The sequence below is a fragment of the Salvelinus fontinalis genome, chromosome 17 (genome assembly GCF_029448725.1).
Source record: "Salvelinus fontinalis isolate EN_2023a chromosome 17, ASM2944872v1, whole genome shotgun sequence".
NCBI lineage: Eukaryota > Metazoa > Chordata > Actinopteri > Salmoniformes > Salmonidae > Salvelinus > Salvelinus fontinalis.
Window position 1 is genome coordinate 39,891,578 of NC_074681.1, and position 144,179 is coordinate 40,035,756.

The 144,179-nt window shown below is 42.9% G+C and overlaps 5 protein-coding genes and 2 pseudogenes across 8 annotated transcripts; 2 read left to right on the forward strand and 5 right to left on the reverse strand.

Annotated features, from left to right (window-relative positions):
* The first annotated feature begins 5,413 nt into the window (after positions 1–5,413).
* LOC129814359 (transcription initiation factor IIB-like) lies at positions 5,414–15,710 on the forward strand. The gene is made up of 7 exons (XM_055867451.1): positions 5,414–5,500; positions 6,865–6,977; positions 11,797–11,930; positions 12,225–12,371; positions 12,540–12,669; positions 12,970–13,251; positions 13,565–15,710. Exons 1-7 carry the CDS (start codon positions 5,484–5,486, stop codon positions 13,696–13,698), a joined length of 957 nt encoding a protein of 318 aa, XP_055723426.1. The 5' UTR covers positions 5,414–5,483; the 3' UTR covers positions 13,699–15,710.
* Positions 15,711–17,536: 1,826 nt separating this feature from the next.
* LOC129814358 (serine/threonine-protein kinase N2-like) lies at positions 17,537–60,868 on the reverse strand. 3 transcript variants are annotated; one of them, XM_055867448.1, is made up of 23 exons: positions 60,541–60,868; positions 51,315–51,355; positions 47,244–47,544; positions 37,891–38,045; positions 35,184–35,313; positions 34,771–34,916; positions 34,131–34,344; positions 32,114–32,299; positions 30,329–30,438; positions 29,719–29,862; positions 29,420–29,495; positions 27,268–27,424; positions 25,214–25,352; positions 24,789–24,937; positions 24,338–24,413; positions 24,121–24,212; positions 22,904–23,080; positions 22,175–22,237; positions 22,011–22,087; positions 20,638–20,780; positions 20,261–20,368; positions 19,998–20,078; positions 17,537–19,759 (listed from the first exon to the last, which is right to left on the reverse strand). In XM_055867448.1, exons 2-23 carry the CDS (start codon positions 51,348–51,350, stop codon positions 19,556–19,558), a joined length of 2,964 nt encoding a protein of 987 aa, XP_055723423.1. In that variant the 5' UTR covers positions 51,351–51,355; positions 60,541–60,868; the 3' UTR covers positions 17,537–19,555. The 3 variants fall into 3 exon arrangements, with proteins under 3 accessions (XP_055723423.1, XP_055723424.1, XP_055723422.1); XM_055867449.1 differs by lacking the exon at positions 51,315–51,355; XM_055867447.1 differs by lacking the exon at positions 60,541–60,868 and having other exon boundaries at positions 51,315–53,241.
* A 6,736-nt stretch (positions 60,869–67,604) lies between these two features.
* Positions 67,605–96,599, reverse strand: LOC129814360 (heparan sulfate 2-O-sulfotransferase 1-like). The gene is made up of 7 exons (XM_055867452.1): positions 96,111–96,599; positions 71,107–71,351; positions 70,493–70,578; positions 69,911–70,049; positions 69,483–69,580; positions 68,893–69,050; positions 67,605–68,607 (listed from the first exon to the last, which is right to left on the reverse strand). The coding sequence occupies exons 1-7, from the start codon at positions 96,232–96,234 to the stop codon at positions 68,381–68,383; spliced, it is 1,077 nt and encodes a 358-aa protein (XP_055723427.1). The 5' UTR covers positions 96,235–96,599; the 3' UTR covers positions 67,605–68,380.
* Positions 96,600–96,987: 388 nt separating this feature from the next.
* On the forward strand, positions 96,988–115,806 carry LOC129814361 (selenoprotein F-like; annotated as a pseudogene).
* A 14,831-nt stretch (positions 115,807–130,637) lies between these two features.
* LOC129814362 (GTPase IMAP family member 8-like) lies at positions 130,638–135,293 on the reverse strand. The gene is made up of 2 exons (XM_055867453.1): positions 134,168–135,293; positions 130,638–133,210 (listed from the first exon to the last, which is right to left on the reverse strand). Exons 1-2 carry the CDS (start codon positions 134,730–134,732, stop codon positions 132,318–132,320), a joined length of 1,458 nt encoding a protein of 485 aa, XP_055723428.1. The 5' UTR covers positions 134,733–135,293; the 3' UTR covers positions 130,638–132,317.
* Positions 135,294–136,432: 1,139 nt separating this feature from the next.
* On the reverse strand, positions 136,433–139,604 carry LOC129814363 (GTPase IMAP family member 9-like). Of its 2 annotated transcripts, none has more exons than XM_055867455.1 (3): positions 138,746–139,604; positions 138,003–138,059; positions 136,433–137,610 (listed from the first exon to the last, which is right to left on the reverse strand). In XM_055867455.1, exons 1-3 carry the CDS (start codon positions 138,768–138,770, stop codon positions 136,682–136,684), a joined length of 1,011 nt encoding a protein of 336 aa, XP_055723430.1. In that variant the 5' UTR covers positions 138,771–139,604; the 3' UTR covers positions 136,433–136,681. The 2 variants fall into 2 exon arrangements, with proteins under 2 accessions (XP_055723430.1, XP_055723429.1); XM_055867454.1 differs by having other exon boundaries at positions 138,003–138,062; positions 138,746–139,603.
* Positions 139,605–140,239: 635 nt separating this feature from the next.
* LOC129813519 (transcription factor Sox-14-like) overlaps positions 140,240–144,179 on the reverse strand; it is a 13,799-nt pseudogene continuing 9,859 nt past the window's right edge.

The window sequence follows — 144,179 nt, forward strand, 5'->3', positions numbered from 1 at the left end:
GTGATGAGGAGCAACCAGACGTTGCACTTGACACATTTATGAAATTGCTTATTCCAGTTACTAATAAGCATGCACCCATTATTAAGAAAATGACTGTAAAAACTGTTAAATCCCCCTGGATTGATGAGGAATTGAAAAACTGTATGGTTGAGAGGGATGAGGAAAAAGGTATGGCATATATGTCTGGCAGCCCAACTGATTGGCAAATGTACTGCAAATTAAGAAATCATGTGACTAAACAAAATTAAAATAAACTATACTATGAATCAATGATAAATTACATTCTGTATACATCAATGATGTTGCTCTTGCTGAGGGCGATTCCCTGATCCACCTCTACGCAGACGACACCATTCTGTATACTTCTGGCCCTTCCCTGGACACTGTGCTATCTAACCTCCAAACGAGCTTCAATGCCATACAACACTCCTTCCGTGGCCTCCAACTGCCCTTAAACGCTAGTAAAACCAAATGCATGCTTTTCAACCGTTCGATGCCTGCACCCGCACGCCCAACTATCATCACCACCCTGGACGGTTCCGACCTAGAATATGTGGACATCTATAAGTACCTAGGTGTCTGGCTAGACTGCAAACTCTCCTTCCAGACTCATATCAAACATCTCCAATCCAAAATCAAATCTAGAGTCGGCTTTCTATTCCGGAACAAAGCCTCCTTCACTCACGCCGCCAAACTTACCCTAGTAAAACTGACTATCCTACCGATCCTCGACTTGGGCGATGTCATCTACAAAATAGCCTCCAATACTCTACTCAGCAAACTGGATGCAGTTTATCACAGTGCCATCCGTTTTGTTACTAAAGCACCTTATACGACCCACCACTGCGACCTGTATGCCCTAGTCGGCTGGCCCTCGCTACATGTTCGTCGTCAGACCCACTGGCTCCAGGTCATCTACAAGGCTTTGCTAGGCAAAGTGCCGCATTATCTCAGTTCACTGGTCACGATGGCTACACCCACCCGTAGCACGCGCTCCAGCAGGTGTATCTCACTGATCATCCCTAAAGCCAAAACCTCATTTGGACGCCTTTCCTTCCAGTTCTCTGCTGCCTGCGACTGGAACGAATTGCAAAAATCTCTGAAGTTGGAGACTTTTATCTCCCTCAACAACTTTAAAAATCTGCTATCCGAGCAGCTAACCGATCGCTGCAGCTGTACATAGTCCATCTGTAAACTACCCACCCAATTTACCTACCTCACCCCCATACTGCTTTTATTTATTTTACTTTTCTGCACTTTTGCACACCAGTATCTCTTCTTGCACATGATCATCTGATGATTTATCACTCCAGTGTTAATCTGCTAAATTGTAATTATTCGATTTATTGCCTACCTCATGCCTTTTGCACACATTGTATATAGATTCTCTTTTTTCTACCATGTTATTGACTTGTCTATTGTTTACTCCATGTGTAACTCTGTGTTGTTGTCTGTTCACACTGCTATGCTTTATCTTGGCCAGGTCGCAGTTGCAAATGAGAACTTGTTCTCAACTAGCCTACCTGGTTAAATAAAGGTGAAATAAAATAAATAAACATAAATAATGGTAGTAAAAAGCTTTGGACTACCTTAAATTATATTTTTGGAAAAAAGCCAACTCGGCTCCTGGAGGGAAGTTAAAGTCATTCCGCTACCCAAAAATGGTAAAGCCCCCTTTACTGGCTCATATAGCCGACCAATCAGCCTGTTACCAACCCTTAGTAAACTTCTGGAAAAAATGGTGTTTGACCAGATACAATGCTATTTTACAGTAGACAAATTGACAACAGACTTTCAGCATGCTTATAGGGAAGGGCACTCAACAAGCACAGCACTTACACAAATGACTGATGATTGGCTGAGGGAAAATGATGATCAAAGATGACTAAACTGCTTGGAGTAACCCTGGATTGTAAACTGTCATGGTCAAAACATATTGATACAACAGTAGCTAAGATGGGGAGAAGTTTGTCCATAAGAAAGTGCTGCTCTGCCTTCTTAACATCACTGTCAACAAGGCAGGTCCTACAGGCCCTAGTTTTGTTGCACCTAGACTACTGTTCGGTAATGTGGTCCGGTGCCACAAAGAGGGACTTGGGAAAATTGCAGTTGGCTCAGAACAGGGCAGCACGGCTGGCCCTTAAAAGTACATGGAGAGTGTTCACTGCTCATGCCAGCAAGCAAGCTAAAGGTTACATTCCCCTGCTCAGACGTTGCATGCATTAACCAATGGTTGCGTGCCACGTCATTGTCTGTCATCGACTGACAGATTGCTATAACATATGATGTGGTTTGCTAATACGTAAAATACCTATCCAGGTGTTGTAAGATCTGGAATACGTCAGCAACGCCTGGGCAAAGAAATGCGCCCAATCAGATGGCTCTGCAGGGCATCTGTGTGACCTCATTCACCCAAAAAGGCTCAACCAATCACCCAACGTAACTCATGAATATTAATGACTTTGCCTCCGGCTATTTTACAAAAGGAAATTTTGCATACAGGGTTGTGGTCGTGGTCACAGCAATGGGGAATGGGTGGAGCCGTTGTGTAATGAGGACCGGCCCCCAGGGGCAGCAGCAGACGTACAGACATACCCACCACTTAGCAACCAGGTCATGTGTTGACAAAGCAAAGATCCCTCCTTCCCTTACCAAATAAATTCTCATACAACAACACCCTTCACCCATCATCCCTTGAGGAACACCTGAGGCAATCATAACAGTTAATGATTTTATGTGCTGTCTGGAAAGTGCACACATTATAACTACCTAGTTAGTAGCCTAGTCCCTCCTGAATTTGCATGAACTTCCCAGATGAAAACACAATCTCAGACACACCTCTTTCCATGACAATTGATGACTAGTAAGCACGACATGTCCCCAATCCCAGTATACCAGATTGTAATATTATAAGTAATAACACCAAGTGACTACAGCTACAGCCTTATATTCACGGTTACTGAGATGTCTGTGCATATTCACGTTCTTCGTATGAGGCTGCCTGTGACAGTGCCTGACACAGTCTGAATCAGTAATCATGGCTGATAAAGAATGTCAACAGCCTGGGGTGGCTCAGGTGAGGAACAGTCAGTTGATGTAGGCTGATGTAAGAACCAATGGAGGCTGCTGAGGGAAGGACAGCACATAACAATGGCTGGAATGGAGTGAATGGAATAGTTTCAAACACATTATGTCTTTAATACCATTCCGGACATTATCATGAGTCATCCTACCCTCAGCAGTCTGCAATGGTAAGAACATGTAAATCAAATCAAATTGTATTTGTCACATGCGCCGACTACAGCAGGTGTAGACCAGGTGTACAGTGAAATGCTTACTTACAAGCCCAAACCAACAATGCAATTAAAAATATATATATAATAAACTTACAAATAAATATAAGAATAAGAAATAAAAGTAACAAATAATTAAAGAGCAGCAGTAAAATAACAATAGTGAGGCTATATACAGGGGGTACAAAGTCAATGTGCGGGGGCACCAGTTAGTCAAGGTGATTGAGGTAATATGTACATGTAGGTAGAGTTATTAAAGTGACTATGCATAGATAATAACAGAGAGTAGCAGCAGTGTAAAAAAAGGGGGGGGGGGGGTCAATGCAAATAGTCTGGGTAGCCATTTGATTAGATGTTCAGGAGTCTTATCTCTTGTGGGTAGAAGCTGATAACAAGCCTTTTGGACCTAGACTTGGCGCTCCGGTACCGCCTGCCATGTACTGTCTAGCTGTATGGTGTTCTGTGTGACTCATTGAGAGTGTTGTTTGTGTTTATCAGTGCAGATGAGATAATAATCGTTGTGCTGCTGTGGCAATGGGTAGAGGATCCAACAGAGGTCCCTCAGATGGGACTCAGGGACTCACACCACACAGTGCTGGCAGCATTAGCAACAGTTGGATGAGATTGCTCACCAGGATGACGCATCGCCATTAGTGTGACATCATCACTAGTGTGTCACTAATGTGTCACTAGTGTGTTGCTTGCATCACTCAATGGTTGCGTGCCACGTCATAGATTGTGTCATCGACTGACAGATTGCTATAACATATGCCACGGGGTTGATCACGGCACTAGTTCCGACAAGCACATGAACAATGTGATGTGGTTAGCTGACACGTAAAATACATATCCAGGCATCCTGGTGTTGTAAGATCTGGCAGGCGTCAGCAATGCCTTTCCTTTGAGAATCTCAGATATTCAGAGGAACGAATCTTTACATAGTTGACACAAATTCATTCTGTATGTTAATTCATCATGAGACTTTAGTACAATAATAATATGATTCAGTATTTAGCATTTGAAAGCCTGAAAGAGCCTTTAATAATGGCCGTATCTGACATTTTTGGATTTAGCTCCACCTGCTGTTGTCTTACAGGTGAAAGGAGAATAATTCTATTCACCTCCTACTAGTCTTCAATGTCATTGGACAATGTGCAATTGAATAAAATATGTGCTGCTGACAAGGCTTGTGTATTTATGGCAATGTAATCCATTAATCAATGTAATCCAAACAGCTCAAGATTCCATGCCACAGTCAATGTAATACAGCCATAAATGATTTGTGAAACATTTGATTTCTCTTTAAATTCTCTGTCAATGGATCTCTTGCCAATGACTCATTATGTGGTGGTTGTCCAAGCAGAGATTTTGAGGTCAATAGTACGGGGGTTGTGTCGGTGAGAGAGAATCAAGGCAATACAGTCCGAGACTAGCACGAGGATAGGAGCACAGGCTGGCACACAGAGACAATGCCACCTCTGACAGCTTCATAGACAGGCCTGTCTGCTACGGCTCTTACAACGTGAGACTGCTGTATTGGCTGCTCAGAGTTGAGTCAGTTTGTTGATTGGGGTTAAGTAAGGTTATGCCACTACCATTGCTGTTTGAGCACTTTTTCCAATGATGTTTTCCCATGTAGGCAACACGGTATACATAACCCAGCATGTAAGTGCTTTTTTTCTTTAGTGGCTGGCAAGTGGAAATAATAATCTCTGATGGGAACAGGGTTGGGGGATTTGTTCCAGCTGCCCAGCTTGAAGAGGTGTTGGCTAGTATTCATTGCAAAAATAAGCAAGCATGTAATAATAAGATTACTTTTTCTTTATAAAGTTTGAGAGACACAAACACACAAAAATCCACAAGTTTGTTTAAATGGTTTTGCCTTTTGGTTACACTTGATTATCTTTATTCACTTCCATGTTACGCTCAGTGACTGAAGGTGACACGGTTAGGAAGTTATATGATTTAATAATGATAATTGTTTTATCAATTTTGAAGTGTCAAAAGCATTGGTCTGGGACAGTACATTATAATTTTACAAGTAGCCTACATCCAGTCCTCATATTTGAATCGCTTTTTGAAGTTTGAGCCTTTTGCCTTTCTGTCGTCATTTAACCACGTGGGCCGAAAATACATATATAAAAGGTAGAAGAGGCCATTGTTCCCGATATAAAGAAGTAGCTAGTGAACATGGCGTCAACAAGCCGGTGTGTACAATATGTATCCCAAGCTGTTTTCTGTGTTTTGCATCAGTGTCTTTTCATATGGGAAAGTGAAAGTTATTGAACAATGATGATGGCCATCAACACGGAGAGACGCTTGTTTCTAAGTGTTTTCCATCATAGCCGCCGGAATGTCCATTACTGACTTTTAGCTAACCTTCGCTAGCCTACCAAAAACACTAACGTTATCAAATCACAGTTTTACACATTGTCTCTATCGTATATCATGTCAACTTGATCATATTGTTTGTAAACATCCGATATAATGTTAGGTAGCGCAACATGATATCTAACTTCCAAATCATGATGCAAACGCGAGTGTCAATAAGCAATGTTTTTAGGGATGGGTGATGTCGCAACTTCGCAAGGTGATGTTGTCTGGCTAGCTCAGCTGACTAAATCCAATTTGCTAGCTACATTAATGTATTTACAGTAGCCGAGTGTCAACGGACACCTAGACAGTGATTTAATCATGAGAAGTTATTCAGCCATTGAATAGATAATTGTCACAAGGACACTGCGAGTTGATTGGGTTGTTTAACCAGCAATTTATTTCACTGGCTGTCTCAAAATAACTTGTTTTCACTTTTCACTAGCCACAGGTTGCCACCAAGTCCGTTAGCTAAATGGGTTATGTTTTGGTATTGTAGAATCGAATTGGTGTCGAGGATAATTTTCTGAAACGCTGGAAGCCCATTTTTTGGGTCCCATTGTCCAACGTTTTTTGGCCACATCACCACTGAATCATAATTTAGGTTGGAAACTCATCTACATTATGTTGACACAATCTCTGCAGTGGCTTTTCTGCATTAGTATTGTAGTAGGCCTACTTCCCAGTCCATTTATCTTGGTATGCATATACATATTCGATCAATAAACAAGTAACATTATGACTTGTGTTGATGCTTGTGAACAGATACTGTTGTAAAATAAGCAGCCAGAATTGCTTTTGCAACATTGTATGTCATTTTCAGAAGTGCCTTTTGTTTTTATATTATTAAAGGTAAATATGATCCTCATATTTCTCAGATTAAGGGAAAGGCAGTCTGACATGCTTAACAATTTGTGTACGATTTTAACAGGCCTATACAATTTCCTTGTCATTATCATAATTTGCCAACTCACTAAACATACTTCCTCACCTTGAGCAGTGTCAATCGGCTTTATCAACTGTGCAGTGTTCACTGAAGTGTATAGAGTGAAGTAAACTAATACCATGTCCTTGGCAGTAAACCAACTTCATGGAGATAAGTACAATCACACCCAGTGATGGGTTAACTCTCACTAGGCAGGGTCAAAGGTAAGAGGTAACTGTTGGCTGACCTCTGGGATCTATTCTTTACTTGCAGTGGAGACGGCCAGGCCCTTCCTAAGGTGCAGTGCCCCAACCACCCAGACTCCATGCTGGTGGAAGACTACAGAGCAGGGGATATGATCTGCCCCGAGTGTGGCCTTGTAGTGGGTGAGTGATAGGCTGCACACACATAGCATATGTTTTACTATCCTTGTGGGGACCTAAAATGTATTTCCATTCAAAATCCTGTGTTCCCTAACCATAACCCCTAAACCTAACCCTTATTGTAAACCTAAACCCTAAGCTTAAAATAGCCTTTGTCGCCGTGGGGATGTGGGAAATGACCCCATGAGAGAGAATTATCCTTGTTTTACTATCCTTGTGGGGACTGTTGGGGATTTCTGGTACCCATGACCCATGAGATTTCTGGTACCCATAGTGATACACATACACACACACACACACACACACACGTCAACAGACTGACACAAAGCCTTATCTGTATGGAGGAGATGTCTTTGCAGTAGGTAAATAGCGTAACATAACATACACAGAGGCCTTATGTACTTTATTTTCTCTAATTCGCTTTCATTTTTTATAACCGACAAGAACTTTTGAACATCGGATCAGCAGTTACTCACCCCAATTCCAGCTTCAACTTTGACTCATCTGCCCTGGGCTCTTCCTGTAATTCCGACCCAATTTTTGGGGTACCCAAGAAACCACCAGTGTTGAGGCATGAGAGGGGACATCCTGGTGAGATTAAGGTGAAAGGAAAACCGGCTACCTCTTCCCTTCATTCTATTGGCCAATTGATAATAAGATGGATGACCTCCGATGGATTCTCTACCCTCGAGAGGGTAGCGATAAGCCTATTAATCAACAAATGGTGTTCTGACTCGAGCGCAGTGGTAGTCTCGACCCATTGTTCACAAGTCTTGGAAGACCTGATTGTCAAATGCCGACCCTTCTACCTCCCGATGGAGTTTTCAGCTGTTATCATGACTGTTGTATACATTCCACCTCAGGACATGAAATCTAACAAGCTGGCACTTAACCAACTCTACAAGGCTGTAAACAAGCAAGAAAACTTACGTCCGGAAGCTGGCTGCCTTGTTAATTCCACGTCATTAAGACATGTGAGCACGACCCCATCCACATCGACAGGGCTGCAATGGAGCGGGTTGAAAGCTTCAAGTTCCTCTGGGTCCAAATCACTGAGGACTTAAAATGGTTCAAGCGCACAGTCGTGAGGAAGGCGTGACAGCGGCTCTCCCCCTCAGGAAGTTTGGCATGGGCCCTCAGATCCTTAAAGTTCTACAGCTACACCATCGAGAGCATCTTGACAAAATGGCTACCCGGACTGAGTTGACCCTTTAATGCATTTTTATTTCCTCAATTACGCTGCTACTACTCTGTTTATCATACATCCTGATGCCTAGTCACCTTACCCCTATGCATATCTACCTCTATCACTCCAGTATTCCTGCACGCTGTTCTATATGGTATTGGAACTGACCTTGTATATAGCTCTTACTTTCTCGTTTTCTTATTTATTTTCTTTATTTCTTGTGTATTTTTGTTCTTCCTTGTGTTATTTGTTAGTTCTACATTGATATTGATCGCTGGATTGTTGGGTTTAGAAAGGCATTTCACTGTACTTGTGCCCGTGACATTAAAACTTGAAACTTCTGGGCCTACTACACTTCTATAGAGACAGTCCTAACCTCTAGTTCAGGGGGAGTGATGTGTTTGTGCTGTTATTATGACACGTGACTTGAGTAGCAAGGCCCTTACAGATGTCCTCCAGCGATTTTTGAATTTTTCATGTTGAAAAGATATATTCCAAGTATAAATACAGTAAAGTACACACACGATAGGGTAAAAAAAAGAAATTGGGAGCAGAGGGGGACTAAAGAGGTCATGTATGACCTGTCACATAGCTAGAGTGCATAATACCAGGAAATTATAGAAACATAACATCCTCTCAAAGATACAATAGAATCAAATCTGTCCACGCCTTCCTTAGACGGCCTTGGAAAGCCACCCTAGTTAGAGCAACAGATTGCATTACAGGGCTCTATCTGAACGTAACAGTCCTATGGGACTCCCATTTTGAGTCCCATTCGGAAAGTATACAGACCTTGTTATAGCCTTTTTTCTCAAATGGATTAAATTGTTCCCCCCCCTCATCAATCTACACACAATACCCCATAATGACAAAGCAAAGACATGTTTTTAGATTTTTTGCAAATGTATAAAAAAAACCCCGGAAATATTACAGTTACATAAGTATTCAGACCCTTTACTCAGTACTTTGTTGAAGCACCTTTGGCAGCGATTACAGCCTCAAGTCTTCTTGGGTATGACGCTACAAGCTTGGCATACCTGTATTTGGGGAGTTTCTCCCATTCTTCTCTGACACTTTGTCAGGTTTGATGGGGAGCATCACTGCACAGCTATTTTCAGGTCTCTCCAGAGATGTTCGACCGGGTTAAAGTCCCCGGCTTTGGCTGGGCGACTCAAGGACATTCAGAGACTTGTCCCGAAGCTACTCCTGCGTTGTTTTGGCTGTGTGCTTAACCTTTATTTAACTTGGCAAGTCAGTTAAGAACAAATTCTTATTTTACAATGACTGCCAAACCCTCCCCTAACCCGGACGACGCTGGGCCAATTGTGCGCCACCCTATGGGACTCCCGATGGCCGGTTGTGATACAGCCCAGGATCGAACATTTTTTAAATAATAAAAACATCGGGACACCAATAGAATTGCAATACATATTGTATCGCACCTACGTACAGTTGAAGTCGGAAGTTCACAAACACCTTAGCCAAATACATTTAAACTAAGTTTCACAATTCCTGACATTTAATCCTAGTAAAAATGCTTTGTCTTAGGTCAGTTAGGATCACCACTTTATTTTAAGAATGTGAAATGTCATAATAATAGTTGAAAGAATGATTTATTTCAGCTTTTGTTTCTTTCATCACATTCCCAGTGGGTCAGAAGTTTACATAAACTCAATTAGTATTTGGTAGCATTGCCTTTAAATTGTAAACTTGGGTTAAATGTTTCGGGTAGCTTTCCACAAGCTTCCCACAATAAGTTGGGTGAATTTTTGCCCATTCCTCCTGACAGAGCTGGTGTAACTGAGTCAGATTTGTAGGCCTCCTTGCTCGCACACGCTGTTTCAGTTCTGCCCACACATTTTCTATAGGATTGAGGTCAGGGCTTTGTGATGGCCACTCCAATACCTTGACTTTGTTGTCCTTAAGCCATTTTACCACAACTTTGGAAGTATGCTTGGGGTCATTGTCCATTTGGAAGACCCATTTGTGACCAAGCTTTAACTTCCTGACTGATGTCTTGATATGTTGCTTCAATATATACACATAATTTTCTTTCCTCATGGTACCATCTATTTTGTGAATTGCACCAGTCCCTCCTGCAGCAAAGCACCCCCACAACATGATGCTGCCACCCCCGTGCTTCACGGTTGGGATGGTGTTCATTGGCTTGCAAGCCTCCCCCTTTTTCCTCCAAACATAATGATGGTCATTATGGCCAAACAGTTCTATTTCCGTTTCATCAGATCAGAGGACATTTCTCCAAAAAGTACGATGTGCAGTTGCAAACCGTAGTCTGGCTTTTTTATGGCGGTTTTGGAGCAGTGGCTTCTTCCTTGCTGAGCGGCCTTTCAGGTTATGTCGATATAGGACTTGTTTTACTGTGGATATAGATACTTTGTTTCCTCCATCATCTTCACAAGGTCCTTTGCTGTTGTTCTGGGATTGATTTGCACTTTTCACACTAAAGTACGTTCATCTCTAGGAGACAGAACGCGTCTCCTTCCTGAGTGGTATGACGGCTGCGTGGTCCCATGGTGTTTATACTTGCGTACTATTGTTTGTACAGACGAACGTGGTACCTTCAGACGTTTACCTTCAGACGTACCTTCAGACGTTTGGAAATTGCTCCCAAGGATGAACCAGACTTGTGGAGGTCTACCAGACTTGTGGAGGTTTACCAGACTTGTGGAGGTCTTGGCTGATTTGTTTTGATTTTCCCATGATGTCAAGCAAAGAGGCACTGAGTTTGAAGGTAGGCCTTGAAATACATCCACAGGTTCACTTCCAACTGACTCAAATTATGTCAATTAGCCTATCAGAAGCTTCTAAAGCCATGACATCATTTTCTGGAATTTTCTAAGCTGTTTAAAGGCACAGTCAACTTAGTGTATGTAATCTTCTGACCCACTGGATTTGTGATACAGTGAAGGAACCAGAAGGAAACCAGAAGGAAAAAGGCCTCCTGCAGGGACAGGGGTGGGATTAAAAAAAAAATATATATATAGGACAAAACACACATCACGACAAGAGAGACACCACAACACTACACAAAGCATGGCAGCAGCACAACAACACAACAACAACACAGCATGGCAGCAGCACATGAAAACATAGCATGGTAGCAACACAACATGGCAGCAATACAACATGGTAGCAGCACAACACATGGTACAAACATTATTTTGCACAGACAACAGCACAAAGGGCAGGAAAGTAGAGACAACAATACATCACGCTATTATGCTATGATGGTGAAATCAATACAGTGGGTGCTTGATGTTTATGGCTTTTACCTCCTTTATGTATTCATGTAAGTGCTGAAGGAGAGTAAGGTAAATGGGGAAAGGAAGTTGTTTAAACGTATTTGAGCTTAGCCCCATGTAGTTTTTATTTATTTATTTAACCTTTTTTTAACTAGGCAAGTCAATTAAGAACAAATTCTTATTTACAATGACGGCATAACCCCGGCCAAACCCTAACAAGGACGACGCTGGGTCAATTGTGCGCCGCCCTATGGGACTCCCAATCACGGCCGGTTGTGATACATTCTGGAATCGAACCAGGGTCTGTAGTGACGCCTCTACCACTTAGACCGCTGCGCTACTCGGGAGCCCAGTAATGTGTGTGGTTCCCCAGGTGACAGGGTGATTGACGTCGGCTCAGAGTGGAGGACGTTCACCAATGAGAAAGCCACCAAAGACCCGTCTAGAGTGGGCGATGCCCAGAACCCACTCCTCAACGGGGGAGACTTGACCACCATGATCAGCAAGGTAAGTACACACATTGGCCATCTTACCTGGCGCCACAACTGGCACAGAGGCCCTGCCACCTGGCTATAGTCACCACTTACAGAGAAAGATGCTTAAAACAATTTTTATGTTTGTGGTCTTAGTGGCGCCAGACAAAGAAATTCAATGAAAATAAAATGTATGCTCCTCTTTTTGTGTGTGATATGGCCTACATCAGGTTCCACAGATTTCCATAAGATACTTAAATTGTCGTAAGATTTACCAGGTAGTAAGTCTATATCACTAATGTTTCCAACAATTCTGTTGTCACCATAGGGAACAGGCGCGGCTAGTTTTGACGAGTTCGGCAACTCCAAGTACCAGAACCGGCGGACTATGAGCAGTTCAGATCGCGCCATGCTAAACGCCTTCAAAGAGATTACCACCATGGCCGACCGGATCAACCTACCAAGGAACATCATAGTGAGTCCCATTCTCTCTTCTACTTTCATGTTTAGCTTTGTGGAACCTAGCAGCTAGCTAGTTGATTAATCTATTTCCAAAACTCAAGTTCTTTGGCAGGTTTTCTCTGAACTAAACTATATGAATGTTCACAGCAAACTGAGGGTAAATGGTGTCTTTGACCCACAGGACCGAACAAATAATTTATTTAAGCAAGTGTACGAACAGAAGAGCCTGAAGGGCCGGGCCAACGATGCCATCGCATCAGCCTGCCTTTACATCGCCTGCAGACAAGAGGGCGTGCCTCGGACGTTTAAAGGTGAGCTCCTCTAAAGAGGATGTTTAGAGCATGGAATTACATATCGAATCATCTATGGTTTTAAGATCACGTCTTAGAGTGAGTGCTTGTTGTTTCGATCGCTACAAATTTTAAATCAAGACTTCACGGTTATGAAATTGACCTGGATCGTGTTCATTAGGCACCAAACAGAGGAAAACTGACTGAAACAGGGCTTTGTATTTTGGTCTTTCGTTTTCAAATGTTCTCCCTTGCATGTCTTATTAAAACAAGCCTGAAGGTTTCACTAATGACTCCCTTGTTGTCATCCATCCCCCGCAGAGATCTGCGCGGTGTCCCGCATCTCCAAGAAGGAGATTGGCCGCTGCTTCAAGCTGATCCTCAAGGCCCTGGAGACCAGCGTGGACCTCATCACCACCGGAGACTTCATGTCCCGCTTCTGCTCCAACCTGGGCCTGCCTAAGCAGGTGCAGATGGCGGCCACCTACATCGCACGGAAGGCCGTGGAGCAGGACCTGGTGCCCGGCAGGAGCCCCATCTCTGTGGCCGCCGCCGCCATCTACATGGCCTCCCAGGCCTCCGCCGAGAAGAAGACCCAGAAAGGTGAGATTGTGGGTGGGAGGATGGTGGAGATAGTGGTGGTGGTTGTCTTTTTAAGGTCTTCTTGATGGGCTGAATCTGAACTATTTGTGTTTGTCTATAAACTTTAAAACATGGTTCAGTAAATTTCAGGCATGAACAACAGCACAACAGTGTGCTGTTTGTGGTCCACACTTGTATTTCTGACTTGAGAGCTCACACAAACTGTTTCTGAATGTTCACAAACTCATATTTCTGAGAATACAATTATCACCAATGGTCTGAAGACTTGAAGCACCAGTAGTCATTTCTGCAAGTCCTCTCCCTTTTTGGACAGAGATTGGAGACATCGCCGGTGTGGCAGACGTCACAATCAGACAGTCGTACCGACTCATCTACCCCCGAGCAGCCGACCTCTTCCCCCCGGACTTCAAATTCCACACCCCTGTGGACAAACTGCCCCAGCTGTGAAGACCCACTCGCCCCGACGACACTTTAAAGGTTATTTTTCTAGTTTTTATTCTATTAGCAATCCCCCCCCCCCTTGTTAATTAACTTAAGAATTCAGGCCATTGTGAAGGCACTTTTTGCAGGAATACAGACAAGTACAGGACACACATTCCAATACTTTAAAAAATGAGATTGCAAACTGTACTAACAGTATTTAATTTGAGTGTATATATACTGTATATACAGTGAGGGAAAAAAGTATTTGATCCCCTGCTGATTTTGTACGTTTGCCCACTGACAAAGAAATTATGTGTCTATAATTTTAATGGTAGGTTTATTTGAACAGAGAGAATAACAACAAAAAATCCAGAAAAACGCATGTCAAAAATGTTCTAAATTGATTTGCATTTTAATGAGGGAAATAAGTATTTGACCCCCTCTCAATCAGAAAGATTTCTGGCTCCCAGGTGTCTTTTATACAAGTAACGAGCTGAGATTAGGAGCACACTCCTAAAGGGAGTGCTCCTAATCTCAGTTTCTTACCTTTATAAAAGACACCTGTCCACAGAAGCAATCAATCAATCAATCAGATTCCAAACTCTCCAACATGGCCAAGACCAAAGAGCTCTCCAAGGATGTCAGGGACAAGATTGTAGACGTACACAAGGCTGGAATGGGCTACAAGACCATCGCCAATCAGCTTGGTGAGAAGGTGACAACAGTTGGTGCGATTATTCGCAAATGGAAGAAACACAAAATAACTGTCAATCTCCCTCGGCCTGGGGCTCCATGCAAGATCTCACCTCGTGGAGTTGCAATGATTATGAGAACGATGAGGAATCAGCACAGAACTACACGGGAGGATCTTGTCAATGATCAAGGCAGCTGGGACCATAGTCACCAAGAAAACAATTGGTAATACACTACGCCGTGAAGGACTGAAATCCTGCAGTGCCCGCAAGGTCCCCCTACTCAAGAAAGCACATACATGCCCGTCTGAAGTTTGCCAATGAACATCTGAATGATTCAGAGGACAACTGGGTGAAAGTGTTGTGGTCAGATGAGACCAAAATGGAGCTCTTTGGCATCAACTCAACTCGCCGTGTTTGGAGGAGGAGGAATGCTGCCTATGACCCCAAGAACACCATCCCCACCGTCAAACATGGAGGTGGAAACATTATGCTTTGGGGGTGTTTTTCTGCTAAGGGGACAGGACAACTTCACCGCATCAAAAGGACGATGGACGGGGCCATGTACTGTCAAATCTTGGGTGAGAACCTCCTTCCCTCAGCCAGGGCATTGAAAATGGGTCGTGGATGGGTATTCCAGCATGACAATGACCCAAAACACACGGCCAAGGCAACAAAGGAGTGGCTCAAGAAGAAGCACATTAATGTCCTGGAGTGGCCTAGCCAGTCTCCAGACCTTAATCCCATAGACAATCTGTGGAGGGAGCTGAAGGTTCGAGTTGCCAAACGTCAGCCTCGAAACCTTAATGACTTGGAGAAGATCTGCAAAGAGGAGTGGGACAAAATTCCTCCTGAGATGTGTGCAAACCTGGTGGCCAACTACAAGAAACGTCTGACCTCTGATTGCTAACAAGGGTTTTGCCACCAAGTACTAAGTCATGTTTTGCAGAGGGGTCAAATACTTATTTCCCTAATTAAAATGCAAATTAATTTAGAACATTTTTGACATGCGTTTTTCTGTATTTTTTTGTTGTTATTCTGTCTCTCACTGTTCAAATAAACCTACCATTAAAATTATAGACTGATAATTTCTTTGTCAATGGGCAAACGTACAAAATCAGCAGGGGATCAAATACTTTTTTCCCTCACTGTATGTCCAAGTGAGAAAATGTAATTGGTGTTTGCAATATTAGGCTGGTTTCATACTATATACATTTTCTTTTGTAGGAAATGCAGGTTCTATTTTGTTAGCTTGTTTGCTTTGTATTAAGTAAATTAAATGCTTTTCTGAAAAGCATGTTGAACACCTCATGCATTGATTAACATTAAACTTTGTTTACAGAATGAGATTTTATCTGTGTGTTGACTAATACTGCTTATGTACCATTTGGAGTGTTAAGAAACTTTTCTCTATAACTAAGCTGAAGTTCCATTGAGTACATTGATCAGTACCTCTCTGGCCTTTGAGGACAGCCCAAGTTTATCTAGTTTCAGCTAGTCTCGTTCCCACTGGCTGGTGTACAGTTGTGGGCCTAGCATTGCAAATAAAGCAAGCGTTCAACACACCATTGCATCTTTAAAAAAAAAAAAGAAGTATTTTAAGGGAGTCAAAGGTCATCTGGCTTTCATTACATCACGTATTTGCAAAGTTGAACCTGACTGAACGTTACACTGTAGCTTAATAAGGGGAACTTGCTTTCAATGCTTCTCCTGGATTAATGAAGGTAAATTAGTGCCAACTACTCTTCTGCCAGAGGTGTAGATACTTATAAAACAGATCACATTTTAGTTATCCACTTACCTTGACTTCAAAGATCAGGACAAAAGATACATATTAGCGCCATGCACTGAACAAAAATATAAATGCATCATGTAAAGTGTTGGTCCCATGTTTCATGAGCTGAAATAAAAAATCCCAGAAATGTTCCATTATTTCTCTCAAATTTTGTGCACAAATGTTTTTATCCCTGTTAGTGAGCATTTCTCCTTTTGCCAAGATAATCCATCCACCTAACAGGGGTGGTATATCATGAAGCTGATTAAACAGCATGATCATTACACAGGTGCACCTGGTGCTGGTGGCAATAAAAGGGTGCGGAGGAGTATTTCTGTCTAATAAAGTAATAAAGCCCTTTTGCTGGGAAAAAAACTAATTCTGATTGGCTGGGCCTGGCTCCCCAGTGGGTGGGCCTATGCTCTCCCAGGCCCACCCATGCCTGCACCCCTGCCCAGTCATGTGAAATCCATAGATTAGGGCCTAATTAATTTATTTCAAATTCACTGATTTCCTTATGTAACTCAGTAAAATCTTCGAAATTGTTGGATATTGCATTTATATTTTTGTTCAGTAAAATTCCATGCCATTTCTCAAAAGCCAGCCCCAGCTTTGTAAGCCTCGTTTATACCTGGCGCTAATATGTATCTTTTGTCCTGATCTTGTCCACATTCTGATTGTGCCCATATTTTCACATGGTGGAAGCCTATTAAAATGTGTCTCATATTCGTCCTCTGACAAGTTCCTGGTTCATACCTGCATGCAAATGATTTAACAGCTATTCTTTCAAAATAATATTTTTTTAAAGAGATATTGATGCCATAAGTCGATGGTTCCACCTGTCAATGTTTTTAGAAGACGGAATAATTATTTAAATGTTTTCGCCATCTACACTTGTAAGATATCAAGGTACAATGCATGCCTGACTACCTCTGGGGGTGGCCAGGAACATCACAATCTGATCAAAATGCATCTTTTAGTCATTTACAACAATCTGAAAATGTGGGCACAATCAGAATGGAGGACAAGATCAGGACAAAGGATGCATGTTAGAACCAGGTATAAAAGGGGCCATAGAGAATGATAGAGGCCTCTAGTGGCCAAAAGGCTGTTTAAGCATGTGGCAGCGCCATTTTAACACAGTCCACTGCGTGGGAGTTCCTATGGGTTGTAGCCTGAAAGGCGCTGCCTTATGCTGTCACATACGCTATAAAATGGAACAGATGAGTCCTCTATGGTCTGAGTTCAGTAAGATATATACTCTCTGGGACATGGATGGACAGTGGATTGCCATAGTATGTTGATGGCCAGTTTCTACGGGAGATTCTTAAAGCAAAGACGGCAGAGTTGTGTGAGGGATGTGCTGACACCAATGGAATACGATATGCAAAGGAAGTAGCACCACTAACAACGTTTAATTTGTGCATTCATGATAGGCGACAAACGACGACTGCAAAATGCTTCTATACACCAGGTTCAACAGTCTTGTGTAACTTCAATGTGGTGTACCATTAAAAAAAGGTTGTATGTTTGTAACATGCTCAAACAGCACTCCCCCCAAAAAACTGTACAATCTTTTTTCATAATTACGCTAAACATAGATAATTAAAAAATATCTTGATAAAATTAGTACTTTCAGCTTAATTGTGTGTACATATATATATATATATATATATAAAATATACCCTGCCCTCCCTTGTAGTGATTCATTTACATATTGTCTGCACAAACTGGCACTGAGTTTAGTTTACACTCCAGAGTAAAAGTTTCCCCTAGGATTAGGTTCCACTTACCCAATCCTAACTTTAACCAAGAGGCAACTTCACTCATCACGCTTTTCCATAGTCCCACTGTCAGGACTGGAGGGATGGGTTTTGGTAATCAGCTGTACTGTATCAGTCACTTCAGATCCACCATTTGACCATGTCCAATCATTGCAGCCTGTGAGATCTCCTTGCTCTTGTATCTTCTTCAGTTAAGAGAATGATTGCAGTATCGAGGTTGGGATCAATTCCATTTCAACTCAGTCAATTCGGGGAGTGAATGGAAAGTCAACAGAAATACTAAATTCACTCTCAGCTTCAATTCGATTGGACTGGAACTGACGAACTCTGTTAGAAATGCTAGAGGAATTGATTCTACCCTCAAGAGTACAACATTGCTAGCTGAATGCATTGTTACCCCTCAAGAATTAGATCTGGGGCCGTATACATCAAGGGTCTCAGAGTAGGAGTGCTGATTCTGGATCAGGTCCCCTTGTCCATATAAAATTATTTGTAATCCAAAAGGCAAAACTGATCCTAAATCGGCACTTTTCTCCGAGACGCTTGATACATATGGCCACTGCTTTTTGGTGCTAGAAATCCACCAGAAGGAGCCATGTCAGGATAGGTCTCCGTAGTGTGCGCGCGCTCCTTACAAATGACCACGTTTAAAACGGTGCCGTCTCCGTTGATGTGTGGTATGCTGTGTAGTCTAAAACTGTTCTACCGCAATAAGGATACTGTATTTCAACAACCATACAGCACTACATAAAGAAACCCATTAAAACGATACAGTTAAAGCTCATGTGAAACTGGCATGGGCACAGTACATGAGGGACAGAGTTTCTGTAATACCACGAGGACTAACACTGGATGCACTGCTTTTGTGTAATGATCATCCGTTTAAAAATAACTTTTTTCTGGGCTCTGTTCTTAGACATAGCTCTACGCTTTGGTAGAAACAGGAAGATTTTAAGGCATCTTTAAAAAATAAAAATAAACAACTGGAGCAGAGAGACCAGGATAAACTAAAAAGGAGACCTTCCTTGGGTTTCAAGTGACGAGGCAGTAGTAGTCAAGATGTTTGTTGTCTTTAACCTTAAGTGACGGTTCAGTGATAAAAATGCTCAAAGCGCTCATAATTCGTAATACAACATGGCATACATGTTAACCCTTACAGAGAGATAAGTCATTTAGTTATGGCAGTGGGTTTGCGAAATGACTTGTTAAAAACACAGAGGAATACTATTCTGTACATGATCAAAAAAACGGAACAATCATGTTATTCAATATCACGGTTACATTGCCGGCATTTCCTTTGACAGAGTTCACTTGACAACATTCTCAGTGGTCAGACAATAGACACGACCTGCGCTGGAGGCCTCACTCCTCCTCTTTTCCCCCCCAAAGTTTCTAAAGAGAAGAGAAATGTTGTTCTCTTTCTGTTAAAGAATACCCTCGGGGGTTCAGTTGTGGGAGCGGGGGGGGGGGGGTCTTTAAATGGCAGAGTGCCGTTTGTTCCCCTGTCTTGCTACGTTGGTTTGGAAAAGAGGCGTTTTAAAAATGGTGAGCTACAGTCAGTCAGCGCTGTGTTGGTTGGTTCACAGTGTGTGTTTGTTCAACACATTTGGAGGAGGAGGGAGAAGGGGGGGCTAACACCAGTCGGCGATGTAGTCAAAGTCAGAGAACATGTCCTGCTCGTCCCCGCTGAGCGCCCTTGGTTCTCTGGGTGGGGTCAGGATGGGCGCTTCTGAGGTAAATTCGTCATCGAAGTTGCTGACGTCGTTGGAGTCCTGGATGATCGGGACAAATGGAGGCTTAACCTTCTTGGCCAGTAGTCCGTTCCAATCCATATTCTGGGGGGGAGAGAGAAAATGGGTGAGGAAATAGTGAATTTATGTAAACTCTCAGGATAGACTTGTACTGTATCTACCTAATGAGAAAAACTGTTTGCGACAATAACCAAGATTAGGCAAGTCTCATGAACAGGAGACTACATATGTCATTTTGTGGTATCCACATTGCCTAAATTGTGGCTGTGTTTAGAATGTTGAAAGACATTCAATATGAGAAAGTAGAACATTCTTTACTTACTCTGAAGAACAGATGTTTTTTGACTTCCTCTGCGTCTCGCTCTCCTGCCCCCAGACGTCTTTCTGGACTCCTCCTCAAAAGCTACAAACAAAAAGAGCATAACAAAGTAGAATAAACATTGAAGCTGTAATTCAAAACTGTCTTTTGTTTCTTCTCATTTCACACTTTCCGATAGCAGTAGTTTGAGGTGTTGTGTTTCATTAGGGTCAATCTGAGGTTAGTGCACTATTTGAGGTTAGTTTATTAAGGGATCCAGAACCCACCCTTCTCATGACGGAGATAGCCTCCGTTGAGAGGAACCTTGGGTAGCGGACTTCATCGTTGACGATGCTGTCAAACACCTCCTCTTCATCATCCCCGGGGAAGGGAGACTGTGGGGCGGGCAAAAAAGTTTTTCCCCCCACATTCAGTCAAGTATATATAATATATATATATATTTTTTTACATGGAATGTACTGACCAGACCGGATATGTATATAATGTTAGAAAGGTCATGACAATTGTGATAAAGGCAACAACAACAAAAAATCTTAATCTTGTCAATTCAATGCCAAGATTCTAAAATATTCTATTAAGTATTGACCAGTCATAACACTGAGTAGGTATCCATTTTCCAGGTGTGAAGGTGAGACCCACTAACCTCTCCAACCAGCATCTCAAAGATGAGGACCCCCAGACCCCACCAGTCCACAGCACGCGTGTACGACGTCTCCGTCAGAACCTCGGGGGCCAGGAACTCTGGCGTGCCACAGAACGTACTGGTGCGGTCCCTGAACCCCATTCCTGCCAGAATACACATAACCATGACACATGTGTAACAGTATAACTTTAAACCGTCCCCTCGCCCCGACCCGGGCGCGAACCAGGGACCCTCTGCACACATCGACAACAGTCACCCACGAAGCAGCGTTACCCATCGCTCCACAAAAGCCACGGCCCTTGCAAAGCAAGGGGCAACACTACTTAAGTCTCAGAGCAAGTGACGTAACTGATTGAAATGCTACTAGCGCGCACCCGCTAACTAGCTAGCCATTTCACATCCGTTACACTCACCCCCCTTTCAACCTCCTCCTTTTTCCGCAGCAACCAGTGATCCGGGTCAACAGCATCAATGTAACAGTATAACTTTAAACCGTCCCCTCGCCCCGACCCGGGCGCGAACCAGGGACCCTCTGCACACATCGACAACAGTCACCCACGAAGCAGCGTTACCCATCGCTCCACAAAAGCCACGGCCCTTGCAAAGCAAGGGGCAACACTACTTAAGTCTCAGAGCAAGTGACGTAACTGATTGAAATGCTACTAGCGCGCACCCGCTAACTAGCTAGCCATTTCACATCCGTTACACATGTTTAGTACAGAAACTTTACACCCAGACATGTAAATTGTTATTATATATATTTTTGGGTACTTTTTTTTTTATACCCGTTTCTCCCCAATTTCGTGATATCCAATTGGTAGTTACATTCTTGTCCCATCGCTGCAAATCCCGTACGGACTCAGTCAAAGGTGAAGGTCAAGAGCCATGCATCCCCCGAAACACGACACCGCAAAGCTGCATTGCTTCTTGACACACTAACCTCTTAACCCGGAAGCCAGCCGCACCTGTACGGTACAGCTGGCAACCGAAGTCAGCGTGCATGCGCCCGGCCGCCACAAGGAGTCGCTAGAGCGCAATGGGACAAGGACATCCCGCCGGCAAAACCCTCCCCTAACCCGGACGACGCTGGGCCAATTGTGTGCCGCCTCATGGGTCTCCCGGTCGAGACACAGCCCGGGATCTAACCCGGATCTGTAGTGAGGCTTCTAGCGCTGCAGTGCCTTAGACTGCTGCGCCACTCGGGAGCCACCAGGCATGTACGTTTGACACCAACATAAGGTTCAGATCAGCAGAGACCTTAGATAGAGTTTTAAGGTTTTGACTGAGTCAGATGTAGGTTATTATACATTTATTTTACATTCAATGGTGTTGTAAAAGTGACATTAAGTTGAGGTTGTGTTTGTCCCACTTACCCTCTTTGCAAAGGCCAAAGTCAGCGATTTTTACATAGCCCTCAGTGTCCAATAGCAGATTGTCAAGCTTCAGATCTCTGAAAGTGAAACAAAATCATGAGAATCACCATCAATATATGTTATATCAGAGCATATATTCACCCACTGAATGGAAATATGCTTACCTGTACACAATCTCATGTTCATGTAAAAACTGTAATCCCAATACGACACAAGCTGCATAAAATCTACCAAAGACAAAAAAATACAAATAAACAGTTGGAGTCAGCAAAGAATCAGAGAAATCAGGAGAGAATCCACTTTATAATATATCAACTTTTATATTATGATGTAGGGTACAAGTGAATACATGACACTGGATATGTGGTTAGGCACACACATATGTGGCTAGGCACACACATATCCACATATCTAGCTATGTGGCTAGGTGAGGGGGCTCTTGAAAATAATCTCAGTGCAGCAGCAAAACTTCAGTGTGAGCAAGTGAGTCTTTAACCCCCCCCCCCAAAAAATGCAAGTCAAGTCATTTTACAAATGCAAGTCATGATTATATGGGTTGCTTTGCATAATATTTGTATATTGAGTAAGGCACACTGTAGCAAAAAACGTCTGCAAAAGGAAAATGAAAATCAGTGTTCTTATTGGACAAATCCAGGTAGTTCCTCCCTGTTTCGCTCTGCATCAAAAAGTTGTCTGTCTAATGAACAGGGCGGCAGGTAACCAAGTGGTTAAGAGCGTCGGGGCCAGTAACCAAAAGGTAAAAAAAGGTAAACAATCTGACAATGTGCCCTTGAGCAAGGCACTGAAACCTAATTCCTCCTGTAAGTCACTCTGAAAAAGAGCATCTGCTAAATGACTAAAATGTAAATGAACAGGACCCTGGTGTCACTCACATGGCCCTGGGCTCGGAGAAGACGTCAGCGTGGATGTGCATCATCAGGTCTCCCCCGGCTGCGTACTCCATGACGAAGCACACGTGCTCCTGCGTCTGGAAGCAGGCGAAGAGGTTGACCAGGAACGGATGGCGCACGCTGTTCACCGTCTCAAAGATACGTTTCTCACACATCAGACTAGGGGGGGAAGACAGAGAAACAAAGATGTAAGCCCCTGATACCTGAGCAAGGCTCTTCTTAGATTACAAAAGGAATTCAATGCTACTCAAATCCCATGTGTAAATCAATTCCTGAAATGAAAATGCATAATATACAGTAAGTCATTTACCAGACACTTTTATCCAAGCGCGACCTACAGTCATGTGTGCACACATTTGTTACGCATAGGTGCCACATGGAATCGAACGCACTATCCTGGCGTTGAAAGAGCCACGCTCTACCAACTGAGCTACAGAGGACCAGAAAATAAATCAGCCCAAACTCTGGGTCAGAAAGCTAAGCTAATATCTTATTCCCCAAGTGGAAAAAAACAAAACGGTTATAGGAGCAATATGTAGACATCACTCTGCCATTACATGGTTGCTAAAATTCTAAAATGTTTGCCTAATTTCAGTTTAGGTGACAAAACAAGCAAAGAATAATTATATATTTTTAATAACCAAAAATATCGTACTTCCGGCTGTTTGAAGCTGATGTACAATTTACTACAGCAGTAAATTTGTGTTACTAACCCCCACCGGGCCTGAAAATGTCTTCCAACTCAGTCTCTAGAAACATTTGAAGGATTTTCCAGGAATATATTTGTGAGGACACATTGAATTTCTGACATTCTTTGAAGGCTGTTAGAAAATACATTAGGGTCCTGTATGTAACACAAGGAAACTGACTATCCATTAAAAAAAAACACACAAAAAGAAGACAAAAATCACACAATGCCTTCAACTTTACATTTATACCTACTCTTCATTGACAGACAAAACTGTACTTTAACCCTGTTGATTATTACTGATAATTATATTACTACTAATCACACTGTCAGAGTATGTCATAGTATTTTCGGCTGTTTGAAGGTGATGTACAAAACCGAAAGCCGTAGTCAACTCTGAACTGAATAACACGGTTGAACAAAGGTAAGCTGTTACGCTCAGCAAACAAACAGTTAAAAAGGCATCAGTATCAGGCCTAATTGGTTTAAGTGCTCAGGTTGAGCCCCTTACCTGTCCACCTCGTCACGAGCCACAATGTCTCCTTTCTTCAGGGCTTTGATGGCAAACATCTCTCCCGTGCTTTTATACTCGGCTAACAATACCTGTGTGGAGTGAGGGAAGAGAGAAGACATTTTAGGTAAGCTAGGTTGTTCTTTTCAGAAACAGCTCATTTCTCTAGAAGGGCTGTATAAAGGATCGAGAAATGGGTTGAGTGTGTACTATGTACCTTTCCGAAATGACCACGACCAAGGACTGCAACACATTTGAAGTCTTTGAGACTAAACTGAAATTGCTCTTCTTCCCTGGAAATGGAGGTAGATATCACATTACATGGAAAAATACAAACTATTGCTTTCAATAAGCCCCCAAAGAAATCATGCACATTCTCATGGAAGCCGGGCAAAACACACTGCCCCAATAGATGAACTGTAACCAACCAAACATTGATTAAAAGCAAGTCATGCATGCATCCGAGTTTCTCCCCAAACAGCATTGGAGTCGCAGATATTCAGCCTATTTGAGAGGACCAGTTTTAGGAGAGGCACAGAATCGCTGATCTTGATCACATACTGAGTAGTTATTTGGGACGCAAGGTGATTTGTAGATGGGTGATTCTGCGCAGTCCAACTGCAACGTAGTCGTTCTCCCAAACATGCACGTTGTTAAGTGAGCCCTACCTTATCTCTGTGTCATTCTGTATGGCTGTGAGCTCCAGGTCTGGAGGCTGGATCTCCGGCTCTACTACATTGTCTCGCCTGTCAAGGTCTGACGACTTCACCGCTATGCTGTTCCTCTTGTTCAAGAAGTCAAACGATGCCAGTGCATCCTGCAAAAGTAGAACACACTTCTTAGGAGGATGGGGCAGTGGGGTTGTGTTCAGTATGGCAAACTGTAGTAAAATGTTTTGTGACGGAAAATGTTCAGGTTCAGTACATCCCCCGTTTAGCGTTTGTGTTGTTATTTTACTGAACACGACTCAGGTTTCCATTGACAGTTGTTTCATGTTTTAATTCACTTGAACTGGGATGTCCATTACCATATATGACTACATGTCACTACTTCCTCCAAATCGGGCATCTCCATGGTAACCCCATGTCCGTACCTGTACTTCCTCCTTGTCGGGCAGTTTGTTGTCCTGTACCAGTGGTTCTCTGATGCCAACGGGTAAAGGGTAGTGCTTGGGTCCTGAGGTGGGCTCTTTGTCAAAGTCCAGCTTGGTCACCAACGGGTCACTAATGTCACTGGAAGGGAAGGTGCCACATCTTAATTACAGAGGAATTAAGTGCCTTGCAAAATTATTCAGACCCCTTCACATAGTGGGATTAAAATGTATTTGTCATTTTTTGTCAACAAATAACACAAAATACTTGAATGTAAAATTGGAAGAAATTTTAAATAGTCATTGCATAAGTATTTGGCTCCCTGAGCCAATACATGTTAGAACCACATTTAACATCGATTACAGCTGTGAGTCTTCTTGGGTAAGTCTATAAGAGCTTTGCACACCTAGATTGTACAATATTTGCCCATCATTTTTATCAAAATATATTTTCAAGCAGATGTAAGTCAAAACTGTAAACTTGTCCACTCAGGAACATTCACTGTCTTCTTGGTAAGTAACTCCAGTGTAGATTTGGCCTTGTGTTGTAGGTTATTGTCCTGCTGAAAGATGAATTCCTCCCCCAGTCTCTGGAATAAAGCAGACTGAACGAGGTTTTCCTCTAGGATTTTGCCTGTGTTGTAGGTTATTGTCCTGCTGAAAGATGAATTCCTCCCCCAGTCTCTGGAATAAAGCAGACTGAACGAGGTTTTCCTCCAGGATTTTGCCTGTGTTGTAGGTTATTGTCCTGCTGAAAGATGAATTCCTCCCACAGTCTCTGGAATAAAGCAGACTGAACAAGGTTTTCCTCCAGGATTTTGCCTGTGCTTAGCGCCATCCTGTTTCTTTTCATCCTGAAAAAGTCCCCCAGTATTTGCCAATATCAAGCATACCATGATGCAGCCACCACCAATGCTTGAAAATAGCAGTTACTCAGTGATGTGTTCTGTTTGCCCATAAATAAGGGTTTGCATTTAAGCCAAAAAGTGTATTCCTTTGCAGTGTTTTTGTTGCAGTACTACTTTAGTGGCTTATTGCATACAATACATGTTTTGGAATATTTTTTATTGTGTATATTTGTAATCTTCTTTTCACTCTCTCATTTAGGTCATTATTGTGGAGTCACTACAATGTTGTTGATCCTACATTTTCTTCCGTCACAGCCATTTAACTCTGTATCTGTTTTAAAATCACCAATGGCCTCATGGTAACATCCCTGAGCAGTTTCATTCCTGTCCTGCGGCTCAGTTCAGAAGGATGACTGTATCTTTGATGTTTCTGGGTGGTTTAATACATAATCCACAGCATAATTATTAACTTGACCATAAAGAGCTATTCAATATCAGATTTGTTATTGTTACCCATCTACCAATCACTGCCATTCTTTATGAGTCTTTTGAAAAGCTCCCTTGTCTTTGTGGTTTAATCTTTGCTTGAAATGCAATACTTTTTACTTGTAGTCATTTACCAGACGCTCTTATCCAGAACGACTTAGTGGTGAGTTAATATATTTTCATACTGGTCCCCCGTGGGAATTGAACCCACAACCCTGGCGTTGCAAACACCTTGCTCTGCCAACTGAGCCACACGAGTCAACCACAATTATTTCACACAGAATGAGTCCATGTATCTTATTATGTGATTTGTTAAGCCACATTTGACTCCTGAGCCAATTTTGGCTTGCCTAAACTAAGGAGCTGAATACTTATGCAACAACTATATTTAAGATGTGATTTAAAAAAAAAAAAAAAAATAAAAAAAAATATTCCACTTTGACAAAGTATTTTGTGTAGATTGTAGACAAAAAAAATGACAATTAAATGCATTTTAATCCCACTTTGTAACAAAATGTGAAGAAATCCAAGGGGTCTGAATACTTTTGCAAGGCATTGTATATGTCTGTATTCCACACTGTTTGCATGTGGGATAAAGACGTTAAGAAGGCATGTGACAGTGTGTGTGTGGGCCAGGTTGCCAAGTGCAGTCTGTTGGACCTATGTGCGTGTTTGTGTCTATGTGTGTGTGTGGGTGTGCATTCATGCCTGTTCTATATATACCTGGTGGGTGTTGGAGATCCCGGAAGACTGCTGGGCCCGATCTCAGGCACCTGTGGGCTGTAGGAGTTAGTGCTGACTGTAGGTATGGCCCTTCTGACCAGGCGGCCCCAGGTGGCGATGTTGATGTTCATCTGAGGAGCACGCAGGAACGTCTTCCCTGAGGAGGGAACGCAGGGTAGGTAAGTGGCACACTAACCTCAACACCGGTCACAAAGCCAGACGGGGAACACTAATCATCACAACACCCCTACAGGGCATGACCTTATGACCCTGGGTGACCATGGAGATCATCACCTCACCACTATTTGATTACCTATATTTAGTGTAAAAGACCTAATTAAACCATCCAAAGTGGACAACGAAAACTTAAGACAACTGTATGATTTCTCAAAGTAACGTGAAATTAATGTATATTTTCCATAAAAACATATAAAGTTTCTCTCCGTTTGGGCCAAGGTTATTATAGTAGACTAAACCTTATCATGATAAAAACTATTTAGTAATATAATATAAAATAATCAACAAACCTGTTTGAAAAACTAAAACTATACTGAAACTATTACCTTCGACTCCAAAACGAACAAAAATAAAAACCATTATGAATTATGTTATGTTTTTCCTCCTCGGCTTTGGCCAAAGAATTCTAAAGGGGTTTCAAGCTAATGAATCTGGCAGGTAAATGTTGCCAGGAGATGGTGATGTTTCACTATCACTAGCTATCAAGGAAAAAAGAATCTGCTAGGTAGCTAACTTGATTCTTCTTACATGTACTACTAAAGTTAAAAAGCATTGGATTGGTGTAAACCCCTACTGGTGTAAACATGGGCGAGAGAGAGCTTCCTTCCGTCACATTTTTTGCACCAGTCCCTGTGTTAGTCCTTTTAAATCCAAGTCACATTGAGATTTAATTTATAATTTCAACCTAACCAATGACCTTGGCTACGTTCAGATGCCAAACACTCAAACATTGCAGATTGAAATGCCATGAAGAAAGCTGATGTGATTCCTTATTCTACATATCAAAAATACATGTTTGTTCTACATAGGCTATTTCTATCGTAACGTTCCAAAACGTTGCGTTCTGCTGAGCGCACCCCTTATGTATACCCTACGAAAGTGACATAACTTACCAGGAAGTAGCCTTGTAGTTTTTGAACTTTCGTATGCTTTTTGAATAGTTTTTAAAAAGCGCAAAAACACAGCCATTTTAATCTCAATATCAAATCATTTCTTGGTAAGGACCTTAATTGTTTTCAATTAAAATGGTAAAAATAAGAAAAAAACTTGCTTCTTTAAAAAGAGCAACTTCTCAAGAATTTGCGCATATTGTCGCACATTATTCCAATCAGTGTGGAAATATAAAGAAAACCACAAGAAAAGCTTGGTTTTTGACTGCACTGAACCGTTAATAAAAGGCATCTGGCAGAAATTATTTTAGAAATGTTAGCAAATGTATTAAAAATAAGAAACAGCTGCGCCACTCGGGAGGCGAAAGGGTGTGAATACTTATGTATATAAGTGATCCGTTTCTTATTTTTAATTTGCTAACATTTCTAAAATCAGTTTTTGCTTTGTCATTATGGGCTATTGTGTGTAGATTGTTGAGGAAATTGCTGTATTTAATCCATAGAAGAAGCCTGTAATGTAATAAAATGTGGAAAAAGTCGTGGTCTGAATACTTTCCAACGGCACTGTATATCTTAAAATGACCGTGTTTTCACAAATTATGATATAATCATCAAGCCCATTCAAAAGATTAGGGGACAGGAACCGGAAGTATGAAGACGTCACTTGCACATTGTATTACTGCCCCCTAGTTGGAAGAAGTGACATCCCAAAAAACTGTACAACACAAATGCTTCCTAGACTCCCAGGCATGCTTTCTGTCCCTAACACTAAATAACATAAAAACAAAATATAAATATATTTTTTATACAACTTTAACTAAATAGAAACAAGCAAATCAGGTCTGGAAACGAACTAAAATGAAAACACAATTTAAAAGAAAAATTTAAAAAATGAATAGAAATAAAAACGAATATAAAAACAAAAATATAATAATGTGTGGACTTCCTATTGAATATCAAACAAGATGTCTTATACTTTGGGCCCTATTATATATATATTTTGTCTTCAGACAACAATGATTTACCTTGCTGCTTTGAGAATATCTTTTTTTGTCTCTGCAGTTTGGGTCGCCTCTCAATGACAGGGTTGAAAAATGTGACCTGAACAAAAAGCAATAGTTAGGCCTACCAAGTAAACAGTCTTCATCATAGGAGGGTATCGATAACTGGGTCGTGTTCATTAGGGCAAGCAATGGAAAACATTTTAAACCGCTAGCACCGAAAACAAAGAGGAACATTTCTTAATTGTACAGGTCCAGAGGTAGTCCCTCCCTGTTTCAGTCTGCTCTGAACACAACCCTGGTGTAGTGTCAAAGTGGGCTACCTCTGCAAACAGGGTTCCCTGGGGCTCCAGGTAGAGACACATGCCGTGACGCTGGTTGTCCAGGAAGTCCTCCAGTCGCAGGAACTTGACGGCACAAAGCGAGCGCCAGTCTCTCCAGTACACCGAGATCTCCAGCTCACGAGACTGCAGGTCAAACAACGCACAAAAGGTTAAGCACACGCATATGCAAGCAGAGTTAAAACTCATGCGACATTTTCATGGTGCAAATAGATCTGTGCAGACAAATACCATCAACCTCATTATAATGTGGCAGCGTGATTGAATTTAAACCTTTCTTCAACAATGTGCATTACTAGAAGGCGATTCGTTAACTCGTCTGGTGAACTGAGCAATACATAAATAGTAGTCTCCGTAAAACACATTGTTGTTGAAAATACCCAAATTTAAATTGCGCTGCCAGATTAGGTTTTGCTATATTTCTCGCACAGATCTGCGCTTTTTTGCATCAAGAAAATTTGCCCATAGTAGTTAGCAAGCACAATAAGTGAAAAAAACGCACACACTCACTAGGGTATTTAAAAAAGGCAAAAGTATACCATCATTCACTAATCAAAAGAACACAAAAAGTATGTCTGTCTGTGTGTCATACCCTGTCTAGCTCCAGTGTAAACTTCTGATCCCATGACTGGTTACTGACAGGTCTCCAGCTGGTCTGTCCCACCACTGTGTTGTCCAACTTCAGCACAGCACTGATCTCATCTGGAGAGGAACACAAAGATGAAATACCATTTCCAGTCAAAAATCGACATATTACAGTATTGGTCAATACATACATTGTTCAAATGACATTACATTTCAATTAACATGGTGTTCTTTCTTTAGGATAAACTACATAGAGTGCTGCGGCTCAGTATATTTATAGTTTTTCTACAATCCATACTCTTTAAGCTGAGGGGATGATGGCAGGGGAAAATCAGTCACTGGACAGGTTTCAGGTTTCTCTAATGTGTTTTTTGTTGTCAAGTATGCATATAGCTGCGTCGGAAACGAGCCCTGGTCAGAAATAGTTCACTATATATGGAATAGGTTGCCATTTCAGAAGCAACAACACTGACTAAAAATATAAAACGCAACATACAACAATTTCAAAAACTCTACTGAGTTAGTTTATATAAGGAAATCAGTCCATTTAAATACATGTATTAGGCCCTAATCTATGGCTGTTGATTGTGGCCTGTGGAATGTTGTCCCACTCCTCTTCAATGACTCTGCGAATTTGCTGGATATTGGAGGGAACAGGAACCCGCTGTCGTACAAGTCGATCCAGAGCATCCCAAACATCCTCAATGGGTGACATGTCTGGTGCGTATGCAGGCCATGGAAGAACTGGGACATTTTCAGCTTCCAGGAATTGTGTATGGGGCTCTGCATTATCATGCTGAAACATGAGATAAATGGTACGAGAATGGGCTTCAGGATCTCATCACGGTATCTCTGTGTATTGAAATTGCCATCGATAAGGTGCAATTGTGTTTGTTGTCCGTAGCTCATGTCTGCCCATACCATAACCCCACCATGGGGCACTCTGTTCACAACGTTCAGCAAACCGCTCACCCACTCAACGCCATACACGCTATCTGCCATCTGCCCGGTACAGTTAAATCCGGGATTCATCCATTCAGAGCACACTTCTCCAGGTGCCAGTGGCCATTGAAGGTGAGCATTTGCCCACTAAAGTTGGTTACGTCGCCGAACTGCAGTCAGGTGAAGACCCTGGTGAGAACGACGAGGATGCAGATGAGCTTCCCTGAGACAGTTTCATCAGCTGTCCCAGGTGAAGAAGCCAGATGTGGAGGTCCTGGGCTGGCGTAGTTACACGTGGTCTGCGGTTGTGAACCTGGTTGGCCACACTGACAAATTCTCTAAAATGGCATTGGAGGCGGCTTATGGTAGAGAAATGAACATTTAATTATCTGGCAACATTCCTGCATTCAGCATACCAATTGCCTCCTCCCTAAAAACTTGAGGCATCTGTGGCATTGTGTTGTGTGACAAAACTGGACATTTTCAAGAGTGGCCTTTCATTGTCCACAGCACAATGTACACCTGTGGAATGATTATGCTGTTTAATCAGCTTCTTCATATGCCACACCTGTCAGGTGGATTGATTGTCTTGGCAAAGGAGAAATGCAAACATATTTATTCACAACATTTTAGAGAAATAGGCTTTTTGTGCGTATGGAACATTTAAGAGAGCTTTTATTTCAGCTCATGAAACATGAGACCAATACTGCATTTTTGTTCAGTATATGTATAAATATTGTAACATTGTAAATCCCTGGATTTCAGATGGTGATAAAAAAAACACATAAATTGAGTCACTTATTGATCGAGGACTGATAGTAGGAGAGACTGCTGGTGTTAGGAGACTCACAAGAGAGATCTTCACTCTTGGAGAGGTTCCGTGCACTGGCGCCTCGGTTGCGGTTCCCCCGGCTCATGAAGGAGGAGCGGGTCTCGCTGGGGCTCCAGCCAGGCAGTGGCACGGAACCGGCTTTTGAACGACCTGGAACGTTCTCAAGCAGGTCCTGGCAGCCCATGAGTCTGACGTCTAATGTGCCTGGGGAATACGAGAGATTTGGAGAGGATGGCCAAAACACAGTACTACAGAAATACTGACCGAGACCTACCAATTTATGGTCATTTTTATGAGTACCACTTCAGCGAGGCAGCGGCACCCATGACGGCGTGCGTGCGACACCCACACTGCTCAAATCATAGGCAAACACACCTTTTTTCAACCTGATAATGATGTTAGCAGACTGCCTCAGTAGAAATGCTAGACTATAGACTTATGGGTACTTGGTAATTGGCTGCTTTTCAGTAGCTAACTAGAAACACGTTTAAATGGAAAACAGGGCTCTGCCTAGGATTTTTTAACAAGGTGGTGCTGATGTAGGCCTAAGGTTAGGTAGGGGAAAGGTCCGGAGGGGGTTAGTCAACCCTTAAATTATATCAAACAATTTAGCCAACACAGAAGTCTTGTGTTTGAGCCTAAATTAAATTGAGGTGGTATCAATGACACTCACATTTTTTGGGGGTTACATTTCAGGGTAATGATTATTCTAATGGATAGGTGTCTTTATGTGGATAGTCTAGTGAAAATGTAAACTGGCTGCTGAAATTGTGTTTGGGGAGAAAATTACTGGATGCAATGTAGTCGTCTAGCTTACATTAGGCTATTTGGAATATGAAACAACTGGACGAGGCCTATATGAGCTCCATCTGACCTCATCCATCAAGTTAGGTCTGACTACTAGGCTGCCATTCATTCAACATGCCTCGTCATCATTGGTGAACTGACTACTATCACATCGTTAGCAGCCTACTGTTGACATAAAACTACATCTAGAGGACAGATTAAGAATGGATTAATTAACATAGGCCTACTAATCTTTTAAACTGTCTAACATAACCTTCTGTGAAGGATGATATTAGTGGAACAGCTCTCTCTGCCATGTCGGCTTCATCTACGCAGCAATGCGCACTGAACTACCTCACCATCTTGTGTTTCCTCGTCAAGGCGCTTGCGCCTACTACAGTTGAGGCGATCAAAGGATGTGCGGGCAAGAAAGTGTTCTTGCTTAGTTGACTAAACATCGCTGTAGCTAACTACCTTCATTGTAATGACACCTTAGCTAAGGAGCGAACTATGAAATAATAGTGGTCATGTGCTTGACAATCGCATACAACTTTGGAAAATGTATTTGACAAACAGTTTGTTCTCCACTTTCCCTACCCCCTTTTTCCTCACACATCAGTGGTATCAACGGACGAAGTAGAGAGCTGCCAACCAGCTCAAGGGAGGAAAATAGTTCCAGAGATAGAAGAGGAATGAAACTAACTTGACCAGACCCAGCTGCTATTGAATTAATGTCTATGGGAGAGCCACCCCTTAAGTAAACAGGCACATATTATTTTTCCAACAATAAACACCCTGAGTGAACTATCTTCATTTATCCACCATCGTTGATAGGACAACAACTACGGGGGTTGGTCCGGAGTGGAGAGCTAGAGATGTTTTCTCCTGGCCCAAGTCAAGTCCTCTGATTGGCTCAGCGCCAACTTCAAAACCACAACGTGCCAACTAGAAGCCTATTTTTGCCGATTTTAAGGTAGTTTTTCATACCAGCGTGCTTTGACCTCAAATTGCGTATCATGGTACGCAAAATGCGTGCAGGTTGGCAGGTCTGCTGTCTTGATATATTGGTAACGGCATACTTTTTTAAAGACTGAAATCCAGATGCCAGTATGTAAAACGCTAGAACTTGAACTCCGTGTGAACAAATCTTCCATTGACATTAATACATGATCAACACTATCGTCAAATTAAGCACACATATCCGAAGTTAACATTCAGCCCTAAATTCAGAGAGGTTTACAGCCGTTACCTGTGAGCGCGGCGGGCTTGGCCACGGTACTGTACTGGTTCTGGGTGGAGATGATGCTGGAGCGCGGGCTGAGGGTGGGCGAGGCCATAAGGGACAGCTCCTCCACTATGCTGCTGCTGCGAGGGTGGTTTTTGGGCAGCTCGCTCAGCCTCTCCTCCAGGGAGTACTTGAGCAGGTCCAGCTTCTGACTGGACTCGTTGAAGCGGGCCTGGGCCTGGGGAGAACGGCAAGGTCAAAGGTAAAAACAGGATAATCTTCAGTAGGCACAAAATGGGTGAAAGCTCTGAAACGGTGCAGGTACTCTTTTTTTCAGTAAAAAAATGTGTTTGCTCCCATACTTGTTTTTACAGAGCATGATCCAGGAAAAACACATTAACAAACAGAAAATGTATTTTTAATCCTTGAGTTCATCCCAGCCATTTGAAAGTGTTTGCTTCCATTTTGGGTATAAGTTTGTTGAGCAGTGAGTTGTCTAACAGTTTAGCAATAGCTTTAGAATACCTTTTTTGGTCTAATTGTTCTTGGGGTCAGGGTAGGAGTGTTGACCTAGGATCAGTTTAGCCTTTAAGATCATAATTATATAGACGGGGGGGGGGATCCTAGATCAGCACTCTTACTCAAGTATGGCTTTGGCCTGTACCTCTGAGTGTGCCCTCTTCTCTGTGACCTTGCCAGAGCCCAGGAGCTTCATGACATTCTTGGCACCCTCGGCCACGGCTGACTCTATCCTGGCGTGGTGACACAGCTCCTCCACCCGTAGGTCCAACGGGCTGATGATTGGCTTGGCTGGAGAAAGAGGACCTTGTTAGTCTATCAGCACATTTTTGGCGATCCATTTCAGCAGAATCGCTCATCTTGATCACATAATGAATAGTTCTTTCGGATGGAAGGTCATTTGTAGATCTGTAATTCTGCCTAGTTCGACTGCAATGTAGTCGTTCTCAAATACACACTGTGTGTGTGTGTCCATATGCGTCAAAGGGGATTACACAGGACAGGAGAGGCCACGGACTCAATGAGTCACAGGCAGGTGTGTGTGTGTGTGTCTCTCACCCATGACGTCGTTGTTGTCAAAGCTCAACTCGCTGGCCTGGCTGCCTTTGAGGATCTGCATCCTGATGAACTCGATCTTTGTTTTGCTGTCCTGGAGCATCTGTTGAGCAGTCGCTAACAATTTCCGGTCCTGTTAGAAAAATTTAAACACACACTATCACTAATAGGTATACACATCTAGCATACAGGCTAACAGTCCACATCTAGCATATAGGGTAACTGTACAGTGTGATGTTCAATAGTATCTGATTCAAACAGCTTTATGGGAAAACATTAAAAAAACAACAACACACCTGACCTAAATTCCACATCTACAAAAGTAGCCCATTTCTCTTCAAATCACGACCTTAATTGGAGCAACATTTTTCACAGTGCGGATGGAAAAAGTTATTCACTACAGATTAAAGTAGAATGTCATTGTGTTATCAGTGACCTTCGAAGCATGCACACACTGGTCCGTGGAGTAAACTAGTCAACTCCACCCAGAATTCCTCTGGCGGCGGCGCATGCTATGCCGGTGTAGCGGGCAGGAAAGGCTTCCGTCTAACAGGCATTTCCTGGCTGACATCAGCCACTGCTATTTCCCACAGGATGGTGCCAATCTCTACAAGCGCTCCGGCAGGGGACCACTGACCGGGGGTCGCCAACATTCCACACCTTATTATACAGCGGTTAGCTCACACAGGCTCAGCTATGGCTGATTTTAGCACTGGGGTGGCCAAAATTCTAAACTTTAGGGATGTGGAACTTTGATGGGGGTGAGGGCCACAACAAAAACATCTCAAATCATCATGAGGGGCCACAGTGGCTCGCGGGTCTGCGTACCCACATCCATTGATCAAAAATGTTTTAACTGACATGGGCCAACTGAGTGACTGTCAGTGACGCATAACCAGAGAAACTGCTGATGCACAACCAAATTTTAAAAAATGCACCTTGTGTATTGTACTATTCTAAATCTCTCAACTGTAAGTTGAGACTCGGACTGAGTACTTTTTTTTTTTATACAATGTTTTGGGGTGAAATTGATCGGCGGGCCTACAAAAGGGGGTGGCCAGCGGGCCCAGTGGCATCATTGGACCTGGGCTTCCAGGTCTAATATGAGTTTCCATAACCACACAACACTTGCGCTTTGCAGTATAAAAATATATACTGACATTTTAATGATAAAAAAAAAAAAAATCTATATACTGCGCTAGGCAGTAGGCACTGCAAGAAGCCCCTGGAGTGACGTAGTGCCTGGTCGAGATTCCCAATGCACTGGACCGCTTACATCCCTTCACCCCTTTTCCCAATCCTACAGCACCGGTTAGATGTCACTGTCATCACTCAGCAAAACGCGTGTCACTCAGTCAGAGTCTGGATATTCTGAACTACTTCCGAAACAGTGGCAAAAAAAAGGTTTGGGCAGCAGTGAATGAGGTCGAGAGGGCAGAACAACCAGAAAGTCAACGTACAGCAGCAGAGTTAGCCACGGATTTGTGCAGGGTTGGTGGTAACTAACTAGGTAGTCTCCCTCAGCATAAGGGTTGGCTACATAAATAAATATATGTGAGGGAGAGACAGAGAGAATACAAAGCATTATGTTTGGAGCAAACACAACACTGAGCACAACTCTTTATATTTTTAAGAATGTTGGTGGCTGCATCATGATATCTTTTTTTTTAGGTTAAAAAGAAACCAAATAGAGCTAAGCACAGGCAGTCTGCATTCCAACAGATACTGGGAGACGAATTCACCTTTCAGCAAGAGAATAACCTAAAACACATTCATGAGTGGCCTAGTTAGTTTTGACTAAAATTGGCTTGAAAATCTATGGCAAGATTTGAAAAAAATGTCTAGCAATGATGAACAATCAACTTGACAGAAATTGACAATTTGAGGATAAATGGGCAAATATTGTACAATCCAGGTGTGCAAAGTTCTGAGTCTTACCCAGGAAGACTCGCAGCTGTAATCGCTGCCAAAGGTGATTCTAACGTATTGACTCAGGGGGGGTTGAATACTTATCTAAATCAAGATAGTGTTATATTTTCCATTAATACAAAAAATATATAATTTCTTCCACTTTGACAGAGTATTTGGTGTACATCGTTGACAAAAAAAATGACAATTAAATCCCACTTTGTAACATAACAAAATGTGGAAAAACTCAAGGGGTGTGAATACATTCTAAAAGGGACTGTATCTGGTATTACACTCTGAACTCTGATATATTTGTAGGACGTGTTGGGATGCATTCTGTGCTCAGTCATTCATTTCAAGAGAGGAAGTAGTGATTACACAGGGAAACAATCTGTTCGCGCCTCTCTTTTATAGCTCAATGGGTGATACGCTCTTCATCAGACCTCCACACCCCAAAGTTTTTCTGTTTACAGACCTACACAATGGCTTATTTTGGGATCAAAATGGCTAACGTCGCTGAAAAGTGACGAGTTTGCATTCCTGCATATTTAGAATGGTGGCAACTGAGCTCAACATTTTGAATAATGGCTTTTGTGGTCTCTTAAGGTTTGGAAAAACCCTACCTGATTATTTACAAGAATGGTCAAGTGAACAAGAGACTGCAGGGAGGGACTACCTGCACTTGACCAATAAGACAACACTCATTTAAAAAAAAAAAAAGAGTTGTGAGCCCTAATGAACATGTCACCTGAGTTCACTACTGAAAATGACTTTGTGAAAGTCAAAAGGTTAGAGGTCGTACCTTGGAGGAGCCATTGGAGTACATCTGGATCATGTTCTCCGCCCCCTGCTTGACCTTTAGCTCAATGTCGTTCTGCTTCTTCAGGGCGGCCAGGCGGCTGCTGCTGGTGCACATCCTTATCTCACTGGCCGGGGTGTCCGGGGTCAAAGGGCACTCTAAAAACAAGGTAGAAGATCAGAAGGGAAGATATGAAACTTTAAAAAGTGATTCTCTGATACTTTTGTATACTTTTATCAAGGGATGCACGACATATCGGTGAACATATCGGAATCAGACGATATTAGCTAAAAATGCCAACATCGGTATCGGCTTGATGTCTCGTTTAATGCCGATGTGAAAAACCAATGTCAAAGCTGACGTGCATACCTATATAACGTAGGTACATGAAGTAATGACGCCACGTAAAATTTTGCGCTACACGTGCAACACAGCATTCCTAACCTAGCCCACAATGTCTGCAGTGTGGATCAAGCAGTCAACAAGTCGAGCAGTCATTTGAAAGAATAAGAAACTTTCAGATAATGGAATTCATTGCCCTTGACAATCAACCGTTCTCTGTCGTGGGTGATGTTGGCTTTCGCGACTGGTCGAGCACCGGTACACACTAACGTTACTAAGTGCGCTATTGTTCAGATGTTGCCCTACCAGAGTTACACAGTAATAGCGTCACTGCTATTAGCTTCACGACATACTATGGAACGCCGTTTGGGTCTTTGCGTGTCAAAAAAGATACACGTCAAATAACACTATTTGACATGTTAAATAAGCTTCTAATTTGACATGTCAAATAACACAGTTCTATGAGAATGTTGTGTGTTCTGAATTTGCACGTGCAAGCCACGTGCCACCACTACTGTCAGTAGCACTGTCAAAGCGGTACAAAAAAGTCTGCAAACAAGCAAACACCGTCCACAAGCGATGTGTTTACAATACTGCGTTGGTAATAAAGCATTATTTGTTCGACCGCAACTTCTGGGGTAGCTAGCTAGCTTTAGCTTGGTCCCTAGCTAGCACCAATACAACCAGCCTGAAAACAATAACCAGTAGAAACTGCAGTAATTTTCACTATTCTTAGCAATGATTTAGGAATCCTTGTGAGTAAGTATTAGCTAGGTAGCCACTTGTTATTCCCCTATTGAAATCCCCTATTGAAATCCCCTACATGAAAATAAATAGCTAGCCAGCTACTTAACCCTGTTGCCCAAAGCCAATGTTATAAGTAGCCAGCTAGCTTCATCTGACTAGTGATGCTCGACCTAACCCGGGATGGTCCGACCACCATTAATCAAATAAGAACTGTCTTATAAATTAGGGTTATTTTAGATGACACCGAGATATATAGTTAGCTAGCTAACGATAGCTACTGAAACGGAGGATGACGTTTTGCTATGTTTTTGGGGAAGAACATTGATTGCATCCATGAGCTATCTAGCTTTATTTTATGACCAGCACTGTAGGTGCGCGAGACCACTTACCAGCATACATATCGATGAATCGTTGTGACATGAAATACGAGTGATAGTGTAATCAACGCGTAATAACTACATACATTTTTTTTTAACGCATTAATTTATTATGTGCAGTCATATTCAGGTCCTGATTGGTCAACAAGCTTATTTGACACGTCAAATAGTGGCAAAGACCCAAACGGCGTTCCATAGAAATCATGCTTGAGAATGAAACGACAGAACAAATGAACAACAAAACAGCACAGCAAGTAAGTGAAAGAAATAGGTTTTGATTATGTTTTACTGGTAATGGGGACATACGTAAATGCCAACAAAATAACTTTTTGGTCAGTGTGGTGTGTAACCTTTATTTAACTAGGCAAGTCTGTTAAGAACAAATTCTCATTTACAATGATGGTCTACCCCGGCCAAACCCGGACGACGCTGGGCCAATTGTGCTCTGCCCTATGGGACTCCCAATCACGGCCGGATGTGATACAGCCTGTATTCGAACCAGGGACTGTAGTGACGCCTCTTGCACTGAGATGCAGTGCCTTAGACCGCTGCGTCTGTGTGTGTGTTAACTATTTAACTGTACTAGAATGCTTAAAAGGCCACAACATTTTTTTAATATCAGTTATTTGTATCGGGTTTTTTGGCAAGGAAAATATTGGATATCGGTATCGGCCAAAAATGCCACATCGTTGATCACTCCTTTTAGCCAGTAATTCTGAAAGTAGTGGTAATAAGCCAAAAGTGGTCCCCGAAAATGGCGTGACTTGACTTTAACATTAATCTCAAGACTGTTATTTATCTAATTAACTATGTTTAGTTGTTACCCTATTAAATTAATCATGTAACAATTAACTCATTAGGATCTGGGGCACCATGAGAGTGTTCTTTAAAGAGTTACCATCTCCCGAATTAAACTCTAAAAAAGGTCTTTACCTATCACATCTATAAACTGTCAACTTATTAATCACACCTTGTATCATATCATCATTCTGAACCGTCAAAACCTTGCATCTGCAAAAACCTGAGCCTTACTTATGATTCAGTACTACACAAATACGTTAAATTATTTATTTACGAGCTAATTAAATGGGTACACAGGATAAACATACACACTGCACCGATTATTGACTGGAGACGTAATATGCTGAAAACAGGTCCCTAGCGGAATGACAACAGCATGGATGCTTGTTAAAGAAGAGATGGAGAGGGAGAGAGAGGGACAGAGACACTTAGCATTGCCACATTCAGAAACTACTTTCACCTACAATAACCATATACTTTGCACACAAACCACCGCCCGCTTTGTGCAAGAAATCATGAAAGTATTTACGTGAAATGCCTTTGTTCGCCAGGGATCTCTCGGTGACCGGGGCAGCCTTGGAAAGGGGGTTGGGCCTTTTTAAAGCACGCTTGTAAGGATCTGATTGTCTGAAATGGTTCTAACAACTCTTCTATTGTTGTCCTTCTTCGTAGTTGTCCGGTATCCGGTGACTTGTCGTGTAATCCTGAACAGAGTTGATTTTCCTTCCAGTCACTCTTGAAGATGCTTCTTTGAAGATAGGCTAGACAGCTGTATCAATGGTTCCCTAATGGGTTGATGAGAGTAGCGTAATACGATGGTTTGAGCAGAGTAACAGGATGGTCCTACTTAAGTAAGTTATCCTATAAATCGAATTTAAGACAGCTAATCAGCCGTACCAGTGATTGTCCGGGAGGTGAGTTTATAGTCTCCACCTCGTGTTGTGATTTAAAGTTCAAACCATTTTAAACCCGCAGCTGTAGCTTCACGCTTTTCTGGTCCAATGTGTTTTTTTCTTAACCCATCATTTATACAGTTTGCTCGAGAGTGGCGTTCCGGCAGGCTGGCACGCTCCCTGATCACACTCAGGGGCGGTGATTACTCACTGTGCAAAGTCATGGAAAACAACTCTCTCTTATAACTTCTCAAACCACATCCCCCTCTTAACAAAAATACTTTCATAATTTTTTATTTTACATGGACAACGCATCGTAAAATATATGCAGTGGGTATACTTTCCAAGTTACAGTATTTACTTCATTTTTTTTATGACGTCACAAAATAAACAAAATTACATTAGTGTTCTATAGATCGCCTGACCATTCCCCACGTTCTATGTTAGAAATATTGTTCCAGTATTTGCTTTTAAACGTGTTAAGAGTTTCAGCGGGAAAAAGGTCTGTTGAGACATAGCACATTCCTTTGGTGAATTTGGAGAGCGCAGGCCTGGATCTTCTCCCTTGATTTACAACAAGACATGAGTTGTTAATCCCCACTAGCTCTTTCCTTCCCCCTCTACAGGTGAGAGGGGGTCTGATTTAAGTTATTAATTGCAAAACTGAATCGGACCTATTTAGAAACTCGTGGTCAGTCATGACACTATGTGCAGGTACTGTATGTGCACCACATCATTGCTCTCTCTCTCTCGCTCTGCTGTGTGTGAATCTTAATAGCTGTCACTCAAATGGTGAGGGGGTGAAGCTCATTGGCTGGAACTCTAATTGCTAGGGAGCTGGACCCACGTGGGGGAAAATGTAGGGAACATTGCGCTGCACAGCTTCCAGAAAAACAGTCGCTTTCAAGCTAGGGATTTCAATTTGTGTAAAAACACAAGGCCTGTTGGTATGAAAACTATTGGAGATGAATTCTTGTTTTTATACTTTCAGGTGATGGGCCTGATTGGTGTCACAGCTGGTGCCCCAGCTAACAAACAATAATCAACTAATCATGAAATCAATTAGTTTAATCAGCTGCGTTTTCTAAGGATGGGGGAAAAAAGTGACACCACTCCGGCCCCCAACGACTGGAGTTGCCCACCCCTAATATGAGGAAGTGACAAAATGCCTTAAAGCATTGGGATTTGTTTTCGAACTGTACAGAAGTTAGGAGAACCCGCCGTGGCAGTCTCCGTAGTAAAACAAGAATGAACTTGCTGAAAACTACATGTGACGGTACTGTACATGCAAATACGACATGCCTGTTTATGGTATGACTGAGAGGCCCTTTTTGCTCAATGCCCCCGATGTCGCTCATGGTGTTTCGCCACAGTTGTGAGAGCAGTTAAAGACGGGGTCTTGTTCGTTAGGCACAAAACAGAAGAAAATTGCTACGGAAAATGAAGCGTTTCGTGCTGGACGACTTCAGGTAGTCCCTCCGTGTTTTTGTCAGTGTTTTGCTACGGTGAACACAAATTAACACCACCCAGGAGCTCCATGCTCTCCTCCTGCCCAAGGAGCTATTGGGTCTCCAGCTGTGTGCAACCCACTCACTCACAAAAACAAAAGTGTATAATTTCAGTCAAGCTGCGGTGCTGAGGCATGAGCTCACTGCTTTTCGTGCCTGGGCTCGAATGGCTGCTGAGGGGAACACCTCCTCTATACCCCGAAGAGAGCCGAGTGAACACTCACTTCATCACACACGTGGGGAAAAACCTGCCCGACTGGCTTTTCTTGGCTCTTACTGTTGGCTCGTGACAGTTTGAGGGCTAAATTTCATATTTCTGGTAAAATAAAAAATGAGCAATAAAAGGACCAATTAAAAGCTTAGAAAGTGGAATTGACTTGACCCCATAGCATCACATCCCCCCCTGCAACGCTTCATTGAAATGGCACCACAGCTGACAAGCTCTAGGCCTATACCCAGTCAACAGCACTAACCAGTTAACATTCAATTATCACACAACACCTTAATGAGAAGCGCATCCTGTTAAACATTGGGGTCTCTGCAGAATCTTTAAAACGCCTCAGGGGTCGCAGATTCATTCAAACACAGCCTAATGATTCATTTAATCATCCATTAAGCTGGCAGTGAATATCTGTGGTTGCTTTAAATAGGGGAGATGAAAGAAGAGTACGTCAGGTTGCTCTAGGCAACACCAGTAATAAAGTCTGACGCTAATGAGAATGATTACGGGTCCGCAAGGTTCCTCAGACAATATGACTGAACTGTGTTCAGCATCAGATAGACGGAATGTCAGCAGATGCAAATATAGATGGTGGATACTCAGCCATGTTGTGTGTGTGTGTTTGTGTGTGTATGTGTGTATAGAATGTATTGCAGTCACCATTGCACCATTACATTTGATCATCTGTGTGTGTATTGCAGTCACTAAAGCAGTCCAGACTGACATTTGATCATCTGTGTGTGCGCGCATCTCAGTGTGTATCCACGCGTGTGCCTGTGAACCAGGGCTTCCCTCCAGAGGAGAGGGGTTTGGTCGAGGGTCAGGACCAGTCAACGGCCTCCTCCTCTCCACAGCCCACGCTGGGCCGGCCGACAAGTGCTGAGTCACTGAATAGCAAGCAGGGTGATGTCACTCCTGGAGCGCTGACAGGGGAACACTCCCCAAGACAAATGCCTGATCCCAGGTCAGCCACAGATAGGGGAGCTCTCGACATACACTATATATACACAAAAGTATGTGGACACTCCTTCAAATGAGCGGATTCGGCTATTTCAGCCACACCTGTTGCTGACAGGTGTATACAATTAAGCATACAGCCATGCAATCTCCATAGACAAACACTGACAGTAGAATGGCCTTACTGAAGAGCTCAGTGACTTTCAACGTGGCACCGTCATAGGATGCCACCTTTCCAACAAATCAGTTCGTCAAATTTTTGCCCTGCTAGAGCTGCCACGGTCAACTGTAAGTGCTGTTATTGTGAAGTGGAAACGTTAAGGAGCAACAATGGCTCAACCACGAAGTGGTAGGCCACACAAGGTCACAGAATGGGACCGCCGAGTGCTGAAGCGTGTAAAAATCGTCTGTCCTCGGTTACAACACTCACTATCGAGTTCCAAACTGCCTCTGGAAGCAACGTCAGCACAAGAACTGTTCGTCGGGAGCTTTATGAAATGCGTTTCCATGGCCGAGCAGCCGCACACAAGCCTAAGATCAACATGCGCAATGCCAAGCGTCGGCTGGAGTAGCGTAAAGCTCACCGCCATTGGACTTTGGAGCAGTGGAAACGCATTCTCTGGAGTGATGAATCACGCTTCACTATCTGGCAGTCTGACGGACAAATCGTTTGTCGGATTTGGCGGATGGCAGGGGAGCACTACCTGCCCCAATGCATAGTGGCAAATGTAAAGTTAGGTGGAGGAGGAATAATGGTCTGGGGCTGTTTTTCATGGTTCGGGGTAGGCCCCTTAGTTCCAGTGAAGGGAAATCTTAACGCTACAGCATACAATGACATTCTAGACGATTCTGTGCTTTCAACTTTGTGGAAGGTCATTTCCTCCAGCATGACAATGCCCCCGTGCACAAAGCGAGGTCCATACAGAAATCGTTGGTCGAGATCGGTGTGGAAAAGACCTTGACTGGTCTGCACAGAGCCCTGACCTCAACCCCATCGAACACCTTAGGGATGAATTGGAACATCAACTGCGAGCCAGGCCCAATCATCCAACATCAGTGCCTGACCTCGATAATGCTATTGTGGCTGAATAGAAGCAGGTCCCCGCAGCAATGTTCCAACATTTAGTGGAAAGCCTTCCCAGAAGAGTGGAGGCTATTATAGAAGGGGGGACCAACTCCATATTAATGACCATGATTTTGAATGGAGATGTAACAACGAGCAGGTGTCCACATCCTTTTGGTCATGTAATGTATACAGTGACATCGTGCCATTTAACAACTGACCCAAGACCTGTTTAATGTTTTGTAATTCTGCTGGTTATGTTGGGAGTGAAGGGGGAGCTGATCAGTTATCAAGAGCAGACGTGAACAAGAACTTGGCTGCTGAGGAGATGACCTGAGGTCAGTTCCTAGTTCCAAGACGCCTTGTGACATTCCACTGGCCATGAGTCAGCTAACAAATGCCCTTTCTCATCAGATAAGGGTTCAATGAGTCAGGCTAAATTTGTTCCCACTTAAGACTAATATTACATAGAGAAAGGCCCCCCCCCCCCCCCCCCAATTTCCAATGTCTAGTAGAATATGCAATAGCAGCAGAGAAACCCATTCCTTTTTTCTTTCTTACCCATTATCGATTTGAGAAGCTATTCCCTGCCCATCCACTGTAACAACACAAGAATGAATTTCCCCAGTTCCAGTAACACGGGAAAAAAAACATTGTTGCGCACAAATTCACAGTAGCAGGTTCCAACAGCCTCGAAAGTAACTAATGGAGGCAATAACACAATCAGGAATGTGGGATGTATCAGTGTCAGCTCCTAGAAGATGACTCACCACAATAGAGTGCATTCATTATGTGTGGGTCTTATTTGTGTATTCTGTGCATTTGTCATGCATTGTGGGGACTTGTGTTGCTGCTGTCAAATGAGTAATTATGTGCTGTATCATGTATTGAGTGTCCTTGTACCAAGAAATACCACAGCTGAAGTAGGGCTGGGCGATACTGCCAAAATATCATATTACTATATTTTTTGATTTGACGTTATGCTGGTATTTTATGTTTTGCTAAATTTGCTTTATACATAGTGCATGACCCTAGGGTGGCAACCCATTCAGTACATTCTAAGTGTTTTCAAACGGGGCATTCTGATTGTTTTATACTTTTCAATCAAACTTCAACCCACATTCCCCCCCCCCCCCAGCATTTTAAATTTCTGCATTTCCTGCACTCATTTGAGATAATTTCCACACTGCCACATAGCGTTGCAGGATATGGGCAAAAAATAAAATCGAGGCCTTATTTTTAACCAAATATTGGAATTGCAATTTGACTTGCGATTTAGAGCAAAACAAATGGGTGAACTGTAGGAATCATGGAAATATAATGATTATTATAATTCAATAGTTAGAATATAATAACGGCCACTTTGAATACAGTGTTGTTTGTCATGACAACAAATGATAAAGCCAGGGAGGTGTTATTAAGAACCAAAGTGTTGGTTACCGTTTCCTAGAGGACCCTGGAACCTTTGGCTACATTCAATGTTCTCTTAGCTACTTTATGTAGCTACCATATTCATGCTTCATCTATTCTTCTTTGATTTAGAATATAATGTTCCACAGAAAACATGCCGATTTAGGCCTCCACCATCACTAGCATCAGGCTTTATTTAACTAGCTGCGATTCTCTGAATCAGTACATATATTAGCGTGCTAGCCCGCTAACAAGCGATTAGCATTAGCGGCTAAAAATGTACCTTTTTTATTAAATGTTTTTATTTTTTAGGTGGTAGATCAGATGTAATGTTGCAGATAGATTGTAGTTTCCATCAATGTAATTGTATGCATCATTTCCATCATGCTGCATGTACTGCATTGACCATGCAGACTGAACAAGCGGCTCTTCTGGTCGAGCAACACTAACTGCGCTCCTTGATCTGTGTGGAACTGCGCGGGGCTTGGTCTGTGTGGAAAGCATCATTGAGAGAGAGCGAGAGGATATAGACAACTCAAATAGCGGAGTAAACTAGAAAAACGGATGCTACACACGGCGGAGTAGCATGTCACGTTTACCAAACCAAACATTGAAATACCTCTATATACTGTAGCAAAATACACTATACAGCCCAGCCCTAAACTAAAGTGAATTTGGGTACTGTATTCCACCCAATTCCCTTCTCACCATGAATCAGTGGACCATACAGTCCCTAGCAGTTCATAATGACCCTAGCAGGTCATTAAATACAATGTGAACTGAAACAGGACTGAGGGGGGAAGAGGGGGGCATTTAGATCAGTGCATACACCTCATATCAAAAAAAATACGTTTCACATTCAAAATTCCCAGGTTTCCCCAAAATTTCTGTTGAAGGATTCCTGGAATCTGGAGAAAATAAGCAGGGAGGAAATCCTTTAACTAGGAATACTCTAGCCGGGATTTCTGATAAACCTGGAAAAGCTTCAGGAGTTGTGCAACCTTAATTCCTCCCATGCCCAGTGAACAAGAGCCATACCTAGCAGTTCATCGGGGTCCTTGACCACGATGTGGGCATTGAGCTCCTGGAGCTCCTGGTGGAGCTCCTCCACCTTCTTGTTGGACTTCTTCAGCATGTTGTCCACGTAGGCCAGGCTCTTCTTGTCTGTGGTGACCTTGCGCAGGTTCTCCGCGCCCTCCTTGATTTTCAGCTCCTTGCGAATCTCGCGGCGGATCTGCTCCTTGATCTCGTCCAGCTTCTGCTGCACCATGGTGTCCGACAGGTCCAGATTGTGGCCCAGGCCCAGCCGCTCCGACACCAGCTGGCCCCTGGCATCACCCTGGAGGACAACAGAGAAGAGAGGTGGGGGTTAGAATGGATGCACTGGAAGGAGAATAGTAGTATAGATGGAGTCAAGACCGTAGCCCTAGACTGAGACTGCATTTATGTAGTCTCTCGACTGTTCTCAAGAGATCAAGACTACATTTCTGGTTAGTACCACCTGAAGCTGAACTTCATCTTGAAGTAGTGGTTAGGTTGTAAGCCCCTAACCACTGCTAAGGGGTCAGATATTTTTTCATCCCACCTTGGCCTTTCGGTAGGGTAATCTGACCCTAGATCTGTGGTTAGGAGCAATCTCACTCCCACCAAACCTCTGACAGTTTTTTTGGTCAGCTGAGTCAATGGCTAGGATCTATTATATTTTAACAAGAACTAAAAGATGGAACGCAGGTCATTGGGCCACCTTTGCCACTTAATCACATGTTGTGATATGAAAGGACTGGATAGGATGATTACATTGCAATATTGTCATAGCTCTGTGACCAGACAGGCTAGGTGAAATGTTCACCATTGCTGGCCAGGACTTTTTCTTGACCACATGATCCGACTAGGGAAATTAGGCTATTGTGAGCCCAAATTAAAGGCTGTGGAAAAACTTCTGGCCCCATACCTATCCAATCCTTTCAGATCTACATAAGTGACTAGGGGTTAGTAGCTTGGAGTTGTTTTGGAATTGGGCATTAGTATGGGCCTTGACCTGCATCATTATGGACAGTCTTAACTTAAAGGATTAGAGCTCTGTGAGTCTTCTTGAATGGAATTACAATGAAAGGTCAACCTACAAGTGCATTCGGAAAGTATTCAGACCCCTTCACCTTTTCCACATTTTGTTACATTACAGCCTTCTTCTAAATGGATTAAATAGACCCCCCCATCAACATACACAAAATACCCCATAACGACAAAGCAAAAACAGGTTTTTCAAAATGTTGTGAAAATGTATAACAAATAAAAAAACAGATATCACATTTACATGAGTATTCAAACCCTTTACTCAATAGTTTGTTGAAGCACCTTTGACAGCGATTACAGCCTCGAGTATTCTTGGATATGACGCTACAAGCTTAGCACACCTTTATTTGGGGAGTTTCTCCCATTCTTTTCTGTAGATTCTCTCAAGCACTGTCAGGTTGGATGGTGAGCGTCACTGCACAGTTATTTCAGGTCTCTCCAGAGATGTTCGATCAGGTTCAAGTCTGGGCTCTGGCTGGCCACTCAAAGACAGTCAGAGGCTTGTCCCGAAGCCACTCCTGCGTTGTCTTGGCTTTATGCTTAGGGCAAATGTCCTGAGAAGGTTTTCCTTAAGGATCTCTCTGTACTTTGCTCCGTTCATCTTTCCCTCAAGCCTGACTAGTCTCCCAGTTCCTGCTGCTGAAAACCACCCTCACAGCATGATGCTGCCACCACCATGCTTCACCATAGGGATGGTGCCAGGTTTCCTCCAGACTTGACGCTTGGCGTTCAGGCTAAAGAAATTTCTCATGGTCAGTCATTTAGGTGCCTTTTGGCAAACCACAAGCGACTGTCATGTGCCTTTCACTGAGGAGTGGCTTCCGTCTGGCCACTCTACCATAAAGGCCTGATTGGTTGAGTGCTGCAGAGATTGTTGTCCTTCTGGAAGGTTCTCCCATCTCCACAGAGGAAGTCTAGAGCTCTGTCAGAGCGACCATCGTGTTCTTGGTCACCTCCCTGACCAAGGCCCTTCTCCCCTGATTGCTCAGTTTGGCCGGGCGGCCAGCTCTAGGAAGAGTCTTGGTGGTTCCAAGCTTCTTCCATTTAAGAATGATGGAGGCAACTGCGTTCTTGGGGACCTTCAATGTTGCAGAAATGTTTTAGAATCCTTCCCCACATCTGTGCCTCGATATAATCCTGTCTCGGAGCTCTACAGACAATTTCTTCGACCTCATGGCTTGGTTTTTGCTCCGACATGCACTGTCAACTTTGGGACCTTATATAGACAGATTGATGAGGATTTTATTTTATTTAATCTATATTAGAATAAGGCTGTAACGTAACAAAATGTGTAAAAAGTCAGGGGGTCTGAATACTTTCCGAATGTACTGTATATGGAGTCAGGAGTTCCCTCCAGCAACATAGACCCACCCAATTGGGAGCCAGGTCCACCCACTGGGGAGCCATGCCCAGCCAATCAGAATTAGTTTACCCCACAAAAGGACTTTATTAGTCATAAATACTCCTTAGTACTTTTTATTGTCCCCAGCAAAAAGTGCACCATTGTAATGATCATGCTGTTTAATCAGCTTCTTGATAACCCACCCCTGTCAGGTGGATGGATTACCTTGGCAAAGGAGAAATGCTCAGTAACCGGGATGTACACAAATTTGTGCTCAAAATTTTAGAGAAATACACAAAATATGGTACATTTCTGGGATCTTTTATTTCAGCTCATGAAAAATAGGACCAACACTTTACATGTTTTGTTTATATGTTTGTTCAGTATATTTTAGACCTATATGAATCATACCTTTTGAAGCACATCTCATGAGTAGCAGACCATTTTCCTTTCTTCCTGTTCCAATCAAATTAGCCTAAACCTACTGTCAAGTTACCAGGTTGTTAGCTAGCTAGGTAACATGACTGAACAACGTTGTTTGTTATCAAACCAATAATTAGTGACCAAGGATGACTTAAAAAATGGCCTGCGACTTGGTTTTTTAAAATTATATAAAATGCGCAAAAAAAGGTATCTCAGGTAATATGGGTCATATTAAATTTTTTTGAGACAAGACGTTTTTCTTTGCTGTAAAGGTGCAAGCATGCCTGTCGCGAAGCGGTGCTCCCTTTTCCCTCTCTGACACTCAGAGGCTGCATGACAGTGAACTTGCAAAGTGTACTGGTCTGTGCCCTTGGTTATAACAGGCAGCGATGTAATGATATAATGTATTAACATTGTTTGCTTTGTGTGCTGCTCCAATGTAACAAATGTACAAATCTACTGAAAACTCATCAGGGTCTTGGTCTGCATCCCTGCTCGCCATCACGGCGGAATTATATATATTTTTTAATGACGGTAGGAATAGACCCGCGTGAAAAGCGGACCGAGAGAAGCAGGTAAGGGCATGTAGGGGATGCGGTTGGCTGATTACAGCTGCCACACCTGATATATGCATGAAAGTGAAGTGGATATTATTATCTATAAACAAACATCTATAAACATTTTATAATAGAAGCCATCAGGTTCTTTATATCGGTAGGGCTGAAAGTCGGTAGTATCATATGAAACGGTACTACGGTATTCTAAAATGTTGGTATCATAAGTATCATGACCTTTTGGTACCATGATATTACCGGGTACCGGTATACCGTGCAACACTAGCAAAATGTAATTCAAATTACGGAATTAAGTTGGCTAAATCAGAATGACCAACCAATAGGTAGGCTGTTGTTTCATGTGAATGGAGCTGTTGTAGACACTGGAAGGGGAGCGCAGGAAAATAGCCTCAATTAGCATTGCTACTTTAGCTAGCTAGTCACAACAAAATGGAATATAACATTGCAGTTCGGAATGACACAATTTCATATATACAACAGCGAAAGACTTGCATCACTATACTGGGAACCTTCTATAACATGCCATTTACATTAAAAAGGAAAGATTTGGTTGTACAAAAATAAAACTTCTTTAAAAAAATATATATATATTTCAATTATCCGGATATCCCCAAAAATATATTATTTGAATACTGAAATCATTTCAAGTGCCCATCCCTATATTTGAATATTCGTACACAAATCTATGTTCCTTACCATCACATCATCAATTTCCATCAACATTGTCTCCATCACATCTGCAACAGAAGCCCGTCCATGCATGTTTTGAAGTTCTGCTTTGTTCTTCCTCTCATCACAATAACATAAGTAAAGTTCTCTCTTTTCTAAAAACAGTCATCCTCTACAACAGCAACATGTCTGGGTGACTCAAAAGCAAAAGTAAGTTGGACACATACTCTCTCTGTCCAACCCTTCCCAATCTCACAGACAGACAGACACACACACACACACACAAACCGTCTGAGGGACAACAAAATCCTGCTTAGCCTCGCGCTCTGTGAGGTCACAGGAGACAAGAATGGGACCTAATCTCACTCCGGGGAGAGAGTTGAGTCTTAAAATAAACATTGGTTAAAAAAAAGAAAAAAAGCCAGCGGTCCAATGGCCTCCCCCATGAAGCGACGTGTGAGGGAGTAGGAGGTGGCTTTGCAGTTGTGTACAGCTACATGTAAATGGCTTCTTGTAAGGTTAAGATTGGGAGCCTGGGAAACAGTTAGTAACGTCATTTTTTGCCAAGGTCGTTTCCCAACGCAGTCTACATCTTTTAGTACTGTTAATTGTTCAGTATATGGCTAATGAAAGAATCTAATCCACTACTTTGGTGGTGCAAGCAAGCACCGTGTTTCAACCAACAGCCAATGGAATAACGTAGAGCTATTGTATTTGTGTCAAAGTAGCCAACATTTATTTTGCCTAATTGATATGCTCTGATTGACCCAGTTAGAGTAAAAAACCCAGGCTTAGTGTGTGTTTCACATTAGAGTGCACAGTAGTTCCCTGTTTTGGCTGGCTAGTGGCTAAACCTTCTCCATCTTTAACTCCACCCTCTCCTCCCATAAAGGTGCTTTACAGAGGAAATATGCAATGCCTAGGCCTATAGTACATTCCAGTCCAGAGGGAGACAGGCTCCGCCTCCTTGTATGACTCATAGGTAAACAACTCAACTCCTGGAAGAGGTAAAAAGACAGCTCAACCCAATTGGTTTTTCCGTAACTCTGTTTGACTAGGCTACCCCTGAACACAATACAAAGACCAGCCTTATTCTTCCCTCTAAGCAACAAAATAGCTAAGAAAATCTAACTGACCGAGGAGAACACTGAAATTGGACAGGCTTGCATTGGCGTTTTAATCATCGATTAAAAGCTTGTGTCCTTATTCCTTAATATGTTAGCTTTAACACACACACAGGGCCTTTCAACCAGACTGCGCCTGTACAGATTAATTTTGTATCGCTTAGAAAGATGGCTGGAATATGAGCATTTGTGATTTCAGACTTTTTTTGCACCTAAAATAATGTCACCTTAAAACATGCAGCGAAACCAAAGCTAACATAAAAATTATGAATTTCCACTATAAGCAGGCTAAATAGTTTAACTCAAATGCCAACAAAAGCGCAATTAAATTTGAGGGACAATGGAAAAGTTGGTCAGGCTGACATGAACTTATGCCAAAAGCCTGACTTTAGAAACTAAGACTATCGGGATTATGGTAGAGCGCGATGGTACCCGTTTTTATTCATTTATTATAATTTTTTAAATCCTGACTAACCTTGAACACCATTCAACCGTTACACAAAGTATTATCCTAAACCGGCTTCAACACATTTGGATTGGTAGCTGCATTTAAAACAGAAATGGCACATAGGCTACATCAGGTCAACAACCTCACCTCCAGGTCAGACTAAAGCATTTAAAAAACTGCAGTGGTTGGAAATTACGGTCTATCACAAATACATCGATGACAGGTGTAATTACAACCCTGGTCAGTTTAGAAAGATTCTCCAGTACTTTTGTATATTACTTTTTAGCCAGTAGTTCTGAAAGTAGCCAAAAGTGGTCCCCGATAAATGCTTATGTCATCACATGTACAGTACCAGTCAAAAGTTAGGATACACCTACTCATTCAAGGGTTTCTCTTTATTTTGACTATTTTCTACAGTGTAGAATAATAGTAAAGAAATCAAAATGATGAAATACACATCCAAATAAAAGTGTGAAACAAACCCAAATATATTTTTGATTCTTCAAAGAAGTCACCCTTTGCCTTGACAGCTTTGCACACTCTTGGCACTCTCAACCAGCTTCACCTGGAATGCTTTTCCAACAGTCTTGAAGGAGTTCCCACATATAATGAGCACTTGTTGGCTGCTTTTCCTTCACTCTGCAGCCCAACTCATCCCAAACCATCTCAATTGGGTTGAGGTCGGGTGATTGTGGAGGCCAGGTCATCTGATGCAGCACTCAATAACTCTCCTTCTTGGTCAAATAGTCCTTACACAGCCTGGAGGTGTGTTGGGTCATTGCCCTGTCGAAAAACATATTGTCATCCAATCTGGTTTTCACTTAGTGGGACTGTGTATCACTGCAGAATGCTGTTGTAGCCATGCTGGTTAAGTGTGTCTTGAATTCTAAATAAATCACTGACAGGGTCACCAGCAAAGCACCCCCACACCATCACACCTCCTCCTCCATGCTTCACGGTGGGAACCACACATGCAGAGATCACCCGTTCACCTACTCTGCGTCTCACAAAGGCACGGCGGTTGGAAGCAAAAATCTCAATGAAGGCCTGATTCACACAGTCTGCTCTGAACAGTTGATGTTGAGATGTGTCTGTTACTTGAAGCATTTATTTGGGCTCCAATCTGAGGCTGGTAACTCGAACAAACTTATCATCTGCAGCAGAGGTAACTCTGGGTCTTCCTTTCCTGTGGCGGTCCTGAGAGCCAGTTTCATCATAGCGCTTGATGGTTTTTGCCACTGCATTGACTGACCTTCATGTCTTAAAGTAATGATGGACTGTTAATTGAAATCAAATTGTATGTCACATGCGCCAAATACAAACTTACAGTGAAATGCTTACTTACAAGCACTTAACCAACAATGCAGTTAAGAAAAAAAAACGTAACAAATAATTAAAGAGCAGCAGTAAAATAACACTAGCAAGGATATACAGGTGAAGTCGGAAGTTTACAAACACCTTAGCAAAATACATTTAAACTCAGTTTTTCACAATTCCTAACATTTAATCCTAGTAAAAATTGTCTGTTTTAGGTCATCACTTTATTTTAAGAATGTGAAATGTCAGAATGATAGTAGAGAGAGTGATTTATTTCAGCTTTTATTTATTTCATCACATTCCCAGTGGGTCAGAAGTTTACATACACTCAATTAGTATTTGGTAGCATTGCCTTTCAATTGTTTAACTTGGGTCAAATGTTTCGGGTAGCCTTCCACAAGCTTCCCACAATAAGTTGGGTGAATTATGTCCCATTCCTCCTGACAGAGCTGGTGTAACTGAGTCAGGTTTATAGGCCTCCTTGCTCGCACACATATTTTCTATAAGATTGAGGTCAGGGCTTTGTGATGGCCACTCCAATACCTTGACATTGTTGTCCTTAAGCCATTTTGCCACAACTTTGGAAGTATGCTTGGGGTTATTGTCCATTTGGAAGACCCATTCGCGACCAAGCTTTAACTTCCTGACTGATGTCTTGAGATGTTGCTTCAATATATCCACATCATTTTCCTCCCTCATGATGCCATCTATTTTGTGAAGTGCACCAGTCCCTCCTGCAGCAAAGCACCCCCACAACATGATACTGCCACCCCCATGCTTCACGGTAGGGATGGTGTTCTTCAGATTGCAAGTCTTCCCCTTTTTCCTCCAAACATAACGATGGTCACTATGGCCAAACAGTTCTATTTTTGGCTCATCAGACCAGAGGACATTTCTCCAAAAAGTACGATATTTGTACCCATGTGCAGTTGCAAACCATAGTCTGGCTTTTTTTATGGCGGTTTTGGAGCAGTGACTTCTTCCTTGCTGAGCGGCCTTTCAGGTTATGTCGATATAGGACTTGTTTTACTGTGGATATAGATACTTCTGTACTGGTCTCCCAGCATCTTCACACGTTCCATTGCTGTTGTTTTGGGATTGATTTGCACATTCCTCACCAAAGTACGTTCATCTCTAGGAGACACAACACGTCTCCTTCTTGAGCAATAGGATGGCTGAGTGGTTCCATGGTGTTTATACTTGCGTACTATTGTTTGTACAGATGAACGTGTTTTTTTAATGAGGTCTTGGATGATTTTTTGGGATTTTCCCATGATGTAAAGCAAAGAGGCACTGAGTTTGAAGGTAGGCCTTAAAATACATCCACAGGTACACCTCCAATTGACTCAAATGATGTCAATTAGCCTATCAGAAGCCTCTAAAGCCATGACATAATTTTCTGGAATTTCCAAGCTGTTTAAATGCACAGTCAACTTAGCGTATGTAAACTTCTGGCCCACTGGAATTGTGAAACAGTGAATTTTAAGTGAAATAATCTGTCTGTAAACAATTGTTGGAAAAATTACTTGTGTCATGCACAAAGTAGATGTCCTAACCAACTGTATTCAGGGGTACCAGTACAAAGTCAATGTGCAGGGGTTACTGGTTAGTCGAGGTAATTGAGGTAATATGTACATGTAGGTAGAGTTATTAAAATGACTATGCATAGATAATAACAGAGTAGCAGCAGCGTAAAAGAGGGGTGGTGCAAATAGTCTGGGAAGCCATTTGATTAGATGTTCAGGAGTCTTAAGGCTTGGGGGTAGAACCTGTTAAGAAGCCTGGATGGCAGGAAGCTTGGCCCCAGTGATGTACTCGGCCGTACGCACTACCCTTTGTCGTGCCTTGCGGTCGGAAGCCTCGCAGTTGCCATACCAGACAGTGATTCAACCAGTCAGGATGCTCTTGATGGTGCGGCTGTAGAACCTTTTGAGGGTCTGAGGACCCATGCCAAATCTTTTCAGTCTCCTGAGAGGGAATATGTGTTGTCGTGCCCTCTTCACGACTTTCTTGGTGTGCTTGGACCATGTTAGTTTGTTGGTGATGTGGACACCAAGGAACTTGAAGCTCTCAACCTGCTCCACTACAGCCCCGTCGATGAGAATGGGGGCATGCTCGGTCCTCTTTTCCTGTAGTCCACAATCATCTCCTTTGTCTTGAACATGGTGAGGGAAGAGGATGTTGTCTTGGCACCACACGGCCAGGTCTCTGACCTCCTGCCTATCGGCTTTCCACTGTTGTGTCACCTACCACTGTTGTGTCATCGGCAAACTTAATGATGGTGCTGGAGTCGTGCCTGGCCGTGCAGTCATGAGTGAACAGGGAGTACAGGACGGGACTGCGCACGCAGCTTTGTGAGGGGGCTCCAGTGTTGAGGATCAGCGTGGCAGATGTGCTGTTACCTACCCTTACCACCTGGGGGTGGCCTGTCAGAAAGTCCAGGATCCAGTTGCAGAGGGAGGTGTTTAGTTCCAGGGTCCTTAGCTTAGTGATGAGCTTTGAGGGCACTATGAAGCTGGTTGAGAGACTGCCAAGAGTGTGCAAAGCTGTCATCAAGGCAAAGGGTGGCTACTTTGAAGAATCTAAAATATATGTTTTATTTGTTTGACACTTTTTTGGTTACTACATGATTCCATAGTTTTGATGTCTTCACTATTATTCTACAATGTAGAAAATAGTAGAAAATAAAGAATAACCCTTGAATGAGTAGGTGTCCAAACTTTTGACTGGTACTGTATGTGCAGATATGCACACCACGTCATTGCTCTCTCTCTGCTGTGTGTGCGCATCTTGCTAGCTGTCACTCAAATGGCGAGGGGCTGAAGCTCATTGGCTGAAACTCTAAGTGTTAGGGGGCTGGCCCAAGTTAGGGAACATTTTGGGAAAATGGCACCACACAGCTTCTAGAAAACCGCCGCTTTCCAACTAGGGAATTTATGGCTAATTGAGGTAAGACAGCAATTCTGCTTATTGACTATACACATATAAACTACACACAGACACATTAAACCTAAAGCGGGAGGTTTGTCATCAAGGTTCCGGTACATGTCTAACTGGATGTGTTGCTCTTACATCACAAGCCAAACTGTGCAGTGATACCTGGGAACAGTGCATGGTTCACCTGTCTTTCTTGGCAGGATTACAACAAGACACAAACTACTGATGAGCAAGAGGTTGTGGGCCATAGTTTATTGGCAATAACACAACTTTGTCTAGTTACAGTGCATTCGTAAAGTATTCAGACCCCTTGACTTTTTCCACATTTTGTTACGTTACGCCTTATTCTAAAATGTATTAAATTGGGGGGGGGGGGGGGGTCCCCCTCATCAATATACATACAATAACCTATAATGACAAAGCAGAAACTGGTTTTGAAAATTTTGCAAATGTATAGTAAAAAATAAAAAAAATAATGAAATATCACATTTACATAAGTATTCAGACCCTTTACTCAGTACTTTGTTGAAGAACCTTTGGCAGAGATTAGATTCAAGAAGATTCGAGGCTATGACGCTACAAGCTTAGCACAATGGTATTTGGGGAATTTCTCCCATAGGTCCTCAAGCTCTGTCAAGTTGGATTGGGAGCATTGCTGCGCAGCTATTTTCAGGTCTCTTCGATCGGGTTCAAGTCCGGGCACTCGCTGGGCCACTCAAGAACTTGTCCCGAAGCCACTCCTGTTTTGTCTTGGCTGTGTGCTTAGGGTTGTTGTCCTGTTGGAAGGTGAACCTTCGCCCCAGTCTGAGGTCCTGAGCGCTCTGGAGCAGGTTTTCATCAAGGATCTCTCTGTACATTGTTCCGTTCATCTTCGCCTTGATCCTGACTAGTCTCCCAGTACCTGCCGCTGAAAAACATCCCCACAGCACGATGCTGCCACCATGCTTCACCGTAGGGATGGCACCATGTTTCCTCCAAACGTGATACTGGCATTCAGGCCAGAGTTAAATCTTGATTTCATCAGACCAGAGAATATTGTTTCTCATGGTCTGAGAGTCCTTTAGGTGCCTTTTGGTAGAGTGTTAATGAACCATTTGTAAATTTCTCTCTCAGCTTTTGTTATTTTCTCTAGATTGGCGAGAGACCATTTAATTTGAGTACTTTTATTGTCAATGTCATATGTTTGCTATCATTGGGCCACTATTGAACCCAAAGTGCCCCCAAATTCATTGTTTTGCTGCTGTAAACTCAATTACTTGTTGCATTTCTCCAAACAAAGGGTGATCTTGACCATGTTTTATTCATGACAGATTTTTTTTTAAATCCCAGATTATTTTAATTTCTTTATATTTCCCTTATGATCATAAATTGCAATCCATTTTTATTTATTTTTCTATGGTTATCATGTAAGACTAACTTTACCTAACCCATGCATGCCCTGCTAACTGCTGGTGCTGCTAATGCCAGTTCCTGTTCTTCTATTGATGGCCTACTAACAGACACTGATCAGATCACACTCTACCATAAAGGCCTGATTCTTGGAATGCTGCAGAGAAGGGAGAACCTTCAGAAGGACAACCATCTCCACAGAGGAACTCCGGAGCTCAGGCAGAGTGACAATCGGGTTCCTGGTCACCTGCCTGACTAAGGCCCTTCTCCGCCGATTGCTCAGTTTGGCCGGGCAGCCAGCTCTAGGAAGAGTCTTGGTGGTTCCAAACTTCTTAAATTTAAGAATGATAGAGGCCACTATGTTCTTGGGGACCTTCAATGCTGCAATTTTTTTTGGGGTACCCTTCCCCAGATCTGTGCCTCGACACAATCCTGTCTCAGAGCTCTATACACAATTCCTTTGACCTCATGGATTAGTTTTTGCTCCTTCATGCACTGTCAACTGTGGAACCTTATGTAGACAGGTGTGCCTTCCAAATCATGTCCAATCAATATACATTTACCACAGATGGACTCCAACCAAGTTGTAGAAACATTTCAAGGATGATCAATGGAAATAGAATGCATCTGGGCTCAATTTAGAGTATTATAGCAAAGCGTCTGAATATTTATGTAAATAAGGTAGGTATATATATATATATATATATATACAATAAATTGCTTTGTCATTATGGGGTATTTTGTGTAGATTGATAAATTTTTTGTTATTTATTTATTTATATATATATATATATATATTTAGAATGAGGCTGTAACAAAATGTGGAAAAAGTCAAGGGGTCTGAATACTTTCCGAATAGACTATTTTGTTTAGTGGCCGATAGCAGCATAATTAACACAAATACAAGAGCCTTCCACTCACTGTCCAAACAATCTCAGCCGTCACCCATTTAAGAATACGAGTCTTGTGAAACCATGTCTGCGAAGACTTGTCTGCATTCATGGGTGCTGGGTGGGTACAAATAAGGTTCCAAACAGTGTACCAGTTTCAATCTAATTATAGAAACTGCAAACAAAGGCAACATTTTCACAGGTTAATGTCCTCAAATGTAAATGTTTAGGAGAGTTAATTAAGTGGTGTTTGGGTACCATACAAAGTTACTAAATTGCATGGTCAGATAACATCATTATGCTTCAAGGCTACATTGTTGTTTGATGGACATGTATACTTTTTTTTCGATACAAATGGGCAGATTTGACAGGTGACGTCATCCCAGTGACAGCAGTGTTGACCACAACCCTTCTTATGACTAATTTGTTACAGTTCAGAGGCGAAAAATAGATTAAAACATGCAACTTTCTAATTTATTTTCTGTCAGCCACTTATGAGGTTTCTAAATGTTGCATTGTATGATTAGCTCCAAATTCAATAATGTATAAGAATGCTTAGCTAACATTTAGAATTTGCATGCCTATAACGTTACTTGAGACATTATTTTCAACTACGTTAAATCTAGGCTCCAACCAAGTAAAACATGTTTCTTTTAATAGACAGCTTTGGGCTTTACCACGCGCCCACTTGACTCAAGTGTGTCACTGTTTACAAAGGAGTTTAAAATGGAACGTTACTTTTACCGTCTCGGTTTAAAATGGGATATGAAATGGAAAATGTTCTTCCAATTCGTTCTAAACAATTTTGTTTACCAAAATGTAAAAAAAAACATTTTACTATCATAATATATTTTACATTTATTTTAGGACATTTAAATAATCTATAGCAGATGAATTCAGTAGTTCAGATGTTGCGTGCTCAAGTGCACAATAATGCAAAACTGGATTTTTTTCCCCTAATTGTTTTCCAGGCCTCAATCCATAATTCCCAGTCCTTCGGGAAAGGGTAGATAAATCCCTCAGAAATTTATAAAACTCAAGATTTGAACCTACTGTGACTGTTCGATAGAATTAAGTTAGTCTACTAAATTGGAAAACGCGCATTACAACTTTACGCGTTTATTGTAACAGTTGTCAACTTTTCCTACCTGCACGGAATCGGCGGCCATCTTGGCTTTCGACTTTTGAATCAAACTCTACGGAGAGAGGGGAGGTGGAACTCCAAAAACAGGCTTGTTTTGAGTTTCCCTCTCGTGCGACAAAAATAACTTATTCGGTGACCAAACCATCGGTCATCTTGGAAATACTTGACTTTCCATGCCTTTCTTTGAATCCTTGTGTCTTTTTTTTTGTGTCACGAAAAGTTGTTCTATAGTCCACATAAGTGAAGCAGCACCATAAATATGTCCCACTGCTTTGGGAGAGAGCAGCGGTGGTTTGTGTGGAAATACATCAGCGTCCGCCCATAGGAGCTATGCACTCACTCAACCCATAGCCCACTCTCGCGGCCAGATTATAGTCACACTCTCTCACGTGATCATACATTTCACACACACACACATGAACCCCGAAATCCCATGTAAAAAATGTTTATGGAATAGTTAAAAAATTCTAGGACTAGATTAAAACGATGAAGATTATGAACAGGAGGTTATACTATGATATAGTAGCTGAAAATAGTGCAGGAAACTTCAATGACATCTTCCTAATTTTATTATAGGATACCAATTATAAAAAGCAATAGTAGTATAGTAATAGCCTACAGGGGTTCCCAAACTTTTTCACTCAGGGCCCCCCTATTTCTATGGGCACAAGCACTGTTCGTGATACAAGCTGTTCACATCCCTCTTGTTGGCGGAGACCATTTTGCAGGTTTAAAGTTTACTTCCTGCAATTCTACACATTTTGTCATGGGGCCCAAAGAAAATATAGCAGTTTTAAATCAAAATTTCTTGCAATTCTATACATTTTGCCATGTCTAATGTGTATTCATGTGATATTTGAGTGACAAAAAAATTACAACAATATCTATGGGCTAAAAAAAAATACATGAAAGCGTTAGTTGATCTGAACATTTCTGACAAGTTAGAAATAGCTCTCTAAGATCTACAATAACTAACATGACAAGATTAACTGATGATGCTCTGCATTTTCGAAATTGCACCTTCTGCATTCTACTATTACAACTTAAAGCCGTAATGAGTTTCTTTAAAAAAAAAAAAAAGAGACCCCGCGCCACCTCTACCGATCCCTTGCAGTTTGGGAATCACTGGCCTCATACATTGTAGTAGTACAGTAGTAGTAGTTGCAGAGAATAACTATCATGATTGTAACCAAATCTGTCCAGTTGCTGATGCCAATCTAAAATAGCTGTCAACTGACTGCACTTGATACCAATGGCACCACGCTGTCCATGTGTAGGAAGGCCTTCTACAGAAATGGCCCCAACAAGATAAAGAATCAAGTCATGTCCATTATACAATAGTCCATGTGTAAAGTTCTGAACATCTGCGCCCTGTTCAATAATATCCGTCATAACCTGAGACACTGGGATGTTGGTCTGGCCCCAGTGTATTATGTAAGGCTGTGCTGAACTCTACCTCTCGCTTAGGTGAGACGTCATGCATAGACGTCAATGGAATGTGGGCGAGTGTTCCATAGTGTGTGCCCATTACCCATTACCCAAATTCAACTAAGCTTCTGATAACCTGAAATGTGATCTTTTCAATCCAACAATAGTACAGCAGTTCATGGGTTTGATGTGGTAATAGGTTGGTTTCAAGTGTTGGGTAGTAGTGAACTAAACTCAGCAAAAAAAGAAACGTCACTTTTTCAGGACCCTGTCTTTCAAAGATAATTCGTAAAAACCCAAATAACTTCACAGATCTTCATTGTAAAGGGTTTAAAAACTGTTTCCCATGCTTGTTCAATGAACCATAAACAATTAATGAACATGTACCTGTGGAACGGTCGTTAAGACACAAACAGCTTACAGACGGTAGGCAATTAAGGTCACAGTTATGAAAACTTAGGACACTAAAGAGGCCTTTCTACTGACTCTGAAAAACACCAAAAGAAAGATGGCCAGGGTCCCTGCTCATCTGCGTGAACGTGCCTTAGGCATGCTGCAAGGAGGCATGAGGACTGCAGATGTGGCCAGGGCAATAAATTGCAATGTCCCTACTGTGAGACGCCTAAGACAGCGCTACAGGGAGACAGGACGGGCAGCTTATCGTCCTCGCAGTGGCAGACCACGTGTAACAACACCTGCACAGGATCGGTACATCCGAACATCACACTTGTGGGACAGGTACAGGATGGAAACAACAACTGCCCGAGTTACACCAGGAACGCACAAGTGCTCAGACTGTCCGCAACACGCTGAGAGAGGCTGGACTGAGGGCTTGTAGGCCTGTTGTAAGGCAGGTCCTCACCAGACATCACCGGCAACAATGTTGCCTATGGGCACAAACCCGCCGTCGCTGGACCAGACAGGACTGGCAAAAAGAACTCTTCACTAGCGAGTCGTGGTTTTGTCTCACCAGGGGTGATGGTCGGATTCACGTTTATCGTCGAAGGAATGGGCGTTACACTGAGGCCTGTACTCTGGAGCGGGATCGATTTGGAGGTGGAGGGTCCGTCATGGTCTGGGGCGGTGTGTCACAGCATCATCTGGCTGAGCTTGTTGTCATTGCAGGCAAACTCAACGCTGTGTGTTACAGGGAAGACATCCTCCTCCCTCATATGGTACCCTTCCTGCAGGCTCATCCTGACATGACCCTCCAGCATGACAAAGCCACCAGCTGTACTGCTCGTTCTGTGCGTGATTTCCTGCAAGACAGGAATGTCACTGTTCTGCCATGGCCAGCGAAGAGCCCGGATCTCAATCCCATTGAGCACGTCTGGGACCTGTTGGATCGGAGGGTGAAGGCTAGAGCCATTCCCCACAGAAATGTCCGGAAACTTGCAGGTGCCTTGGTGGGAGAGTGGGGTAACATCTCACAGCAAGAACTGGCAAATCTGGTGCAGTCCATGAGGAGGAGATGCACTGCAGGACTTAATGCAGCTGGTGGCCACACCAGATACTGACTGTTACTTTGATTTTGACCCCCCCTTTGTTCAGGGACACTATTCCATTTCTGTTAGTCACATGTCTGTGAAACTTGTTCAGTTTATGTCTCAGTTGTTGAGTTTCTGTCTCAGTTGTTGAATCTTATGTTCATACAAATATTTACACATGTTTAGTTTGGTGAAAATAAACGCAGTTGACAGTGAGAGGACGTTTCTTTCTTTGCTGAGTTTACATATATTTTGAGTAATTTAACTACATCAAATCTTGGTAGTGTTTTCAGTAGTTAATGACTTGTTTTACCATGTAGCGGTGTAGTTAACTACTGGAACTACATATTAGACAACTTTTTTTGCAAAAGGAAAATAAAATGTGGGTGAAGTAGGTAATAATGATTTATTTTCGGCATCAGACCTCCGTAATTCTCACTTGAAACATTGTTTTTGTGTTTAATAGGCTAAATTACACACTGTTAACATTTGGCCCCAGAGTGATCTGTCTTGGAATTTGCAGTCTGTGAGATTTCAGATTTAGATATCATGTTTCACAAAGTAGTTTGGATGTAGTGAACGTAAAGTATATATTTCTTAAGGGTAGCAATTAGTGTAGCTTAACTTCTTCAAGTGTAACGTAATTGGTAGCTTGGTAAACTATATTTTAAGAGTTGCTTCCCCAACACTGTTGGTTTCCAGCTTCTGTATCATCACCAGTACATAAGAAAGTTGTTACACTATATAGCCTTCATTACAGGTCCTGGATCAGTTTGGTCATCTTACAGATGAAGAGATCCAATCTCATGAAGTAGGTCTCAGATCAGTCTGGGAGGGCTTGGACAGAGGGCAGGGAAACCCTTTTTATTGGGTCACAGTGACAAGTACAGGAAGTTGTTGTAGGCTGGCTATCTAATGATGGGATTAATAGGAGATTGGTTCAGTAACTGATGACGAGCATGAGATTACCTGGGCCTGGCTGGGTAAAGCTTGGTGAGACACCGATTCAACAGTGTGCATCAGGCAGCCCTGGGACTGTGACTTACCCTTTTCTTCAAACAGAGAAGTTGATGTATACTTGTTGCCATTCTTTTCCTCAGTTTGGAAACCCCCATGTCATTTGGTCTCAATCTGCTTTTTTCAGGAAGAGGTATCACCTAGCCTGATCCATGTCTTTTCATTTACAGTATCCAAGTGTTAATTTGCTGTTTCCATAACACACACACACACACACACACACACACACACACACACACACACACACACACACACACACACACACACACACACACACACACACACACACACACACATCACCATGGGCTGGATAATGTCACCCATAGATGTCTTCACTCCAGGCGGGTGAAGACACAAATTAGCCAATGAGCTCCCTCCATAGTACACCGAGAACAGCAGCCAACATTTTCAGTGTCGATCAATGTACTAACAAATAATTAAATAAAAAGCATGCAGTAATTGGCAATTCATTTTTTTTTATAAGACAACAAAAACATGGGAATGACAAAATGATAACAAAAACATGGTGAGGTTGACATTCCAACAGACACTACACAGAGAGAGAGAGAGAGACTGTCTTTGCAGTGATTTTTTGTTGGTTAGGGAGGAAGGGAAAATAGGCTGAGTAACCAAACTACAGGAGTAGCCTCTGTATACCATAGACCTTAAAGGGGCACTTCACCACTTTAACCTCACATTCATTATACAGTAGACGTTGGAAGTTTACATACACCATAGCCAAATACATTTAAACTCAGTTTTCCACAACTCAGTTCACCACTTCATTTTAAAAATGTGAAATGTAAGAATTATAGTAGAGAATGATTTATTTCATCACATTCCCAGTGGGTCAGAAGTTTACATACACTCAATTAGTATTTCGTAGCATTGCCTTTAAATTGTTTCACTTGGGTCAAATGTTTTGGGTAGCCTTCCACAAGCTTGCCACAATAAGTTGGGTGAATTTTGGCACATTCCTCCTGACAGAGCTGGTGTAACTGAGTCAGGTTTGTAGGACCTCCTTGCTCACACATGCTTTTTCAGTTCTGCCCACACATTTTCTATAGGATTGAGGTCAGGGCTTTGTGATGGCCACTCCAATACCTTGACTTTGTTGTCCTTAAGCCATTTTGCCACAACTTTGGAAGTATGCTTGGGGTCATTGTCCATTTGGAAGACCCATTTGCGACCAAGCTTTAACTTCCTGACTGATGTCTTGAGATGTTGCTTCAATATATCCACATAATTTTCCTCCCTCATGATGCCATCTATTTTGTGCAGTGCACCAGTCCCTCCTGCAGCAAAGCACCCCCACAACATGATACTGCCACCCCCATGCTTCATGGTTGGGATGGTGTTCATTGGCTTACAAGCATCCCCCTTCTCCCGCCAAACATAACAATGGTCATTATGGCCAAACAGTTCTATTTCTGTTTCATCAGACCAGAGGACCAAAAAGTACAATCTTTGTCCCCATGTGCAGTTGCAAGCCGTAGTCTGGCTCTTTTGGTGCAGTGGCTTCTTCCTTGCTGAGTGGCCTTTCAGGTTAGGTCGATATAGGACTCGTTTTACTGTGGATTTAGATACTTTTGTACCTGTTTCCTCCAGCATCTTCACAAGGTCCTTTGCTGTTGTTCTGGGATTGATTTGCACATTTCGCACCAAAATACATTAATCTCTAGGAGACAGAACGCATCTCCTTCCTGAGCGATATGACGGCTGCGTTGTCCCATGGTGTTTATACTTGCGTACTATTGTTTGTACAGATGAACGTGGTACCTTCAGGCATTTGGAAATTGCTCCCAAGGATGAACCAGACTTGTGGAGGTCTACAATTAGTTTTTGTGGAGGTCTTGGCTGATTTCTTTTGATTTTCAAATTTGGTCAAGCAAAGAGGCACTGAGTTTGAAGGCAGGCCTTGAAATACATCCACAGGTACACCTCCAATTGACTCAAATGATGTCAATTTTCCTATCAGAAGCTTCTAAAGCTATGACATCATTTTCTGGAATTTATCAAGCTGTTTAAAGGCACAGTCAACTTAGTGTATGTAAACTTCTGACCCACTGGAATTGTGATGCAGTGAATAATAAGTGAAATAATCTGTAAACAATTGTTGGAAAAATGACTTGTGTCATGCACAAAGTAGATGTCCTAACCAACTCGACAACACTATAGTTTGTTAACAAGAAATTTGTGGAGTGGTTGAAAAACGAGTTTTAATGACTCCAACCTAAGTGTATGTAAACTTCCGACGTCAACTGTATGCCATTTAGCAGATGCTTTTATCCAGAGTTCTCATTCACCATACCAGTGTCTGAAATCAGCATGTTTCTACAATAAGATGACAGAGAATGACTCCTGATGATGTCACATGGTGAAGTGCCCCTTTAATAACATGAGAACACAAGCCATGTTTAGTTTTTACTGCCTGCCTACCATCCCAACATCCCAATTTACCTCAGGAGATTCAATCTCTCTTTTATAATCCACTGTGGGGGAAAAAATTCCCTTTTTTTTCTCTCTGTACTCCTGCTGTCTGAAAGTCTGGGCTAGGCTTGATTAATTAAGGGCTGTTCTAGTGCTCCGGCACTGCAGTCACTGGCTGGGCTGAGTTCGAGATGATCTGATCAGTGTCTGTATTAGTAGGCCATCAATAGAAGAACAGGAACTGCCATTAGCAGCACCAGCAGTTAGCAGTGCACGCATGGGTTAGGTAAAGTTAGTCTTACATGATAACCATAGAAACCATAGAAACATAAATGAAAATGGATTGCAACTCATCATCCTAAAGGGGAATATAAAGAAATGAAAATAAAAAATGGTCAACGTCACCCTTTGTTTGGAGAAATGCAACAAGGGAATGAGTTTACAGCAGCAAAACAATGGTTTTGGGGGCACTTTGGGTTCAATAGTGGCCCAAGGATAGCAAACATATGATATATTGACAATAAAAGCACTCAAATGAAAAATGGTCCCTCGCCAATCTAGAGAAAATAACAAAAGCGGAGAGAAAAATGTACAAATGGCTCATTAACTAAACGTGTTATACCAAATCTGAAATCATAGCAAGTCCTCTTGAAATAAAATAACCGTTTGAGCCAGATGTATTGAAATTAGTAATATGTACAGCAGCTGAATTGTCTTCTTCCATAGTTTAATTACATCATGTGTAAACAGTTCACATTCCACCTAGCAATAATCCAACTGGGTCAAAGAGTCTGAATACAAGTAAATAAGTACAGTATAAAACACTGAATAGTAGTACCACAGTAGTGAACAAGGTGTATCAGTCACCCAAGTCTATGGAGGCCACAGAATTCAGATTTTGTAAAAACGTCTTCAATTCGTATAGATAAACTCCAAGATAACATTGTAGTCAACTTTTAATTTTTAGACGGTTACATCATTTGAACACATAAAATGTGGGACGACAATGTCCCCATAGACGATGATAGTAAAGTAGAATGAAAATACAAATAAAATGCAAACAAACAGAACAAGCCAATAAAAACCTGCCCTCTGGACAGAAAATACAAATCATGTGACCAGAAGTAAAAGGACATGGCCAGTGCCAAGTAGACTCGTCTCCTGCCATGTGTCTGTCAAGCAAATCATTCCTGTGAACTTTCACCTGGAAGGAGAAAGGTAGTCCTGGAACTTAGATGCTGGTGGGAACATGCCCTATTGGCACTCTCGCACCAGGAAGAGGCAGCTTCCTGGTTCTGTCGGCTACTATGGAGGCGGAGGAGTCAGTGAAGCGGGCGACATTCAGAAACTGCTAACAACGTCTAACACAGACAGTTCCACAGATCCACTGATGATCTTAGTTTTCCTCCTCTCCTCTGTCCTCTCCCCAGTGTGTGTGACTACGGCGTGAAGCCTAGAAGAATGGTCCATCTTTCATGTGCGCTAGTTAGTTTTGGGGTAGATCTTCTCATAGAAGAAGTTCTGAGCCAGCAGGTAGAGCTCCCCGTCCTTCTCCCGGACGGCGTGAGCCCGGACAAACTGGAACTGCTCCAGGGCAAACTCGTAGAACTCGTTTTCCATCTTCCAGATGGCGGACTGCTGCAGCCTGGCGCTGGATTCCTTGGTGGGCGGCTTCTTTTCACTTGTCTTCCTCAGGTGGGATTTCTTCCCTGTTGGGTAAGGGGCATAAAAGTGAGAATTGGTCTCTCACAGAGCAGCAACAAGTGAAAATGTAGTTTTGTTTACACACTTAAAATCACCTCTCCTGTGACAAAAGTTACATCTACTGTACATGCTTCAACATTCAAAAACAGGTACGTCCTCATTCTACATGCTGACACTAAAATAAAAAAAGTTTGAAAAAGACTAAATCAATCTCCTTTGTGATAAATAATCCTGAATAAAGTCCTAATCTAAAATGTCCTCTCAGGAGGAAGTAGGCATTGGTAGGGTACCCGTTTTGTAGAGCTCAGTGGCGCCCCTGAAGAAGCGCGGCAGCGCCGCCTCCAGCATCATTACAAAGTCCTCCAGCTCCTCAGTCACCCCCACCAGCAGGTACTCATTGACCAGGTTATATTTGGCCTGCTCCAGGGCCCAGTGGCTGCCCACGTTCCTACGGGGGAAAAGATTGATTAACTGTCTATCAAATGTATTCAGAAAGCCCTTTTTACACCAGCTGTACGTGAGATGTTCAGGTTTACGTAGAGAATGATTTCATGTTGGATACATTGGCAGCTCCGAGCTGAATTGCAGTATACAGTACAAGTACGGTAAACAAATACAAAATCAATAAACTGCGTTACAATCAAGCAAATAGGCTAGCCTCGCATTCGACAGTTGAGACAGGGGGCAGAAAGAGAGGGGGGGCGATGATACAGATCACACGAGAGAAAGCTTATCAAAAGGCATGCAATAGTACTGTATGTATAATGGAGGTAAGTTTAAATGGATGTTAAAGGGATTCTGTCCATATCCCAGCTCATTAAGAAATGTTTTATAGGTTAAGAATGCAGGGTATGGATGTCACGTAAAGAGGGGTACATACCAGCATTCGGAGTAGTGACCACAGAAAAAAGGGATCTGCAACCACAGCTTTTCCGGGGCGCAGTCTGAGCCACCCGCCGACACACACTCATCAAAGGTCTGAATCACATCAACGAAAAATGTAATGTAGCATTACCTATGGTAGCGTGTTTTACTGTTCAAATGTATTGTATATATTACTGCTAATAAATAAAATATAATAATTCTGCTCTAAGTGGAACCCAGAAGACGGAATCCGCATTAAGGGAAACAGTCCTACTGTCCGCCCCAGCACCTTTGTTATCGTTTTTGTTTTGTGGACGAAAAGGAGGTGAGGTGCATCGAGCAGTAGGTGAAATGTAAAAATAAAATAAAATGGCAGTAGATATTCCGCTGTTCTACCGCGCATGCAAAGACGTACGAAATAATGCAGAGGACTGTGGGACTGACCTTCTTATCCCCCTGTTTCCGGCGTCGCAGGCCGGGCCGGTAGTCGTCCCCAAAACGCAGGAAGTAGTAGTAGGACACCAGGCGCTCGATGGGGTCGCGGATCACATTGATGTAGACGGGCTTCTTTTTTACTCCAAACCTGCGTCAAAACAGAAAGCTAGAGTCAGAATAAATTGTATAATGATGTCCTACCCGACCCGTATATTACACATATATTGTCTAAGATGACCTATGAACAGACAATATCTTAATATCGTGGGCCTGTTCAATAGGAGATGGTGTTATCATTTATTGTATAAGTTCTTACGTCTCGCATAGAGATGCTAGAAATTACATATCTAAGATGACCTATGAACACGTCACAAATCTAGGCCCTGTTCAATAGGACAGTGTTGCTTCAACTTGCCATTACGACACCCCTTTTCATATGATTTAAAGCCGTATCCCTTCGATAGAATGCAACTCTATCTGTGACATTCTGAATGTTGCGCAATAGTGATGTAGTATTCTATAAGACCACAAGGGGGAGACAGCAGCAAAAGTCTATCTGGTAGGATGTGTGCAGTAGTGAGGGGTTCTCACTTTGTAAAGTCCAGGAAGGAGACGTGGCCGTGGTAGAACGCCGGCTTCATCTCCCCCCACTCTGTCACGTTCTTCACAAACCGCACCTGAGCAGGTAGACAACGGCAATTAATACATGACATGTGCCTATGCAATCCCCTCTTCAAACTCTCGCTTCCACTCTCCCCTCGCATTCACTCTTGCCGATTTTTAAAGTGACACCAGCTGCCACTCGTCGCCCACTGTTTACATGCTGCCCGAATTCTAATGTCGCAATGTTTTGACCTCTGTGGAAGAGTGAGAGAGATATATAGAGTCACTCTATACCTCTCTCTCACTCTTCCAGAGGTCAAAACATTGCTACATTAGAATTCGGGCAGCATGTAAACAGTGGGCGACGAGTGGCAGCTGGTGTCACTTTAAAAATCGGCGGATGGCCTCATTGCAATGGGTGGAATGGATCATGGAAGAAACCATGTGTGTGGAGCCTTTATATTCATTCCATTCCAGTCATTACAAAGAGCTAATCCTCTGATCTCTCCCTCCATCAGCATCCACCGTATGTAATATTTTCCTCTAATCAGCTACATATAGAGGGACGTTACACCCTTGACCCTCTGGCCTCACTCGCTCACCTGGTCCTGCATGGACATGACTGGGTTGTTCTTGGTGGTGTTGATGTGCAGCACGTGGTAGCGGTTCTTGCCACACAGGTCGTAGGCAATGTTGGTGAAGGAGGTGCTGGCCGTCTTGGGCACGCGGTTGTAGATGACCACCATGTCCTCACCGCCGGCTACCGAGGGGGCCTCCCGCTCCCGCAGGCCATCCTGCGTGTGTCTCTCCTCGATCTCGTGCACCTCGTGCCTGGCGATGGCCCGCTCTGCCCAGAAGAAGAGGAGTTAAAGGGTTAGTCCACCATATTATAGACAATGTTTTCCACTTCAAAAAATGGATGCCAAACAAAAACCATCATCTTCAAAGTTTTAGTGGAAGAACTATGCAGATGCAAAGTCTGGTAACAGAATTTTGGTAAAATCTCCCTCAGTGTGTTTTATGTGACCACGTATTTCAAAAACTCTTAAAATATATCTGCTCAAAAATGAAAGATTCACAGATGTCTGCAGAAAGAACGGGGTGTCAGCTATGACGTGACACCTTGAGTTTGAAAAAAATCTATTTTGGTTACTGAACCAAAGTGAAGTGAATTTACACGCGGTATAATAATTGCTTTAATTGAATTTCATCTTCGGTCCCTGATCTGTACTACACAGAAATGTAATAGTTAATGTCATTTTTGCTACATTAAATACATGCTTAGTCATGTGGACAAATATCCTGCCTCTATTGTATTGTGTTTGGGAGAAAATGGGGGTCATGTTAGCAGTAACCGCATAAAGTTACTGTGAAACCAAGGTAAACAAAAGCCATTTTTCTCAGTTCCACGCTATGAGCAGTTACTCCCTTTTTGCTTGGTAGGGCAGTATAGTGTACTCAACTCTAGTGTGCTCTGTGTACTTCACTCTATTGAACTACTCTCTACTCTGCTGTCCAAACTTGTGCAACATAGAAGCCTATGATTAGAAGCCATTTTGGTAACAGAATTTCAAGTGTTAATCACTTCATTCAAAATGAATGTCAGTTAAAACACTAACTAATAGATACCTTTCATTATCCTCCCTAATGAGAGAAAGAAATGAGAAAATATCTAAAAGATGTGGGCAGGGGTCTTCACTTCAACATTGTGTATGGATGTATTTCTAATACAGTTTAAGACTTTCTGGTAGATGTTTTGTAATCTATTTGAAAATAAATCAAAGCCTTTGCTTATTCCTAATTTTCAGGAAATGTATATATGCCTTAATTCCTCAAAATGTAGACTCTTCGATTTCATTTAACACCCAATTTGATATGCTCATATAAACTTAATATTGGTGCTCATGGGTCATTTCACATGGAAATGACCAGTAGCAAAAAATAGAGTTTTTTATAAATATAAAAAAAACTCTACGGGTCTTTAGGACACTTTCTATTTAGGTAAACTATCCCTTTAAGGGCCTTCAGCACCTACTATCAAAACAATTGTGTGACTAAAACAAAAATAGGCTTCTGTGTCAAATCAGTCTCAGATTGACTGGTGGTGACAATGGCTCAGATCTGTGCTGGAACACAAAAACACTCCAGCACCTAATATTCGTGGGAACACAGAGCCAAGTCGCCCAGGTCATGCCTATCCATGTAGACACGCTGGCACCTGGTAGAGGGGAAATTAAGATGTAATCTGTGATCACTCGGCTTCCCCCTCTTCCATCCCCACATACACCGCCATTCCCACATACACCGCCCCCTCCCAGGCGTCTGCTTATGTCCCACTGATCAAAGCTAGCGCTAACCAACCGTGCTAACAACTGGTGCTAGCCACGATACTGGGCTGTGACAGGTGGCTGTCTATGGTCGTCTGTCATCATGACCGTCGATAAATATGGTCATGAGTAACACCCAAAATAGCTAAGTGACACCCCCCCCCACCTAAAGCACATAGCCATTATAGAGCTGTTATCGGACCGTTACAATTTCATAAATCAGGACCCGTTTCCACAGTAGGAGTGCTGATCTAAGATCAGTTTAGCCTTTTAGATCAAAATGAATGTGATTATATGGACAGTTGGGTAGCTGATCCTAGATCAGCACTCTCACTCAGAGATTCGAGCGCAGATCTCTAGGCCTAGAACAAGGGTCGACAAATAGCAGCCCGCGGGCCAAAACCATCCAGTGTGACATTTTTGGGACCTCCAAAGTTGTCAATTTATTTATTTTAGGGGGGTAAAAGCACTAATATCCTCAGGAATTCAACCCACCCCCCCAAAAAAATAATGACAACGTGAAAACATGGTTTAGACAGTTTTGCAATTTTATTGAAAATGCAGAAATATCATTTACATAAGTATTCCCACCAGGCAATTCATGTTAGAATCACCTTTGGTAGCAATTACAGCTGTCTTTCTGGGTAAGTCTCTAAGAGCTTTGCACACCTGGATTGTACAAAATTTGCACATTATAATTTGTCAATTCTTTAAGCGCTGTGAAGTTGGTTGTTGATCATAGCTAGACAGCCATTTTCAAGCTTTGCCATATATTTAAGACAATTTAAGTCAAATGTAACTAGGCGACTGAGGAACATTCAATGTTGTCTTGGTAAGCAACTCCAGTGCATATTTGGCCTTGTGTTTCAGGTTATTGTCCTGCTGAAAAGTGAATTCATCTCCCAGTGTCTGTTGGAAAGCAGACTGAACCAGGAGTCTCTCTAGGATTTTGCCTGTGCTTAGCTCCATTCTGTTTATTTTTGTATCCTTACCGATGACAAGCATACCCATAACATGATGCAGCCACCACCATGCTTGAAATTACGAAGAGTATCAGTGATGTGTTGGATTTGCTCCAAACATAATGCTTAGTATTCAGGTCATGAAGCTCATTTCTTGCAGTTTTACTTTAGTGCCTTAATGCAAACAGGATGCATGTTGGGTATTTTTTTTAAATACTGCACAGGCTTCCTTCTTTTTGCTCTGTCAACTGTTTGTTTTATGGAGCAACTACTATGTTGTTGATCCATCCCCAGTTCTCTTATCACAGCCATTAAACTGTAACTGTTGTAAAGTCACCATTGGCCTCATGGTGAAATCCCAGAGTGGTTTCCTTCCTCCCTGGCAATGAATTTAGTCGTTCCTTCCTATCTTTGTAGTGACTTGGTGTATCAATACACCATCCAAAGTGTAATTATTAACTCCACCATGCTCAAAGGGATATTCAATGTCATATTTTTACCAATAGGTGCCCTTCTTTGTGAGGCATTGGAAAAACTCCCTGGTCTTTGTGGTTGAATCTGTTTGAAATGTACTGCTCGACTGAGGGATTTGTATGAGTGGGGTACAGAGTTGAGGTTGTTATTAAAAATTGTAAAAAATGTGTTAAAAAGAATCACTATTATTGTATACAGAGTGAGTCCATGCAACTTATGTGACACATTTTTACTCCCAAACTTATTTAGGCTTACCATAAATCAAATTTGTCACATATACATGGTTAGCAGATGTTAATGTGAGTGCAGTGAAATGCTTGTGCTTCTAGTTCCGACAATGCAGTAATAACCAACAAGTAATCTAACCTAACAATTCCACAACTACTACCTTATACACACACAAGTGTAAAGGGATAAAGAATATGTACATAAAGATATATGAATGAGTGATGGTACAGAACGGCATAGGCAAGATGCAGTAGATGGTATTGAGTACAGTCTATACATATGAGATGAGTAATGTAGGGTATAACAAAGGGGTTGAATGCTTGACTGAAGATGCTAGTGTTCATTTGTAATTATACTGAATAAAAACACAACAATTTCAATGATTTTACCGACAGTTACAGTTCATATAAAAGGAAATCAGTCAATTGAAATAAATTCATTAGGCCCTAATCTATGGATTTCACATGACTGGGCATAAGCCCACCCATTGGGGACCCAGGCCCAGCCAATCATAATGACTTTTTCCAAACAAAAAGGACTTTATTATAGTCCTAAATACTCCTCAGTTTCATCAGCTGTCTGGGTTGCTCGTCTCAGATGATCCCGCAGGTGAAGAAGCCGTATGTGGAGGTCCTGGGCTGGCATGGTTACACGTGGTCTGCGGTTGTGAGGCTGGTTGGACGTACTGCCAAATTTTCTAAAACAACATTGGATACAATTTCTCTACAATAAACTAACATTAAATTCTCTGGCAACAACTCTGGTGGGCATTCTTGCAGTCAGCATGCCAATTGCACACTCCCTCAAAACATCTGTGGCGTTGTGACAAAACTGCACATTCTAGTGGCCTTTTTATTGTCCCCAGCACAAGGTGCACCTATGTAATGATCATGCTGTTTAATCAACTTCTTGATATGCTACACCAGTCAGGTAGATGGATTATCTTGGCGAAGAAGAAATGCTCAATAACATGGTATAAACAAATTTGTGCACAAAATGAGAGAAATAAGCATTTTGTGCATATGGCACATTCCTGGAATCTTCTTTTTCAGCTCTTGAAACCAACACTTTACATGTTGCGTTTATATTCTTGTTCAGTATAATTGGAGAAAAATTCTAAAAACATAATTACACTTTGACATTATGGTTATTGTGTGTAGGCCAGTGAATCTCAATTTAATCATGCTGTAACAAAATGTGGCAAAAGCCAAGGGGTGCGAACACTTTCTGAAGGCACTGTATGTGATCATGTCTCAATGTAAGCAAAGCATGAAATTATTGTTATTTTCAAATACAATTTATTTTTGTGCTTAGTTGTGATCAATTTGCAGTGGACACATTTTTAAAATAATTTTTCAGCCCATCCGCCGCTCTGAATAAAAATGGTCCGCGCCGTTATCTAATCTAGTTACCTACCCTTAGCATGTCCTAATATTGGAGACTACTCACTATCTGTAACAACTGAATCAAGATCAGCTCTCCCTAGCTCTAAAGCATAATGAGCTGAACGTAAACAGGCCCCAAACCAAAAGTTAAGGGCATGGTGTTCAGTACCAACAACAAAGCATGAGTTACAGCCTTGTTGTAGTCCATGGTGTTGAACAAGCTTAGGTAGAAACCCACTGTATCGGAGCAGAGGGCGCCAGACACTTTAGCTAATGGTCGACTGAGGTAATTTAATTACTGGACAAAAGGCCCGCTCTTAAAAGAATAATCACTCTGGCCACACAGTGCGCTTCCATTCAGTTCCCATTTCCGTTGGTTCCCCCTCGCCTCCATATAATTCCAGCTAATTAATGACCTATGGCGGCAACACAGTCTTAAAGACTAAGCCGATACCTATCATTCTGAACACATTCTTAAACACCGGCCGAGATCGCAATAAGCTATTTACTACAATTTCACGCTTAAATTTGAATTTTCAAAATCAGTCATACTCGGTGAGAAACCCGCAAATATGACAGTTTGTTATATATTATGGCCATCTCCTAAGATCTGATAATAAAAACAGGGGTGATTAGCCTTTCTCCAGGCAGCTCATACATCCATCATACTCCGCAGCTATTCATCCTTGTTAGCCCCCCGAGCCAAAGTCTAGGCAAAGGGGTAATACAGATTGGCTATCGCCAGCCTGAGAGGTAGATGCCTTGTATTGTTCTGCTTCAATAGCGCTGGACTGCAAAATCAAAATGGAGTATGACAGGGGGGAGATCTAGGTTGCAGCTGTAAATACAAATAAAGAATAGTAGAAGTCGTGTTTCTTCCCCCCAACATTATATTTGCCCTGTGTTTCCTGGTGGATAGTTAGGAGTGGGACAAATTCTCGCTCACGCCGCACATGCATTATTTGTTTCCCGTAGTGCATATACAGCCAGGAGTGAATAAAAGTGTGTGATTAGTTGAGGAGGAGCAAGATGAGGGATACGCTCAGTTTCTATTGAAAACCTGCATAGACATTATTCATGAAATGTCAAGCCTACTGTATGAGGGACCCCTGTGCTAACTTTTCACAGCTACTAGAAATTTACAGGCTGATCAACTAAATGCTTCAATGACTGTACAGAACTACCGTTTCAGACAAATGCATGACAAAACACAAACATCAAAATCTTGCAGCGTTTGTGAAGAAATGACAGGAAGTGAATGAGTTAAAGCAATTAAGTTGTAAGTGCTCTTTTTAGGCCAGATTACCGTAGCTGGGGGGGATTTTCCTGGCTTGGAGACAACTGCAGCTTTGATGGCCCATGAAAGCGCTCATTCACGTCTACCCTGGCATTTGAGGTCTAGACATCTGAGAGAGAGTCAAGGCAGTAAACGAGAAACTACAAAAATCGACTGGCTTGTACAGCCTAGCCCAAGCAAGTGCAGATATTTCTCTGGTGTCAGAGTTGAGGTGGCAACCGTGTAACCAAGCGCTCAGATACCAGATTTGTATTGGCATGTGGAAATGAGGCATGTGGAAGTAGCCTGTTTCTTGGTGGAAAGGTATCTTGTTAAGCGGCCTATTTTCCTCATGGGAGTTCACACAAGCCTCTACTGTCAGTGAAGCGAGACAAAACAAACAATCTGTTGTCAGCAGACAAAACCATGCCCTTTTCAGTTAGAGAAGGGCAGACGGCAACCCCTTTGCAGGCGGTTTTGAGGGAGGTTGTTGTTTGGGGGGAAAAAAGGTCTTGTGATGGTCTGATTCTAGCCTTATGAAGAAGAAAACAAAAAAAAAAAGAAAGTTAGTTACATGTCGGGATATTATTTTTGACAATATATCGCAATATTATTTTTGCCGGTATCACAATAATCTTGTGCTAGTCGGCTGTGCCAGCGGCAGAATTCCAGTATTTTTCATCCTATAGCTTGTTCTGCATCTTTTTTTTTTTAAATGGTAAGACAATCTGTTGTCAGCACTTTTATTTCCATGACTGGTCAAAGCTAATTTTCTCATCGCTCTCGTCACTCTGCTGCAGACATACAGTGAGCAATACATGTATAGAACACCGAATCACAATATCGACATGCCTTCATATTTTAAAAAATATATATATATTTTTTACATATTGTTTCGCCCCTATGTACAATTGAAGTCCACATAAACCTTAGACAAATACATTTAAACTAAGTTTCACAATTCCTGACATTTAATCCTAGTAAAAATTCTGTCTTAGGATCACCACTTTATTTTAAGAATGTGAAATGTCAGAATAATAGGAGAGAATTATTTCTTCTCAGTGGGTCAGAAGTTTACATGCTACCAAATACTAATTGAGTGTATTGCCTTTAAATTGTAAACTTGGGTTAAACGTGTCAGGCTAGCCTTCCACAATAAGTTGGGTGAATTTTGGCCCATTCCTCATGACAGAGCTGGTGCAACTGAGTCAGGTTCAGGCCTCCTTGCTCGCACACGCCTTTTCAGTTCTGCCCACATATTTTCTATAGGATTGAGGTCAGGGCTTTGTGATGGCCACTCCAATACCTTGACTTTGTTGTCCGTAAGCCATTTTGCAACTACTTTGGAAGTATACTTGGGGTCATTATCCAATTGGAAGACCCATTTGCGACCAAGCTTTAACTTCCTGACTGAGGTCTTGAGATGTTGCTTCAATATATCCACATCATTTTCCTCCCTCATGATGCCATCTATTTTGTGAAGTGCACCAGTCCCTCCTGCAGCAAAGCACCCACACAACATGATGCTGCCACCCCCGTGCTTCACGGATGGGATGGTGTTCTTCGGCTTGCAAGCCTCACCTTTTTCCTCCAAACATAACGATGGTCATTATGGCCAAACAGTTCTATTTTTGTTTCATCAGACCAGAGTACATTTCTCCAAAAGGTACTATGTGCAGTTGCAAACCATAGTCTGACTTGTTTATGGCGGTTTTGGATCAGTGGCTTCTTTGCTGAGCGGCCTTTCAAGTTATGACAATATAGGACTCGTTTTACTGTGGAGATAGATACTTTTGTACCCGTTTCCTCCAGCATCTTCACAAGGTCCTTTGCTGTTCTGGGATTGAGTTGCAGTTTTCCACCAAAATACATTAATCTCTAGGAGACAGAACATGTCTCCTTCCTGAGCGGTATGACAGCTGCGTGGTCCCATGGTGTTTATACTTGCGTACTATTGTTTGTACAGATAAACATGGTACCTTCAGGCGTTTGGGAATTGCTCCCAAGGATGAACCAGACATGTAGGTCTACAATTATTTGAGGTCTTGGCTGATTTCTTTTGATTTTCCCACGATGTGAAGCAAAGAGGCACTGAGTTTGAAGGTAGGCCTTGAAATACATCCACAGGTACACCTCCAATTGACTCAAATGTCAGTCAGCCTATCAGAAGCTTTAAAGCCATGACATAATTTTCTGGAATTTTCCAAGCTGTTTAAAGGCACTGTCAACTTGGTGTATGTAATCTTCTGATCCACTGGATTGGTGATACAGTGAATAAGTGAAATAATCTGTCTGTAAACAATTGTTGGAAAAATGTACTTGTGTCATGCACAAAGTAGATGTCCTAAAAGACTTGCTAAAACTATAGTTTGTTAACAAGAAATTTGTGGAGTGTTAAAAAAATAAAAAGTTTTAGTGACACCAACTGAAGTGTATGTAAATTTCCGACGTCAACTGTACCGTGACAATATCGTATTGGGAGGTCCCTGGCAATTCCCCAGCCAACTTAGTATCATTACGGGTATTCACAATGGAGAGCGTTCAACCTAGCTGGCCTTATATCTGTTCGAAAAGATGGAGACCTTAAGATGAGCATCACTAGCAGTCTGTTCTTTAGCCAACTCCTCTTTGTGTTAGGCCTAAGTCTTCTATCTAGTTCAGTGTTTCTCAACCAGTCTGTGCTATGCTGCTGACCACATCCCTGAGATGGTTCTGCTAATTTAGTAGGCTCTAGTCTACATACAGTAAGCAGCCCACCAAGGAAGAAAAAAACGACAGCTTGCTGCCGGCACTTGACTCAAGAGGGACCATAGCTTGCCAGCCCCTAGTACAAAAAAATAAAAAATAAATTGAGAATGAGAAACAAGTTAATTCAAATCAAATGTATTTATATAGCCCTTCTTACATCAGCTGATATCTCAAAGTGCTGTACAGAAACCCAGCCTAAAACCCCAAAGTGTTTCTTAACCACTGGTTAGGCTGTGGCCCAACACTGGTCTCTAGGATACTAGTCCCTCAGATGGTTAGCATAGCTGACAAGGATTTAATCAGTTCTTAAGTGCTAGTTTTAATTTAAGCGATCCTCCAAAAAAGTACCATAGCATGCAAGCATGTCTTGAGTCTACAGTACATAAAGTATGGTACCAGGCTACTGTATCACTGCAAGCTTAACAGACACTTGTAAGGGTACAAATCATAGTTGACAGTATGAGCTTACCTTGTCAGTTTAGGAAAAAAAAATAGACAGCTTCCATCACATCCATCCCCCCCCAAAGAACTGGCAGTTACACAAGAATATAGAGCAATTTACACAGACGGCAGGCCATAGACACTAATAATTCAAGGCCTTGTTAAATGGCTGCTCTGTGGGGTGGACAATTGATTTGACCGGATCTCTTGGCAGGACTTGTCATTGACTAAGCAGGGGAATATCTTCTCAATAACAGCACAGATTTTTCCATGGCCACCATCACTTAAGAGATGGTAAGGCAAACTGATCATGTGGGAAACCACACTATCGTCCGCTATCCAAAGTTTTTTTTTTTAAACCCCAGAAAAATAAAGTTTATATAACAATGCACCTGTACAGTGACCAGGAAAAATATTTGCACCCTTTCTGATTCTATTTATATATATCTTTTTTTTTTTTTTTTTTACACTGAATCTTATCAGATCTTAAACCATAACCTACTATTAGATAAATGGAACCTGAGTGAACATTAACATAATTATTTATCAACATTAGAGGTCATGCAACACCCAATGCCTGTGTGAAAAGTAAATTGTCCCTTACACTCAATAACTGGCTGTGCCTCCTTTAGCTCCAATGTCTGTAACCAAACACTTCCTGTAGTTGATGAGACAGCCTACAGGGAGGTCAGCCGGGACAACAACAACAACCTCTCCCTCAAAGTCAGAAAGACCAAGGAGCCAGTTGTGGACTACAGGAAACGGGGGGCGAGCACACCCCCGTCCACGGGGCTGCAGTGGAGTGGGTTGAGAGCTCTTAAGTTCCTGTGTCCAAATCACCAAGGACTCACCAAGGACAAAAAGGTACACAGTCGTGAAGGCGCGACAGCACCTCCTCCCCCTCAGGAAGTTTAAATGTTTTGGCATAGGTCCACATTTCCTTAAAAAGTTGCACCATTGAGAGCATCTTGACTGGCTGCTTGGTATGGCAACAGTACTGCCCTCAAATCGCATGGCGCTACAGAGGGTGGTGCGCACAGCCCGGTACATCACTGGGGCCAAGCTCCCTGCCATCCAGGCCCTCCATATTGGACGGTTTGAAAGGAAGGCCCAGAAAAGCCATAGTCTGTTCTCTCTAATCCGCACGGCAAGCGGTACCAGGCTCCTGAACAGCTTCTATCCCCAAGCCATTTAACCACCTTCTTGCCGGGATAAGTCTTTTAGATCTCCCGTGCCGGCAAGTTAAGGAGTGGCAGTACGTGGACGTCTATTTTAATAAATCCATTGAATATACACCATCACAATGAAAGTCTTTATTACATTACATTTGTTTTAGGCAGGTCCTAAGAAACATAAGACTAATAAAAATGTATTTTCGAAAGAATCGAATGGCATATTGTGATGATTTATGTTATTGGTCTGTGCAGCCTATAGGGTACATGGCTGTGCCATACACATGAACTCAAGTTGTTTTGTTCATAAAAACAGATAAGACACATTTAGCCTACCCTGATCAGTCAACACATACTGTATATTTTCTAGTAGGCCATATAAAATGTAACAGAATAAAATACAAAATAAATTTTTTCCCACACAACTTGCGTTAAGGCAATGTGTGGAACCGCTGTCATATAAATGTGATATATATTAAAAAAAAAACAGTTTGTCTTGTCCTCACTCCGCTTTGTTAGGGAGAAGGCGAATGGTCTTACATTGAGAGCATCTTCGTCGGGATACCGATTGAAAATTTCAATGTCTATTTTCAAAAGCATGCATGTCCCGTGTTCGTACTACACAGCCTCCGCAGGCTTTGAGTTTCCGATACACTACACGTGTCAAACACATTCCAAGGAGGGCCGAGTGTACGCAGGTTTTTGCTCTTCCCTTGTACTTGATGAATTAAGGTCACTAATTAGTAAGGAACTCCCCACACCTGTTTGGCTAGGGCTTAACTGAAAGGAAAAACCAAAAACCTGCAGACACTAGGCCCTCCATGGAATGAATTTGACACCCCTGCTATACACGATCGAGCAAAACAAAGACCCACACTTGATTTAGGCTACATTATAGCATGTTAAAACGTATCTGATCAGTGATAGATGAGCAAACAGATACACAACCACTTACTTACCCAGATCGAGAATTAACCAAATTTACAGATTCAGTGAAACAAAAATCACATTGATTGAGTAAGACAAGTCACAAGCTTTTTGTCAGGAGTAGTGGATCATTTCTCTCCACTCACAGTCATTTAGTAGGCCCAGCCAAGGCCTACTATCAGAACATTTTTGCCAGCATGTCATGATCAGTGGTAACAAATGAGCCAACGAGACAAGACCATCATGAGCAGCACTCACCTGTCAAACACTTCCACAGCCTAATTGTAGCCTAACCGGTCTCCATTTGGATATAAATCGATTTATCTAGACGAGTCCTCACGCTTGTCTCAAAGCAGCGCGAAAAGGTGCTGAAATAGTTAACCACACGCAGGTAAGCTATTGCTTCAAATGTATTATAACAAGTCTCAGTAAGCAACAATGTGGCCTTCAAATTGCATTAGCCTACTTTATTATAATATTTGTCATTCAGTGATATTTATTCACACAGTCATTCTTTATGGATCCATCCAGTTGTGGTTAACACAGTGCATGTAGTAGCCAAGTTGAAGCTAGGATGTATTTTTAAACCTAGGATAGTAACTACGCTGCCTAGCAACCATTAAGAGCTCAAGAGAGTAGTGCGCATAGATGCAAAGCAGGGTTCTATCATATATCCTGACACTTAGTCAATCTTAGGCCGATACACAGTGCATTCGGAAAGTATTCAGACCCCTTGACTTTTTCCACATTGTTATGCTAAAGCCTTATTCTAAAATTGTAAACATAAAAAGTCTACACACAATACCCCATAATGACAAAGCAAAAACAGGTTTAGAAATGTTTGCTAATTTTTAGAAATAAACTGAAATATGACACTTACATAAGTACTCAGAACCTTTACTCAGTACTTTGTTGAAGCACCTTTGGCATTGTTTACAGCCTTGAGTCTTTTTGGGTATGATGCTATGAGTTTGGCACACCTGTATTTGGAGAGTTCCTCCCATTCTTCTCTGCAGATCCTCTCAAGCTCTGTCAGGTTGGATGGGGAGCGTCATTGCACAGCTATTTTCAGGTCTCTCCAGAGATGTTCGATCGGGTTTAAGTTCGGGTTCTGGCTGGGCCACTCAAAGACATTCAGAGACTTGTCCCGAAGCCACTGCTGCGTTGTCTTGGCTGTGTGCCTAGAGTCATCTTATTGGAAGGTGAACCTTCTCCCCAGTCTGAGGTCCTGAGTGCTCTACAGCAGGTTTTCATCAAGGATCTCTGTACTTTGCTCCGTTCAGCTTTCCCTCAATCCTAACTAGCCTCCCAGTCCCTGCCGCTTGAAAACATGCCCCCAGCACAATGCTGCCACCATGCTACACCGTAGGGATGGTGCCAGGTTTCCTCCAGATGTGACGCTTGGCATTCAGGCCAAAGAGTTCAATCTCCATTTCATCAGACCAGAGAATCTTGTTTCTCATGGTTTGAGAGTCTTTAGGTGCCTTTTGGAAAACTTCAAGTGGGCTGTCATGTGCCTTTTACTGAGGAGTGGCTTCCATCTGGCCACTCTACCATAAAGTCCTGATTGGTGGAGTGCTGCAGAGATGGGAGAACCTTCCAGAAGGACAACCATCTCCACAGAGGAACTCTAGAGCTCTGTCAGAGTGACCATTGGGTTCTTGGTCACCTCCCTGACCAAGGCCCTTCACCCCCAATTGCTCAGTTTGGAGATGGCTGCGCAGCCAGGAAGAGTCTTGGTGCATCCATACTTCTTCCATTTAAGAATGGAGGAAACTCTTTGTACCCTTCCCCAGATCTGTGCAGCGACACAATCCTGTCTCAGAGATCTACAGACAACTCCATCGGCCCACTGTGCCATAAATAAATTATTTAACTCAATGACATTTGTGGATTTTCAAACATGAACTGCTTGTTTCAAGTCCTGCCACAACATCTCTAATTGGGTTTAGGTCTGGACTTTGACTAGACCATTCCAAAACGTAAAAATTGGTTGCTTTTCAGCCCTTCTGACAAACTTGCTTGTGGGTTTCGGATCATTGTCTTGCTGCAATACTCGGCTGCGCTTCAGCTCACGGACGGATGACCTGACATTCTTATTAGAATGGTCTGCATACAGAGCAGAATTCAGGGATCCGTCAATGATGGCAAGTCATCCAAATCCTGAGGCAGCAAAGCATTTCCAAACCGTCACACTACCACCTAGGGAGGGTCATGAGTAAGAGTACTCAAATCCAACATCAAAACTTATTAAAAAAAGAAAAAAAGGGCAATCAGTTGCTACATATATTTTTTGGCTTATAAATTAAAGATGTACCCATAGATTGTTGAACATAACTTTTAAATGCCTCAAGCTTAGTTCAACTGTCGTACACCAACAGAACCCAAAATATAAGCTTGGTTTTACGCCATGTTTGTAAACAACGTAAACAAACACTTTAGTCCTTGCATCCATAGCTCAGTCTATGAATTTGAGAGGGTCCTCTCCAGCCCCATCCCTCAGTTTTTTACCGAACCAGGGAGGCAGCGGTGCCATTGTTTCTGCCGTTTGCCGCTTTAACCAAATATATAATTTATTTTACAAAAACTGTAAAACTATTTGGCGGACTGTGCTTTGTGGCTGTCTGAACGGACAAGTGAAATTGTCTTGAAGAGGATGTTCATTTGCTTTGACTCTAGTCTTCCATTTGTACATTTGCCGGGCACAACCAAGCTGAGCACCAAACCGTTCTTCTCCCCAAATTCCCTTTCCCCTCTGTCTCGTTCACTCAATTGCATTCCGACCGCTCCCTCCACACAAGTCTATTTTCTGCTTAAGCTACCATTTAGAATTGGTTAGCCTACACTATAACCCACTAAACAGACCGGTTCCACACTGAAAATGTGTATTTATCAGAATCATTAAGCATATGCCTACCCACCAGATGTCGTGGCCGTAATTCGTCAACATGCAGTGTTCAATGTGGAATTGTTCATCCATTGTTTTTAAATTCCAAACAGGCAGAATAAACTAAATGTCTGTATATTGAAAAGAAAAACAGATTTTGGTTTGTAACCCTGAAAAACAGTGTCTTTCAACTCGCCAAATTGAGCCACGTTTCAAAATGATCACTCTGAACATAACTGTTCCAGGCACGAGTCTGCATTTGCACTGGCAACTTTTTTAATTTATAAAAATATTCTGTTAATGTTTTTTTTACTATAAAATAGGTGTGTGTCTTGACTGTGATACAGGCTCGTCTGCTAAATTAACAAAACATGGCTATGCCATTGCACATACATAGGCTTCTACAAGAAAGCGTAATGGCTGAGGTTACTGCCTTTTTGAAGATTGTGTTCCACCATAACGGTTTCAATAAATGAATCTTAAAATGGCACTTGCTTTTTTATTAAGTGAATATACTGTATATGGGGCAATTCAGCAATTAGGATTTGTTATCTGTAATAGTTATGATAAATTAGGCATTGTTGTGATCTCTTGCCTAGTTAAAATAAACATGTAAAGTGTAGCTGAGCTGAAAGATCCCAGAATTCTTTTCATATGCACAAAGTTTATTTCTCTCAAAGTTGTGCACTTTTTTTTTTTTTACATCTCTGTTAGTGAGCATTTCTCCTTTGCCAAGATAATCCATCCACTTTACAGGTGTGGCATATCAAGGATTTGATTAAACCGCATGATCATTACATAGGTGCGCCTTGTGCTGGGGACAAAACTGCCACTAAAATGTGCAGTTGTCTCACAACACAATGCCACAGATGTCTCAAGTTGAGGGAGCGTGCAATTGAAATGCTGACTGCAGGAATGTCCACCAGAGCGGTTTGCAGAGAATTTAATGTTTGTTTATTGTAGAGAAAGTGTCTCCAACATCATTTTAGAGAATTTGACAGTACGTCCAATCGGCCTCACAACCACAAACCACACCAGCCCAGGAGCTCCACATCCTGCGGGATGATCAAAGACTAGCCAGCTGATGAAACTGTGGATTTGCACAACTGAAGAATTTCTGCACAAACGGTCTCAGGGAAGCTCATATGCGTGCTCGTCATCCTCACCAGGGTCTTGACCCGACTACAGCTCAGCATCGTAACCGACTTCAGTGGGAAAATGCTCACCTTAGAGATCGCCACTGGCACAGTGGAGAAGTGAGCTCGTCACAGATGAATCCCGGTTTCAACTGTACCCAGGCAGATGGCAGACAGCATGTATGGCGTTGTGGGTGAGCAGTTTGCTGATGTCCATGATGTCAACAGAGTTCCCCGTGGTGGCGGTGGGGCTATGTCGTGCCATTCAACCGCCACCATCACCTCATGTTTCAGCATGTTAATGCATGGCCCCATGTCACAAGGATCTGTACACAATTCCTGGAAGCTGAAAATGTCCCAGTTCTGCATACGCAGACATGTCACCCATTGAGCAAGTTTGGGATGCTCTGGATCAACGTGTAAGACAGCATGCTCCAGTTCCCGCCAATATCCAGCAACTTCACACAACCATTGAAGAGGAGTGGAACAACATTCCATAGGCCACTATCAATAGCTTGATCAACTCTATGCAAAAAGAGATGTTTTGTGCTGCATGAGACAAATGTTGGTTATAACAGAGACTGACTGTTTTTCTGATCCATGCCCCTAACTTTTTTTAAAGGCATCTGTGGCCAGATGCATATCTGTATTCCCAGTCATGTGAAATCCAGATATGGGCCTAACACATGCATTTAAAAATTGACTTCCTTATATGACCTCAGTAAAATCTTTGGAAAAGTGTTGCAAGTTGCGCGAGATACATATATTTATTAGTTGTTCAGTATTGATAAAACACAATTTTTCCAGAACAGGCCTCGTGTTCTAAAATATAAAAATGTTTCTCCTTTTGGGTACTTGCAAAAATTTAATAATAATAATCATGCGAGTACTCGAACAGTCAAAAAAAAAAGTCAAATGCACATCCTTATTACCACCACAATGCTTGACCGTCGTTCTTACTGTGGAATTCAGTGTTTGGTTTTGCCATCGGGATCCATGTCGTCCAAAAAGTGGACTCAAGTTTGCCGAAAAGTGCCTAAGGGCACCTGGATTATCGTAAAGACTCCTGGAAGAATGTTCTATGGCCAGATGAGTCAAAGAGAAACTTTTTGGACGACATGGTTCCTATTATGTCAGACAAAAAAAAAAAAAAAAAAAAACTACATTCCACAGTAAGAACCTCATACCAATCGTCAAGCATGGTGGTTTTGGTTAAACCAGACTGAACACTGCACACTATTGTGAAGTGAAACAACGACAAGCGTCCCATTTAGTCTGGTTAACCAGACTACATGAACAACAGCAGCAGCTAATGAATTGACAGAGATCATTCATGAACATCTTGAGTGTTCCAACTGGCCTTTCTATGACACACCACTTCTGTGATAAGAGGCTGTCCCTAGGCAGTCTCGTGACAGTGTACCAGACTGCCAGCACTCACAGTGCACTGCAATTCTGAGGAGAAAGTCTGCCAGAGAGCAGTAGAGAAACTGAGTTCGCCCTAGAGCTGATAGTAGGATTCAGTTGCTGTATAGAAGGTGGAAATTAAATGCAAGGCAGGAGGAGAGCAGTGGAACAGTTCTGCCAGACTGCCTTATCCCTCTATTCTCTGATAAAATTGGTTGTAAAATGCTGCAGGCATGTGTCTCTCCCCTCCTTTTGTTAAGGCTTATGATGGGTGCTACCAGGGGTTTAACTATTTTTGTGTTGAGATGAAAATGTAATCCCCCCCCCCCTCTTTTGATACAACTGTAAACTCTAAAGCGGGAGATAGAAGTCTGAAATTGGGAGAGACCGATCCAAAGGCTGTTTGGCCACAGGGGATTATAATCTTGCACTGCGGTAGCATCCCAGACTCCAGATAAAAAGAGGCCATTTATGGTTATTGACCAGCAAAGGAAGGTCTTCGCTGAAAAGTAATACGATTATCCGTTGTGACAGTGCCGGTCTACAGTAGCTCTTGTTTCAGCTGGGTCTCTCATAGGGATGTTGAGCAGTGTTATAAAAAGGGATAGTCACCCGCCTCGAATAAACGACACCCCCCCCCCCCCCCTCTCATACTTAACCACATCAACCCCGGATCGCTCGTCAAACCCCTTGTAAACTGACAAGGGAACAACATGCGCACGAGGAGAGCGGTCTCAACTACACTCCGGGTTGCGAAACAGTTCACAGCACCGTGATTAGCCTGTCAGTCATCGGGTCGCAACTGTGCACAAAATGTAGCGCAGAACTTCACGGGAAGACATTCTTCTTTAAAGTGGAAGCCAATGTCCATAAATACACCAATCAGGGCCCTAACTGCTCGAGGTTAGGGCCATTAGCACTCTGCCCACAACAAATCCATTCCTGACACCTGCATTTCCACAAATCGGATCCAATCCAGTCGGCACTCAAATGGCATGTTTCAGAGTGGTGAGGGTGAGACACTTAGAGATGTACAGTAGCCACTCTGTACTGAATGCCAGACAATTAACATGACTCAGGCCTTTTTATAACCCCGGGAGGCTAAAAACAGCTCCATGGTGTCAAAAGGAGTTCAAAGGGAGTCAGAGTGCGCTGGATAATGGCGATAAAGAGAGAGAGCAAGTACAGAGTTGAACTAGGAGAGAGGAGTCAAGATGGCCACTCCTCAATTAACCCTACTAACGAGGCTAAATTAAATGATACAACCGGGCCTCGACCAGAGCCATACATTTGCATACACAGCTCTGGCCTAGACTACACAAAAAGGCTGTATTTTCGGACTCTTGACACCCGTGTGTAATTGACGCCAATGAACGAATTGGTGTTAGAGTAACAGTTTGTGTCATGCAACCTCACTTCAGATTGTACCTAGGGGGAAGAGTCCTATGTGATAAAAACAATTAAATCAAGCTCTAACCAACCACACTCACTGGCTATAACATTACTTGGTGACTAACTTAGCTCATTGCTCCTCGGGGAACATAGTGGAGACTGGTGTGGGCGGTAAACTTCGATACAGAGCGTAGTTAGTGACATGGGCCATGAGGTGACAGGTTTAAAAACAGCGTTTCTATTTACGAGGTTCTTAGCAAGCATAGCATAGCATGACTCCCCTCTAGAGTTACCACCAATGGGGAAAGCATCCAGTCAGCCCCCCCACGTGCTCATGCACTTTACGTTTCTACAAAATATCTGTGTCATCCTTACCTGGCATAAGAGGATGCTAAGAATTAAATATATATATATATATATATATATATATATATATATATATATATATATATATATATATATATATACACTGCTCAAAAAAATAAAAGGGAACACTTAAATAACACAACGTAACTCCAAGTCAATCACACTTCTGTGAAATCAAACTGTCCACTTAGGAAGCAACACTGACTGACAATACATTTCACATGCTGTTGTGCAAATGGAATAGACAACAGGTGGAAATAGGCAATTAGCAAGACACCCCCAATAAAGGAGTGGTTCTGCAGGTGATGACCACAGACCACTTCTCTGTTCCTATGCTTCCTGGCTGATGTTTTGGTCACTTTTGAATGCTGGCGGTGCTTTCACTCTAGCGGTAGCATGAGACGGAGTCTACAACCCACACAAGTGGTTTAGGTAGTGCAGCTCATCCAGGATGGCACATCAATGCGAGCTGTGGCAAAAAGGTTTGCTGTGTCTGTCAGCGTAGTGTCCAGAGCATGGAGGCGCTACCAGGACAGGCCAGTACATCAGGAGACGTGGAGGAGGCCGTAGGAGGGCAACAACCCAGCAGCAGGACCGCTACCTCCGCCTTTGAGCAGGAGGAGCACTGCCAGAGCCTTGCAAAATGACCTCCAGCAGGCCACAAATGTGCATGTGTCTGCTCAAACGGTCAGAAACAGACTCCATGAGGGTGGTATGAGGGCCCGACGTCCACAGGTGGGGATTGTGCTTACAGCCCAACACCGTGCAGGACGTTTGTCATTTGCCAGAGAACACCAAGATTGGGAAATTCGCTACTGGCGCCCTGTGCTCTTCACAGATGAAAGCAGGTTCACACTGAGCACGTGACAGACGTGACAGAGTCTAGAGACGCCGTGGAGAACGTTCTGCTGCCTGCAACATCCTCCAGCATGACCGGTTTGGCGGTGGGTCAGTCATGGTGTGGGGTGGCATTTCTTTGTGGGGCCGCACAGCCCTCCATGTGCTCGCCAGAGGTAGCCTGACTGCCCTTAGATACCGAGATGAGATCCTCAGAGCCCTTGTGAGACCATATGCTGACACATGCACATTTGTGGCCTGCTGGAGGTCATTTTGCAGGGCTCTGGCAGTGCTACTCCTTGCACAAAGGCAGAGGTAGCGGTCCTGCTGCTGGGTTGTTGCCCTCCTCCACGTCTCCTGATGTACTGGCCTGTCTCCTGGTAGCGCCTCCATGCTCTGGACACTACGCTGACAGACACAGCAAACCTTCTTGCCACAGCTCGCATTGATGTGCCATCCTGGATGAGCTGCACTACCTGAGCCACTTGTGTGGGTTGTAGACTCCGTCTCATGCTACCGCTAGAGTGAGAGCACCGCCAGCATTCAAAAGTGACCAAAACATCAGCCAGGAAGCATAGGAACTGAGAAGTGGTCTGTGGTCACCACCTGCAGAACCACTCCTTTATTGGGGGTGTCTTGCTAATTGCCTATAATTTCCACCTGTTGTCTATTCCATTTGCACAACAGCATGTGAAATGTATTGTCAATCAGTGTTGCTTCCTAAGTGGACAGTTTGATTTCACAGAAGTGTGATTGACTTGGAGTTACATTGTGTTGTTTAAGTGTTCCCTTTATTTTTTTGAGCAGTGTATATACACACACATTTCATCAGATGACACAGATGATGCTAGCTACAGGATACACATATCGTTAAAGGCACAGATACCAAGCCACTAACAATATGCCTGGAAGAAAATCTAAATATTAGGAAAAGTGATTCAACCTCTGAGTAACGTAACAAGATATGAATGACACAGGGAGCAAAGAGCATATAACAAAATACGTTGTGAATGGGTCATATTTGAGTGTGCAATAAAATGGGCCATATAAATACACACAACTTGCTTTCTCAATGTAGACTGAAGAAATGCATCAGAGCCTGGTTAGACAGCCAGGGGTGTCCATCACGTCGCCCTGCCTCAAACCTCAGAACTATTTGACCATGCAACACATAGTACACTGCTCCAGTGTACAGAGACGTTTGATCTGTGGACGGAACAAGCAGACGTATTGCCAAGTCAACAAATTATTGGAGTGCGCAGTAACGCTGGCCTTCTAGGCAGAGTTCTTCTGTTCAGTGTCTGTGTTCTTTTGCCCATCTTAATCTCTTCCTTTTTATTGGCCAGTCTGAGATATGGCTTTTTCTTTGCAACTCTGCCTAGAAGGAGAGCATCCCAGAGTCGCCTCGTCACTGTTGACGTGTGCAAAGCTGTCAAGACAAAAGGGTGGCCATTTAATTTGATTTGTTTAACACTTTTGGCAACTACATGATTCCATGTGTTCTATCATAGTTTTGACGTTCTCCCTATTATTCTACAAATTAGAAAAATAGTAAAAATAAAGAAAACCCTTGAATGAGTAGGTGTTCTCTGTCAGAGTGACCATTGGGTTCTTTGTCACCTCCCTGACCAAGGCCCTTCTCCCCCGACTGCTCAGTTTGGCTTGGCGGCCAGCTCTAGGAAAAGTCTTGGTGGTTCCAAACTTCTCCCATTTAAGAATGATGGACACCTTCAATGTTGCAGAAATTCTTTGGTACCCTTCCCCAGATCTGTGCCTCGACACAATCCTGTCTCGGAGCTCTAGGGACAATTCCTTCGACCTCATGGCTTGGTTTATGCTCTGACATGCACTGTCAACTGTGGGACCTTATATAGAGGGACGTGTGCCTTGCCAAATCATAACCAATCAATTGAATTTACCACAGGTGGACTCCTAGTTGTAGAAACATCAAGGATGATCAATGGAAACAGGACGCACCTGAGCTCAATTTCAAGTCTCATAGCAAAGGGTCTGAATACTTATGTACATAAGGCATTTCTAAAAACCTGTTTTCACTTTGTCATTATGGGGTATTGTCTGTAGATTGATGAGGATTATAATTGAGGTAATCCATTTTAGAATAAGGCTGTAATGTAACAAAATGTGGAAAAAGTCAAGGGGTCTGAATTCTTTCCGAATGCACTGTATTTTATGACTACATTGTGACGTTGTTTGTTTGTTTTGGACTTAGCCTAAACCCAAACAGCCTGTTTGGGCACACAATTTTTCCCCTCGAGGCAAGCCGAAGTCGGTACCCGAAGCCCCCTCGTCAGCGATTGGTCAACAGTAGGGTTTGATCAATGAAGTGCCTGTCGTTATTCAATGAGAGACGAGAGGCTCGGACTCGGGGGAACAGAAATGGAGTCCCTGGAGATGGCAGAAACAAGATGGTGGTTAGGAGTAGTGCAGTATTATGATGAGGAGACGTGTACTTGGAAAACGGAGAGGGTGAGAAGGTCTAAGAGAGAGAGGGAAGCGGGTGAGCTTGAGTCAGGTAAGAATGGTGGAAAAAAGGCAGATGGTTTGTTAAAGAAGGGAAGAAAGTGTAAGCAGAGGGAGCTGAAGACAGGAGGAGAAATGGAAGTGAATGAGGGTGAAGTATCGGAGGTGGTAGGTGTGGTGAAGTTATCGGAGGCCGAGTCTTGCACCGAGGGTCAGGATAAAGATGAGTCTGACAGTAGGAGTGGAGTTTATGGAAAAAGTGGACTCTTGCCTGATCCATGTGGTTTCACGGTGGGGGTCTTTTTTTTATATGTATTTAAAAATAAGTTGGGTACTGTGGAATCAGTGAAGGTAACTAGAATGGGTCGTGATAATTGTTTGTGTTTCTGCTGGTCAGAGGGAGAAGGCGCTCGGAGTAAAACAAATGGGGGCAAGACAAGTGAATTGTTTCGCTCTCAAGAAAAGGGTGCCAATGAAAGGAGTGATAACTGGGGTAGCAGTAAATATAAAAACGTGACCAGTTGAACTGAAAGATTCCCGGTGTATGTGATGCGACGCAGAAAGGGTGGCAAGAGTGGGGAAACAGAAGAGTCGTTGTCTGTTCTTTTGAGTTTTGAAATTGAGTCTTTGCCCACCAAAGTGAAGCTAGGATATATACAGTTGAAGTCAAAAAGTTTACATACACTTAGGTTGGAGTCATTAAATAAACTAATTTTTCAACCACTCCACAAATTTCTTGTTACAAACTATAGTTTTGGCAAGTCGGTTAGGACTTCTACTTTGTGCATGACAAGTCATTTTTCCAACAATTGTTTACAGACAGATTAATTCACTATCACAATTCCAGTGGGTGAGAAGTTTACATACACCAAGTTGACAGTGCCTTTAAAACAACTTGGGAAATTCCAGAAAATTAAGGCCTACCTTCAAACTCAGTGCCTCTTTGCTTGACATCATGGGAAAAATCAAAAGAAAGCAGCCAAGACCTCAGGAAAAAAATTGTAGACCTCATTAGACCTCATCATCCTTGGGAGCAATTGCCAAACGCCTGAAGGTACTACATTCATCTGTACAAACAGTGAGCAAGTATAAACACCATGGGACCACGCAGCAGTCATACCACTCAGGAAGGAGACGCGTTCTGTCTCCTACAGATGAACGTACTTTAGTGAAAATCAATCCCAGAACAGCAGCAAAGGTCCTTGTGAAGATGCTGGAGGAAACAGGTACAAAAGTATCTATATCCATAGTAAAATGAGTCCTATATCGACATAACCTGAAAGGCCGCTCAGCAAGGAAGAAGCCACTGCTCCAAAACTGCCATAAAAAAGCCAGACTGCGGTTTGCAACTACACACGGGGACAAAGATTGTACTTTTTGGAGAAATGTCCTCTGGCCTGATTAAATAAAAATAGAACTGTTTGGCCATAATGACCATCGTTACATTTAGAGGAAAAAGGGGGAAGCTTGCAAGCTGAAGAACACCATCCCAACCATGAAGCACGATAGTGACAGTATCATGTTGTAGGGGTGCTTTGCTGGTGCACTTCACAAAATAGATGGCATTATGAGGAAAATGATGTGGATATATTGAAGCAACATCTCAAGACATCTGTCAGGAAGTTGAAGCTTGGTCGCAAATGGGTCTTCCAAATGGACAATGACCCCAAGCATACTTCCAACGTTGTGGCAAAATGGCTTAAGGACAACAAAGTCAAGGTATTAGAGTGGCCATCACAAAGCCCTGACCTCAATCCTAAAGAAAATGTGGGCAGAACTGAAAAAGCCTGTGCGAGCAAGGAGGCCTACAAACCTGACTCAGTTACACCAGCTCTGTCAGGAGGAATGGGACAATTCACCCAACTTATTGTGGGAAGCTTGTGGAAGGCTACCCGAAACGTTTGACCCAAGTTAAACAATTTAAAGGCAATGCTACCAAATACTATTTGAGTGCATGTAAACTTCTGACCCACTGGGAATGTGATGAAAGAAATAAAAACTGAATTACAATTATTATTTTGACATTTCACATTGTTAAAATAAAAAGTTGTGATCCTAACTGACCTAAAAAAAATGAATTTTTACTAGGATTAAAATGTCAGGAATTGAAAAACTGAGTTTAAATGTATTTGTTGAAGGTGTATGTAAACTTCCGACTTCAACTGTATATACACACACCATCGAGGTACGTTTTCCTGAGGTACGTATCGCAAGGCTTCAGTGTCTTAATGTAACCTAGCCCTTGATCGTGACTCATTTCCATTACATATAAGAGTCATTGGACGAAGGCGTCTCCTGTAGTTTAAGAGCTGCGACGCTTGGTATGAACATAAACACGCATCACTTGTGGTACGGTTTTGGAAGCATAAGGACCTTAACTTTCATATCAGAGAGAAATCCTTTTCAATTCAAAAGGTTTAATAGATACACACCTTTATAGGGTTAGGGTTGCCACACAACCATATTTCCATGTTACAGCGCTTGTTTACGTGACAAACAGATGGAAGACCGAATGGACTATACCTGTGCTAATTAGCTGTGTTTTAACAAGAGACATCACAAATGCGTTGTCACTGAAAAATACTGTCAGCTGCAACTGTTAAAACAGTGTACAGTAAGTGTGTATTTTAAATTTGTTTAATGATTTTTATGTGATATTAAAGTAAAGTAGAGGGCTATTTCTAGAACTGTACAGCAATTGAGAATCAGTTCACATTTCAAATGGAGTATTTGGCCGTTTTGGCTCCCAGAGCCAATTCACACTTTAAAACAGAATATGTAAGGTCCTTGGACTAAGGAGTAACCTTAGGCTCCTTTAGTCCAATATTGGGCTAAATGTAACCATGACTGCGTCCGGACATCAGTGCAGTTTAGTGTAAACAGCGTAAGTGTATGGTTGGCATCTTCTGGCAAAAACACAATCTGACTGCAAATTGGATATATATCTATCACACACACACTCGCACCTGGGTTTTCCCTCAAAATGCCAGTTTGTCACTTCACACAGACAGAATTGTCACAAGATAACCCTAAATTGACAACCATGCTGACAAACGCTTAGCAATGATTCAACCCCTATTGGATGTCAGACTCATTTTCCTTGTTGTTTTACCTTCTGCGCGCAGCATGATTAACATGGACAGTTAGAACGCAGTCTTACCTAGCTTCACCCGAGACTCCTCCAGCTTCTGGATTTGGTTCTCCAAGAAGAACATGGCTACTGCGAATGCCAACAGCGCCAGAAGCTGAAACTTTGGCGGCATCATGATCCTTAGAAGCCCCATCAAACAGTCCAGTGAGAACAGGTCATTCCTTGTTTAGAAAATACTACATAAAAGGAAGTGGAACGTTGTCAATCACAGCGCGAATTTGTGTCTGTGTATGGCCCTGTGCATTTGAATTGTTCTTGTCCAGTGTTTACATCCCTGGTTGTTCAGTAGGGAACACACTCAGATCAAAATGATTTGTTTCATATGATAATGTACTCTCATAAAAGAGAACTGCATGAAACCTCAATACCGTCTTGATGTTGAGATGCCCCCCCCACACACACATAAGGGTTTCAACAGAAACGGCCTTGTGTTCCTCCGCGTCTGCGATTCTTCCTCTCTAGAGCTGTGTCCCGTTCAGTTCACTCCGCACGCCTATCTTCGTCGGATGATTTATATTAGTTACAAAATCCCTATTGGTGGAACCAACAGTCCACTAAATTGGATAGGCTTTTCATTGGTCAACAGTCAAGTCTGTTGTAACGGGATTGGACACATTTTAAACAGTTCTTGAATTTGGCAACAGGGGGCGGTGTCCACGTGCGAATGGAATGTAGTAACTGTGTCTGATCAAAGAAGAAAAGTCAAAGGTGCCTTTCTGTTAGCCATATGAAAAGAGGAAGAAAAATGACAAATTACAACTTTTAGACCGATAATGATAAACATTCAGATATTATTATTGCGAATATAAAATCACAGTGTGTTGAATATAAAGAGAACCCAAAAAGCGTGTATATTGCAATTTACAGGACATCAGGCAGTTGGCAGTACTACTTCCTACTTTTAATGGGTCCTCAATTTCCCTCCCTAACAAAGCAATCTCCAAAATGCCTGGGGAGGTGTATCTCCTGTGGCTTCTTTCTCTCATACAAACGGTAGGTTTATCAACAAAAATAAGAATATCCACACGTATACATAGCACAGCGTTTATCGGATGGCAGATTTTCTTTTGTTACCCTCGATTTATACCCACTCCTTTGCCGCGACAGTCTAGATATCTTGAAACGAATGACGTGGCTTATCAAAATCGCACCGTTTTCCTAAAGTTGTTTCGTTCACCAGGTAACGTTAGCTACAAATGACAGTACATCTTAAACGTTAACACTTACATACTGCACTTTAACGCAAACCCGATTTAACGCGAGTTGTGATAGATGAAAGACTGAAGTGACAAAGGGAAGAGCCAACCACGGCGAGACAGTCAGCAGCTGAGATTACATTCTACCTAGCTAACCTCATTATTGTATTTCTGTGAAGATGAACGCGATCATTTAAACGGGTTACATGCACACGACCCAATGATGTGTATATAATAAACACGTGTATATGAATTAATGTTTATGTACGGAATTTCCACAACACTACTTTGTGTTAGTAATGGATGCTCAATGAAAGGAACTGTCCTGATTTGTCATAGAAGCTTGCTAAAAAACTTGAGCAAGCCTTCCTTCATGAACTGGTCTCTGTAAAATGGTATAGAATCAGCTTGATCCCCTCTGTCGAAGACGCTTGGACCTTCTTTTTTGAAATTTTCAGTGGTATTGTTAACAAACACGCCCCCATAAAGAAAATGTAGAGTTAAAAACAGGTTAAGCCCCTGGTTTGACCGTGATCTTGCAGAGTTACTCCACCTCAAGAATTGCATTTGGCGAAAGGCTTGGCACACGCATACTCAGGCTGACTGGCTCTCATTTAGGCGAATGATAAATAAGTTCACTCAGGCTGTCCGGAAGGCCAAAGTTAGTTACTTTAAGGAGCAGTTCTCTCTCTAACTCCAAGAAGTTCTGGATAATGGTTAAAGACCTGGAGAATAAACCCTCCTCACAGCTGCCCATGTCCCTTAAAGTTGATGTGGTTGTTACTGACAAGAAGCACATGGCTGAGCTCTTTAATCACCACTTCATTAAGTCAGGATTCCTATTTGACTCAGCCATGCCTTCTTGCCCGTCCAACATTTCCTCATCTCCCACCCCTTCTAATGTGACTAGCCACAGTGCTCCTCCCTCTATTTCTCCTGCCACACTACAAAGTTTCTCCCTGCAGGTGTCCAAGGTGCTGAAGGAGCTCCTGAAACTTGACCCCAAAAAAACATCTGGGTCATTTGGCTTAGACTCTTTCTTCTTTAAAACTTCTTATGGGAAGGTGGCATGGTAGGGTCCCACCTGGCCAACATCTAGTGAAATTGCAGAGCGCCAAATTCAAAATACAGAAATAGTCAAATTAAACATTCATAAAAATGCAAGTGTTATACATCGGTTTAAAGATTAACTTCTTGTTAATCCAGACGCTGTATCAGATTTCAAAAAGGCTTTACGGCGAAAGCATACCATGCGATTATCTGAGGACAGCGCCCCGCTTACAAAAGCATAGAAACATTTTACAACCAAGTATAGGAATTACAAAAGTCAGAAAAAGCGATTAAAATTAATCACTTACCTTCGATGATCTTCATATGGTTGCAGTCACAAGAGTTCCTGTTATACAATAAATATTAGTTTTGTTCGATAAAGTTCCTCTTTATGTCCCAAAAATGTTTTGTTGGCGCGTTTTGTTCAGTAATCCACTGGCTCAAAGGCGGTCACGACATGCAGACGAATACATCCTAATAGTACAGGTAAAGTTCGTCAAAACATGTCAAATTATGTTTATAATTAATCCTCAGGTTGTCTATTGTCTAAATAATCGCTACTATTTCAACCAGACAATAGCGTCTTCAATAGAAAGGAAAAACAACGAATGGCGCGCAATCGGGTCACTCGCTCAAAACAGCTCTGGTTCATTCTAGAGTCGACTGAAAGAATGGTCTCATTCTTCTTCATTATTCAGAATACAAGCCTGAAACAATGTCTAAAGACTGTTGACATCTAGTGGAAGCCATGAGAACTGCAATTTGGGTCCTATCCAAATACATACTGTATAGACATTCAATAGAAGAGTACCCACATCAAAAATATCCCACTTCCTGGATGGATTTTCCTCAGGTTTTCGCCTGTCATATCAGTTCTGTTATACTCACAGACATTATTTTATCAGTTTTGGAAACGTTAGAGTGTTTTCTATCCAATACTACCATGCATATGCATATCCTAGCTTCTGGGCCTGAGTAACAGGCAGTTTACATTGGGCACCTCATTCATCCAAAATTCAAAATACTGCCACCTACCCAAGAGAGGTTAAGGTTGCTGCCTCTATCATCGCCAAGCCTATCTCAGACCTTTTTAACTTGTCTCTCCTCTCTGGGGAGGTTCCCATTGCTTGGAAGGCAGCCACAGTTTGTCATTTATTTAAAGGAGCGATCAAGCTGATCCTAACTGTTATAGGCCTATTTCTATTTTGCCCTGTTTATCAAAAGTGTTTGAAGAACTTAAAAATAGTCGACTGGCTTTCTTGATGTCTATAGTATTCTCTCTGTTATGCAATCTGGTTTCCACTCAGGTTATGGATGTGTTAGTGCAACCTTAAAGGTCCTCAATGATGTCACCATTGTCCTTGATTCTAAGAAATGTTCTGCTGCTATTTTTATTGACTTGGCCAAAGCTTTTGATACAGTAGACCATTCCATTCTTGTTGGCCGGCTAAGGAGTATTGGTGTCTCTCTGAGGGGTCTTTGGCCTGGTTTGCTAACTACCTCTTTCAAAGAGTGCAGTGTATAAAGTCAGAACATCTGCTGTCTCAGCCACCGCCTGTCACCAAGGGAGTACCCCAAGGCTCAATCCTAGGCCCCACGCTCTTCTCAATTTACATCAACAACATAGCTCAGGCAGTAGGACGCTCTCTCATCCATTTATATGCAGATGCAGTCCTATACTCAGCTGGCCCCTCCCTAGATTTTGGGATAACCTCTCTACAACAAAGATTTTAGTGTCCAACATACTTTTTCTGCACTTAACATTGTTCTGAACACCTCCAAAACAAAGGTCATGTGGTCTGGTAAGAAGAATACCCCTCTCCCTGCAGGTGTGATTACTACCTCTGAGGGTTTAGAGCTTGAGGTAGTCAACTCCTACAAGTACTTGGGAGTATGGCTAGACGGTACACTGTCCTTCGCTCAGCACATATCAAAGCTGCAGGCTAAAGTTAAATCTAGACTTGGTTTCCTCTATCGTAATTGCTCCTCTTTCAACCCAGCTGCCAAACTAACCCTGATTCAGATGACCATGCTAGATTACGGAGATGTAATTTATAGATCGGCAGGTAAGGGTGCTCTCGAGTAGTTTCTGTGAAATTGTTAGATTACTTGTTAGATATTACTGCACGGTCGGAACTAGAAGCACAAGCATTTCGCTACTCTCGCATTAACATCTGCTAACCATGTGTATGTGACCAATAAAATTTGATTTGATTTACCATTCGGCCATCAGATTTTCCACCAATGTCCCTTATAGGGCACATCACTGCACTCTATACTCCTCTGTAAACTGGTCATCTCTGTATACTTGTCACAAGACCCACTGGTTGTTGCTTATTTATAAAACCCTCTTAGGCCTCACTCCCCCCTGAGATATCTACTGCAGTCCTCGTCCTCCACATACAACACCCGTTCAGCCAGTCACATTCTGTTAAAGGTCCCCAAAGCACACACATCCCTGGGTTGCTCGTCTTTTCAGTTCTCTGCAGCTAGCGTCTGGAACGAGCTGCAACAAACACTCAAACTGGACGGTTTTATCTCAATCTCTTCATTCAAAGACTCAATCATGGACACTCTTACTGACAGTTGTGGCTGCTTTGCGTGATGTATTGTTGTCTCTATCTTCTTGCCCTTTGTTCTGTTGTCTGTGCCCAACAATGTTTGCACCCTGTTTTGTGCTGATACCATGTTGTGTTGCTGCCATGATGTGCTGCTACTATGTTGTTGTTTTGCTGCCATGCTATGCTGTTTTAGGTCTCTCTTTATGTTGTGTTGTCTCGCTTGTTGTGATGTGAGTTTTGTCCTTTATTTATTAGTTGTTTTTTTATCCCAGCCCCCATCACCGCAGGAGGCCTTTTGCCTTTGGGTAGGCCATCCATTGTAAATAAGAATTTGTTCTTAACTGACTTGCCTAGTTAAATAAATCAAAAGTAAATTTGAGATTCCTCCACATTACTGATTGGTATGCCAGCCCATACTCTATCTGTGCCACTGTTGTGGCTAAATGGAGATGCACTTAAGAATAAGTAATGTGACAACCAATCCAATGTCTCCCATTGTCTCCTGCTCAGCTGTCGGCATATGGAGCCAACTTGTCCTCCGAGTCATGCAGGGAGCTGGGCTTTTCCAGCAACCTCCTGTGCAGCTCCTGTGACCTGCTGGGGGAGTTCAGCCTGAGCTCGATCCAGCCTGTCTGCAAACAGTGCTGCCAGCAGGAGGCCCATATGGAGTCCAGGAAGGTAAGACATTAGGCTGCATTTAGACTATCTATGGGTATATCAATTGTTGTTGTCCCTGTCCATTCATCTGCACTTATTGGAAAATCATTTTCGGGTGACAATAATGTGCTGGAAGCTCATCAATAGCCTGAGTTTCACCCGGTCAGTCCTACTCAGACCAGTGCCAATGAGAGGCGAGGAGGGGATGTAGTGAGCTGTATAAGCAAGGATCGACTAGGTCACTTGCATCCATGTCATGTTCTTTCATTCACTGTCTTCTTACGTAAGCAACTCCAGTGTAGATTTGCCCTTGTGTTTTAGGTTATTGACCTGCTGAAAGGTCAAAATCAAATTGTATTAGTCACATGCGCCGAATACAACAGATGTAGACCTTACAGTGAAATGCTTACTTACAAGCCCCTAACCAACAATGCAGTTTACAAACTACGAATAAGAAATAAAAGTTACAAGTAGTTAAAGAGCAGCAGTAAAATAACAATAGCGAGACTATACACAGGGGGTACCAGTACAGAGTCAATGTGTGGGGGCACTGGTTAGTCGAGGTAATTGAGGTAATATGTACATGAAGGAAGAGTTATTAAAGTGACTGCATAGATAATAACAGAGAGTAGCAGTGGTGGAAAATAGGGGGGGGGGGGGGGCAATGCATTTGATTAGATGTTCAGGAGTCTTAAGGCTTGGGGGTAGAAGCTGTTAAGAAGCCTCTTGGACCTAGACTTAGGGCTCCGGTACTTCTTGCAGTGCGGTAGCAGAGAGAACAGTCTATGACTAGGGTGGCTGGAGTCTTTTAGAATTTGTAGGGCCTTCCTCTGACACCGCCTGTTATTGAGGTCCTGGATGGCAGGAAGCTTGGCCCCAGTGATGTACTGGGCTGTACGCACTACCCTCTGTAGTGCCCTTCGGTCGGAGGCCGCGCAGTTGCTATACCAGGCAGTGATGCAACCAGTCAGGATGCTCTCAATGGTGCAGCTGTAGAACTTTTGGGGATCTGAGGACCCATGCCAAATCTTTTCAGTCTCCTGAGGGGGAATAGGTTTTGTCGTGCTCGCTTCACGACTGTCATCGTGTGCTTGGACCATGTTAGTTTGTTGTTGATGTGGACACCAAGGAACTTGAAGCTCTCAACCTGCTCCACTGCAGCCCCGTCGATGAGAATGGGTGTGTGCTCGTGTCCTCTTTTTCCTGTAGTCTACAATCATCTCCTTTGTCTGGATCACATTGAGGGAGAGGTTGTTGTCCTGCCACCACACGGACAGGTCTCTGACCTCCTCCCTATTGAATGTCTCGTTGTTTTCAGTGATCAGGCCTACCACTGTTGTCATCGGCAAATGTAATGATGGTGTTGGAGTCGTGCCTGGCCGAGCAGTCCTGAGTGAATAGGGAGTACAGGAGGGTGCTGAGCACGCACACCTGAGGGGCCCCTTTGTTGAGGATCAGCGTGGTGGATGTGTTGTTACCTACCCTTACCACCTGGGGGCGGCCTGTCAGGAAGTCCAGGATCCAGTTTCAGAGGGAGGTGTTTAATCCCAGGGTCCTTATCTTATTGATGAACGTTGAGGGCACTATGGTGCTGAATGCTGAGCTGTAGGCAATGAATAGCATTGAAATAATCTCCCAGTGTCTGGTGGAAAGTCGACTGAACCATGGTTTTGCCTGTGCTTAGCTTCATTCCATTTTATTTATTTTTATCCTAAAAAACTCCCCAGTCCTTAACGATTGCATACCCATAACATGATGCAGCCACCACCATGCTTGAAAATATGGAGAGTGGTACTCAGTAATATATTAGATTTGCCCCAAACATAACACTTTGTATTCAGAACATTTTTTTGCAGTGTTACTTTAGCTTTTTGTAATCAGGATGCATGTTTTGGAATATTTGTCTTCTGTACAGGCTTCCTTTTCACTCTGTCAATTAGGTTAGTATTGTGTAGTATCTACAATGTTGTTGATCCATTCTCAGTTTTCTCTTATCACAACCATTAAACTCTGTAACTGTTTTAAAGTCCCCATTTGCGTCATGGTGAAATCCCTGAGCGGTTTCCTTCCTCTCCGGCAATTGGGTTAGGAAGGACCCCTATATCTTTGTAGTGACTGGGTGTATAGGTGCACCATATAAAGTGTAAAAACTTCACCATGCTCAAAGGGATATTAAATGTCTCCTTTTCTTTGCGAGACATTGGAAACCTCCCTGATGTTTGTGGTTGAATCTGTCTTTGATATGTACTGCTCAACTGAGGGACCTTACAATTATCTGTATGTGTGGGGTACAGAGATGAGGGAGTCATTGAAAATCATGGTAAACACTATTATTGCACATAGTGAGTCCATGCAACTTATTATGTGACTTGTTAAGCAAATATTTACTCCTGAACTTATTTAGACTTTCCATAACAAAGGGGTCAAATACTTAATGACTAAAGACATTTCAGATTTTCTTTTTTAATTGTAAAAATTTTGAAAAACTTGATTATACTTTGACATTATGGGGTATTGTGTATATGTGTAGGCCAGTGACCACAAACCTAAATTTTAATTCATTTTAAATTCAGGCAGTAACACAACAACATTCTGAAATAGTCACGGTGTGAACACTTTCTGAAGGCACTGTATATCAGCACATACCTGGCTCCACAATGGGGCAAAAGGGGGCTTAGCTCCCTCAGTTGAAACTTGTGCCCCCTCAGTTTTAGTTTTATGTCCCTGTATAAAAACAGAAAAAAAAGTTCAAATGATTGAGTGAAAGGTTTAGCGAAGAGAATACAGATTTTGCGCCATCAGCACAATAGTCAGAGCGCACCACGATGTGTGTAGGGGTGCTATGGAAAGCCACTGGGGCACAGAGTTTCCGTTAGCAGGTAATTGCTGGCTTTTGGCCAATAAAATAAATTGTCCGGGGCTGCTCTGCTGCTGAGGAGAGAGAGAAAGCGAGAGAGGAGCCTTTGCCTAGGCTAGTGTTGATTGCAAATATGGAGGCCTTTTTCATTGAAGTAAAACAAAAGTTAGAGTATGCATATAGTGAAAAGCCTACAAGGCAGGGCTCCAGACTGCAACCCTTTAGTCCCTTTTTGCGACCTTTTGACACCTGCCTGTGGGAATTTAAAAAATGAATTGGTTGCATTTGTGTGGGCTGTACATTCACCTCACTAAAAACAGCCTGTTTTTTTAGGAGGCTAAAACCATGATTTAGTAAAACAGTAAAGTACTTTATCGTCATGATTCCTATAATGAAAGTGTCTGCCTGCCTGCCTGCCCATGTATCTGTTTCGCCGAGGCCTGCTGCTGTGTCGAGCGAGTCACACTCTTATTTCCCAGAGGGACAAATGCTCCGTAAGTGTTATTTACATTTACATTTAAGTCATTTAGCAGACGCTCTTATCCAGAGCGACTTACAAATTGTTATGATTGAATAACATTTTAAAATCCAATTGCTGGGGAAACACAGCTATCCTCTTGTCACAGCTGGAAAGAGGATGCTCTCAGGTTTCTGTAGGTTTACTTTTAATTTCTCAGCTCTCAATTATGAGTTGGATAGCAAATGTACTGTTCAATTAATACATTGCTACTGTGTGTGGGTTTTATCTTTTAATTTGTGATCTGCAGTGCATTCGGAAAGTATAGTACCACCAGAGATTCAGCTATATGGATTTTTATCCATATTGCTCAGCCCTTTTTATTATTAGTTCGCTGTAGTCTATGATTGCTGGGAAGATAATAATCTTTGTGTCGTTTCACCATTATCAGCTGACCAGTGGAGGCTTCTCAGAGGAGGAAGGAGATGTCCATCCTCAGTGAATTTCATAACAATTGTGAAAACATTAAAGTTATCCTTTTTAGATAAAACTATACTAAATATATTCACTACACCAAATAATTGATTAAAACACACTGTTTTTGCAATGGTCTACAGTAGAGGTCGACCGTTTAATCGGAATGGCTGATTAATTAGGGCCGATTTCAAGTTTTCATAACAATCGGAAATCGGTATTTTTGGACACCGGTTTGGCCGATAAAAAAAAAATATATATATATTTTTTTTTACACACCTTTATTTAACTAGGCAAGTCAGTTAAGAACACATTCTTATTTTCAATGACGGCCTAGGAACTGCCTTGTTCAGGGGCAGAATGACAGATTACCTTGTCAGCTCGGGGATTCAATCTTGCAACCTTACGGTTAACTAGTCCAGCGCTCTAACCACCTGCCTCTCATTGCACTCCACGAGGAGCCTGCCTGTTATGTGAATGCAGTAAGAAGCCACGGCAAGTTGCTAGGTAGCATTAAACTTATCTTATAAAAAACAATCAATCATAATCACTAGTTAACTGCACATGGTTGATGATATTACTAGTTTATCTAGCGTGTCCTGCGTTGCATATAATCGATGCGGTGCGCATTTGCGAAAAAGGTACCTAACCATAAACATGAATGTCTTTCTTAAAATCAATACACAGAAGTATATATTTTTAAACCTGCATATTTAGCTAAAAGAAATCCAGGTTAGCGGGCAATATTAACCAGGTGAAATTGTGTCACTTCTCTAGCGTTCATTGCACGTAGAGTCAGGGTATATGCAACAGTTTGGGCCGCCTGGCTCGTTGCGAAGTAATTTGCCAGAATTTTAGGTAATTATGACATAACATTGAAGCTTGTGCAATGTAACAGGAATATTTAGACTTATAGATGCCACCCGTTAGATAAAATACGGAACGGTTCCATATTTCACTGAAATAATAAATGTTTTGTTTTCGAGATGATAGTTTCCGGATTCGACCATATTAATGACCTAAGGCTCGTATTTCTGTGTGTTATTATGTTATAATTACGTCTATGATTTGATAGAGCAGTCTGACTGAGCGATGGTAGGCACCAGCAGGCTCATAAGGATTCATTCAAACAGCACTTTCGTTTTGCCAGCAGCTCTGCTGATTATGACTTCAAGCCTATCAACTCCCGAGATTAGTTAGCGGGGTGCGTGCTAATAGTGTTTCAAACGTCACTCGCTCTGAGACTTGGAGTAGTTGTTCCCCTTGCTCTGCATGGGTAACGCTGCTTCGAGGGTGGCTGTTGTCGATGTGTTCCTCGTTCGAGCCCAGGTAGGAGCGAGGAGAGGGACGGAAGCTATACTGTTACACTGGCAATACTAAAGTGCCTATAAGAACATCCAATAGTCAAAGGTATATGAAATACAAAGGTTATAGAGAGAAATAGTCCTATAATTCCTATAATAACTACAACCGAAAACTTCTTACCTGGGAATATTGAAGATTCGTGTTAAAAGAAACCACCAGCTTTCATATGTTCTCATGTTCTGAGCAAGGAACTTAAACGTTAGCTTTCTTACATGGCACATATTGCACTTTTACTTTCTTCTCCAACACTTTGTTTTTGCATTATTTAAACCAAATTGAACATGTTTCATTATTTATTTGAGGCTAAATTGATTTTATTGATTTATTATATTAAGTTAAAATAAGTGTTCATTCAGTATTGTTGTAATTGTCATTGTTACAAATAAATAAAGAAAAAAATCGGCCGATTAATCGGCATCGGCTTTTTCTGTTCCTCCAATAATCGGTATCGGCGTTGAAAAATCATAATCGGTCGACCGCTAGTCTCCGCGGCCTGTCTCCTGGTAGCGCCTCCATGCTCTGGACACTAAGCTGACAGACACAGCAAACCTTTTTGCCACAGTTCGCATTGATGTGCCATCCTGGATGAACTGCACTACCTGAGCCACTTGTGTGGGTTGTAGACTCCGTCTCATGCTACCACTAGAGTGAGAGCACCGCCAGCGTTCAAAAGTGACCAAAACATCAGCCAGGAAGCATAGGAACTGAGAAGTGGTCTGTGGTCACCACCTGCAGAATCACTCCTGTTTTGGGGGGTGTCTTGCTAATTGCCTATAATTTCCACCTTTTGTCTATTCCATTTGCACAACAGCATGTGAAATGTATTGTCAATCAGTGTTGCTTCCTAAGTGGACAGTTTGATTTCACAGAAGTGTGATTGACTTGGAGTTACATTGTGTTGTTTAAGTGTTCTCTTTATTCTTTTGAGCAGTGTATATATATACACATACATACATACATACAGTGGGGAGAACAAGTATTTGATACACTGCCGATTTTGCAGGTTTTCCTACTTACAAAGCATGTAGAGGTCTGTAATTTTGATCATAGGTACACTTCAACTGTGAGAGACGGAATCTAAAACAAAAATCCAGAAAATCACATTGTATGATTTTTAAGTAATTAATTTGCATTTTATTGCATGACATAAGTATTTGATACATCAGAAAAGCAAAACTTAATATATTTGGTACAGAAACCTTTGTTTGCAATTACAGAGATCATACGTTTCCTGTAGTTCTTGACCAGGTTTGCACACACTGCAGGTTTGCACACAGTACTGTCCTGTGAGGATCACAATGTGTCAGATCAGCTTGGCAATGGTTGACAATAACCGGACCTTCTCACCCACAGAAGAGGGGAGGAAGGAGCTGGTGGGGGTTTTGACACCTCACGCCCTGTTGTAGAAGAAGACTTTCTTTCCCGCTTCAGTATTTAACCCAAGGAATGTTCTTTGTTAAGACTTTTCCCGCCGAAACTCTAACACGGTAAACGGTGAATAATGGAACAATAATTGGAAAACAAATGTAATATTGGTTTTCATTTTGTGACGTCACTAACTGTATGAACAAAATACTTTAACTTGGAAAGTAGAACCCCTTTATCTGTCAAGTTGCCATCCAATAAGTTGTGCATGTAATATGAAAATGATGAAAGTATTTTTGTTAAGATGGATTCAATTACACCTAAAATCACATTCCTATCTCCTATAAACTGTACATAAGTAAGTAGCAACGCCCCGACAAGGTCAGAGAGTTTGTCATGCTGACAGAACCGTCCCCTACGCTTCAAACTATCCCATCATACTACGAGTCTCAAATCACCATATTCGCCCACTATCATCATCAATGGGAACCGTCAACACAGTTGTGTTGTGACAAGGTAGGGGTGGTATACAGAAGAGAGCCCTATTTGGTAAAAGACCAAGTCCATATTATGGCAAGATCAGCTCAAATAAGCAAAGAGAAACGACAGTCCATCATTACTTTAAGACTTGAAGGTCAGTCAATCCGGAAAATTTCAAGAACATTGAAAGTTTCTTCAAGTGCAGTCGCAAAAACCATCAAGCGCTATGATGAAACTGGCTCTCATGAGGACCGCCACAGGAAAGGAAGACCCAGAGTTACCTCTGCTGAGAGTAAGTTCATTAGAGTTACCAGCCTCCAGAAATTGCAGACCAATTAAATGTCAGAGTTCAAGTAACAGACACATCTCAACATCAAGTGTTCAGTGGAGACTGCGTGAATCAGGCCTTCATGGTCGAATTGCTTCAAAGAAACCACTACTAAAGGACACCAATAATAAGAGACTTTCTTTGGCCGAGAAACACGAGCAATGGGCATTAGACCGGTGGAAATCTGTCCTTATAGTCTGATGAGTCCAAATTTAACATTTTTGGTTCCAACAGCCATGTCTTTGTGAGATGCAGAGTAGGTGAACGGATGATCTCCACATGTGTGGTTCCCACCATGAATCACGGAGGAGGTGTGATGGTGTGGGGGTGCTTTGCTGTTGACATTGTCAGTGATTTATTCAGAATTCAGGGCACACTTAACCAGCATGGCTACCACAGCATTCTGCAGCGATACGCCATCACATCTGGTTTGCGCTTAGTGTGGCTATCATTTGTTTTTCAACAGGACAATGACCCAACACACCTCTAGGCTGTGTAAGGGCTATTTGACCAAAATATGGAGTGATGGAGTGCTGCATCAGATGACCTGGCCTCCACAATCACCCGACCTCAACCCAATTGAGATGGTTTGGTATGAGTTGGACCGCAGAGTGAAAGAAAAGCAGCCAACAAGTGCTCAGCATATCTGGGAACTCCTTCAAGACTGTTGGAAAAGCATTCCTCATGAAGCTGGTTGAGAGAATGCGAAGAGTGTGCAAAGCTGTCATCAAGGCAAAGGGTGAAGAATCTCAAATATAAAATATTTTGATTTGTTTAACACTTTTTTGGTTACTACATGGTTCCATATGTATTATTTCATAGTTTTGATGTCTTCACTGTTTTTCGACAATGTATAAAATAGTAAAAATAAAGAAACCCTTGAATGAGTAGGTGTGGCCAAACTTTTGACTGACTGGTACTGTGTGTGTGTGTGGTTCATTTTCGTGTCAGCCAGGTAGGCTATACTCATGTAAAGATAAGCAATGTGCTTAATATTAGGACAGTTGAGAAATAAATATAGTAGGCATAGCTTATAGAAAGCTGATGGGATCCTCTTTCTAATAGAGGCCATTTAACTCGGTTTTCTCACGCTATTGCATAGCCTATAGAATTGTTGTGCAACATGACCTCGTGGGCTGTATTTTACATTACATTTGCTTTGATGTCAGAGTGGTTAGAGAGACAATAGTGATGCGTAGCAGGTTTGGTAGGCTACTAATGACCATCCGCATCAGAGCTTGCACAAGCCTAATTACCGTGACTAAACGGCCACGTTGAACAGCCCTACTCCCTCATCTTAAACGGCAACGACCGCCACTGCAGCTTACATGTCCCAGTGTTTGAAAGTTGGTAAAAGGTTGCAGTTATAGCAGTATCATCACACTACCACTCTGTCCTTAACAAGCCTTCGACTACTCAAATAGACTGAAAGCTGATTCAGGTGGTGGAGTACAAAACAACTGTCATTTCTGCTTGATTAAACTAAGCCCACGTGCTGTGGTATCCTAGCAACACTACTTAGGAGAGCAAGCCTACAGAGAGCAGTGTGAGCAGCAGCACACCTCATGTCACTTCTTGATTGTTACCTCAGTCCTGTAATGTATAATTATATGCCACTTGGCAAACACTTTTCCTAAAGTGACTTACAGTAAGTGCATACTGTGTATGGGAACCCTCACGAGCGCCACCCTCTTGACAACTGTGCCACAAAGGGAAACATGTACTGTAAGGCTGTGGTTGCCATTTTCCATGTTGAGCTAAAAACATCACATTTCTGCCTCTCTTCTTAATCCTTAGGAGACCTGGGAGATGGCACTACTACATTCTGCTGCATTATTAATATTTGCGAAAGGACTTTGTATTGTTTTAATGAGCCTCGATGAGCATAGAGGACATTTTGTCAATCAAATCTCTCTGTTTGTCCAGAAATGATCCTTCAGTTGCACCTACGGCCCTGCTGCCTCTCTGCAGGCTAATATTACTGTCGCTCCAGTTCCATTAGTGGAGCAAGCCAGCAATGGCCTTTTTGGGTTTTGGCCCATTCTAATGAGTTTTTACTCTAATCGTTTTAGAAAATGCCCAAAAAATGGTCATGACATTAGGGATGGGCATGGTTATTTCAATATGGTACTACTATGGTACTTATACCATGGTCTGACTCATGAAAATGTACCATGGTTTTAGCCTTGAAGTATGGTGGTACTGCCATGCACGCAAATAATAATAATATCGCTTAATTTATACCATGGTAGTTGTGGATCATGGAAATTCCATGGTTTTAACCTGCATTATACATTCTACCATGGTAATGTATAATTATGAAAAATGGTACCAATAATTATCATATGGTACCATCTTTATTAATTGTGCGTTACCATAGCACAATGGCAGTATAATGCATTAAATAAATACCCCCCCCCCCCCCCCAGTTCAAAAGAGGTTGGTATTATATTGATTTATTTCTATAATCATATGGGCACGTTTCTGATGAAGTCAGAGGCAGGCTACTATTGTTGGTCCTAGTTTGTCTGTAACATCAAAGAAAAGACAATAGTTGCTGTGAAAAAGGGGTAATTTCTGTATTAATAGTACTGTTTTTGCTCATGTTTAGGTTTCCTGTAGAGGGTGGGAGAGACTAAATGTATGGCATTTTGTAATTCACAGTATTTATAGGCAAGGGGTGTTGTGCTTGTTTTGGCCCACAGGGGGAGCCGCTCGCTCTAGTCGTTGTATCACGCACTCTCGCGCTAACCTGCCTAGTAAGTGAGTCAGTTGAATGAGAGCCAACTGAAAATTGTATTGCAGAGGGAAGCACCAGATAAACTATTTCCTCACGGACCCTTGTAAGCGCAGAACGTAACACGGCTACATTCAATCCTCGCGCCTTTACATCGCTAAAGACCGTGTACCTCCAGATAAAATAATTTAAAAGTTATGTCCAATATTACGGAACTGTTTTATCTTTCTGCCGCGGATTCGTGAGCATGTCGTGGTTGCATTTTTGTAACTTTTTTAAATGTATTAAACTAGGCAAGTCGGTTAACAAATTCTTATTTACAATTATGGCCTACCAAAATGCCTCCTGCGGGGACGGGGGCTGGGATTAAAAATAAATATAGGACAAAACGCACATCACGACAAGAGAGCTACACAACACTACATAGAGACCTAAGATGACAAAGCATAGCATGGCAGGAACACATGACAACACAGCATGGTAGCAACACAACATGATGACAACATGGTAGCAACACAACATGGTAGCAGCACAAAACATGGTACAAACATTATTGGGCACAGACAACAGCACAAAGGGCAAGAAGGTAGAGACAACAATACATCACGCAAAGCAGCGACAACTGTCAGTAAGAGTGTCCATGATTGAGTCTTTGAATGAAGAGATTGAGATAAAACTGTCCAGTTTGAGTGTTTGTTGCAGCTCATTCCAGTTGCTAGCTGCAGCGAACTGAAAAGACGAGCCACCCAGGGATGTGTGCGCTTTGGGGACCTTTAACAGAATGTGACTGGCAGAACTTTTGTTGTATGTGGAAGATAAGGGCTGCAGTAGATGTCTCAGATAGGGTAGAGTGAGGCCTAAGAGGGTTTTATAAATAAGCTTCAACCAATGGGTATGGCAATGGGTGTACAGAGATGACCAGTTTACAGAGGAGTGTAGAGTGCAGTGATGTGTCCTATAAGGAGCATTGGTGGCAAATCTGATGGCTGAATGGTAAAGAACATCTAGCCGCTTGAGAGCACCCTTACCTGCCGATCTATAAATTACGTCTCCGTAATTTAGCATGGGTAGGATGGTCATCTGAATCAGGGTTAGTTTGGCAGCTGGGTTGAAAGAGGAGCAATTACGATAGAGGAAACCAAGACTAGATTTAACTTTAGCCTGCAGCTTTGATATGTGCTGAGAGGACAGTGTACTATCTAGCCATACTGCCAAGTACTTGTAGGAGTTGACTACCTCAAGCTCTAAACCCTCAGAGGTAGTAAACACACCTGTGGGGAGAGGACCATTCTTCTTACCAAATCACATGACCTTTTGTTTTGGAGGTGTTCAGAACAAGGTTAAGGGCAGAGAAAGCTTGTTTGACACTAAGAAAGCTTTGTTGTAGAGCATTTAACCCAAAATCTAGGGAGGGGCCTGCTGAGTAGAAGACTATCTGCATATAAATGGATGAGAGAGATTCCTACTGCCTGAGCTATGTTGTTGATGTAAATTGAGAGGTGTGGGGCCTAGGATCGAGCCTTGGGGTACTCCCTTGGTGACAGGCAGTGGCTGAGACAGCAGATGTTCTGTCTTTATACGCTGCACTCTTTGAGAGGTAGTTAGCAAACCAGGCCAAAGACTCCTCAGAGAGACACCAATACTCCTTAGCCGGCCCATAAGTATGGAATGGTCTACCGCAGGGGTGCCCAACCAGTCGATCGCGAGATGATTATACATTTACTCAAATTCAGCCATACCGCCTATAATCTTTCTGTTTTAATGTTCGACAGTCCTCCATTCACAGCAATGTCTGAAAAGTCAGGTGATTTACATAAAATATGACCAGTTCCTGCGCACTTATTGATGTATGCCGAGTTAGCGTGTGTCAGGTGCCCCCTGCCAAGCCTTTGTCGATATGCACCCATAATCAACAAAACTGTGACTTCCTCCCATGCAGTGTGTTGTGAGAATAAATGTTGCTGTCCTGGCTTAAGGGAAAGGAAGCTTGCTGGTGTAATTTAATTTGTGTTCCCAGCAACAGCGTGCCTGTGAAATACTGCTTTGACACTCCAATTTCCGCTAAGTTATTGTGTTTTGGTGTGGAGCTTTGATTACCAGCGGGTCACAAAGCTGCCATCCGTCAGAACCCTTCCATATGCAGAGGCTCACAGTTTAATGACCCTGATGAAGAGCCTGTCTACCACGTTTACGAATCAGACTGCCCAGAATCACATTATCCCAACTCAACGCCAGGAGCTTCACTTTGGGTGGGCGTCAGTGTGTAAAAATGAATAGTCAGGAAGGTAGTTGGATTGTTTATTGGCCAAAGGATTGCGAAGATAAATCTCAGCAATGGTTTAGGACAAAGATGCTCCAATTCTCGAGGGCCGTAGTCCTGCTGTTTTTTTCTTTTCTTCGTTTCTCCCTGGCAATTTAATGAATGAATTCATATCGTTGACTGACCAGGGATTGCTAGTTACCACGCCGTAATCAAGTATGTTTAAAAAGGCAAGGAGGTGAACTAGCTTGTGGCCCTTGACGTCTGGAGTTGTTTTGCTGGTTTTAGTGATGAGCTGATGTATTAGTCCAGTTTCTTGTTCTTTTTTTAAAATTGATGTGAGCTGAGCTCCCAGGGCTCCAGTAGAACAACATGTGCATCCTGAGCCGCACCCTGACCAACCACAGGACTTAACACAGTACTTTCCCCTCCACAGCTCTACCCTGGGGCCATCCTGGAAGTGTGTGGATGAAAGTTGGGGAGGTTCCCTCAAGTCCAAGGTGAGTTGTGTCAACGTGTTGTTGCGGGACCACTCACCTGGTAACGCTTATTGGTGTCCGTTGTCATCTGGGTGTCAGTTGGCTGTGAAGGGGCTGTTATTGTAGCCTGCCTTTGTGTGGGGTAGAGCCTCGGAGCTCTCTACCTTATGGCACTGTTTGTGTTCCAGACAGCTGCACGCTCGCGTTCACAACTGTGGTCCCTTTTGACTTGATTACCGAATAATGTTTTCCCAACGGCTTCTGTTTACAAGCTTTGTGCAAAAAAAATAGAACTGTCCATCAATTGATTAATTCATTAAACCTTTGATATTGTTGACCTTTTGTGTCCACAGCTTTTGTCAGGTCTGACAAGCCGAAGATGTTCAAGGGTCTTCAAATTAAGGTACAACATGAATTGTAGATTCACTCTTGCCTGTTGCGTACAATTAATTAGTTGAGTTAAATGCAATAAAGAAGTGGTTGTTTCTCTGACGTCTTTTCTACAACTTTGGAATGAAAATAACCACATTGTCTTGAACATAATCTCCTGTCATTATGGAATGAACCCTATGCCACACCATAATGTTTCAATATTACACCTTATAGGGAGTTCTTATTATCTTATAGGCATTACAATGGCTATGTTGGAATTGGTTAACTTTGTTTGGCCGCAGTCCTGATAGTCCTCTATTATTTTTGTTTCAGTATGTGAGAGGCGCAGACCCTATACTAAAGCTGCTGGACGATAACGGGAACATTGCTGAAGAACTCAGCATCCTCAAGTGGAACACGGATAGTGTGGAAGAATTCCTGAGCGAGAAGTTGGAAGTATATAATACCGATTTGTAGTACTCATCACCAACATTTTTTGGGGGGGGGCTACAAATTTGTGCACTGTTTTGGATTTTATTGTTTAAAGGGACTGCGCTATTGGACTTTTTTTTTGTAGTAACTGAAAATCATGAACTTCGTCCGTAGATTTTGTGAACTGACATGTGCCAGGATGTAAAACGGATGTTTATAGATTCGTAAAGATTGAACTACTTGAACTTACCTGCAAAATACCTGGCATTAACATCAAAATTATTGAAATGAAGTAGACAAAGAGAGTCTGTAAAGATGTTCACTGCTTGTTACCTTTTTTGTAGTTTATTCTCCCAACTGTCAGTTGTCTCTCTAGTTTAAAAGAAATATGACTTATGGTTTCAGCGGTGGGAGCTTGGGGGGGGGGGCTAGGGGGCAAGTCATTCGCCTCATGCAGATGTTTCGGGGAGGAACACATTAGTGAAGGCCTCACAGTAAACCACATTTTGGGATGTGAGACCTGATGTCCCTGTGTGTCACTCTGGGCATCTTGCAGTGGAGAGAGACTGGATTCCCCAGTGTGTGAATTTGAATGGGGAGGAAAAACGCTACAATTAATAAAATGACTCATGTTATTTTTTTGTGTGTCATCTGTTTGAGCATACACTGCATTAAATTAATTGTGCTGTGTTGCATATTTCTGGTAGTCTGACACTCACGAAAACCATAAGTATGACATGGAGGGTAGCTTTGATTTGCCAAAGGGTGTAACATTCATGCCATCTAGTGGAAGAAAATAGTATCACATGTTAATTTCCATGGCCGGTATGAGTACAGTCCACTACTCAGTTTAACTCAATGTTATGGTAGGCCATTTGAAATGCAGAACCCTATCCTCAATGCAGATTCACATTTATTAATGCCGAATCTAACAGGAATGATACATTTTTGGTTGTCTCTCTTCCCATCCTCTGCATGGTGGTGATTGACTGGCCTGTTGTGGGCTTGGGGGGGGGGGATTTGTAAGTGACTCCTGTGTAAAAGCGGGAAAAAGTCTACACAAAATGTATATTTTTACATACTGAAAACCTAGAAAATTATGAAAGATTTAGAACTGTTGTTGACTTGTCTGGTTGCAGTCCCCTGAAGGCCACACCCTTTGGTATCCCACCCAATAACAGAAAGCTGCACCTGTCCAGGCAACAAAGAGGACGGGGCAAACGTGGCACAGAGCAAAAGCACAGTCAGGAATTGACTCGCCTGTCTATAGCGATACCCTGACTCACCTGTCTAATACCAAAACGCTGACCAAATATGGAAATACAGATACACGACATCCACTCTTACCTCTGCATCATATTCCCTCCTCCCATCCCCTGTCCCATCCCTCCTCCGTAGTTGGGGTTGTAGGCGGTCGTCATGAAACGGGTCACTATCGGGTTGGCATAGATGGAAGCTCCAGCAATGGCACAAATGCCTGAGGATGAATTCTCCTCTCTTCCCCTCTATCAGTGGCAATAGGAGTGTTTAACTAAGGCACGCTGCTAAAATTGGAATTGTACATTTATTTTAACAATTGATGTAGTGAGGACTTGGGTGGTTACACATAATCGGCAAAGAAATTCAGAGAGAGAATTGAATTGCCGTTCTCCAAGCAACATGCATTGATAAATAAACCTTTTTTGTCCCCTTACCTGCAATGATGAACGTGACCCCTGCAGTAAAGGTCATCTTGTCTTTGGGGGAATCGTCCATGCTGCCCATTTTATAGCACTTGAGTGAGAACAGGGCTATCATTGCCCAAATAACACCCAGGACTATGCCCACTATCGTCAGTGCCCTTGGTGCCTGAAAGGTACCTGGAAGACCACACAAATCACACCAGATCACCATCAATAACAAGCTGCGATATCTTCTTCAGAACAGAAACTAAGAAATTAAGTCAGTGAATATGAGCCACATAAATGTAGGAGTTTACCAGTCAAATTGCCAGGGATCAAGGCAATATGAATAACACGCTGAAATGTATTCTGTTGGTATTTGAATCTGATTCTCTGTTATGTGTTTTGCCTGTGATAATGGTGCTGACTGAACATGAGCGTGGCAAAGAACCATGACACACAATTGCATACTGGTAGGAGTAGGCCAGGGCAAAGTGTGGGAGAGGACAAACTAAATAGCAGAATGACTCAACTTTGAGGAGCTGAATTGCTCTCCATACACTGAATCATGGCCACCCCAATTGGACCAGAGGCCCTCTTACAAGTCAATGTGTAATTAGAACCCTGAAAGACTGTCTCGGTAAAGCCACCACATCAACCTAAATGTAGACATGTTGGCATGCATCACCCAGGTGGGCTCTACTACACATTGGTGGTGAGTGAATTCCCCCAACCTTACAATGTAAATCAGTTGGAAAAGAGCTTTAAATGCTGTTTACATACGCAGCCCAATTTGGATCTATTGCCCAATTACTGGCAAAAGAGCTGATCTTCTCATTGGTCAAAAGACCAATTTGTGGGGAAACATGAGAATTGGTCTGCCTGTGTAAACAGGCATAAATCCCAAGTAATTTACCTGAGAAGCCCAGGATTCTGTAGAGGGGCCGGCACTTGGTGAAGCCTGAGGTGCCCGTCTCACAGTTCTGCCATAGTCCCTTATAAGTGTAGGCCGAAGTCACCACATCCCCCTGGCGGTCCTTGACGCTCCAGTTGTTCATCCCCGTGGCAGCGATGATGGCAGCAGCACCTATCAGGCCCAGGACAAATCCACCCGTCTGGAGTGCTGTGGCCATACTCTCTGCCTGGTATAGAGGTATAGAAATCCTGGATGGCAGGAAGCTTGGCCCCAGTGATGTACTGGGCCATACGCACTACCCTCTGTAGTGCCTTGCGGTCGGAGGCCGAGCAACTGCCATACCAGGCAGTGATGCAACCAATCAGGATGCGCTCGATGGTGCAGCTGTAGAACCTTTTGAGGATCTGAGAACCCATGCCAAATCTTTTCAGTCTCCTGAGGGCGAATAGGTTTTGTCGTGCCCTCTTCACGACTGTCTTGGTGTGCTTAGACCATGTTCGTTTGTTGCTGATGTGGACACCAAGGAACTTGAAGCTCTCAACCCGTTCCTCCACTAGAGCCCCGTCGATGAGAATGGGGGTGTGCTTGGTCCTCCTTTTCCTGTAGTCCACAAGCATCTCCTTTGTCTTGATCGTGTTAAGGGAGAGGTTGTTGTCCTGGCACCACAAGGCTGTCTCGTCGTTGTCGGTGATCAGGCCTACCACTGTTGCGTCATCGGCAAACTTAATGATGGTGTTGGAGTTCAGGCCAAAGAGTTCAGTCTTGGTTTCATCAGACCAGAGCATCTTGTTTCTCATGGTCTGAGTGTCCTTTAGGTGCCTTTTGGGAAACTCCAAGCAGGCTGTCATGTGCCTTTTACTGAGGAGTGGCTTACGTCTGGCCACTCTACCATAAAGGCCTGATTAGTGGAGTGCTGCAGAGATGGTTATCCTTCTGGAAGATTCTCCCATCTTTACAGAGGAAATCTTTCTATGGGGTTGAGATCTGAAAACTGGCTAGGCCACTCCAGGACCTTGAAATGCTTCTTACGAAGCCACTCCTTCGTTGCCCGGGCGGTGTGTTTGGGATCATTATCATGCTGAAAGACCCAGCCACGTTTCATCTTCAATGCTCTTGCTGATGGAAGGAGGTTTTCACTCAAAATCTCACGATACATGGCCCCATTCACTCTTTCCTTTACACGGATCAGTCGTCCTGGTCCCTTTGCAGAAAAACAGTCCCAAAGCATGTTTCCACCCCCATGCTTCACAGTAGGTTGGTGTTCTTTGGATGCAACTCAGCATTCTTTGTCCTCCAAACATGACGAGTTGAGTTTTTACCAAAAAGTTATATTTTGGTTTCATCTGACCATATGACATTCTCCCAATCTTCTTCTGGATCATCCAAATGCTCTCTAGCAAACTTCAGACGGGTCTGAACATGTACTGGCTTAAGCAGGGGGACACGTCTGGCACTGCAGGATTTGAGTCCCTGGCGGCATAGTGTGTTACTGATGGTAGGCTTTGTTACTTTGGTCCCAGCTCTTTGCAGGTCATTCACTAGGTCCCCCCGTGTGGTTCTGGGATTTTTGCTCACCGTTCTTGTGATCATTTTGACCCCACGGGGTGAGATCTTGCGTGGAGCCCCAGATCGAGGGAGATTATCAGTGGTCTTGTATGTCTTCCATTTCCTAATAATTGCTCCCAGTTGATTTCTTCAAACCAAGCTGCTTACCTATTGCAGATTCAGTCTTCCCAGCCTGGTGCAGGTCTACAATTTTGTTTCTGGTGTCCTTTGACAGCTCTTTGGTCTTGGCCATAGTGGAGTTTGGAGTGTGACTGTTTGAGGTTGTGGACAGGTGTCTTTTATACTGATAACAAGTTCAAACAGGTGCCATTAATACAGGTAACGAGTGGAGGACAGAGGAGCCTCTTAAAGAAGAAGTTACAGGTCTGTGAGAGACAGAAATCTTGCTTGTTTGTAGGTGACCAAATACTTATTTTCCACCATAATTTGCAAATAAATTCATTAAAAATCCTACAATGTGATTTTCTGGATTTGTTTCTCTCATTTTGTCTGCCATAGTTGAAGTGTACCTATGATGAAAATTACAGGCCTCTCTCATCTTTTTAAGTGGGAGAACTTGCACAATTGGTGGCTGACTAAACACTTGTTTGCCCCACTGTATAGACAGGTGTGTGCCTTTCCAAATCATGTCCAATAAAATGAATTTACCACAGGTGGACACAAGAGCTTTAGTGAGGTCAGGCACTGATGTTGGGCAATTAGGCCTGGTTCTCAGTCGGCGTTCCAATTCATCTCAAATGTGTTCGATAGGGTTGAGGTCAGGGCTCTGTGCAGGCCAGTCAAGTTCTTCCACACCGATCTCGACAAACCATTTCTGTATGGACCTCGGTTTGTGCACAGGGGCATTGTCATGGTTCAACAGGAAAGGGCCTTCCCAAAACAGAATCGTCTAGAATGACATTGTATGCTGTGGCGTTAAGATTTCCCTTCCCTGGAACTAAGAGGCCTTGCCGGAACCATGAAAAACAGCCCCAGACTATTATTCCTCTTCCACCAAACTTTACAGTTGGTACTATGCATTGGGGCAGGTAGCATTCTCATGGCAACCACCAAACCCAGATTCGTCCGTCAGACTGCCAGATGGTGAAGCGCACGGACTCGTCGGAATATGACTATGCATGTGTGAAGCAACAAAAGCAGATTGTGAATAGAAGCAATAATAACGTTAGTGTAAAGTATTCATAGGTTGCACCTCCGTGCAAATAGCTAGCAATGCTAAAGTTGGCTAGCTAAAATCCGGTGTTCTAAGATAGCTAGCAATCGCTATTCTGCATCTAATGTCAATCTGACAACACAACATTATGACAAAAAGGTTTTCCTACTAATAATTTGTGTCATTTAGAAATATAATTGTATTTCCAAGCCACTGTAATGCAATTTTGATTAAATGTCCATCAGCACCATTTGGCAATGCATTATTGTGATGAAACGTGCAAACCATGAATAGCTTTTTTTTGCTAGCTTGTAGGATTGAAATGACCTATAGCTGCAGGCTACCATTTCGTCTTGGCGTGAACGGGCAGAGGAGTATGAATTGCACAAGACTAATGGACATTCAGTTTTCTTGATTCATATTTTGCATGGGACTAGTATGGGCCTTTCATAATATTGGTTTGAATTGTAGAAATTAAAAGCAATTCTCAGCGCGTCCCTGTTACTGGCAGGACATCTTCGAGTTGGCCAGGGGGCTCATTTGGACTCATGCGGCTATGTTAGCGATTCACCTAAACGCCTGCACCATTGGGTGACCAAAGAGCTGTTGATATAGGTGATTTTTTTCTTGCTATTTGTAACCCCTGTAATTGCACAACGGTGAATCACCGGCTAAGCGCTGCCTCGACACCGCACTCTGGTTCACATTATCAAAGACCCAGGTTCAAACATTTATTGTCTGGCTAGTTATGGTTCGCTAAACAAATAACACAGTGGGTGATAATCATAAGACAAAACAGAAATATGGAGGAGCACAGTCCCATCCTATCTTTACACCACCAAATTGAAAAACTTTGTTCTGGAAACACCTTTTGTTCCTACGCTATAGGCCCAGATAACGAAATTGAACATTCAAAGTTGGATGCACCGTGGGGGGATGGGGGTCAAAGAGCATCTACTAGGGCTGTCGCCACTGCCTGCCTAGCTTATTTAGTACCAATGCTCAGAGATGAATTTGGCCCCAGCCATGAATCAGGGGAGTCCGTTTGCACTACTCCAAACATTCACCTGAACTCTAAGAAAACATATCTAAAAAGTCTTTTTTTTTTTTAAGAATTGCTGCTCCAAATTGGGTTGAGGCAAAAATATCACATGACGCAAATGCTAGAGTGAGCTCCCCTCGACCTTGACTTCTTGGAGTTCATATGCTCCCAAGAGTATGACGTGTTAAGTTCCGTCGCAAGCCAAATTGAGATTCCCCTGGAAGTGCCCTTAGTGAGTTACATCGTTTGGTCACCAATTTCAATCAAGCTGCAGAAGAACACACTGTTGTTGAATTTGAGGAGGGGATGACTGGACGTCCAAGGATAAGCATTCATGAAGACTACGTATCCCGACTCCTTTGCTTGTCCTTGCCCGTCCCATGTATTGCAAAGCTGTTGGGGGTATCCTTAAAAACAGTACACAGGCGCATGAAAGAATGGAGACTCCTGGCATTGTATAGCCCAGAGGTCCCCAAACTAGGGCTCGCGACCCCATGTGGGATCGCCTGATATGAAAATCCTTGTAAAGCGGTTAACCTTAAAAATCGAAATGAAAATGATTCAAATCTAAAAGATAAAATTCAATAAGAGAGTGTCCTTAGATCATGGGAAAATGCCGCACTTGACCATTGCACTTGAATCATTCCGAAGGTGAATGGCTAGGCCTGCTACGCTATAAAACCACACACACTATTGCAGAGACTTTGATATTACCGTCCGCAATTGATATGGTTAAAACATTGTGAGGGGAAGCAGAGGCACGGAAACGTTGTCAGATAACACTGTTAAACAAAGAATGTATGCTATTGCTAGCAATCAAGAGGAAACTAACTGAATGATGTCCCCAGCTTATGCTCTCCAAATGGAAGTTAGCTGTGAGGGCCGAGATGCAATCTAGTCACAGAGCATTTCGTATTATTCTGAACGTATATCCGAGACATTTCGTATGGTACGTAGTAATTTGTGGATGCCCATCACCCATTTTGTATGATATGTTACAAATTACAATTCGTATCATATGTTACGAATTGTTAGGATTTATGTTTATGCACTATAGCCTGCTTCCATATTGTATGAAGATGAATATTGTTTTGTTACACACACACACACAAACAATACAGATGTATGTGTGTAAAGACTGACCAACATAGAGTGACAGGCCATAAAAGATGTGGTCAATCTGGAGAGGGGAGGGGTGCATATCTCTAGGCCAACCAGGGAGGGTAGGGCACTGGACAATACCAAATAAGGAACTGTTTGAGTGTAGAATCGGGGGGAGACACAAGACGGATCTAATCTACGCAACGACCAGATGCGGACATCTGAGAGAAGGGGACCAGTCTGAGTACCAGCGATAGGCTGAGCAAAGTTTAAACCACGATCAGCCTCTACTGTGATAGGCCAACAGACGCGTTGGAACTACGTCATCACGGTATAAGAACATCTGTTTACGTACTTCCTGCCAGTTCTCTGTTCTACCCTGCGCGGAGATACAGTGAACCCGTATATACGAAAATTGCATTTACCATTTATCGTTTGAGTTTAATTAAAATACTTAAAGTATATTCGGTGACTCTGAATCACATTTTGTCCTGATACCAGATTTGAACTGATGCTAATCTCTTTCAGAATTTGCGAAATGTACAAAATGTTATAAAATTGGAAAATGTACAATATGTTATGAATTTGCAAAACGTATGATGTGTTCAGAATTCTAACTAGGTGGCTAACGTTAGCTATGCTAAGGGTTAGGCTTAAGGTTAGGGCTAAGTTTAGGAATTAGGTTAAAGGTTAGGTTTAGGTTAAGTTGAGGGGAAGGGTTATCTAACCCTTGCAAACTAGCTAAAAAGTAGTAAGTAGTTGAAAAGGTGCTAATTAGCTAAAATGCAAAAGTTGTCCATGAAGAGATTTGAACTCGCAACCATTAAGTTGCTAGACATTTGCGCTATATGCCCACCCAACATACCACCCTACCTTCGTTTTTGCATTAAGTGACCATCTGTCTTATGTAACCATACCAAACGTGACATACTGTATCATAGTTATGAATGTGTCTCTGTCTGCCATATGGACGTATACACCTGTCACACCCTGATCTGTTTCACCTGTCCTTGTGATTGTCTCCACCCCCTATAGGTGTCGCTTATTTTCCCTGGTGTATTTATCCCTGTGTTTCCTGTCTCTCTGTGCCTTGTATGTTTTTAAGTCAACCAGTGTGTTTTCCTGTGTTCCTTTTCTATTCTCTTTTTGCTTGTCCTCCCAGTTTTGACCCTTGCCTGTTTTCTGAATTCCATTCCCGTCTGTCTGACCATTCTGCCTGCCCTGACCTTGAGCCTGTCTGCCCTTCAGTACCTCCTGGAGTCTGAACTGGTTTTGACCTTTTGCCTGTACACAACCATTATTTTGCCTGTACACAACCATTCAAGGCCAGCAGCATACCGCCCTGCATACCACTGCTGGCTTGCTTCTGAAGCTAAGCAGGGTTGGTCCTGGTCAGTCCTGGATGGGAGACCAGATGCTGCTGGAAGTGGTGTTGGAGGGCCAGTAGGAGGCACTCTTTCCTCTGGTCTAAACAAAGATCCCAATGCCCCAGGGCAGTGATTGGGGACACTGCTCTGTGTAGGGTGCTGTCTTTCGGATGGGACGTTAAACGGGTGTCCTGACTCTCTGAGGTCATTAAAGATCCCATGGCACTTGTTGTAAGAGTAGGGGTGTTAACCCTGGTGTCCTGGCTAAATTCCCAATCTGGCCCTCAATTATCACGGTCACCTAATAATCCCCAGTTTACAATTGGCTCATTCATCCCCCTCCTCTCCCCTGTAACTATTCCCCAGGTTGTTGCTGCAAATGAGAACGTGTTCTCAGTCAACTTACCTGGTAAAATAACGGATAAATAAATTATTTTGCCTACCCCTTTTTGGATTTATTAAACTTCAAAGACTCCAACCATCTGCCTCCTGTGTCTGCATCTGGGTCTCGCCTTGTGCCTTTATAGTAAAAACTGTCCATGACAGACCCAGCAGACTTGGACCAGCTCCGCCACGCTGTCTCCCTGCAGGGAGCCACCATTAGGAGACATGAGTTGCTGTTACAGGACTTTCTGGAAGGGCTCCGTTCCTTGACGGAACGCCACAACCAAGGGTTTAAGGCTTTAATGGAGCAAATCAGGGAGTTAGCTCAGAGGCAGCCTGCCACCTCTGAGAAACCAACCAGTAACTTTTCCCTATTTGTGGTGAGTTTGTACAGACTACCCCTGCTCCCCGAGAACCCCACTTACCTCCTCTGGAGCGATATTCTGGGGCTCCTGGTACCTGCCAGGGTTTTCCTTTTCAGTGCTCTCTTATTTGGCTACAGCCATCTTCGTTTCCTTCAGACCGATCGAAGATGGCGTATATTATCACGCTAATATCGGGAAGGACGCTGTCCTGGGCTACGGCAGTTTGGGAGCAACAATCCGCCATTTGTTGTCATCTGGAGGATTTCATGGCAAAGGGGAGGAAGGTATTCGAGTCTCCTGTATCCGGGAGAGAGGCGGCCAGTAAACATCTTTAATTACGTCAAAACTCCTGTAATGTGGCAGACTACGCAGTTAATTTTCGCACGTTGGCCGCCGAGAGTGCCTGGAATCTGGAGTTTCTTTTCGATACCTTTCTTCATGGATTATCTGAGGTGGTATAAGACCAGCTAGCTGCTCGGGAATTACCGGTGGACCTCGACTCCCTCATCGCCCTAACCATTAGAATTGATGTGAGAGGAGGTCTGGCCTCAGGCACACTCGTTCATCTGCTATGGCTCGCTCACCTACAAAGGAATCCGGAAGTTCCCGAAGGCAGTTTTTCAGAGTGGATACAAAGCCACCCAAGTTCCCTCGTGAATCATCAACGACGGGTGAGTTGGATACTCCTGAGCCTATGCAATTGGGAAGAGCTAGGTTATCGGTTGGGGAACGCTCACGTAGGCTGAGTTCTAACTGTTGTCTGTACTGTGGAGGGGTAGGACATTATATAGCTACCTGCCCTATTAAGAAACCCTTGTCTCTGGTGGGTACAAGTACTTTGGTGAGCCAGACTGGGACTTCCCTAATTCCCATCACCCGCACACCTTTTTTTGTGCTTTTGCTGTGGGTAAACCAATCTAAGTCTCTCCGAGTGCTCATTGACTCTGGGGCTGATGAAAGTTTTATGGATGCTACTACTGCTTCTGAGTGTCACGTTCCTGACCTATTTCTGTTAGTTTGTTGTATGTGTTAGTTGGTCAGGACGTGAGTTTGGGTGGGCATTCTATGTTGTCTGTTTCTATGTTGGTTTAGGGTTGCCTGGTATGGCTCTTAATTAGAGGCAGGTGTTTGGCGTTCCTCTAATTGAGAGTCATATTTAGGTAGGTTGTTTCACAGTGTTCGTTGTGGGTGGTTGTCTCCTGTGTCAGTGTTTGTCGCACCATACGGGACTGTTCGGTTTGTTTTTTGTACATCGTCATTTTGTGTAGTCTATTTTCCCTGTTCGTGCGTTCTTCGTGTTTAATGTAAGTTCGTCGTCCAGGTCTGTCTACTCCGTTTGTTGTTTTGTTAGTTATAGTGAAGTTCGTGTTTTTCGTTTTTCTGTAAATAAATTATGTGTTCACAACCCGCTGCGCCTTGGTTCCATCACTACTCCTCCTCTTCGGTTGAAGAGGAGGAGGACCGCCGTTACACTGAGCTTGGTATTCCCACTCTACCTCCCTCGGTTCCCATGGATGCTAGGGCACTGGACGGCTGCTCAATAGGTGGAGTCACCCATAGTACCGTGCCCGTTCATATACGGGTTTCAGGTAACCACAGTGAGACCATACAGTTCCTCCTCATCGATTCACCCCATGTTCCTGCTGTTCTGGGATTTTCCTGGCTCCAAAAACACAACCCTGTTATTGACTGGACCACGAGCTCCATACTGGGTTGGAGCCCATTTTGCCATTCCCACTGTCCTCAAGCAGCACAGCTGTCCCCAAGACGTCTTCCTCAGGATGTTAGCAAGGCTTTGGATGTTTCTGCCATTCCCACTGAATACCATGACCTCCTTGAAGTTTTCAGTAAGGCACGTGCTACTTCCCCCTCACCGTCCTTATGATTGTGCCATTGATCTTCTCCCAGGCACCACACCACCTCGGGGTCAGCTATATTCTCTATCTGGGCCGGAGACCAAGGCTATGGAGGAGTACATAGAAGAGTCTCTGGCTACTGGGGCCATCTGTCCGTCTGCATCTCCTGCTGGCGCAGGGTTTTTCTTTGTGGAGAAGAAGGACAAGACCCTGCGTCCGTGCATTGACTACTGGGGACTGAATGACATTACTGTTAAAAATCGTTACCCCCGGAATGCCTACCACCTGGTTTGGATACGCAAAGGGGATGAGTGGATGATAGCCTTCAACACAGCCAGCGGACATAATGAGTACTAGGTCATGCCGTTTGGACTCACCAACGCCCCAGCTGTCTTCCAGGCTTTGGTAAACGATGTTCTCCGGGACATGCTAAACCGTTTTGTGTTCGTCTACCATGACGACATCCTGTTTTTTTTCTCGGTCTGCCCAAGAACATGTTCTTCATGTCAGGCAGGTCCTTCAGCGCCTCCTGGAGAACCAATTGTTTGTGGAAGCCGAGAAGTGTAAGTTCCACCGCTCTTCTATCGCCTTTCTGGGATATGTCATTGCTGAGGGTAATGTCCAGATGGACCCTGGAAAGGTGAAAGCAGTGGTGGATTGGCCTCAACCTACATCCAGGGTGCAGTTGCAATGTTTCCTAGGTTTTGAAAACTTCTACCTCCATTTAATTCAGGGTTACAACACCCTGGCTGCCCCCCTCTCGGCACTCACCTCTCCCAAAGTACCGTTCACATGGTCTCCACTGTCGACAAAGCCTTTGTGGACCTGAAGCATCGGTTCACAACAGCACCCATCCTCATCCATCCGTACCCATCTCGTCAATTTGTGATTGAGGTTGATGCTTATGATGTTGGAGTAGGGGCCATCCTGTCCCAGCAATCTGCCCAGGACCAAAATCTTCATCCCTGTGCCTTCCTGTCCCATCGTCTCAATCTTGCAGAGAGGAACTACGACGTAGTCAACCGAGACCTCCTGGTGCTCAAGATGGCGTTGGAAGAGTGGAGGCACTGGCTGGAAGGAGCAGAACAGCCATTCTTGGTCTGGACCGACCATAACAATTTGGAATAACTCCATACAGCCAAGCGTCTTAACTCCAGGCAGGCCCGGTGGGCTCTTTTGTTTACTAGCTTCAACTTCACAATTTCCTACCGCCCAGGGTCCAAAAATGTGAAGCCTGACGTTCTTTCCCAACATTCTCCCTACCTCGTGCCTTGCAGCCACAGTGGGTTGGGGTATTGAGACCCTGGTTTGCAAGGCACAACGCTCCCAGCCTGGTTCTGAAGGGGGCCCAGCTAACCGGCTGTTTGTCCCTAACTCAGTCCGATCCCGGGTCCTGGAATTGGCTCATTCCTCCAAGCTAACCTGCCATCCAAGTTCCTGCCGTACCCTGGCATCCCTCCGACAACGTTTCTGGTGGCCCACAATGGTTCCTGACGTCTCTGCCTTTGTCGCTGCTTTGTCTACGGCAAGCTCCTTCTGGCCTTCTTCAGTCACTACTGGTCCCATATGTCTCTGGACTTTGTCACTGGGCTTCCCCCGTCTGATGGCAACACCATCATTCTGACAGTAGTGGATTGGTTCTCTAAGGCCGCTCATTTAATCCCTCTCGACAAACTTCCCTCTGCCAAGGAAACGGCCCGGCTCATGGTTCAGCAAGTCTTCCAGGTCCATGGACTCCCGGTGGATATGGTTTCCAACCGGGGTCCTCAATTCTCATCTCAGTTTTGGAAGGCATTCTACACCCTTATTGGGGCGTCGGCCAGCCTATCCTCCGGATTCCATCCCCAATCGAATGGCCAGTCTTTTGCCTACCCCTTTTTGGATTTATTAAACTTCAAAGACTCTTCCCATCTGCCATCTGGGTCTCGCCTTGTGCCCTGATACACCGAGAGAAAATGGCGCCAAAAGAGCTGAGAACAGAACTCTGAGATATAGAGCCGCAGGATCCAAATAAAATAAAAGTAGATAAAAAACTGTCAGCTTTACAAAAAAACAATAAACCGAGATCTCTTGTTCAGCTTTCAGCGTTCAAAAACAAACATACGTCGCGCTCAGATGACGTCAGACAAAGGTTTGATTCTGTAACTCACACATACAAGTGAAAGTTGCGCCCCTGTCCAGATCACTTGATTGACATATGATTTGCAACTGGTTGCATGCATCCACCGCCATATCTTCTTCAGAACTGTGGCCTCTTTCCCCTTCAACTCTCTTCACTGCCTCCACATAGGAAACTTGCTGTACAGACATGATCCTTGACACCTCAACCTTTTTCACCCTGACAGTGCACTCAGGTAATACGATCCCCACCACAGTTGCAACATTTTACATTCACAGACTCTTCAATAACATATTCCTTTTGTCGGCAAACACTTGACAAACTTTTTACACTTCTTGCATTGCATCGGGTTTTGCACAGAATGCTCTTACGGCGTATCTTATATATCCAAACTTTACACACGGTGGTAGATAATCTTCATTAAACATCAATAATACAGATAAACTTTGCTCCTTTTTTCCATTCTCCATAGGGGTGAAGCGACATGCATTAACTACCCCTGGAATGTTTTGCCTAAGATATTGATTATCAATCTCTAACAGGATGCCAGAGGTATCACCTTTTACCAGTGCCCTGCTCCGAAAATCAAAGCTGTCCACTTCATGGGTCGATAACTTTGGCCACAATGCACACTCCTTTTGCTCTTTAGATACACATGATAAAACATCATATAATTCCTGGTTACTTTGACTGCATCCACTTTTCCCAACGCCTTCTCCACCATCCTTGTGACTTTAAAATGGTTTCCCAAATGAACATCCTTATCCAAAATACATACTCCATCCAGCAACGATTCATCAGACTCATTTTCCACAACAAATATAGCTGTTTTTGTTCCATTCTTTGACTTCACTGTTGTCCAATCATCTTTCTCACTAACTGTACTCGAGACGCTTTCATCTTCAAACAACACTTCTGCTTTCGCCTTCTCAACTTTCTCCTGTCAAGCGCACGCTACAGCTCCACCAGAGCCTATCGTTTCCAATGGGAGCAAATTAATCGTAGTGGGCAGAACAAGCAAAGAGGTGGGCAGAGCCCAGCATGAGCTAGTGAGATCCTATTGGCGCGTTCTAACATTTATTTGCATATTTCTGTTAGGGAACGCCTACTATGTGATGCATGTGCAGTAACTCAATTTGCCTTTGCACTCCTTCGAAAACAATGCCATTTTTGGAAACTTTAGCAAAGGGTGAAGTCTACAAAACGCAGTCCACTCTGTGTGTTACAGATACTAGTTTTGGAAAAATAAAACGGTATGGAGATCAAATGTTTCGTTGATGTGAAAATGTTCTCCCACTGCCGGCAACTGGGCTTCCTCTCATCACCATATTTGGTAGTGTGGAAACGCCAACCGGATGCTTCACATTTATAAATCCGGTGAAATATCTGTCTCATTGTTCTATTTCTGGCAGAGCAGTTGTGAAGGAAGTGGTCTTCCTCTTCTTCTTTGGTGTCATGGTGATTTTGTTTGTGCATGCCGCCACCTAGTGTGCAGTAGTGTGTGGTAAATCCCTTTACATTTTGTGATACAAAAATAAAAAAGTAGGGGAAAGGAAAAAATTGCACCACCAACTAACCCTACACCATATACCACTATTCAAGGGTGAAAAACCCAGCAGTGTTGCAGTTCTTGACACAAACCGGTGTGCCCGTCACCTGCTACCAAACCCTGTTCAAAGGCACTTACATATTTTGTCTTGCCCATTCACCCTCTGAATGGCACACATACACAATCCATGTCTCAATTATCTTAAGGCTTAAAAATCCTTCTTTAACCTGTCTCCTCCCCTTCATCTACACTGATTGAAGTGGATTTAACAAGTGACATCAACAAAGAACCATAGCTTACACCTGGATTCTCTTGGTCAGTCTAGATCATGGAAAGAGCAGGTGTTCATAATGTTGTGTACACTCTGTGTATAAAGGCAACTTTTTTCATTTGTCGTGTTTTATTGAACCTGAGCATTAAAAGAATACAAAGGGGTAAATTTCACAAATCAACAGTAAACAAAAGCTACAGTATGTAAGAATGAGAATAATGTTCAGTGACATAAAGTGTATTTACCCTTGTTACCCATACTGTCATCATAACAATAATAATGCATTTAATTTGAAGCAGAAATAATAGACACTAAACTGATCGAAAACTACCAATGAACAGTACTCCATAGTAATTCTGCGTTCACATGCTAGTCGGAACTAGGAAACTCACAAATGTCCGACTTGCTAGCTGATGATTGTAGTTATACACTTGCCACATTCAATTAATTAGCAAGTCGGACATTTCTGAGTTACCTAATTCCGACTAGAATGTTGTAACAGTTTTGACTTCAGGTTATTGTTTGTTAGGGGTGCCAGGTAGGTTGTGCCTACCAGAGAAAATATGGATTTCTCCTTTTTGTTTGTGAGAGAATGAGTCCCGTCTGGTCCGTCAAGTCTACACCAAAACAAAGGACTCATGTAAAAGTCAGTATGGAAATAAACCTTTAAAACATTGGAAATAACTTCAAAACCACTGTTCTTTTGCCTTTGTTGTATTTTCACAATAATCACACAACCAATATAAAAGCCACAAAACAATAACAACCTTGGTTCACTGGTAAGTGTACCATACCTTGGGTATAAAAAAGTCCAGCCCCGGTAAATCAGTGCAGTGAACCCAAGTCACCTCAGTCACAAAACTGTCCTTCTATAATGTGATGTGTAAAACCAGTCTCATTCGCACAATCAGATTGCAATAAACTCCAGCTCCACAAACAATAAAGAGTATCGGATATCTCAGTAGTCTTCAACTACAACTGAACACATAAACCAACACGGTATAAATCACACTAAAACAAATGAAATACCATATGCAAAAAAGTTGTAGTCTGTCAGTCAGACAATCCAATCCGCCAACAGATCTCCAGCGGAGAAAGGCCACGGAAAACAGAGGGAGACCAACATAGATCTGTAGTCCGTAGATCAATAGTAGATCTGATACTGGTTGATCTTGCGCAGTGGTGATTTTAGCATGTAAATCTTGGTAGGGCAAGAAAGAAAATATGGAATGCATGCCAACAAAGCCACTACACAACTCAACACTAAACAATACATTAATTGCACTAAAACGGTGACAAACGGTGCCCACAAACTGTTAGGGCCTACATAAAGCTGTCCCAATGGCAGTCCCAAAATTTTACTACTGCAACACCTGGCTATCAGCTGAGCCTTGTCTGGCACCAAAACAGTTAATTCAGCCTCATTTACTGCCTTTAAAAAAAACATAGCTGATATGGCTGACTTGCTTAAACAAATGTGGTTTCTAATGACAATTGAGATGTACAAACTATGGCATAAGGGGACAACAAGAGGATAAGAGGCAATCCGCATGTACAGTAAACTTGATAACAAATGTCTTTGATTGAACTCCAGCCTTAGGGCTCAATTCAATCCGTATTGCCAAAGTTCAGCACTATAAAGATTGTATTTTAAAGGGAATGTTCCCGCGTTTACAGGTACTATGTTCACGGTAAATGCTGTATGTCGGCTCAAATTGGTGATACAGACTGAATCGAGCCCTTAGTGACAATCTGCTTTAATATCTTTTAGAATCTAGTGGGCGGTATTCTTGCAGCTAACAGCTCATAGCATGCATTGAAAGTAGGCCTTCCCTTTCTGGGGACTGATCTGTAAAAAAAGATCTAAAAAATTCTAAGACATTCCATAACCATGGTAAGTACCTCCTAATCATTGACAAGACCCATCCTAGATCTTCTTGATCAGGTGTTGGGTCATTGTTGTTGGATCTAGCTGATGTCCTGTTGCTGTCATGTGTCTGCGTATCTGTTGGTGTAGACCGATCTCTTTTTCGTTTCCGAATTGCATTCTCTTGATTTAAATTGTTTGTAATTTTAAACAGTTCAGAGCTGCCATAACATTGGCCATTGTTTTCTGCTACCATCTCATCTATTCTCTCTAGTAGAGTCCTGACCTGCTGTTTGTTGGTCGCAGCTTCGTTGTTAAAGACACAGTACCTGCCACCACACATCTCAACTATTTGTTTTAGATCCTCGTTTGCCTGTATTTTTTCTTCGATTGGTTGGTTTTTGAGTTTATCTCCATGAGTGAAAAGAACCATTGCATATTTCATAGCATCAGCTTTAAATAGCTTTTCAAGTAGACGAAGCATTTTAGCGTCATTGCATGTTACCCTCCCAATCTCAAACACAAAGACAAAGGCATGTGGCCCTGGGGCAGAGAGCACAAAACCCTTCATCATCTCATCAAATACATGCTCACCAGAGTGTCCCTCATCAGAAAGACCAGGTGTGTCTATCACAGTAACTTCCCTGCCTGCTACCGGTGCTGTTTTGGCCTCACTATGTATGGTTACGGAGCCAAAGCCACAGTCAGACTTAAACTGTTCAGACCCTCTCAGATCCAGAATGGTGTTCCCTGATGCACTCTTCCCAACTCCACTTCTACCCAGCAACACGATTATTCTGTCTTCGGTGTTTTCTGGGACACCTGTTGGATAACCATAGACAGTCATGAAAAATACCGTACTATAGATATAAGACGGTCAGCTTACTATTGGTAGGCACCCATAGACCTAGGTGTTGATAAGCATGTAACTTGCTCTGGAAAATATGTGGCCTACATTTAATATCTTCATTTTTTTGGTTCTAATTGCCTAGTGGTTTCTCATTTCAATCACATTTTTAAAAATGTAACTTACTTAAAAGTTCCCAAACAGTCAACATCATGTTTTTCATGAAATGTGAAATGTGTATGAAACCAGGTCAAATAAGGACTACCAAAGTAGGAAAAATGACTGTTGCTTCTACATTGACACAGTTTGACCCAAGTTACTGGTCCCCTACCCAATGTCAAACACTTGGATTTAATGAAATGTACCCAGACCTTACCCTGTAAAGTTTCAAATTAAATTGTCCAAGATGAACTAACTTGATAAACAGTTCAGACAATTCCATTATACAGGCAACATTTTGTCTATATTGATGCTGTTACAATAACCAAACAGTTGGATAAACAAATCATTTGTAAAACCATGATGTAATGTATGACAGGATTGGATGTTGCATGCAATTTCAATGATGTTTGAGTTGGTTTGTGTATCAATAAATGTGCTTGAGATAATCTCACTGCAACACTTCTCACTGCGTCTATGTTGATTGACATAGGCATTTTCATAGAACAACCAGTCAAGGTGAGCTCCCGCCCACTCATCCTACTAGCTCCCCGCCTACTCAGTCTGTCTTTTCAGACTTCCTGGTAGGTTGACATGAGAGAAAATGCAATTTTTTTTAAATCAGGAAAAGTATTATGAGTGATGTTGTAGTCACTCAAAAGGCTATTTTACATTGGAATCAGAATGACTGTTCTGGACCTTTAACCAAGAAAGACCCTCGAGTCTATACATCTCTTTTGCAAAGACGGCCTGCCAAATAATAAGATACTTACTCGATGTCAAGAGTCCCGACTTAGTCAGAAGCTCCTCAACCTGATCTTGACTTCCAGTGTCATTGTTGAACACATGGTATTTCGCACCAAATCTCCGAACAACTTTTGGGAGCACACCCTCTTCATCTTCAAAGATGAAATCCTCTATTTTCATGCCTTTGAGAGCATCACCATTTGTGAACAGAATGTAACTATTGTCTATTCCTTTATCACCCAAGATCTTCTCAATTTTCTTCACTATTTTCTGATCCTCCTCTGTGAACCTGTCTACCTTGAGTACTACCAGAAACAGACAGGGAATGGATGATTCAAGGGCACGTTGACACTCTGCTTTAATTTGCTCTTCTTCAATTTGCTCTTCTTCAGTACTGGTAATTCCTGGTGTGTCGACCACCCAGATTTGTCTTCCAGAGACTTTATCAGTCTGCTCTGTACATGTTTTTGTCACAGCCTTGAAGCTTAATTTTGACTCAAAAGCTGACCTTCCCAGGATGGTGTTTCCTGATAAACTTTTCCCAGCTCCTGACTTGCCCAACAGGACAATCCTGAGGGATGATGTGTCCATCCTGGTTTACTATTAAGTCACTGGGAAAATGGAAGGAAAGTTATTGCAGCATAGGTAACTGGTTTGAACATAACCTTGCTGTGTAATTGTAAGCAAAATCTTTAAGGTGAGTAGAGGTTAAAACACAAACAAATCGGAGTGTGTTAATCGAATGCATTTTTTAAAATGTAATATTTAGGGTAATTACAGAAACCAACAGGAATCAAAGTTGGCTATATAGTAGTCTACCTACACTGCAAATCCACATAACTGAAATGTAGCATTCAAATATACACTGCTCAAAAAAATAAAGGGAACACTTAAACAACACAATGTAACTCCAAGTCAATCACACTTCTGTGAAATCAAACTGTCCACTTAGGAAGCAACACTGATTGACAATAAATTTCACATGCTGTTGTGCAAATGGAATAGACAAAAGGTGGAAATTATAGGCAATTAGCCAGACACCCCCAATAAAGGAGTGATTCTGCAGGTGGTGACCACAGACCACTTCTCAGTTCCTATGCTTCCTGGCTGATGTTTTGGTCACTTTTGAATGCTGGCGGGGCTCTCACTCTAGTGTAGCATGAGACGGAGTCTACAACCCACACAAGTGGCTCAGGTAGTGCAGCTCATCCAGGATGGCACGTCAATGCGAGCTGTGGCAAGAAGGTTTGCTGTGTCTGTCAGCGTAGTGTCCAGAGCATGGAGGCGCTACCAGGAGACAGGCCAGTACATCAGGAGACGTGGAGGAGGCCGTAGGAGGGCAACAACCCAGCAGCAGGACCGCTACCTCCGCCTTTGAGCAGGAGGAGCACTGCCAGAGCCCTGCAAAATGACCTCCAGCAGGCCACAAATGTGCATGTGTCAGCATACGGTCTCACAAGGGCTCTGAGGATCTCATCTCGGTACCTGATGGCAGTCAGGCTAACTCTGGCGAGCAAATGGAGGGCTGTGCGGCCCCACAAAGAAATGCCACCCCACACCATGACTGACCCACCGCCAAACCGGTCATGCTGGAGGATGTTGCAGGCAGCAGAACGTTCTCCACGGCGTCTCCAGACTCTGTCACGTCTGTCACATGTGCTCATGTGCTCAGTGTGAACCTGCTTTCATCTGTGAAGAGCACAGGGCGCCAGTGGCGAATTTGCCAATCTTGGTGTTCTCGGGCAAATGCCAAATGTCCTGCACGGTGTTGGGCTGTAAGCACAACCCCCACCTGTGGACGTCGGGCCCTCATACCACCCTCATGGAGTCTGTTTCTGACCGTTTGAGCAGACACATGCACATTTGTGGCCTGCTGGAGGTCATTTTGCAGGGCTCTGGCACTGCTCCTCCTGCTCAAAGGCGGAGGTAGCGGTCCTGCTGCTGGGTTGTTGCCGTCCTACGGCCTCCTCCACATCTCCTGATGTACTGGCCTGTCTCCTGGTAGCGCCTCCATGCTCTGGACACTACGCTGACAGACACAGCAAACATTCTTGCCACAGCTCGCATTGATGTGCCATCCTGGATGAGCTGCACTACCTGAGCCACTTATGTGGGTTGTAGACTCCGTCTCGTGCTACCACTAGAGTGAGAGCACCTCCAGCATTCAAAAGTGACCAAAACATCAGCCAGGAAGCATAGGAAAAGAGACTACAGTATCTTCCAGTGTACAGTAAAACAGGTGTTGAAGAGTTACACAAACAATATCATAAAGGACAAAAAATAGACAATACTTGGATTATAACATTTTATAAAAATTAATCAACAATTATATTTTCTTAGACTTAGGTTACAGAATTGACATTTGCTTTAGAAAAATGAGAAACATGCCTACCAAATATACACATATCATTTGTGATTCTGCTATTATTTAAAGATCATTCAAATTTACGTAGGGCCTATCATCGCATGTTGTGCTACAAAGTAGTTTACCATCAATTGTGCATTTACTGCAAATTACCACTACTAGGCCTATACAGTAGTTAGTTCCATTTTAAGGACAGGGTCTCTGGGTATCGCCCAACAATGTCATCAAAGTCCTCAGTGTCTGGGACTTGCTCTACAACATATCGCGTTCTCTTCTTTAAACCATCATAAAATCTCTTTGTCTCTTGAATGTGATTGTCCCATCTCTTCAGAGTTCTCTCACGCTGTCTGTTTCTGCCCTCTTTTTCAGCCCCTTTTAGAGTCAGGTTTTCTGCCAGCAGTGCACACAGAGCTTCATCATATTTTGATTTAAGTGTCTCAACTTCTTCTTGCAGTTTCTTCTCATATACCTCCTTGAGCTTTGACTCTCTCTCCTCCAGCATTTTGGAAACTTTTTGGTATGTGTAGTTAGAGTAGAAGTCTCCCTTGTTGTCAGCAACCATGTCATCAATCTTTTCAAACAGCTCACAGACTTGGGTACGGTCGTTTGTTTTCATGTTATTGAAGATGTGGTACCTATTCCCGAATGTATTCAAAATCAGTTTGAGGTCTTCACCAGCATCGTCCACACATTTTTCGATGCCCCCTTTAACTTTGTCTCCATGGGTGAAAAGGATCATGGTGTATTTTTTAGCATCTTTCCCAAATATCTCCTCAACCTTTTTCACTGCACTTCTCTCCTCCTCTGTGAAGGTACCTACTTTAATCACAACTATGATGGCGTGTGGACCTGGTGCTGACATGTTGACACATTTAGCTATCTCTCTCTTTACTGTCTCCTCAGAGAGAGAAGTATCAAACAGGCCAGGTGTGTCCACTATGGTGACCTCTCGGCCCCCCACCTCCCCTGTCTCTTTAGAACACTCTCTGGTGACAGAGTACCCACTGACAGCTGATCTGAAGGCATCTCTCCCCAGGATTGTGTTGGCTGATGAACTCTTCCCAGAACCAGTCTTCCCCACCAGCGCAATTCTGGACATGGACACTGAAAGGAAGTAAATGCAACCTTTCAGTACTGTGATTTGGAATTGTTTGAAATAGTCGTTTTCAGATTGTTGGATATTGTAGCGACCTTAACCCAACACCTAGCAACCCCATCAAGAGCGCTTGGTGCAATGGTTAAGGTTTTGGCTTGATGGTCACTGGACCCAGGTTTGAGTCCCGGTTGGAGCTACCCCCCAAATATAAGTCAGTTCATTCATAATATGATTTGGTGAACAAAATAAAACAAGGCCTCCTATGAAATAGCAACAAATAAATACAATTATTTCTATCATTATAAATTTGTCATTGAAAGTGAATGTTTCTAGGTTACTACTGATAGCTTTTATAAATATTGCAGTATTTTCTGTAGGCTATAGATAAAGTCATTCTTACTATTGGGACGTCTACCATCAATGCTGGACCTTCTCTGCGATGCTTTCAGTGGATAATCTTCTGCAGAAGAGAAACAGGTTTAGTCATGGAAATAATTGTTTTTGAGAAGGAAAATAGAGGTGGCATTTTAATTGCAATCTCGACCAAGTTTAAACATGTGCAGTCAATGACTGATCCAAATATGACATAGCTGATGCTGAGAAGCGAGAATGAGTGAATAGAGAAGTGAACGACAAATTTGGCAACTCAACCTCACGCAAAATGATGCAATGGCTAGCTATTATGTAAAACAGCACGATCGTTTTACTTAGGCTTTACTTTCACTTCATATATTAGGCTTTACTTTCACTTCATATGGAATCGAAATGTAACAGCAATCTAGCAAATCTGTAGTCAAAATGTCAGTTTGAATCAGACTGTAGAGCCTAATAAACCTAATGAGGAATTGTATGAGATAAAACAAAGACTGTCACTGACATAACAATCGTGTGTCATGGGTCTCCAACCCTGTTTACTGGAGAGTTACTGCCCTGTAGGTTCTAACTAACCTGATTCCGTTTATCAACCAGTTAATTATAACAATTAGGTACGCTAGATTAGGGTTGGATTGAACATTTACAGGATGGTCGTTTTCCAAGAACAAAGTTGGACAGGCTGCGGTAGGCTATGCTCCAAATAACCAGAAACATGAACATGCGAGTTTAAACAAGAGATAGTCACATTGTGCATTGTCTGATACTCACCATCTGTCGATTTAGAAGATGCCATTGATCATTTAAATAACAAACATCTGTTATTTTACCAGCTAGTCGGATCCTCTGAACAAATTGAGATTGAGGAAATAAAATGCTTAATTACGCAGTGTACCGCCCGAGTTCTGTTTGGCACGTATCCAGATAGGAAGACAAGCTTCAAGTAGTGGGAAGACCACTGTAATAAATACCATTTAAAATAACACAAGCATATTGCTATTACATTGTTATAACTAACTTCTTTCTAAGCAGGGTTTCTCACACACCCAGAGACAGATGGCTGACACAGAACATTCCTAAACACTGATAAGAAAAGGGTGCAGACACACACACATACTCAAGGACGGAGGGCTGACTACGCACACACAAAATCTCCTGCTTAGCTGAACATTTGATAACAAAGAACTTTTGCTATAAGACTCAGAAGGATGACGCCCAGCTCATCAGGACCAATCTGAGAAGACAACAACCTGTCCAGAACCAACCAAAGGACCAGAACTTCCAGACTCAACCTACTTTCTGTGTTGTATAAAATGTCTATGCATTCTGTTATCTGGGCTTTTTTCTGGAGGTTCTCTATGAGCCGAAGGAACGAGACCGTATACGCTTGTACCAGATATCTTTACTCATAATTAAACTGTCGCTTGTCATACAATTTATCACCTTGTCTGAATCGATCCTTGACCGGCTCGCCCTTCTCCATATCCAATTATCAACACCACACAGCATGTAGCCTACGCAGTGGCGACCCGTCATTCAGGGCAGGTGGGGCATTTTGAGCACCATATTTAAAATGTTTGGACTTGCCTGTTTTGCATCTTATTTTGGTATTAATACGTGTCACATATCAGTTTGAGTATGGTAGCTCCAAAATGCATGTGTTTCAGCCTAGCTCAGTGCTTTCCGTGGTAGTGGGGCAAGCCAGCAGAAAATAGGAGCATTGCACCGTGATTGGCTCAGTGTTCTGTCACTCCTTGGGACACTACGTCGTCGCCAAGTCTAAGTGCTTAGTGAGGGTAGACATCGAACATTTAAGCCTTTTGGATCCTGCCATAGAGTTACATTATAAGTGCCCTTCCAAGAAGGCTCAAGGTCAATGGCCAATGTCATTGCCCACAGATAAAATGACGTCAAATCACGTTATATGTACAGTAGCTTTGATTGGACTGATCATGTCAACATCTTACTTTCAAAATCTTAGCTAGCATTCATCATCGTGAATCTGCTGGCAAATCCTTTTTAATCCTTGTCATATGAAGATAAATAATGAATAGAAATGATAGATTAAACAGATTGGTGCTCATTGGCCATTGGACAAACATTACACAACAAGTTGGACATCGCAAATTCAACAATCAGTGGTTTGGAAGGAATTGGTGACAGTGGCTAGCATTTCAACTGAGAAGTTGGGAATAAATTAGCTCAAACTGGGAAAATACGTTTTAAACGGTCATTCAACTCGGAATTGTAAATCCAGCCTCTTTCTCAAAATTTGCCCACGATGGACCGCCGCGCCACCTTCCTGTTCAAGTGAGCACATCACAAATTGTTTTTGTTTTTTATTATATGCTGCTGCATAAATTATGTAATATGACAGGGAGATATGTATACTGTAGCTAAGAAATTAATACTAAGTGTCTGTTGTGTAGTAAGCTGTTAGTAACCCATGTGTCCCACCCTAATAATTTGGTCTATTTTGACCTCTTAATTTTGCCTACTGTTCTGACTTGGTGGTGCACATGTAGCCTATAACCTGTTTTTGAGAAATGTAGTCATTGAATATTGTAAGAGTTCTCATTGTCTTCTTGTATGCCCCCTTTATTTATCCTATGGTTCTGACTTGGTGTACTGGCAGTACACTGTAAGAACGGCCCATGTTCTGAATTCTGTCGCTGTACATTCCAAAAGTGCTGAACAAATAGTTATATTGACTATGTCCGTCCTAGCATTCTTATTAATGTCAATCGAAATTGCGGATTGTCTCTTATCTGCTTGTCGTCCCCTTATGCCATGTTTTGTACATCTCAATAGTCAGTAGAAACCACATTTGTTTAAGCAAGTCAGCCATATCAACTATGGTTTTAAAAAGTAAATGAGGCTGAATGAACTCTTTCACTGCCAGACAAGGCTCTGCTGATAGCCAGGTGTAGCAGTGGTAAGGTGTTGGGACTGCTGTTGGGGCCCTGCTGTTGGGACAGCTTTATGTAGGCCCTAACAGTTTGTGGGCACCGTTTGTCACCGTTATAGTGACATTAATGTATTGATTAGTGTTGTGTTGTGGCTTTGCTGGAAGTCCATGCAGTCCATGTGTAATGGGTCCTATGTGTAGCTGGTGTAGAGAGTCAGGCGCAGGACAGCAGATATGAGTAATCAACGTACTTTTACTCAAAATGTAAAATATACAAAGTAACAAATACACGCACACCATGACAAACCGAAAATACAATAAACAATCACTCACAAAAAAAACATGGGGGAACAGAGGGTTAAATAATGAAACAGTAATTGTGGGATTGAAATCAGGTGTGTAAAACACAGACAAAACAAATGGAAAATGAAAAATGGATCGCGGTGGCTAGAAGGCCGGTGACGTCAACCGCCGAACGCCGCCCGAACAAAGAGAGGGACCGACTTCGGCGGAAGTCGTGACAGTACCCCCCCTTGACGCACGGCTCCAGCAGGGCGCCGACACCGACCTCGGGGACAATCCGGAGGACGAGGCGCAGGGCGATCCGGATGGAGACGGTGGAAATCCCGCAGCAATGAATGGTCCAGGACGTCCTCCACCAGCACCCAGCATCTCTCCTCCGGACCGTACCCCTCCCACTCCACAAGGTACTGAAGGCCCCTCGCCCGATGTCTCGAGTCCAGGATAGGTCGAACAGCATACGCCGGGGCTCCCTCGATGTCCAGAGGGGGCGGAGGAACCTCCCGCACCTCAGCTTCCTGGAGTGAGGTGCGGGGCAGGTTTCAGGTCGAGAGCCAGAACCGGTCCGCCTCGCTGCGGTGGCGGTCAGCGCCCTCTTTTTGCCGCCTCACGGCCCGTTGTAGGTGCACACGGGCGGCGTCCCAGGTCTCCTCCGAGTGCTTGAACCATTCGTCCACCGCAGGAGCTTCGATCTGGCTCTGATGCCACAGTGCCAGGACCGGCTGATACCCCAGTACGCACTGGAAAGGAGAGAGGTTAGTGGAAGAGTGGCGGAGTGAGTTTTAGGCCATCTCTGCCCAGGGGATGAACGCCGCCCTCTCCCCCGGCCGGTCCTGGCAATATGACCGCAGAAACCTACCCACATCCTGGTTTACTCTCTCCACCTGCCCGTTACTCTCGGGGTGAAAACCTGAGGTGAGGCTGACCGAGATCCCCAGACGTTCCATGAACGCTCTCCAGACCCTGGACGTGAACTGGGGACCTCGATCAGAGACTATGTCCTCAGGCACCCCGTAGTGCCAGAAGACATGAGTGAACAGGGCCTCCGCAGTCTGTAGGGCCGTAGGGAGACCGGGCAAAGAGAGGAGACGGCAGGACTTAGAAAACCGATCCACAACAACCAGGATCGTGGTGTCCGTCAGGAAGTCCACCGATAGGTGCGACCATGGCCGTTGTGGAATGGATAGGGGTTGTAATTTCCCTCTGGGCAGGTGCCTGGGAGCCTTGCACTGGGCGCACAACGAGCAGGAGGAAACATAAACCCTCCCGTCCCTGGCCAAGGTGGGCCACCAGTACTTCCCACTAAGGCAACGCACCGTCCGCCCGATGCCAGGATGACCAAAGGAGGGTGACGTATGGGCCCAATAGATCAAACGGTCGCGGACAGCAGACGGAACGTACAGGCGCCCAGCTGGACACTGGGGGGAGTGGGCTCTGTGCGTAATGCCCGCTCAATGTCCGCGTCCAGCTCCCACACCACCGGTGCCACCAGGCAAGTGGCCGGAAGTATTGGAGTTTGATCCATGGACCGCTCCTCTGTGTCATACATCCGGGATAGTGCGTCTGCCTTAGCGTTCTGGGAACCTGGTCTGTAGGATAGGGTGCAAACAAAACTGGTAAAGAACATAGCCCACCTTGCCTGGCGAGGGTTCAGTCTCCTCGCCGCCCGGATGTACTCCAGATTGCGGTGGTCAGTCCAGATGCGAAAAGGATGTTTAACACCCTCAAGCCAATGTCTGCACACCTTCAGAGCCTCGACAACAGTCAACAACTCACAGTCCCCCACATCATGGGGGACCATACCGTGGTGGGAGTCGGTCAATTATGCATGGCTGAAATGCGGTCACTCCTCATCTCCACCCCTGACGTGGAAATGCGGTACCCTAAGAAGGAGACGGTCTGTTGAAAGAACAGGTCATGCTCCAATAGTCGACCAAGCACCCTGCGCACCAGGGACACATGCTCGGCACATGTAGCGGAGTATATCAGAATGTCATCAATATACACCACTACACCCTGCACGTGCAGGTCCCGGAAAATCTCGTCAACAAAGGCCTGGAAGACTGATGTAGCATTCATCAACCCGTACGACATAACGAGGTACTCATAGTGCCCTGAGGTGATACTATATGCCGTCTTCCACTCGTCCCCCTCTCGGATACGCACCAGGTTGTAAGTGCTCATGAGATCCAATTTTGTGAAGAAGCGCGCCCTGTGCATTGACTCGATCGCACTGGCGAGGTAGCTGTACCTCACAGTGATCTGATTGATCACTCAATAGTCAATACACGGGCGCAGACCCCCATCCTTCTTCTTCACAAAAAAGAAACTCGAGGAGGCAGGTGAAGTGGAAGCCCGAATGTATCCCTGCCTCAGGGATTCGGAGACATTTGTTTCCATAGCCACCATCTCCTCCTGTGACAGGGGATACACATGACTCCTGGGAAGTGCTGCGTCTACCAGGAGATTTATCACACAATACCCCCGTCAATGAGGTGGTAATTTAGTCGCCCTCTTCTTACAGAAGGCGAGAGCCAAATCGACATATTCTGAGGGGATGTGCACGGTGGAGACCTGGTCTGGACTTTCCACCGTAGTCGCACCAATGGAAACCCCCACACACCTCCCTGAGCCCTCTCGTGACCACCCCTTGAGAGCCCTCTGTTGCCACGAAATAGTGGGGTCATGATAGGCCAACCAGGGTTAGCCCAGCATCACGGGAAGCGCAGGAGAATCAATAAGGAAGAGACGGATTCTCTCCTCATGACCCTCCTGCGTAACCATGTCAAGTGGAGTGGTGGCCTCCCTAATCAGCCCTGACCCTAATGGTCGACTATCTAGGGTGTGCACAGGGAAAGGCATATCCACAGGAACAAGGGGAATCCCTAAACTATGAGAAAATGAACGATCAATAAAATTCCCAGCTGCGCCTGAATCTACTACTGCCTTATGCTGGGAATGCGGGGAAAACACAGGATTTTAAATAAACACATACAT

Bases quoted from the DNA above. Each gene is read 5' to 3' on its own strand.
- LOC129814359 (XM_055867451.1), top strand. The intron at 11,931-12,224 runs GTAAGTACACAC...TTGTCACCATAG, and splicing joins TGACCACCATGATCAGCAAG to GGAACAGGCGCGGCTAGTTT. The intron at 13,252-13,564 runs GTGAGATTGTGG...CTTTTTGGACAG, and splicing joins CGAGAAGAAGACCCAGAAAG to AGATTGGAGACATCGCCGGT.
- LOC129814358 (XM_055867447.1), bottom strand. From the start codon at position 51,380: ATGCATGGACGGGCTTCTGTTGCAGATGTGATGGAGACAATGTTGATG. The intron at 29,863-30,328 runs GTATGACACACA...TTTGACCTGCAG, and splicing joins TTACACTGGAGCTAGACAGG to TCTCGTGAGCTGGAGATCTC. The intron at 29,496-29,718 runs GTAGCCCACTTT...CTTTTTGTTCAG, and splicing joins AGGGAACCCTGTTTGCAGAG to GTCACATTTTTCAACCCTGT.
- LOC129814360 (XM_055867452.1), bottom strand. From the start codon at position 96,234: ATGGGGCTTCTAAGGATCATGATGCCGCCAAAGTTTCAGCTTCTGGCG. The intron at 70,579-71,106 runs GTGAGCGAGTGA...CTACCTGCTCAG, and splicing joins TCATGTCCATGCAGGACCAG to GTGCGGTTTGTGAAGAACGT. The intron at 70,050-70,492 runs GTGAGAACCCCT...GTTTTGACGCAG, and splicing joins TCCTTCCTGGACTTTACAAA to GTTTGGAGTAAAAAAGAAGC.
- LOC129814362 (XM_055867453.1), bottom strand. From the start codon at position 134,732: ATGGACACATCATCCCTCAGGATTGTCCTGTTGGGCAAGTCAGGAGCT. The intron at 133,211-134,167 runs GTAAGTATCTTA...GTTATCCAACAG, and splicing joins GTCGGGACTCTTGACATCGA to GTGTCCCAGAAAACACCGAA.
- LOC129814363 (XM_055867454.1), bottom strand. From the start codon at position 138,770: ATGGCATCTTCTAAATCGACAGATG. The intron at 138,063-138,745 runs GTGAGTATCAGA...TCTCTTCTGCAG, and splicing joins ATCTTCTAAATCGACAGATG to AAGATTATCCACTGAAAGCA. The intron at 137,611-138,002 runs GTAAGAATGACT...ACTTCCTTTCAG, and splicing joins TGATGGTAGACGTCCCAATA to TGTCCATGTCCAGAATTGCG.